General features: G+C 38.6%; 1 protein-coding gene across 8 annotated transcripts; it reads right to left on the bottom strand.

The window, feature by feature from the left end:
• Window positions 1-24,212: 24,212 nt before the first annotated feature.
• On the bottom strand, window positions 24,213-136,050 carry QKI (QKI, KH domain containing RNA binding). 8 transcript variants are annotated; one of them, XM_081943462.1, is made up of 9 exons: window positions 134,969-136,050; window positions 99,851-99,993; window positions 88,881-88,997; window positions 83,721-83,864; window positions 37,126-37,213; window positions 35,008-35,031; window positions 34,422-34,694; window positions 31,460-31,534; window positions 28,183-28,492 (listed from the first exon to the last, which is right to left on the bottom strand). In XM_081943462.1, exons 1-9 carry the CDS (start codon window positions 135,108-135,110, stop codon window positions 28,416-28,418), a joined length of 1,083 nt encoding a protein of 360 aa, XP_081799588.1. In that variant the 5' UTR covers window positions 135,111-136,050; the 3' UTR covers window positions 28,183-28,415. The 8 variants fall into 8 exon arrangements, 6 of the variants coding, with proteins under 6 accessions (XP_081799591.1, XP_081799588.1, XP_081799589.1 ...); XR_014174553.1 differs by lacking the exons at window positions 28,183-28,492; window positions 35,008-35,031 and adding an exon at window positions 24,213-27,275 and having other exon boundaries at window positions 31,460-32,283; window positions 34,422-34,718; window positions 134,969-136,037; XM_081943465.1 differs by lacking the exons at window positions 28,183-28,492; window positions 35,008-35,031 and adding an exon at window positions 24,213-27,275 and having other exon boundaries at window positions 34,422-34,718; window positions 134,969-136,037.
• Window positions 136,051-144,179: the final 8,129 nt, after the last annotated feature.

Genomic DNA, 144,179 nt, shown 5'->3' with positions numbered 1-144,179 from the left:
TCTGGTAGTTTGAATTGTAATTATACTAGAATTGATTCCCGATCCCTCTACCACAAATGACTTTGTGCACCAAAATAATAATAACTACTTAGGTTACAAATGTATAGATTATATAGATAATTTCTTGTTGGTCCTATTAGCACAGGGAGAGAATGTGTGAGGATGTATTAAATGCCAAATAAAATCTTCAGTGATATTTTTACGTCTAGATTTGGTGTTACAGTTAGACCAATCAGCACGCTAACGTTGACACAGCAAAACAATTTCATAGGCATCCAGTAAAAATTGTCAGAAAGAGAACATACTATACTATGGTATCCTTTCACAAATGATATAATTATGTAACATTAATTCCAAACTATGCATTACAAATTACATAATCGTGCATTGATGTTGTGATGTGTGAAATCCCACTTGTCCCACTTGTTCATGGTTGATTTAGTTTTGATAGAATTATCAATTGCCCCTATGTGAACTTGAGTTTTCCATATCACACTACTTTAATTGGTTTACCAACTCTTAAATTAAAAAAAACAGTTTATTTAATAAAGGAAACTGGAGGGGAAAATCAAGGGGATATAATCTCTCCAGAATGCTTGGCAGATCTTCTAGAATGCATACCATGAGTTGGGAAACACTAAGAAATGTCAAGGAAATTATAATAGAAAATAAGAGTTCTTTTAGAAATGGAATAATTGCCAGGTGAGGGGAACAAAAAACATACTAGTTGTTGAACATTGAACACATGGACAACTAAAAGAAATGTAGAAATCGTTATGATAACACTATACATTTATCAAATGAAAGTAGCAGGAATGACTGAATCCAATTGCTATAAAGACTAAGCAAGGGATTCCTTCTAAGCAAATTTTATCATAATCAATCATCCCACCTTGCACCTTGTAGGGGATGCTTGTATAAAGAAGGCATCTACTAAGAATTCATAAACTAGATTCTGAACCTCTAAAATCCAAGGCAGTCCATCTGTAGATGCAATTATTTCATAGGTATAGACATGGAATCGTCCCTAGTATAAGTTTGCCTTCAACCTCTGTGCACCGACGATACCTTTGTACCCCAAATTTATTTTACAGATTACTTCTTTACAGAAAACAGAGATAAGATAAATTATATGAGATACATATAATGGGTTGGCAGAGTGAATAGCTATAATGAGCAAGGCAGAAGTGGTTGGGAATTCATCATGCACAAGGTAAGGCTCAAAAATTCTATTCCCCCCCCCCTGTGTTTAAGTGGGTAGGTATTTGTTTTTATTGTAAGTGATGTGCAACCTTGGAGTCACAGATTGCTGAAGGATAATTTTCTTGGGGTACATTTGAATCACAAACTAGGGCACAATTACAACTGAAACAAAAATTGGTTTATTGATAGATTTGGTACCAGAGACAGAATGAAAAAGGTTAAAGAGAGGTGTGCTTATAAGCTATCTTAATAGATTTATGCACATTATCCTTTTATTTGATAGGTTACAAATTATATAGTTGTATTTCATGCAACAGGACATAGCTATCAATGTGTTTGATAAGATTGACCTTATTGAATTATTTTAACATAGTGTTGTTTAAAAGATTTGCGTTTCCAACACTGATTGTGAATTCTTAGTAGCCCCATCTACATTCCTGAGGTTAACATTTTCATTTATCTTAATAGCACTTCTGGGCATTTGAGAATTCCTAGTATCTGATTGCTTTCATCTGAGCTAGCGATACTCTTTAGTAGAAATAATTAGTGAGGTTTACAATAATAAAGTGGACCTTTCAATTTATTTGTCCTGCATTGCTCACATTTGGCAAAACAAAATGATCAGTGTTTGTGATATAGGGGAATGAGTCATGCATATAATTCCAGTCCCCCCTACGATATACACTTTTATTGTACACACATTAAGACCATGTGGATACCTAAACATTTCATTCCATTGATGATCATGTAGGTGATGAACAATTCAAATCATAACTTCATTCTATGAATGAATTATTGCAGGGTTTCTCCTGATATGGAATCAACGAATATTATAGTTGAAAGGGACATCTGGATGTCTTCTAGTCCAATTCACTGCCTAGGTCTGGAATCCATATGCCAACTCTGTCAAGTGGCTTATTTAGCTATTCAGAAAGCTTGGCAGAGAACAGGCAAAAGCAAAGTCATGAAGTCCAGGGTCTTTCCAAGAGAACCTACAATATTTACCTGTAATCAATAACAAGGGTAGTTGGGAAGCAATCCGATTAAAGCAAAGCAAGGAATCTTGGCTTGCTCAGAAGGCTGCCAAGGAAAAACAAACAAAGGTAGTAATCCAGGAAGAGCATCATGTGGGCAGGAACAAGATAGCTGATCTCAAAGGAGTCGTAGTTGCAGCTCTGAAGTAGTTTTGTTAAGAATAATTTTATATTATTATTCAGGGGTCTTTGTCCCAGCTCAGCTGGTGTGCCATCTCTATGATGATTTTATCTGCAATTTGACCCTGTGCATTTTGACTTTTGACACTTCCATAGTCTTCAACGTTGTATTAAAGAATCAGTAGTAGAACCTGAAAACATGAGCTTCATGATTGAATGAATTGCTCCTTCTCTATTCCCTGTATTGAGGCTAAGACCCGCAAATTCATTATCTTCCATAGCACTTCCCAAGGTTCATTCTTCTCCTCCAAATATGAACTGTCAAAATTGGGTGATAGGATGAATGACAGTATTGTTTCAGATGCAAGTGAACAACCTGAAAAACACTTTGGCTTTAATCAAAATTACATTCTGTGACTGTTCAATGCGTTTTGGATCCCAATTCACCAACATGCTTGGTCAAAATTAGCAAAATGACACCATATCAGTGGATGGTGGGTTCAATTACATTCAGTGTCCCCAATGCTCACCGAGCCAAAGTTATGTTAGCCATGCTTATTCAATGAAGTCAATTTATCACAATCAACTGAATCATAAACTGGTCATGAAGACTGGGTTTACACAACATATTAAACCACAGTGTGATTGATAGTTTGTGATTGAACATAGTGTATACCCATATCCAATATAAGGCAAATCCCTGTGTAGTGAGTATGACACAGTAAGGCTGTTAATAAAGAATAACAGAGTTGGAAAGGATTTTGTGTCTTGTAGTCCAACCCCCTGCTCAAGAATATTGAAACTGTTCACAGAAGATCTCCCTGTGTCAGAATTCTGAGTTGCAATACATAATTCTAGAATTTTGAAGAACTGAGACTTTAATTTGTATCATTAAGCACTGATGATGATCCACCAATGCTGTAGTATTGAAGCAATCTGGCTCACTGCATTTTGAATACTTTAGTAGCTTAATAATGTTCAATTAATTGAGCAGAGAAAGAAGTGACACCGAATGATCAGCCCTGTACTTTGGCAAAAATGTGGCTTTAACAATAATTTTATAGGATGACAATTCCGATGCTATAAACCCAGATAGTATCTGGGAAAATTCTGATGGCAAGACAATTAAGAGAGAAGTCACTGCAGAAACAGCAAAAATATCTGTTTTTAAATACATAAAGGTAATTTCACAGTGAGTATTTACATTCAAACTCCAAAACTCAGAAGGAAGATTTGCTTTTCTCTTCAAATTCTATTCAGTGCTAACAATCACTAAGTCTTCCTGGAGTTTTGTCAGATTTCTTCCTAACCATGATGGTATGGAAAATGAAGTATGTATGGGTAGCGGATACACAAGGCTAAATCATACCTGAACTTAGCCTCTTTGATTTCCCATGGATTCTGAAATGAAATCTGAATGAACTGGCTGGGATGCAATCACAACAAATAATAGATATTGACAAGTAAGGGAATTATTTGAAGAAATGAAAAAAGAGCATACTGTATATTAGGTTATGCCTAATGCTTGCCAAAAGGGAAAAACCTAGTCCACTGGTGAAGGTGTTTCAATGGGTATGGGTGTATGTGTATCTTAATGCAAGTCTCTAACCAACAGTGGGATTTTAAAATGTTAGCAACCGGTTCTCTGCCCGGTTGCTGGGTGGATGTGGTGATGATGGGTGTGGCCTACTCTGCCTCCTGCACCATAGTGGTGGGGTGTTTTCACCCTCCCCAAGCTCCGGAGGCTTTCCCTGAGCCTCCTGGAGGGCAAAAACAGCCTCCCCTGCGCTCCGGAGGCCCTACAATAATACAATACAATAGCAGAGTTGGAAGGGACCTTGGAGGTCTTCTAGTCCAACCCCCTGCCTAGGCAGGAAACCCTATACCGTTTCAGACAAATGGCTATCCAACATCTTCTTAAAGACTTCCAGTGTTGGGGCATTCACAACCTCTGGAGACAAGCTGTTCCACTGATTAATTGTTCTAACTGTCCTCAGTGCTAAGTTATTCTCTCCTTAATTAGTTTCCACCCATGGCTTCTTGTTCTACCCTCAGGTGCCTTGGAAAATAGTTTGACTCCCTCTTCTTTGTGGCAACCCCTGAGATATTGGAACACTGCTATCATGTCTCCCCTAGTCTGGAAGCTATCATGTCTCCCCTACCCTCTGGAAGCCAGAAATGGGGGAGGCCCATTTTTCACCCTCCAGAGGCTCCGGAGGCTTTTCCGAGCCTTCAGGAGGGCAAAATGGCCTCCCCCAGGCTCTGGAGGCCCTCCGGAGGCTGGAAACGGGCCTGTTTCTGGACCTCTGGAACTTCTGGGAGGCCCATTTTCAGACCTCCAGAGGCTTCCCCAAGCCTCCAGGAGGGTATAAACAGGCTCCAGAGGCTCTCCAGAGGCTGGAAATGAGCCTGTTTCTGGACGTTCAGGAGGCTCACTTTTTGCCCTCCCAGAGCCTCTGTGCGGGCACTGCACTTACCTGGCATGATGAAGTGTGGACACTCCTGATGAAGTGTGGAGGGGTGGGGTGGGCCGGTCCTGCCGGTTCTTGCAACAACTGGTTTGGCAAACCAGATGTAAAATTAACATCAGGTTCACCTGAACCGGTGCGAACTGGCTAAAATCCCACTCTTGTCTCTAACTATAGTAATAACATGTCAGGCAGTAATCTTTGCCTGGATGATGTGCAGTTTGCAGTGAGCTAAGTCACACTGAAATACTGAAAGCTGATTACTGTTTAGATATATTCACCAATGGATTTTGCACTCAATTGACATTAGAAACCTGCAATGGGCACAACTGTACAGTGCTCAAGGGTAATTGTTTAAGTGCCTACTTATTAACCATTTTTTTCTAAATGAAAAGAATAACGTAGTTAAATTGTGGGAAATATTCCCTTACACGTCCTAGTCATACCCTAATCTTACTGTCATGTTTTACTTAGAGGCTTAGGATATATAACAGAAATTTAATAAGGGGTAATATCTTCCTAGAAGTGACTTTAAGGCAATATCTATTGTGCTCAATCCAGACTTCTTAGTATTTTGGGTTTTTAAAAAATCCTGCCTTTCTCCTCATCTATGTGGCCTTCCATTCTTGAAGAAAATAATTCATTAAATATTCAAGGAAGCATTTGTGAGTCAAGCATTTATTATTCAGATTCAAGAAAACATGATATAATTTTCCAAATTAAAAAATTGTGTCATTCAATGCTTCTGACCATTTTTTTTGGGGGGGGGGACAGTTTGAAGGAAAGCAATTCAGATTCACCAATTCAGATTCATCTAGTACAGTGGTTCTCAAATAGTGGGGCGCGCCCCCCAGGGGGGGCGCGAGGCTCCGTAAAGGGGGGCGCGAAGGCTCCCTTTCCATCTGGGTGCAACGGCGGCGGCGAAGGCGGCAACGGCGGCGGCGGCGGCCTGGAGTTTCCCGCCAAGGTTGCCTGTCCGACCAGCCCCCGCTGGCTCCTGGCTGAGGGAGGAGCTGCCGCTCCGCCTTCTCCGAGCGAGATCCACGCCCTGCAACTGGCCGCGAGGGGAAGCGGAAGCAAAAGCTTTTGCTATCAAGTCTTTTGAAAATCTCCAGGAAGCACAAAAAATGGGTGAAAATGGCAGGTTTTGCCCCAAAAACGGGCCATTTTTGCCCATTTGTTGCCAGTAGAATGCTTCTGGGGGTGGGGGAGGTGAAAAATGGGGTGCACAGATGCCCCAGGAGGCACAAAAAATGGGCCCCTTTTCACACACCCCCACCTTCAGAAGATGATAGAGAAAGAGAGAGCTAGTGAGAGGGAGGGAGGGAGAAGTGAGACAGAAAGAGATAGACAGTGAGAGAGAGAGACACAGAGAGAGAGACAGAGAGAGACAGAAGGAGAAAGAGGGACAGAAAGAGAGAGAGAGGAGAGAGAGACCGAGAAAGACAGAGAGAGACAGAGAGAGAGAAGAGAGAGACAGAAAGAGAGAGTGAGACACAGAGAGACAGAAAGAGACAGAGAGAAAGAGAGAGGGAGACAGAAAGACAGACAGAAATAGAAGGAGAGACAGAAAGAGAAAGGCAGAGAGAGAGAGAGAGGGAGAGAGACGTTAATAAGGATACAGTGTTATGCAGAGGTGTACTTATAACAATTTTATAGACAAATGATACTATTTACAGTCGTGCCGGGCGGGGGGCGCGAAATGTTTTCTTCTTCCTAGGGGGGGCATGACAGAAAATAATTGAGAAGCACTGATCTAGTAATAGGTTCAATGACCACTTCTTCTTATCAGCGGGGATTGAAGAGTTTTCATTTCAGAGTTTATGGTGCTTTCGCTATAGTTAGCTTCTCCCTGATGGTCCAGGATGACATGAGTTCTATTAGTGAAGTCTTTTACACTTTGTGAGTTATGCTAGAGTAGCTTCACCCACATGTTTCATTGAAGTGTGAACACAGCCTCTGAGGGAGCAATCGACATATAAGCCTTTGTAATTGGATTACACTGATGAGATGAAAATGAAACACTTCTTACTTGGTCCCTTGAAATGTGATACTCCCCCATAAAGAGAAGGACATTGGGACCTATTGGACATGTCTATTCATCAGGGATATACGAGTTTTTTAAGCTGGAGATTTGAGAGTGTTCTGTAGGCACATTCACAAAATGACTGCCACAGATGACTTTTCTGGTCACCAAAAAACCTTCCTATATAATGCTATGATTTCTCATTAACTTCCCTTCCTTGATGCTGCCTGCCATTCTAATCGGACTTTTCTGTGGTCCAAAGTATTGCTGGAAATTTTGAATGTTTGTTTTGAAGCATGCTAAATTCAGATTTTTAGAACATGTATATTGAACAGATGAAGATATTTCTAGGGATGCTAGGTTGTCTATTCCAGCAACATCCAATCAACTCTTCAAATATTCTAATAGGTTTAGGGTGTCTGACATAGACTGCCATATATTTGTTTTTAAAATGTGCAGGTTCATAAATGAGGCATTTTTAAGAGGAAAAAATGCACAGCGGTAAAGAACTATGTAATGCTTTTTGCCCTGTTCCAATTGTGTATGTTTTCAGCTTCAAGACAAGAAGTACTATTCATTTTCCCCACCCTTATGAAAACCTGTTATTGACATGAAGATGAGCAACAATTCTCATGACAGAGTCTACTGTTTGTGTACATTTCAAATCCAGGACTTTATTAGATGTGCCAAAATCAAAGCTGTACAACAATTTTGGCAAAGGAATCTTGAAATATAGATGAACTTGACAGATCTTGAAAAACTAACCAGGATCAGAAGCCATGAATACTTAGGAGGAAGGCAACCATGAAATCCTAGCATTGTATGCTAGAATGGGAGGTTAAAAAATAATACTTGGGAAGAAGATAATGGAAACCATTCCACTATTGCCTGAGAAAACTGCATGGGCACTTTAATGAAATAATCACAAGTAGAGTTGAAACCCCCCCCCAAAAAAAAACACCTTTAACATAGAAAATGTTGTGTGTCTCCATATTTCTAGCAACCCAGGTTGCTAGAAGAAAGTGCATTAGGAAGAAGATAATGGAAACCATTCCACTATTGCCTGAGAAAACTGCATGAAATATGAAAATAAGGTCAGGTTTTTGGTGCTTTCCTATGTTCCTCAAAAATAGCACAATGAGAAAGCTGGAAGCCTTAATTTCTATTTCAAATTACAGTTATCAATTTTAATTCAATTATTAACAATAATTTAGTAAGACAAACTAGACTCACAAGCCAAGGATTTGGTTTGTTTTACAAAGCCAGTGTAATATTAGCCAGTTTGCGTAGATTCGGATTCAATAAGGAACCAGCGTTAGTTGAAATGACAGCAAAACATATTCCCATTTTTCTGGTCCAGGGAGTCATGTATGTGAGCCCTATAGATTCTGTATCTAATGCTTAGTTATAATTGAAAACCAGCCTACATATTTCATAATACAGTAATCTTCACTTTGTTCATGCTCAGGTATTGCATGAATACTCAGGCTAATAAAGAACTGTATTACCCATATCAATATTATACATTAAATGTGGCCAGAGGTATTGCAACACAGAACTTGGAGCTATAGAAATCTACTACTGTTGCTGGATCAGGTCAGAAGTGATGGGTGGAAACACACTGCTTTCTTTTTCAGAGCTGGAGAAGTAGATGTGAAGCATTTCTCGATTTCCATTGTTTTCTGTTTGTGCTCCAAATCAGGATGTCGGCAAGTCATTTCTTGCAAATAAACCATTCAGGACTTCTCCTAAACAGCACTGTTTCTCCTCCATTGAGAATGCTGACTTCTCTTGCCACCTCCTGCAGTTTCAGAATTTGTCCACATCACATTACTCAGGAGCTGCTTGAATTAGCCACCCCATCAGAACTGCTTCTATTTATGGAAACTCTCAATGAAATGGTGCCCTCTACTTCTTTTTTCCTCAGAGATCTTCCTGATGAGTAGTGTGTGTATGTGTGCGTCTGTATGGATCTACACTAGCCACAAAAAACTTTTTTTGGCTAGTACTCACATTTAGAAACAAGAGCATATTGTGTGGTTTCTCATAAAATGATTGCCATGGTTGGCTTTTCCAGTCACAAAACACTGAGGTACTGTTTACCAAAAGACAAACTGATTGGTGCATTCCTAACCCATCCCTCTAGCATTTTTTCTTTTTGTAGACTGCTTCCTACTTGCAGTGAGCAAAACAGTCTTGATTCAATTCAATTCAAAATCCACAGAGGCCATTATTTGATTCAAGCTTGCAAACTGAGAGCATACCAATCTGATTCTAGCAGATTCAAGGACAACTGCAGATTATAGCACAGAAATATCAAAATGAGAGCTGAAGAAGCTTCTTGGATGAGAAATGTCTTCAAAGAAAAACTAGAAAGTCCAGTTGCCTCTTGAAAAAGCACCTTTAGGACAACCATGACCTGGATGACTGAGAATTGCCATAGATATCAAAATGTGTGCATTTTTTTTTTGTCGGAAAGGGAAAAAATTGCAGGGCAGAGGACGTTAACTGTGTCTACTTTCGACTGGAGAGCTGCAAGATTTTCAACACAATATGATTTTAAAATTCCCCCTCCAATTCTGTCAAGGCAGAAGCAGAAGAGATGAAGAAAGAATAATCCAATAGGTTTCAAATTGTCCAACCCCAGCCAACCATGGCTGGCTGGGGAATTCTGGGAGTCGAAGTCCACAAGTCTTAACGTTCCCAAGTTTGGACATCCCGGCTTAAAGTGTTTTTACCACTACTCTTTGAATTGACATTGGAAGCCACCAAGACAGGGGGGAAGGTTCAGAAGATTGCTTTGGCCCTTTACTTTTCCTTACAACTTTCTACTTTGCCTCAGTACCATAGACTGTTAAAGGGACGCAGTGGCTCAGTGGCTAAGACACTGAGTTTGTCAATCAGAAAAGTCAGCAGTTCGGCAGTTTGAATCCCTAGCGCCACGTAACCAAGTGAGCTCCCATTACTTGTTCCAGTTTCTGCCAACCTAGCAGTTCGAAAGCACGGAAAAATGCAAGTAGAAAAATAGGGACACCTTTAGTGGGAAGGTAACAGCATTCTGTGTGCCTTTAGTGTTTAGTCATGCCGGCCACATGACCACGAAGATGTCTTCAGACAGCACCGGTTCTTTGGCTTTGAAATGGAGATGAACACCACCCCCTAGAGTCGGGAATGACTAGCATATTTGTGAGAGGGGAACCTTTACCTTTACACACTGTTTGGAGGGCAATCAGGGCAGTCTCATGCCTGCATATATTCCAAATCTTGCACATGGGACATTAGAAGAACAGAACTTACTGCCTTTGGGTTGCAAAAATCCATATGCACCCCAGATAGCAGCAAAAAGGTAGAAGAAATTATAATTGTGCAGCCATTTAACAACTAGAGTTTCGCAGCCTAAAGAGAGAAGCTCTTGCTCCAAATTGTATGCAGAGACTAACTGGAATTCAACTTTGTATCATTCCTACTGAACCTAACAAAATTCTGTGTTGGTGTCACCTACTTTTCATAAAAGATACCTGTTATGTTTTATAGCATACCACTTCCCATTACATTTTTGTTATGCGTCAGATTTTTATTCCATCTTTATTCCAGGAGTGATACAATACTTCTTCATTTTCCCAATAGCTCTGAAAAGCAGTTTGGGCAAAGAGTTAGCAATTAGCTCAACGTCATCCAGAGGGTCGACATGGAACACAACTTGGGTCTTCTAGTCCACATTTTAACTGCTGTACCACACTTTTTCTTTCATTTTGATGGGTATTAAAGGAGGTATCTGTGGCACAACAGTCTCCAGGGACACCATATTGTACATGTTAACTCCAAAATGATTGACAAGAACAAAGAATGAGCCATACTATGAGAAGTACCCAAATTACATGAAAAGAATGACCTGGAGGCTTCAGAAGATGATATCACTCAAACAGTCATAAATGAATTAAGCCTAGGTATGTACTTCGGGTTGATGTTTGGATTCAATCCACAGTACATTTCGGGTAGTTAGTGAATGCTATCTTTTCAGCTGTAGCTTCCTTTGATTCAGAGGTATGGACCTCAAATCCTATGTAACTGCTCCCTCCATACCAAATTCTTTCCTTATCAAGGATGGATAAGAAGTGGTAGAAATATACTATGTGTTTTAGGGGCCGTGCACTGACACATAAGAAATGGACCAAGCAGAATTTATCAGGCTAAGACCTACCTCCCAAAAAGGAAGTAAACGACAGTGCTGCTTTTATCTTCTAGTGCTAGTATATATTTCCTTATCCATAGGTGTGTGAAGTCAACAGCCTGGCTGGCCTCCTTCTCAATTTCAATTATACTTGCTTAATTTATGTGAGCACCTCAGAAGGAGTAGAGTAATAGGTTTTATTGGATTAATTTCCTTTAAGAATCACAATAGGCAAACTTACAAGGTACCAAAAACTCATCTTCGCACAGAATGAGGAAAGAAAGCTAATTTAGACTCATACAAAGCAATAATGCATATGCAAATACCTTTAGTCATTTCCAGCCTATAATGTCCAAATTACCACCCTAAAAAGTCTTTCCAATGTACCAAATGGATTGTTTACACTGTATTAACCACCAGGAGGGTTACAGGATGTTATAATGACTAAGACACCTCTGGCATTTAACCAAGGTATTCTGTGATTAGTGAATTCTAATGTGTTTGAAACACAGCTGCATCAGTTACAGAATCTTGAAAACAGGGTGTTTTTTTTTTGTTAAAGTAAGGCCTAAATAGTGTTTGGGTCGCAAAAAGGTAGGTACATCCTTGTCTAGTTCCTCAGCAATAAAACATGAGGAGCGCAGTGGCTTGCATGGTTAGGATGCCAGATTGGAGGTTAGCAAGCCCGCATTTGAAACCTGAGTGCTGCTGTGCTCACTCCCACCTTTTGTTCCAGTTCCTGCCATGGACATGAAAAGAGCCCCCAACTGGGTATCTGCCAGGGCAATGGTGATGTCATTGGCTAATCCTTTCAACCTGGAAGCACCTCATTGCTTCTGACACAAATACATCTCAAGCATTAAAACATGAATTAAAATCTGTCTACATCAGAGCCCCTTCTCAATTGTTCCTATAGCCAGCATGATCCTCAGGTTGATATATCTACTAAATTCATTTCGTTTATATTGGGTACTTCTATAAATTCATCCATACAGTATATATATTGCTTCAACCAGAACTGTGATCATGGGTGAGATTTGTGAATATTTTCTGATTCATCATCCCAATTTATTGTACTCATTTTGCAATGTCCTCTCAATATAATAAAAGTAATAACAGCACTCATAATTCTGGTTTCCTAGTCTGGTGTAGCTTGAAGGACTAACACAGAAACTCAACACTCTTCCTATTCCAAGGTCTGGGAGCAGTCAGGCCTTCAAAGACTTTCAGAATGTCACCAGCCATAAAGGTTTCTTGGGGAAATTGGTATTCCAGAAGGAAAATGCCATGACAGAGAGCGTGTACTTCCTAGGTCTGATTAATAATTGTTTAATGGAAAGGAATTGGAGTTTACTATGATGTCACTGGACAAACACAAACCATTCGAGGTGGGCGGTCCTACCATTTCTTAAGAAGGCAATGGTTTGCTGATTTCTCAAGAAGCCATTGATATTGAACTTTTTTTTTTAGTCTCTAACCTTTCCTTTTTATATGGACCCCCGTCAGGTTAGAATTCATGTCTGGGTATGTGATTGAAATAGCATCGATCATGCTTGTAAATGACCACTGGTGAGAGCCGTATGGGAGTGGAACATCCAACCTTGTTCTTCTTGATGCCTTGACATCTATTGTGGTACCCTTCTAGATCAACTTCTAGGATTGGGTGTTATGCTGTCCCCCCCCCCTTTTTTTTCCTACGGTGGTTCCAGTTGGTTTGGTTGGAGGGTGAGAGCCTGCCCATGGTCCCTTCTTTTTTCCATCCCTGACTGCCCAAGTGACGTTATGAAAATTCTTTCTTGATAGCTGCAGAGGTTTGAATTCAACCCTAGCAAGAGTGAGTTGCTTTGCTTATTATAGACTGATTCTGGAAGCTTTTCATTGTAAGTTTGGATGGGGCTGCAGTATTCCAAACAGAACCAGTGTGCAATTTGAGTCCTTCTGGACTTATAGCTGCTCTTGGAAGATAAGGTAACAGCTGTGGTCAGGATGGCCTTTGTGCACATCTTCAGGTTGTGTAGAAATTGTACCCTTTCTTGGAACAAGGATCTGCTTATGGTCACTTATATCATAGTCACCTCCTGAATGGACTTTACATGATGCTGCAATTGAAGAGCACTCCAACCAGAACCAAAGATCCTTGCAACCAGGAGGTCCAAAACTCAGAGCCACTCAATCTTGCTTAGCTTGAGCTGAAGCCTATTATATGCCCCCTAAAGCCTCCAGAAACTTAAGACAGAATTTCCACTCAGATAACCTGGATGGAGATATAAAGTTGAGTATCATCAGCACACTGAAAGTACCTCATTCCAGATGACCTCACCCAGTAGCTTTAGGTAGATAAACATAGAGAAGCATCAAACCCTGGAGTAGTCCACAAAGTAGCAGCTGGGAGGTAGACCCACCCCACCCTAATACCAACTGGAACTGGCTCTGGAGAGAGGAGAATGAGGACAATACCATGCTGCTGAGCCCCAACAGCTGCATGGACATTTATGTATGCTTTTTGATCACCAAATGGCACATCTCTTGCTTCAAGAGTTGGATTGATTTCCAATGAGTTTCAAGGTACAATTCAAGATGCTAGTAATGATCTATAAAGCTCTTCACATCATGTCTGAACTAATAGGGAACATCATCTTGTGGAAGTCAGAAGCAGAACCTGAAGCCCAGCCTTGAGAACAGAATTCAAACAGAGCTTACCCCAATTCCATACCACTTTCTTGGGCAGTTTTTCCCCAAAAAAAATTCAGACTGGAGAGGAAAATTGTACCAGATCTTGTGCAATAGTTGTGCTGATTTATATTTGCGTTTATCTTGGCTGTGGATTATATACACATTGTTTTTTTTTAAATCATTTTGTTTTAATCATTTTTATTATTGTAAATTTGTCATGAATTTGAAATGGCCATATAAATTGGGAAAAATAATTATTTTAGAAAAGCACTAATCTATACCTTTGGAATGCCTCAGAGAACTCTAATAAGTTTATTTTTGAATAAGCATATACAAGATTCCATCATGTCTAAATATTTTTGCCTATTTGATTACAAATGGTTGAAGATTGGCTAAGTTTTTTTTTTTTTGTAAGTTAACAATATGCTTTAGTCATTCATTGCTAGTATGTGTCACTCTTGGCAATGCTAGCTAGGACAAAACCTGTCCCCAAATCATCCCATGTTTTGTCCATTCATGTGACATTATGACCCATACACCACAGCTTTGGCCAAGATTTTAAAGGAAGTGTGGCTCATGAAATGTAACCCAGCCTGCTTTATAATTTATGCAAACCTGAGAACAAGCAGTTCCCCCATCCCTTTATATATCTTCCCTCAGCCCATTCCTTTTGGTCTCATAATTTAGATTATTAAAGGACAAAGGCTAATTCCTGGATGTGGTTTTCTTTTATGCACAACTTTGGGAACTTTCCTGGCAGAAGAGAATGTGATGTATATTTAAAAAAAACTAACAGTAAAAAAACCAACAGAAGGAATCTAAGAAAAAAAATTCGGACCTTAAAACCACTTTAGATGTTAACATGAAATAGAATTATAAAGGGCAATCTATGATTCTACTATGCAGCAGTTGCATGACAGATGCAGTACTATCTATTGCTGCATTTGTCTACACCAAGGGAAGATGAAGATGCTTGCAGATTGCTTTCTGAGTTTAAAAAAAATGCAAAGCCAATGTTTGCCAATGGTGAAGTGTAGCAATTAAGTTTGACTAGTATTCAAAAAAGGCTCAGGACAACCCACTCTACAGCAAAAAATTGTACATGAACGTAGCCTTGCATTTTGTGGCAATGAAGAATAATTATACTTAGGTAAAAATTAAATAAAGCCCCTACATGGGGCTTCCCTTGAAATGCACTCGGAGACTGCAGTTGGTCCAGAATGCGGCCGCGCGGGTGGTTATGGGGAGTACTAAGTACTCCCATGTGACACCTCTCCTGCGCGAGCTGCACTGGCTTCCTGTGGTCTATCGAGTGCGTTTCAAGGTCTTGATTACGATCTTTAAAGCGCTCCATGGCTCAGGACCTAGTTACCTGCGGGATCGTATTCTGCCCCATACATCCCTACGACCCATCCGCTCGCACAGAGAGGGACTTCTCCAGGTGCCGTCCACCAGACAGTGCCATGGGGCGGCGCCTAGCAGAGCCTTCTCTGTGGCGGGCCCATCCCTGTGGAATGACCTCCCCCCGGATATTAGGACCACTACTGACCTCCGCTCCTTCCGTGTTAAGCTCAAGACCCACCTTTTCCAAATAGCTGGCCTGGCTCAACCATAACTTCGTAACGCTCCTGATGGGTTTTTTAATTTAGTAATTTTATTTAAAGGGATTTTAAATTGTGTTTTTAATTGTGTTTTTTAATTGTGTTTTTAATTGTCCTTCACTTATAAGTCAACTCTCCTCCATGCACATATGTATATGTCTCTGTTCTTTTTGTATATATGTTTGTCTTATGTGTATTTTTAACTGTTTTGATTGTACGCCGCCCCGAGTCCTTCGGGAGAGGGTTGCGGCTAATCAAATAAAATTATTGAAATTATTGATTATTGAAATAGCCTTTCAATTGTGTTCCACACTAGATACTCCCGTATGGAAAAAAAAATAGATCATTCTCTCTCTATATATATACATATATAATATTCTTAAATATATTGATTGAATTTTCATTATGCCATTACTTGATTAGCAGTCCTTCCATTTTATAAGGTTTTTTTGTTTCAAAATACTATAGAACAACTTTTTAAAAGGGGTAGTAGATGTTGATTAAAATCAAATCAAGTATACTCAAAATACCTATTTTATTATTCTATCCTAGGAAAATGAATTAGTGATGAAAAAAATGTGCTGTGCATGGCAACAGTGAACAAAAGCAAAACTGGAGTTCATACTCCACTGAATAAAATTATTCATCAATTTGTACACCATCTGACTCCCAAAAGCTCTATATTTTTCCTGACGTAAGAAACAAGGTGTGGCCACTTTTGTTTGCTTACCACAAAATTGTAGAGTTGTAAGCCACTCAGAATCACTTGGCTGAGTTGGATGGCTATAGAAATTAATAAAACAATTGTTCAAAAAATGTATGACAGGTATATTTGTGATAATCACAAAAATTCTTCACGTAAAAAAGCTGTGTTGACGACAACTTTGATGGCACATAATCAATCATCATCTTCTGATTCAGTAGAAACCTAGAATGTTTTATTTTGGCAAAAACAAAATATAGAAAGGTCCTGAAACAGATAGGAGTACATCACCCCATTCTTGCCTGCAAGAGGTTTGTGCCCCAGTCCAACAACCATCTTACCAACTCCTTCATTTTCTCCCTTGGCTTAGTTCAACTGTTAATTATATAATGGTATGTGTACATGTTTCTTATTATAATGGATTCAGCTTGGAGCACCCACCTAGCAGGGTATATCCCATTTATCTGTCCTCTGATTTTTCTAGCAATTTGTTCTGCCTTTGCTCCTGGACTCTGTCAACCAATATCTGTACACAGAGCTTCAAGGAAACCTTAGTCTTGTCCCCACTTCCATGCCTCCCTTCTCCAAACTCTAATCCTTTGCCACAGTTATATTTCAATCTGTACTGTTTTGTTTTATAGGCAGACTTCCAAAACATCTGTTTCAATTTGGACAAAACTAGGAACACCATGCATCAAACTGTGGCAGACCCCTCAATGTTAGTCATTTGCAGTCATATTGTCACCAGCAGGCAGTAATTATTGTAATCTCATTCCTGAGCAGAGAATGGATAACACTTTTGGAAAAGAACAAGAGTTGCAGGTGATGGAAAATAAGGGACAGACAATGGATGTGCTGGATGCATCAAGTGAAATATTGTTGGAAAAGCCAAAAATTAGCAATAAAACAGAATCAGGATTAACAAGAATATGTATAATCCTTGCAAACACCAAAAAGTGAAAGCTGACTTGAGAGTCTAAATAAAATTGATTCTGAAAAATTGCCCTCCATTGCAAAATCAACTATTAGCAATAGCAATAGCACCTATACTTATATACCGCTTCACAGAGCTTTACAACCGTCTCTAAGTGGTTTACAGAGACAGCCTATTGCCCCTAACAATCTGGGTCCTCATTTTACTGACCTCAGAAGGATGAAAGGCTGAGTCAAGCTTGAGCCTGATGAGATTCAAACTGCCAAATTTCAGGCAGCCAGCAGGCAGGCAGAAGTAGCCTGCAGCACTGCATTCTAACCACTGTGCCACCTTGGCTCTTCTATTAAGCGCTTTAGAACAAAAGATGGGGCACTACATTGATAAAGAGTTCAAAGTTCAGCTTCTTCAAAAAGGAAAACAATTGTATTTTAATTGAATATTTGATGGAGTTAAATTCTTGTTTCCATATTTCCATGTAACACTGCAGCAATAACTGATTATAGACTACTGAATTGGATAGAATATTCTATCAAAAATGTAAAATATAAAGTTGAAAATACTCTTGGGCAATATTCTACCAATAGCATCAAAACACTACAGCTACTTACAGAGGATATTTTATTGTCATAAAAATGTCAGCCTTTTCAAACTTGTTTTGTTGTTAGACTAGGTTTGTGATACCAAGAATAAACATGCAGGTTGTGCCTGTCACTCAGCACTGGCAACTTATGTCCAGCAGCAAAGGCGGCTGCTATTAGTCATCAAAACTAATATGCAGGGTTTGCTGGCTCTGATCAGTGCGGACAGCATTCCCATGCTCCTCTGCCAATTCTCACTACACATCATAGCGGCTGTCCCCTCTAGGTTGCTACTTAACAGTATCTAAAACTCTACACCTTCAAAAACAGTTTTTAGAAGCAGTAGAAAAACAAGTTGACCCCTGAATGACAAAGCGTAAGAGACAGACAGAAATAGGACTAACACCCATAACTGAATGTCTCCGAGAGTTGAGAAAATCTTCTGCCGACCCCAAATGTTAATTGTTTTGAAAGAAAGAGAAATCCTGTTTAACATTTAAAATAATGTCAAATATTTTAAACCACATTTAATTTGTTCAAAGATGAAGTAGGAACTGTTGTAATGAACCTACCAATGAAAATTACTTGATCTCTAAATATAATGGAGACTACGGTTTCTATGGACAATCAGCAAGTTCCCCTTAATGTAGAAAACATTAACTTTAAAAAAAAAAAAAATTCAATTGTTCCTATTTTGCCTTTTTGTCTATTAGTTTCACACAATAATAAATCTTTCTTATTCTTCCCCATTTTTCTTTCTCAAAGCTGTGAAACATATTTTACTATCAAATTTATCTTTTTCAAGCCAAGCAAGAGCTATCCTGGATATATAGTATCTGGGAATCCCAGTGTGGGGACTAAGATTAGGATGTTTTTTTGTAGCAGTCCTCCATGTCTTCCTCAGCAGGTCACCTCTGCATCTAAGTACTCATGGCCCTCTCTCTTAATGTCTTTTAGGTTTCCTGTTCTGATTTGTGACTAACGTATTATGATGTGTCTTGTTAGATCTCATCTCCAAACATTTATGCCAGTTACCTGCTACCAAAAGGATTTATCAGCAAGAATTTAGGCTATATTAGACGTTCTTTGATAGTTTGACATATGACAGCTCTTCTGTGTTCAGATAAGACTCCATTCAAGAATAAAATCTATAGTCCGTAACTTATAGATCCTTCAAAGCAATGTATGCAGCTTCCAGAACACTTCCAATAATTGGCACCAGACAATAATTATGACAGAATGAAATACACGTAATCATACTAACTGTATTTGAGTAAATAATCTTGGTCATTTTCATTTTGGAATACTGCATTGACTATGCCTGTTTATTTTTCTTGGGATCTAAATTGACTTAGTAGGTAATAGGGTGCCTTCTTTCAAGACTCTATTACTTTGTTCCTTTCCAAAATCTGCCAACCAGGATCCCAATGTTTCAAGAGGAGGATACCTTGTCTATAAGCAATAGCCATCTTATCAGCAATATAAAACAAGAAAGCCAGAAGTACCTTGGCTACTGCCCCTCATCAAAATGTAATGCTTGTCATACTGATGGGAAGAAAAAGATCCAATAATCTTTTTCATTTCTTAAAAGAACGTGCCAAACTGGAAGATAAATCTTCTAACCATACTCTTAATTTTAAAAATAACAACTCTAAAATCCAATCATTGTACTCTTGATATAAAAACATTTTCAAAAGTAGAATAATTGTATTCATTTATTCATCACATTTCTATCCCACCTTTCACTTAAATAACTCTTAATATGGGGGCTTAGAAGCAAGCAAGAAGCTATGCAATGATTAAGTGGCACTGTCAACATTTCCATCTATATTCTTTATTGACTGCCTCCTTCAAGGTGAGACAACATATATAGATCTTTTTGTGGCCAGGAAAGCAAGTACCCTTTCTTAAGCTACCAAAAAGAAAAGAAGAAAAAAGGTGGTTATATCTTTGTACAAATCTCCCTTCCCATACCCACCCACCCCCCAGCTGAAATCCTTCAAACAAAATTACCTACAGCCACATTTACAGTTCAGTTACAGTGGTGAAGGTCAGCCGATCTAAGGAAATGGAAATCAACTGTGGCCTAAGGTAAGTTGGATAATGGAAGGAAGGATCAGCAAAAGGAAACACATGTTGTTGAGACCATATATCTCTGATTCTATTGCTAAAGAATACATATTTATGGTAGTCAGAAATCCCAATGGAGGCTTGTCTATGAATCTTGTTACCAATTTTATTATGGCAAAGGAGATGTGTTCTATTTGAACAGATTTAAAATGGTTTGTCAGGGACAGCATTGATACCAACAGTACAAATAATTAGCTACCAGATAAATGATTAATTGCATCATTTATGATGTGAGGAAATGACAAAATGAAGAAAGTAAGGTTTCTCAGTTACTTTTCTTTCTGACCAAAAGGCATATGGAACTCCCGACTGTAATCTACAGTGCAGACTATAAGGAGCCATCAAACACACATATCCTCCATTTCCTATTAATATGGAATCATTATTCAATACAGGAATAGATTTTAGAAATATATATTTAAATGTGTTAAGAATGGTAAAGATAGCTAAGAGAATAGAAGTGAGGAACATTGGGAATAAATACCATCTGAAAGAAGAAACTGAAACTAGAAAAGCTTAAATTCTATGGAAAAGAATAAGCAACTTGGGACATCCATCCTTTAAATACTTACCTGTGAATTGTTTAATCAAACTCAGTGGAACCAACTTCTGGGTTGAGATGCAAGGTTGCACTCTAAGTAAATGAAGATCATTTTGGAAAGCAAGACCCTAAAGGGCAACCATGATATGTTGTTCATACCATACTGAATGAAACATCAATAGCTCATATAGTTAAAAATGTCCACACTTAAGTTTCTTAGGTTGAACTACTGATGTCCTTTTTAATACACCCTCCCCACATTCCTACTGCAGTAGCAATTTTAAGGAAACTAGACCATTAAAATAGAAATTCAAACATTGAGAGAGATGGTGGTGGTTGTGGAGGGAGGGACAATTCAGGAGGAACTATTTATTGAATTGTTAAACTTTTTCTAATTGTGTGTCATAATGTAAGAAAAGGTGTAACTTTTTCATTTGCAATATATAACATTCACTTATGACAATTTAATATTCCATAGGATAAATGCAACATTACCCTTTCTCTGTTGTTCACAAACAATGCAAAACAGAATTATTCTTGTTTACACTGGATTTCACATCATTTTATCTTTGGTTTTAAAATACCTCCATAGGAACCTGTTATTACAGACATTTCTATTTGTATTTAAAATCTGATACAAACTGCTGATATATAATCTAAAGTGACAGAGTATTAAGAAGCCAGGCATAGAAATCTGGGATATATGAAAGTGCCAAAATCATTAATGACAGTTAAAGAGTGCAAAATGTACATTCTTTATCCTGCCATACAGTTCCATACAGAACAAAATTTGATTTTTCAAAATATAAAAATAATGGCAGCCCTGTATGCTGTCCATTGGCTTCTAAGCATAAAGCGCATGTACTTTCCAGTTTCATTGGACATTGTTTACAGGTGTGATGTTTTTATTTACATGTGTTTGGGCAACATCCATTTTTCCTAATACAAGTTGTATCATGGACACAATTCAAATAATACAACTAAAAAGGATATTTCTATCTTTAAAAAATATTTTGTCTAATAATTATTTGCTCAAATGCAAATCTTTCTTCTGGGAGTAACTCTGATTTAATTACTGCCATCATATCTAGTATAAAGAACTGATTATTGCAAATAAATAATCTGTGCTTCTCAACTACTCACTTCTGAGGCAGGATATTCACACCTGCAGTTAGTTAGCCGGCAACATAAAAAGAACCAGGAGCAGAGTTCCTTTGTAACCAGTTTGATTCAACATTGGGCATTACATAAAATATTTGACTGGCAATTGTGAATACCTGAAAAAGATATGAAATCTCAGATAGTTTTTTTTTTAAAAAAATCAATATATTATGTAATTATAGGCTTTATGCCAACGTAAAATATGCGGATGATTTCACTGCACGATTCTTGAATGGCTGTCCACTCTCAATTGGTATTTCCAACAGGAATTATTTCAATGGTCCCCTAGTTAATAGGCTGAAAAAATGAGATTTAGAAATGTAAGCCTGAAGAACTATTACTAACACTAAATGTTTAAAATTCTAGAAATATTTGTTCCACCAAAAATAAATGATTTTATGGCTTCCTAAAGAGAACAATACTGGCAATTTATTACTTGATCAAATGAAATTACAGTAGTTGGTTCAATTTACACTTTATTAGAGAAATCAGTGTCTAAATTCAACTTCAATTTTAGTGTTAATTTACCTTAACTATAATGTTCACATTTTAATTGGGAAAAGCACTTTCCTACCCCATGAAACCAATGCATCACCCACATTGTTATAGTAAGATCCTACTGTTTAGAAGACTGTGGGAAATGAAATGGAGAAGGGGGAACTGGAAAAAAACTGCACTTCCTCATCCTCCAGGGACAACTCTGTGCTGGATTCTTGCTCTGAATGGAAGTACTAAATAAAATATCTAATATTTAACATACTTAAATATAATTTAAAGTACCTGACTTCTTTAAGCTTTACATTATGGCTGTTTTTCAAAATCAAAAGTACCGTTATGAATAACATATTCTTTACATTATTTTCACTCTAGCTACAGCGAAACTTTTGACTTTTGTTTTCAATTTATTAAAGAAGTTATATTTACCTCAGGAAATATTAGTTTTGCTCCAAAAAAGTATTTTTTTGTTAGAAAAGGGAGCCAATGTTATTAAAAATGTGGAAATATGTTACATTTGTTGACTCATGATCCTACAAACTCAAGATAAATTTTCTTCCTCTATTATCTGTGTAATTAACATAATAAAACAGCCATTTCATCAAATCATATAGGATACTGACTGATGTTATGGAAAGTTATCATGAAATATGCATTTTTTCCAAGCTTTAGGTAAATTTAGGTATATGTAATTGTCAATTGCTTCTCATTTCACATTTGTAAAAAAATACTATTTGACCACTGCAGCATTTGGATTGTTTCCCTCTGTATCAAAAACATAAGGCGTGGTAGCTATAAAAATACCCAATTTTTAGTATTACTAGTCTATAGTGGGTATGATTTCAAATAGGTATACATCCATGCATATTGTTAATGGATTTATTCCTAATTACATTCTATCCTACAATATTGAACAAAACCCAATCCTAGTGTATATTCTTAGGAGAATAGGCTTGAATATATTGGGACATTTTGCTTTGCTTCATTTTTATTTCATTTCTCTTTTATTAAATAATTCATAGCTGGTAAATCCTTATGTTTATCCAGACTCTTCTAATAAATGATGAGGTAAGATTATGTTGCATACTATTATGAAATAAAGTGCTTCAAATATATTACATATTTCAGCAAGAAATACTGATTCATATGCCACTGGATTCACAAAATCTTATTTTTCTTAAAAATTGAAAAGGCTTGACTTCATTTTTTAAAAACAATATTCATGTTGTGCTTATAACAGCTCAATTTTATGTATGTGTATTCAAAATTAAGCCTTATTAATCTGACATAAATGGATGTAAGTTTCAGCCTAAATTCTCAGAAGTGGATCATAGAAAGGAATATTTTGAACAAATGCTGTTTCATATAAATAGGTGTCCTATAAAATATATTAAATTAAATTTGAAAACAGATGAATAGGCCGTATTAGCTATATTTTTGTAACCATTATCTACTCATGAAAAATGTGAATAATTTATTACAACATATTTCTGCAAGCAATTATCTCCTAGATAAGCATACAAAATAATGTTAGACTTCTTTTTAAAATGGATATTTTATACACCTTTTGCAGTAATTAGAAAATTACCTACTATGATTTGAAATAATGTCGACCTGTACTATGATGTCATTTAAATACTACAAACCAGAGATATAAAAAAGAAATGTTCTGCCCAAGACGCAGTGAACCCACAATTTTAAAACTGTTTATTAAGAAACAGTCTGTTTTAAGACAACTTAATTACCTGAGACTTGTCATTTGAAGACTGCTTCTAAAATCACCTTTAGGATCACAATGAAATTGGGAGAAATATGGATCCTGCTAGGTTAATGGTCTGTTTCTTGCTTTAAATACATTTTAGAAATGTACATAATAATGCTGTTTAGATACTGAGATGCTGAACTGTCATTTTAATTAGAATATTCACATCAAACTAAATGTTTTTAGCATAAAGGCTCAACAAAGAATCAAACTGGTTTCTTTGGGCACGTATTGTATACCAATATATTGGTATCTTTGCCCTTTTGCTGTGAGGTGACAGTGATTAATTTAGAAAAGGAAATTGTGGAATTAGTAATGCAGATGCTGAAAGGCGAGTGGCAAGACTCTAAAAGAAGATTACCTGCAAATATGCTTACTTGTTCCCCATTCTACTGGCACTTACCCATAAGGTAAAAGTCCAATATGACCAAAGCCAATTCAATGGTAGTGTGCAGAATGTCAGCCAAACAAACAACATAAAACAAATCATGTGTTATCTGTGGTCATTTCTTCAGGGTTAGTCCAAGAACTCATAATTTACATTCTTCTGTCCTTCCTTGTTTATTCAATTAAACATGTAATGGTTAATAAACTGACATAGTCCAAAGTTAGTAGGTTGGTATTATAACATTTATTAAAATAATGCTATGGGTTAATAGAAACAGCAAAGAACCAAAGAATTAAAATGCAAGCTATGTAAAAACCCAACTAAAACCCAAATATGTCTAATGTATTCAATCCAGTAGCTAACTAAAAGCCTAAGAAAGACAACACTCCCAATATAATAATAAAGTACTGCAAAACAATTAGCAATTTTCAGTTATCAAAATTGTGGGTTTTGCATTTTTGTATCCTTTTCTCAATCAGGAAAAATTATTCTGAATGTTATATAACATACATATAAAACAAGATAGAAAAATACATTATAAACTTGTAACAATGGCTGTAAATACATTATCTTACAGGTTTCTCATAGGCAATAGGTTGGTTATGTTACATACATAGCATCAAACTAAGATAAAAGAATAGACAAATACATGTCATCTGTACGGTTACATACAAGCGACACTCCCATATACCCACTCTAAAAATTACATAATACTGTCAGAAAAAAGACTTAAACTACATATTTTAAGAAAGAAAAATTCAATAAAGGATGATAATACTGAGAACCAAGGCATTCAGAGATTCAAAAGTCATGCTTTAAGTTGATCCAAAATGTTATCAACCAAGTTTTAAAACTTTCTTTCAGAACAAACATTACTTTTAGAAGTCACACTTCTCCCAAGAAGAGACCTCTGATCAGCATCTAAAAATGTCCAGGTTTATCACAGTTGAGATGAAACTGGATCAAATACTGGTAACGTTATAGCAATCCTCTCTCCAAAATGTTTGAGTGTCGCAAGTTTATTCAACCAAACAAAAATCAAAATGGCACAGCATATACCAAAAGTAAAACCAAATATAAAAACAACAACAACAAAAATGTTATGTAACAGGAAGACAAAGCCAGTGGCAGAATAAAAGGAAAGCTAGCTGCGTACAAAAAGATGAATGTTTATTGCATAGTAAATAAACTGATACTTGTTTCCAGGTGAGACATAATGCTGATAAAGTCACCATGCAGATGCTTAAAAAATAAGCCCTCTTTATCTAACTTACTATTGACCTTTGATTTGGAAACTGTGAAGGTTTTTAGGAGAATAAGCTGACACAATATAAAGGGCAAGGTATCACCTGATCTTTGCCAATTTGCTTCAAAGCCGTGACCATGTTGATACTTGCTCATTAATTTTACACTCCACTTTTGTGCGTAAAGTGTTTATAAACACTAGTGTTAATTAATACTATTTCAGCCACACAAACTTCTTTTAAAAAAATCAAACTGAACCACAGCTGGATTTTCCTCCTTTAAGGGAAAGCGCAACCAGTAGTTAACATTCCTCAAGTAGAAGTTTCATGAAAAATTATGTAAATCCATACGCACTTGGCATTGTAGCTAAAACATCCAAAACTTATAACATGCTCAATCTTAATGTTTGGTTTAGTCATGGATGAAATTATATGGGAGCAAGTTTAAGTTCTCTTGTAGTTTCCTGCATCTAGTTCAATCAGAAAAAAAGAATAACTGATCTCTAAATAATAATAAAAAACCCAAACACTTGCTACTCTATAACTATTGTTATCTTATAATTTGATTTAGAATGAAACTGCATGGTAGAACCCTTTGGTTTAAGGCTGAGCAAGTATTATAAAAATATATTGTCTACAATTGAAGAGGGAACGTGTTACAAAAATATTGCGGTTGGCTGTTGGTGGAAAATTCTATTTCACAGTTTGGGATCTGGCAAGGTTGCATCATGCTGTGGCAAAAACCAGGTAATTTTAATAGTCAACTCATTTGTCTTTCCTCACAGCTTCTTTTCACATACTGGGCGGACTGAGTGGCATGCATTAACTTGCTGTCTTAGGGAGGAGCTGATTATATGACACACCTGACTAAATGACCATGAAGAAAATAAGGCACTTTCTTTTCTTTATACTTATTCCAATACTTAAAAAATAAAAAAGAAAGACAAAAAGGCTCTTTTGGTCTTTTGTTTCTCGACAACCACCAGAAAAAATCATTTAATGAAATAAAGGGTTTCTTTGTTCTTTTTTCTTTTTTATAACACTTGAAAGTATAAAATGCTACATTTCCAAAAATATATATTTCTTCTGCACCAGCACCCTTGTATAGTAAAAGTATCTACTTTTTTTTTCAATTTGTTTCAATGCACTACACTTTATCTACAATTTCATTACATGTATACAGCAAATAGGCAAGCATGGCTTTTATATCCTTATGAATTTACTCTATACAGGGAGGCTTAAAAAATATTTGAACAGTTTGCCCAGTAATGTGACACATAATGCATGTACCTTGTACTCATGTAATTTTTAAAAGGAAGTTGATGTATAGTAAAAGAACTGTATCTCAGCATTAGCTTCGATAGGGTTGCTGTCTTCTAATGCATTGATGTGGTTCAAAAATTCAGTAACCTATCTTTCATGGCACTTTTTTTTTCTTAAAAACACCCAATTTGGCAGGTAATATAAAAAAGGCTGCATCTTCTGCCCTTTGAGGGCATTGGTAGTGATTACACTGCATGTCAAATTTTGAATACTTTTAGGAACCCCTTCACCAATGATATCCCTGACCAAAGGTTCATGCATGATGCATCATCACACAGTACATTCAAAGAGAGCTTTGACTTCTTTATGAGAAGAGAAAGGTTCCTAGAAGTCTCACAGTAACTGCCTCTGACATCAGGGAGTTAAGGGACATCTGCTTCCATCTCTTATATGAGGCCCTTCTTACCATTTTTAGGGTGGGACACTAAAAGATGATCAGTGCGAAAGGATGAATTGGACCTTATTGCTTTACTACTATTCAGTGCAGGTTCTAGAACCACTTTCACCCAAACAGGGAAAAAAAGCTGAGTTGGAGGACAACAAATTCTTTGTCTTTTTGTTAGATGGTAAGACGAACGGACAAATGCCTCAGCTCGCTGCACTGAAGACAGACAAGCAAAGGCGATTACCAGTTAACTGATCAGCAGGCAGGCATGGTCAGGTCATCATTGGGTGAAGAGTTCAGAGGTCAGAAGGTCATAGGTTAGTTGCCGGTGGCGGCTGGGTGGTTAGAAACAAAAAAAACAAAAAACAAAAAAACAAAAAAGAAAGAAAGATAGAGAAGAGATTAGTTTCAGCTAGTGACGGCTTAATGACAACATGAAAACTAATCACAACTAATAAAAACAAGCATGTTTAATTCTGACATACTGCTTGACACCATCTACAGAATGCAATAAAAATCATGACAGCTTGGCCTCATGATTTGAACATATGAAGGAGAAGCCCAGTCCCCACAAAACTGGTTAACAAGGAAAAATAGGAAATAAAAATATAACTAATGGTTAGTAGCAGTCAATGAAAGAAAAAACAAAACAAAACAAAATGATAAACAATTTCTGGAACTTGATAAAAGAATTGAGAACAGTCAGTGCACCATATCAGTATCTGACTGCTATTAAGCATTAGTATTCTCCCATGTGCAAGCAATCAAAGCAACTAGTAATGATGAATGTGATTATTAATAACTAACTGTTAAGAGAAATGAATCTAAGAAATTTGATTTGTTGACATTTGATTTCACAAACTACCGGCCAAACAAGTTTTTTGTTCAATAAATTTTATTGCTTTTCAATGATTCTATTTACAATCAACACTGAACTTCTTGGCTTCATGATACAAAGCAATTCTAAATTGAAGTCTAAAAGAGTAGGCATCGTTCATGGGAAATAGGAAAAGCCCAAATGTTCTAGGAAGCTTTTCCTTTAAAAAAACAAACAAACCCTATCTTACACATATAGGACACGAAGAAAATGCACTTGTATGTAAACACTGTAAAAGTCCTGCCATTTAAAATTCTATATTTAAAATGCTCTAGTTACATCAAAAATATAGGAAATCTAATTGATACTAATAAGGCATTTTAAAAACTACAAACAGCTCTTTTTTTCAAAGCTAATACTTTGCAAATACAATAAAATTTGACATTTCATATACATTCCTGCTTTATATTTTTATATTTTAAAAGAAGCCACCTGTAAATACTATTTTCTTTTCCAAAACACACAAATATTACAATAAAACATAAAAAAGTTCTCAAGTGGAAAGTTATCATTCCCATTTTTCTTGAGCTGTTTCTTCTTTAATTACTCTTTCTCATTCTCCTTCAACAACTTGGTCCACTTTACAGTAGTACAAATTTTAAGACTCATTCAACAGCTTTATTATCTCTAATAAATTCTGAGGTTTGATAAGAATATTTGTACTGTTGCCATTGACTAAAGCAGAGGAGATGAAAGTGAGAAAGGTGTTCAGTGCAAAAATCAAGAGTTGTGCCATTTTAAAAAATGAATTCAGTAGGTGCAATGTTCACAGATAGCACATTTTTAAAGGCCTTACATCTTGGGTTGGCTTTATATTATTTCTATGGCCTATAATTTAGGCTACAGTTCATGAACTCTAAAACCATTACTGTTGTAACTTAAATGATACCTTATTTTCCCTGATTTTTTTTAAATGCTGAGAAGTGGGGTTTTAAGTTAAAAATATTGTAAAAAAACTCACCTTAAAATTAATAAATATTTAATGTGGCATTATCTTGCCACTATAAAAATGTGTATTACATATCCAGAATCTTAAAGCGTTCTTGGTACTTACTACAATTTTGATTAATATGGTATTACAATTTGTAGATATAAATTATGTGAAAATTGGCTTTGAGAAAACACTTTAGTGTTATAGTTTCAGCACTGCCATTTCTTGTGTATTTAAATCAATGTAAGCTATCGTAAGATACCAGTACACCTGTGATACATCCTCTGCCAAGTCCCTGACCATCTACAGTACACACAGGTTTGTCAAGTGTGCAACACCATTACAGTTTTATACAATTAAATCAGTCAGTCTCTCTGTTACATAAATTCAGTTTTATATTATTTATATGGCGGGGCTTTAGGAGAAATTATGTTTAATTCTCAGAGAAATGAATTCTGAAAAGTTGGGAGCTCTTGCTTTAAACACAATGCTTACATATAAGCCGGCATTAAGAATAAAATCTTTAATCAGACTATAATGGGATACTTCTTTTAAAATCTCTGTTAACCAAAGATCAAATTAATGCATATGCTAGCTTCAGTTAACACCTCATAGTTTTTCTTATGAACAGAAAGTGCTTCGGTTTACTGACATTGAATTTTAACGCATATTGCACTGGACAATTTTTCAGACATATAAGAAGCTATACAGTGTCCAGCTATGTTAGTACAATGGAATTTTCAACTTGGTTGCACACAATAAATTAAACCTGAATGGGGAACCAAGTGATATAAATAAAAAAATGTATTAATGACAAAAACTAGTATACTACTCTACACTTTTACACTATTGTCCACAATTCAAAATGAATAAACAAAGCCACCTCAGAGTTTGATGGAATCTGGAATTATTCATCATGTTCACTAATGTCACGTGTATCTGAATCATATACCATCATTAGTAAAACTAATTATTAGGGAGAAAAAAGGTCACCACAGTCTATACAATGGTAACTATAACTATAACATTCTACTACTATGTGCTCTCAAATATTCCCAAAATAAAAATATGACTCTTAATACGTCTGCAAATTAGTTTTAACAAAACTCCCCAAAACCTACAAAACATTGTTTCTAACAACTGCCAACTCTAGATACAATTCAAAATTCAGTCACAAACTGAACTACCACCCAAATGTCAGACTTCTAGATACAAAATATTAAAAACTGATTCTCTGGCCCATTAACTATCCAGTACAATTCTCTCAATCAGCAGTAAAATTTAATTTTTATTCCCATTCCACTTGATATATCTGTCCTGATTCCGTTATCTTTAGATATCCACATGCGCCCAATAATTGGCAAAAGAGGAGAATCAAGTAAAGTGGGTTTATAGCACATTTTTTTTCACATTAAACAATACTCACATGTGGCATCCAAGAAGAATGGAAGTAGGAATGCATGATCTTGCTCCCTCATTATATGTACAAAAGGTATTTTTCACAGAAGTGAACATTCATAACGGTGATTCAATACAAACAGGGGTGGGGTTTCAGGAAAGAAAATACTTTGAAAATACAATGTGGCATTTCTGAAATGTTGCAGAATGTACCTATCTGGTTTGGAATGTTTCTAACAATGAACTCCTATGCTCTGAGCTCAAGAACTGGTTAAAAGTTAAAAATAAAGGCACTGGTATTTATTTAGCATTTGAAATATCATTTTGCAATAAAATTTATTCTTATCTGAATTTATTCTAGTGCAATATTACAAATCTACTCCAAGAATTAAATTTTTGCATTCTAATCTAATCCTCACAATACCTCTGATGACTAAGGGAGGTATATTGATATCACAACTGAGTTGCTAAATTCAGAAACCAAACCAATACTACAGTGGAACAAATGTTCCTGAAGTGTCACACTGCTTTCAGTAGTAAACTCAATGTCAATAAACCGAGAAGTCACTTCTCACAAGAAAAGGACATCATTCAAAAGCCTATAAATTTACAAGGAATGCAAATTGCATGATATAAAGGAGAAAATGAAGATTTATTTTCCCTTTAATAATCAAGCCAAGCATGTTTTTTGCTTTGCCTATCAAAATATCAAAAGTAGTAAGTTCAAAAAATGAATATTAGTTCTAAATGCATTTTTTAAATCCTAGAAGCTAGGAAAACATACTCAAAGTTGAGATACATCACTTTTAACCTCCTTGTTAAATGTAGAGATTTTAGGGCAAAGGCACAAACAACTTGCCAACAGAGAGGAAATGAATCTTCAGTTTTCTCCTGAAAAAATACATATAGCACTTACTTCTACCTTATTAAGCACTCATCCATTCATTTTATTTTGCAACACCATTTGATATAGCTCAAATTATTTAAAGTCCCATAGGAAAATCAAATACCAACCCAACAATAAAATAACGCCTACTTGAAATAAATCATAGTGCTCACAAAGGAAGTTATAACTTTGTATACTCAATACACTGAAGTTTGTGTGTGCGTGCGCGTGTTTGTCTGTGTATAGATTTTTGATATAAAGGGTACAGTAGTTTTAAATTGCCATAAAATTGTTATGTTCACTTCAATTTAATATAAACATCAATAAAACAGTCAAAATAGAATTTGATTAACCAGTTGTGGTGTTGCAAACTTCCATGTACACTCAAAGCATTTCTTATAAGCAAGAACTGCAGAACTAAACTAACCTCTGTCTGCGGTCACAATCCTTTGGTAAGGATGGACACGCATATCGTGCCTTCGAACTTTAGTAGCCACCGCACCTAGTTAAATTGCAATTACCAAGACAGTTAGAAAACATTTGATAAAACATTAACAGCAGGCTTATTAAAATGGATTTTAAATCACTTTCTTAAAATACTATTTAAAGAAAGCAACAAGTTAAGGCACAGTAGTTTCAAATTTTAACCTTATTATATGAGTTATATCTGTGCAGATTAATATTGCATTTATTTTAAACATCCAGGCCTTAACCTGCATTATCCATTCATTTACAAACTTGATTACAGTATTTCATGAAATTTATTAGACCCAAACACAATTGAGCTTTACTAGTCACATATTCACTGAAGTGCCTTCCTTGCAGCAGGACTATCTTAAATAATGCCATTTTAATACTGAAGGTTCTTTGCTAATTTTTAAACAACTTCCAGTTTTTACCATTTAAAAAAAATATAACACGATTCCTCAAGCCTACAGACTGTTTTAAAAACTAAGTCAATAACTGTGAACTGCAATGAATTAGGTGATTAGTAAAGCAAATAGTACAGAATACATAGCAGTCAGTACACTACCATACACTCATAAATCACAGCTACCTTGCCATAGCATAGGCTACATCAAATTAATAGCATTTTTATTTCTATGTGCAAAAAAGTGCAAGTAAGTCACTGACTGCTAGGCTACATTTTTTCAAGGCTGCTGAAAACTAAACATTTGTTAAAAGTCAGCTCTGATGAGGTTCAGTTAAGACCATTCTTGAATTCTTAGCCTTTCGTTGGGAAAGCCATACCTAAAGATAAAAGGGAATTAAATATTAGTCAACTAAGATTTGATGCTACTGTCAATCCTTCCCATAAATTTATTTCCTAATGTTCCCTAAATTATTTACACATTTTTCCTAAATTGCTTTTCTTTTTAAATCCTTATATTTTGCCGAAAATATTAGTAAATTAGGGATTTACAAATTGTTTGAAATAGTTTTCTATCTTTTTTTAACAAAAGGGACACATACAAAGCACAAGTTTTCAAACAATTAAAGTGGACTCATTGGAAGGGGAATGAAAGGGATAGGCATGCATATGCATGCAAAAATAGCTGAGAACAGCTTATGAACTTAAAAAAAAGATACAGCTGCTTTAACAATTAGAATAGATAAAATTCTTACATAATGAAAAGGAAATCTTTCAAATAATTTGCACAGCCTTGCTGGCATTCATTAAAAATGAAGATGCATATTTCCATAATAATAGTTTTAACACGTAGCATTTTAGAGTCATTTATTAACACATAGTTTATTAGACTTATACTTAATTTTCACAATACAGCAGGAAGTAATAGATGGCATTTACTTTTAATGATCAGTTCTTCACATTGGAAGCAGTGTCTTGACTCTGATATTGTATTGTAAGAAACAATTATAATGTTTATATTCATAAAATGTATTATCACCTATTTCAGATTTGATTACTATTAACTTCATCACATAATAGAGTCAAAATTAAAATGAATATTTACACACAATTGTAAACATTAACTTAAATGAGTAAATCTTTAGTAAGAGTGAACTTATCTGAAAATTAGCCATAAACTAATACTACGTATAAAACTATATTATTATATTTAAGTTATGATAGGTGACATACTGTAGATATCTAAAATGACAGCATGCAAGCATTTCAAACAAAAGCAATCACTTGTTTTTTTAAAAAAATATTTTTTATAATTAAAAAATTAAAAATTACAGGATATGTTCTATTCTTTTTAAAAAATCTCTAATATGCATAGTTCCAACAGTCTAGCCCTAAAATTTAATTAACATAAATTAATTTCATAGTTAATTATATATGATGGTATCTTATGAATATCTATGGTAATGCTACATTCATTACTATATGCTAATCCAAATGAAGTAATGTGAAAAAAAAGCATTTATTGGATTATAAATAAATATATCTATTTACGCTAAAGTGTTCCTGAAAATATTATCATCTTGAAAAACTCACAAAGGAAGTGAAAATGTGAACTAACATATAATATACAATTACTAATCTTAACACTATTGTTAATTGTAATTCATTTAAAGTAAAAGCTATTTTATGTAAAAAGTATGTTATGAATTACAGTAGAAGAATTGGTATTACAAAAGCACTTTTAAATACAGTGAAGTATAAAATAGCTATGCTGCTTTCTCAATCCCAAAGAAAATGGGAAGTATGGATGTAGGCATGAAATGTACTGCTTTGCAATCAGGCTTAATTTTAGGTTAAAAAAATTAAGATAGGGAATTAAATTGATTCATGATTTCAAATGCCCGGGGATCCAAAAAGCCAATGGTTAAGCTGTTCCATAGATTTCAATGGAAGAGTAAACTAGGTAGATAACTTATGTATTCAGCAATATATTGTATATAGTTCAATCAGGCATGCTTTCACATAGACCATTGCAACTAATTTCTCAAACTGAAATAAATGAGATTTTATATGTGTTTTACTTGGACTATATTTTTGCTCCTGAATATAATCACCAGCAGTAACTATCTTTCAGTCAAGTATTAAAAATGACATAAAACAACATAATTCATTATATACATTTAATATCGGAACAGAGGGAAAAAAGTAAAAAAGTGATATGAACAAAAACAGCAATATCAATAACACTAACTTTTTCTAAGTGATACTAAATGCTGAAAACCAAGGAAGCAAAGTATTAAGAATATCAGGTATTTCAATCTCCTAATCTCCTCTACAGAGAAAAAAGTGTAATTCTTCAAACTGAATATCCTTATTATGTGGGGACACACTTGTTTTAAAAAGGGAGGGACATTTCATTGACAGTAAAACAAAAATACTTTCAGAATCTCCCCAAATATAATGGGGCACAACCCATGCTACCTATAATATTCAATTAAACTGTCTTGGAGAAACTTACCTAATACCCCACTGGGTTCAATAGGATACTCAAGAATTGATGTAGCAGGTGCCAGTGTGTAGGGATATTCATAAGGTGTGTAAATTAAACCAGCTTCAGGTCCTGGGGGAACTATTGCAGCAGTTGGGTGAGGAGTTCCATTTGGCATGACAGCGGTCTGTATTTGTCTGATCAAAGGCATTATGGTAGGGCCAGCTGGCGTAGGGGTACGCAGGGCAGCTGGTGGGAGAACAGGGGCAGGCCCTGTGATAATCCTTGGAGCCTGGGCTGTTGCTGCAAGAGAAAAGGCAAGGGCTGCTACAGTAAGCAAAGAAATTCAGAAGAAAGTATGGAGACAGCAGTGCAAAACATGAAAAGATGGGGAAAGTAAGAAAAGTAGGAAAGAAGAAAAATAAAAGGAAATCATTAGTACATGCATTGATCACACAGTGCCAAAGCACACCATTCAAAAGCAACAGCTTTCCATTTCCCAGTGTGATTAAAATGAACATGCAAAATAAAAGCCAATTTAAAATGGCAGAACATATTTCTAAAACAGGTAACACACAGCACAAAAGCTCAATGTAGAGCACATATTTTTCATTACCTATGCCTTCAAGACTGCATGAGACTGAGAAGCATGCAGGAAACAAAGAGAATACTGTTGTAATTGCATATGGAATATTAAAAATAGTGAAATTTCAGAATCCACAGAAATTCAGTGAAGCTTAGATATACAATGTAACATATTTCAGTTGCAATTTAACCAGTAAACATTCTACTAAGTGAACAAGTATAGTATCAACATTTGCTTGTATCTCCTGCCCATTTTCTGAACAATTACAGCACAAGTGGTGACAAAAATAAGAAAACGTTTGCTACATTTTCCCCCATCTAATATAATTGGAAAACAATTCTGTAACTTTTTTCTCTTTAAAGACAGGTTGGTAATATAAAAAACTGTAAGTAAAGATGAGCATTTATGTTAATATACATATATGTAAACACTATTTGAAAAATATTTAAATTGCCATCAGTTCCTGGGTTTAATGCCTACTTTTAATAATTTATCAAAACAGAGTGAAATACTGCTAAGTATATATTTTACAATATATTTAAATTACCAACTTAAAAAGCAATTGGGGTGTGTTCACTATTTAATTTTGGAAATTTAAGATGAAGCTAAACCACTAAAACTATTGACTGATCAATAGTGAATAGATAATGAATCAATTCTGAAGGAAAAGAAAGGCAAAATTCTGAGCTGTAGTTTAACGAAAGCAAATAAATAGATGAGGGGGATGGTGATGCCTTATGATACATCTAGGAAATATTTCTATACCTAACATCAAAATACCTTAAGGCATGACAAAATTACTTCTTGAACCTATGAGATCAAGCACTTGCTCTGGAGCATAACTTATCAAACTGACTACTAAAAACATGTCAAAATCAGCATATGTTGATCAATAAATTACTTTCAAAACAAAAGCTTTGGGGCCCAACAGGAAACACAAGTGATTGTCAGTGATCAAGGCCAAGTACAAATTAATCTGTACATCAAAGTTTTAGAAATACTAGCACGTTTTCTTAATGGCAATCTGGAGCATGTGTTTTGAATGTACTATATTACTGAAGTTGGAGACCATTAATATTATAGTGCAGCTATGCATATATTAGAAAATGAATCTATTATAGGCACAGTCTAAACTAAATGTTGTAGTAGGCCTGATCATACACCAGAAAACTTTGTATTTCTATCAGTTGTGTGATTCATTGAATATAAAAAAGCACTGATGTGAAGTATGATTTCCTGTTATCTATTAGTGGTTAGATAAACCATTCTTATTCTCAAAATGCAATGATTTGCCTGTTAATGTTTCAACATGACTAAAATATAATCCAGTCAGTAAGTGAAAAGCATTTAGTTTTCAAATATCTCTGAATACATGCATTTGTGAAAACATGCTGAATCAGCTAAGAGTGTTTACAAAGTCATCATTACTATCATATGACTGATCTCAGTATTCAGAACAAAAGAAATTAGGGAAAGTGGAAAACAAAATACTACACAGAATGAATTACGGTCTGATCTCACCCTAAAGTATAAGAGAACTACATTCCTGAAGGTGCCAAGTCTCTGCCCCATGGCTGAATTAAATAAAATGTATTTTGTCTATGAGATTCTCAGTCACCCAGGTGATGATTGTCCCAAAGGTACTTTTTTCAAGAGGCAACTGCACTTTCTGATTGTTCTTTGAAGACATTTTGCTTCTCATCCAAGAAGCTTCCTCAGCTCTCAAGAGGTATAGAAAACCAAGAAAGTCCAGTTGCCTCTTGAAAAAAAAGCACCTTTGAGAAAGAATTTATTTTGTAAAAGTCACCACAATTAAAACTATATTAAGTGAAGGTTTAATTAAGAAAAAAACAAGATATGCCAGAAAATATGTGCAATACCTTTCTTTCAACAGCAAGCTTTGCCCAATGTGTACTACATTAAGGAGTATAAAAATATGAACAGAGACGTGCATGCTTTGGAAAGCAAGATAACACACATGGGGCAAATACAAAATGTACTCTGTGAGCACCAAGGATATTTGAAAAGGCTATAAAATATGTGAGTGACAAAAAGAGCTAGAACATATTTTGTCGGCTTCTATTTGCCATATAAAGAACTCAAATTCTTGTACACATATGAAAAGTTCTATAGTACTACAGGACTTACGTGATTTGATATTGGCGTCTCGGTAGGTACCATTCAGAATTGCAAGTTCCATTAACTGCATCTTTTTAAGGCTATCTTCTCCCTCTGCCTGCACAAATGAAGTACATTATTAGCAAAGCAGTTTCTAATCTCATAGCACAATTGCAAAGAACATGATACAAGTTCTAAGTGATATATGAAATTGAAATACATTTACATAAAGGAAATTGATGCTGATGCTGCTCTAGTCACATAATGACCTCTTATATGCTTTTTTAAATTCAAAATTCTGCACCTTCCAATGCACCTATTAGATTTCAAGAATAGGTAAATGCCACTGCAATTGTACTATACTGTGATAGTGCTAGAAAAAAAAAAGTAATAGAGGCTGCTCTCTTCTGGACAGCAATTTCAATGTATAAAACAATGCATGAAATCCTTTTCTTCAAAGATAAAACAAACCTGGAAGAGGATAGGAAACTTTTTATTGAATCAGAGTTGTACAAAATGAGCGTTGGTCCTTACCTGATACGCTCATTTTCTGGTAGAGACAGCAGCCAGACTGGGTATGCTCCATCCATTAACCAATCGGACTGAGTCTACACTTATGATGTCATCGGGCCCTTGTGGCTCCTCCCCAGTTTTAGATGAAGGAAAACTGTAGACTCGAGAATTGTGAGCAAAAAGTGAAAGTCCATAGTCACTGTATCTCTCTCTCCTCCGCACAAGGAAATCTCCTCATGTGACCCATACCAGGGCAGGGCTGGCTGCTGTCTCTACTCTACCAGAAAATGAGCGTATCAGGTAAGGACCAATGCCCATTTTCCTATTATCGTAGAGACAGCAGCCAGACTGAGACGTACTAAAGACTGGGTTGTCCACTAGGGTAGGAAACTGTAAAAAAAGGTCTGTTATGGCATAAGCACTTGTGGCAGCACCCTGCGCCCAAAGGCCGCGTCAGCCGATGCATACTTGTCCAACTTGTAATGATGTATGAAGACTGTGGGAGATGCCCAGGTGGCCGCCCGGCAAACTTCTTCCAAGGCGGATTGAGTGAACCAAGCCGCAGATGTCGCAGCGCTGCGTGTAGAGTGAGCTGTAATGTTTGCAGGGACCTGTATGAATTGAAGTTCATAAAAAAGTTTAATACAGGCTCTTATCCATCACCCGAGTAGACGATGAAGCCTTGATACCCAAGTAGGCCTGGCGAAAGGATGAAGAGAGCTTCTGAGTGGCGAAACGAGGCGGTGTGGTCGATGTAGATCTTGAGGGTCAAGAGTGTGCCACTTGCGCTCCCTTTCGTGATGGGGAGATGGACAGAAATCAGGTAACGTCAACTCCTGACCTCGGTGGAAACAGCTATTGACCTTCGGTATGAATGTCGGGTCCAGTCTTAAGACAACTCAGTCCGGATGGAACACGCACAAGTCATGTCTGTGTCAGGCCTGCAGTTATATTCCTTTTTAGGATCTTTGGCCTACCACACTTTCTATTATTTTTCTATGCTGTTTCATTAGTGTAGTAATTGAGAGGGGGGAATAGAAAGGAGTAGAATTGTGGAATGTGTTGTTGTCATTCTTTTCTAGAAGCCAAGGTCATCTTTTCTCTCCGCACCTTGACACCTGACCGGAACCAGCTGGGTGGAGATGCCAGCGTGGAAGAAGATTGGACCATGTAATGGATTTATGGATGTGGGGATAAGATCATGAACTTTCAACTGGGTAGAATCCCAGGAAGTTCTTCAGATTTGGGATTTTTCCACAGTACGATGCCGACATGTCTGTCTTATTAAATTGGAACTTTAAGGATAGCTCTGCCTTGGACTCTGATTTAATTCTGCATGATATTTGGAACGCTGAGAGCCTGACTGAAAGAGCAGCCAAATCAGAAATACGTCTGGCTGAGGTTACAGCCACCAAAAACAGCGCTTTGAAGGACAACAGTTTGAAAGAAGTGGATCTCATAGATCAAAGGGCGCAGAAGTCAAAGCTTCTAGGACACGAGGTAAGTCCCAAGTCAGATATCTATGTATGGCAGGGGGACGCAGGTTGGACGCTCCATGGAGAAATCTACGGATCAAGGGGTGAGAAGGTAGATGTTCGGATGCCAGGCCGTCCAGAACAGAGGCCAGAGTGGCCACCTATCAGCGTAGCGTGTCTCTGTTCAAGCCCCCTCTGCAGGAAGTCCAGTATCTGTGGAATGGATGCCCTAAGTGGGTCAACAGTCTGATTGGAACACCACAGAGCAAAAGTATGCCACTTGGCGTCATAAATGTGGTTAGTAGAGCTTCTGTGTGATGCCTGAATGGTAGCAATGACGTTGAGGGAGATGTTATCAGCTGTTAAGACTTGCCGCTCAATCGCCATGTGGTTAATTGCATCCACTGGGGGTCGGGATGACAAACTGACCCTGGGTGTAGAGATAGGAGAGACCATGGGATGTGCCATGGGGTAGAGATTGACAGAGTCACTAGGTCAGCATACCATGGCCATCGTGGCCAATTCGGTGCTAGCAGCAACAGTTCTGCCTCCTGCTCCAGCATTTTTTGAATTACCCTCTGAATGAGGGGAAGGGGAGGAAATGTGTACAGGAGACCCTTGAGCCACTGGCATCTGAGAGCGTCTACTCCTTCTGCCATGGGGTCCATGAACCTCAAGTAATACCTGGGTACCTAGTTGCTGTCTGCTGTCGCGAACAGGTCTAGGATTGGGAAGTCGAACAGTAGTATCAGTCGATGGAAGAGGTTCGGATGGATGCTCTGCCTGATCTATCGTTGTCCAGCTCAGCCAGTCTGCCAGTCTGCTTGGACATTGGAGACCCCTGAGATGTGTTCTGCCATGAGAGATAACAGGTGAGATTCCGCTCACTGGAACAACAGGTTGGACTCCTGCATCAGGGATCAGGAACGAGTTCCTCCTCCCTGTCTGTTTATGTGTGCCTTGGTCGTGGTATTGTCCGTGAGGACTAATATGTGTTGGGCCTGAACTCTGTGGTGAAAGTGTGGAGGGCGAGATGAACCGCCCGCAATTCTAGCCAATTTATGCTGTTTGGGTTCTCTTTGAGGGACCACTGACCCTGAGCCACTAGGTACTGCATGTGTGCCCCCCATCCTGTCAGACTTGTGTCCGTCGTAAGTGTGAGAAGGCACAGCTCCCTGAACAAGGTCCCTTGCAAAATCGCCGGGGACTGCCACCATTTGAGAGAGTGTAATACCTGTCTGGGAAGGGGGACCCTGAGAGAAGAGCTGCCCCTATTGGCCTTTTGATGTGGAAGCATGACCATTGAAGGCTCCTGCTGTGAAACCTGGCCCACGGGACAATCCCAAAGCAGGATACCATCTTGCCCAAGACAAGGGAGAGAAGAAGAAGGGGTGCCTTGCGTAGAGTTAGCAGCTTTAATGGCCTTAAGAAGGGATTTGAAATGATCAGTTTTGAATGATCCGGTAAAGGCAGAGGTATATGGGGTGACCACCTCATCATCAGACAGGTCTGAGTCCCGCAGGTTATCTTGCTCCCCGCCAATTGAGGCCTGAGAAGTAGAGGCAGAGAGATCAGGTTGCTGAGCCGCAGAAGATTTATGCTTATGGCCATGTGATGGAGCAGATTGGGGTTGTTGCTGTAGGCCAGCAGCCATGACCTGTTTAATGGTTTCAGCAATGATGGTTGCCATATCAGTAGGAGAGGTGTACATGGTGTGGGGGGCCCCAGAGCCATGTGTAACCGGGAGGGAAGCTTGTTCAAAAGTGCGCTCCCTATTGAGAGGGACATCAAAGAAATTGCCTCTGTTGTCAGGTTCCCCTTCTGAATAGACCGGGGGTGGTGGTGTCAGGGCCCATGGGAGGCAAGACAGGTGGAGCTGGGGACGCCACTTGGTGATTCTTGGAGGGAGGGGCTGGGCAGTTAGACTATGTTGTTGTTTTTGGGCGCTCTGAAATTCTTTCTCAAGGGCCTTCTGCCTGCGCTCTTCTGCCCTAGTAGCGCTTTAGAGACCTTGGGATTTACTCCTGAAGAATGGGCCTCTTTGGCTTGCCTCTTCCTGCTGCTCTTTGCCCCTGATGGCCTTGCCTCCTCTAGTCCTGCATTCGTATCCATAACTGGATCAACGATTTCCCCAAACATAAATCAACACCCCAATAAGATAGGCAACGGTCTCACCCATTTGCTGGCCAGGCGCTCCTGATCTGGTCACCTGGGGTGATCCCGCGTTGCTGGGCACTCCAACCGGCTACTGTAGAGTTCGCGCCTTTTTTAAAGCATCCAAAATGGGCGACTTTTTTTCTCTGAGGCTTTTCTGAGCCTCAAAATTGCCGCCGCTATCTTCACGGGCTTTTTCGACCCACAAAATGGCCACCGATACTAGGTGTGGCCAGGCGATCTGCAGAATGGCCACCGGACTCGCCTGGAACCGCTGCGTGCGAAACGGCAGGTCGCGCATCCCTCTGAGTGCCCAGAATCAAGGAGCACCGCAGGGAAACAGCCGTGGAGCCATAGCTCGTGAGCTGGCCGATCTGATTGCAAGGCAGGCTTCCTGAGTGAACTCATGGCCGCAGGCAATCAGACGGCTGAGGAGAGGCAGCCAGAGATCAGTTTCGAATTTCCCTCCAATTTGTAGAATAAAGGATTATTTAAGGAACCAATTTAAAGGAGCAACAATTTTTTTTGGAAAATTCACCAATTACAGATATAATTAAATAATTTGGAGGAGAGGTCAATTCTTACAGCCAGTTCAGGTTGGACTGAGTCTGAAAACTGGGGAGGAGCCACAAGGGCCTGATGACATCATGTGTAGACTCAGTGTGATTGGTTAATGGACGGAGCATACCCAGTCTGGCTGCTGTCTCTACGATAACAGGAAAATAAGTAGCTTAAAGGGCTGAATCTGTCTTCCATTCAATTTGAAATGGAAGAGTAATGATTCTTAAGTCCCAAATGAAAACTCTCAAATGAATGGTTAACAAACTTCAAATTGTAATACAAGTACCAATGCTTCCATGAGGGAAGTCTACAAGCACACCTCTTCAAAATTATAATCCATGCATATTTGCTACTTATAAGTCAAGTTTGGTTATGAAAACTTTAATGGATATAACTTCTACAAAATTAAACTATACAAAACATTCCTATATCGTCAGGTCCAAGTACAAATAGTAAACTATTTTTCCTTGTATTATAAATATTGTTAGTATGCATTCTAAAATATAATTTATTAGGGTTACCAATATGCAAAAATTTAAGTATATATTTTAAAAAGTATTTTACTGAAAAGTTTTAACAGCAATAAGAACTAATACAAACTAAAATAGAAGGAAAACAAAAAGAAAAGCAAAAAGTGCAATAAGAAAAAAGAACATTTATAAAAAAGGAAAAAGATGTAAAAATATATAAAGATGTGGCTTCCTATATTCTTCACAGCAATTATAAGTACGGTTAATTTTAACCTCGTTCGCTAAAGTTACATCATGACCCCCCTCTTTCAATAATCTATCCAGTCTAATCATCAAAACTAAAAATACAAGTTCCTTTCTTTTCATTTTTATGCAAAAATCTATAATGGATTTCCAATCACCAATAAATGTAAATATTATCCTTAGAATACAACTACATACTCTTAATTGCAGCATTTCACCAATTCTCAATTCTCAATTTTATTTTATTTGTATCTTGCCTATCTTTTTTTTATTTTAAAAAAATGCAAGTCGTTGAACGTATCTAATATTCCTTCCTCATATTTTCCCAACAACAACCCTATGAAATGACTTGGGCTGACTTGCCCGAGGTCACCTAGTTGGCTTTCATTGCTAAGGCAGGACTAGAACTCATGATCTCCTGGTTTCTAGCCTGGTGCCTAAAACACTAGATGAAACTGCTTAAATCAAATTCTGTAAAAATACAACAGAAAAGAAGCACATCATTTTAGTGAATCAGCTATTATTAAATTGGCAATTACAGAAAACTGGTAATGACTGTAGCAGTTTTAAAGATGCATTCTTCTAAAACAAACACAATAGTGTATGTGTGTATATATGAACTGAGAATGAGCTGATTTCAATAAAATCAGCAACAATGCTTTTGCATGCTTTTCTTTTAGCTTAAAATAAAACAGTGTATGCAAGCATTTCATCTTTGAAATCACAATCATAGATAGATATATCATAATCTGAAACAATTATCAGAAAAATATATTATTATATACCGTATATTATTATATACCATATTTTTCAGAGAATAAGACGCACCGGAGTATAAGACGCACCAAAATTTTGAAGAGGCAAATTTAAAAAAAAGTTTTTGCACTCCGCAGACCTCCCCAAAACATCGTTTTTCGTGAAAACAGGCCCTTTTAGGGCATGAATAGCCTTTAGGAGGCTTGTAGAGTGCTCCTGGGGGTGGGGGGCAAAAATGGGACAGTTTTTTTGTCAAAAAAAGTTTTTGAAGAGGCAAATTTAAAAAAAAGTTTTTGAACTCTGCAGACCTCCCCAAAACATCCAGTTTTTCGTGAAAACGCCCCCTTTTTTTCAAAAAAAAAAAAAAAGGCATGCATAGCCTTTGGTAGGCTTATAAAGTGCTCCTAAGGGCTGGGGGGGGGGGGAAATTGAGCAAAAAAATGGCCCGTTTTTCACTCATTTTTGCTCTCCCTAGCACCCAGGAGCACTCTGAAAACCTCCTAAAGACTATGCAAGGCCATTTTGGTGAAGGGAATGGGGTTTTGGGAAGCAAAAAATCCTGTATTCAGTGTATAAGACCCACCCAGATTTTCAGCCTCTTTTTTGAGGGAAAAGGGTGCGTCTTATACTCCGAAAAATACGGTAGCCATTTGTTTTGGTTTTTAAGTAATTACTAGAAATATGTTTTGTGGGGCTTTAGATACTTATATTTACTAGGCATGTTTAATCCCTGTTGTAGTTTGTGATATTTGATCTCCCGCTGCCCCCACCAATTCTTCTCATGGAAGAGAAATCTTAAAATGACCTCTCATTAATGGCAAAATGTAAGCAGCAAGGAGCAAATGAGACGGAGGGAAAGAAATTGAAACTAGTGGCACAATGGAGTTAATGTGATCTTCAAAGAGAAAACTGAGAAGTTTAAAGAACAAAAGACTTAAGTATGAATTGGTGTATGGACATCATCAAAGCAAGGATGGTTTTCAAGGACAGAACAGCATAGAAAGTTGTAGCGAATAGGTTTAATATAAACTGGATTTAGTCAGAATTTCTTTCCTTTTCTCTTATCTCCTGTCTTCAATTCCTTTTTTTAACTTTTTTTTTTTAAAAAATACTGCATAATGAAGAGGATACTATAATGCATATGTATAGAGAGAGAGAGTCAGTTTGGTCTAGTGGTTAAGGCACCAGGCTAGATACTGTGAGACTGTGAGTTCAAGTCCTGCGTTAGCCATGAAAACCAGCTAGGTGATTTTGGGCCTGTCACTACCATCCCTCCCTCCCTCACAGGACTGTTGCTGGGAGAAAATAAGAGGAAGGAGTGTTGTGTATATATCCACTGCCTTGAGTTTTGAAACAATTATCAAAAGTTCAGTGTACATCTCTGACAAAGTTAGCTCTACCTTTTCTTCAGCCCACTCTGTGGGAAGAAAAAGATTTCGGAAAAGGAAGAGATCAAAGAGAAAGTGCCTGTTTCCATTTATTTTTAATATTGAGCCCCCTCCCATTTGTTTCATGTTGCCCATCTCAGGGCCCCCAAGAGACTATTCTCACGGAACAAATTCCTTTGCAAAAAAGTTTCCCCATTCCTGATTTTGAGTAGGAAAACTAATTAAATACATTTGATTGTAAAATATAAAAACATCCTTTACAAATTATTATTTCTAAACTTCTTAAAGGATCTCTTCTAAAAACAGTAGATGTACACAACATGCTCCATCTTCCTAGACATTTTATTTTAAACTTAAAATCTATTAACTCAAATATTGTAGTTACATAGAAATGATCCAGAATGCTTCAGATTAACCAGTCAAGCTTTAGCAAGCTTGCTCCATTTCTCAACGTGTCTGTTGTTGCTACGGGAAGAGTACACCTGGTTTTAAAATCTAAAATGTTTTCTACTCTACTATTAATGAATTGTCACTAAAAACATATACGGCATTTTTGGGACTATAAGCTACACAGGACTTTAAGGCACATCATGATTTTGAAGAGGTAATTTTTTTAAAAAAAATTTTTTGCACTCTACAGGCCTTCCAAACCCTCTGCATACTTCGTTTTTAAAAGGGGGGGGGGGCATGCAGAGCTTTGGGAGGCTTGTAGAGTGCTCCTGGGGGCTGGGGAGAGGGCAAAAACGAGAAAAAACAGGCCATTTTTTGCACACAAAAAAGGGCATGCAGAGGCTTTTGGAGAGTGCTCCTGGGAATTGAAGGGGGGGGGGAATGAGCAAAAACGGTCTGTTTTTCGCTCATTTTTGCTCTCCCCAGCCCCCAAGAGCACTTTGCAAGCCTCCCAAACCCTCTGCACGTCCATTTTTGCAAAGGGGCAAGGTTTCAGGAGGCCAAAAATGCTGTATTCAGTGTATAAGACGCACCCAGATTTTCAGCCTCTTTTTTGGGGGAAAAAGGTGTGTCTTATACTCCAAAAAATATGGTAGATAAGTTTTATCTGATCTTTTATTCCAAGCGTAGGAAATTTGGAATAGAGTTTCATGATCCAAGTAATATGTAAATATAAATAAATCCCTTCTCATCCCTATGGGGGTATTTAACTTCCTCAATCTTGGGTCCTCTACCAGAGGCCTGGGAAATTAAAGGTTCTGGGCTGGATCTGTTCCTAGCACTGCATTCTTCTTGGATAGATGTTGTTTCTGGGATTTGTTGGAACTACTTTCTCACTTTAGGAGTCATAGAATAAGTACTATTACTGCCACTGGGACCACTGTATTTTCCACATCCTCTCTAGTTCCTCCTTCAGGACCTGGTATTTCACCAGCATCTCATACCTCTTCTTCCTGATGTTGTTTCATTTGGCACTGCTGCATCTATCACCCATGCTATCTTCTGGTCCATGTCTACTATCAGTGTTGACTGGTCAGTAACAGCCTATTCATTTGGATCTGAGTTGTCCTTAAACCATGGCATTCGTAATCTGGGGACTTGCTATAATACGTTGTGCATGATGTGTGAGGCAAAGTTTCTAGATGTTTAAAGATGTTAATGATTATCATAAAAATACCGAAGGATAGCTACTGTTAAAACTAAATTCATTATGTGGGTTATACCATGTTTATGTAGGAAAATAATACAGCTGCTTCATTATCCAAATTAATGGCATTTTGCAATGCACGAGGTACAATAGTATGTGTGGGGGGATTCAATTCCTTAGATTCAATTAGACATAAATATTATGCTAAAAGTACACATCCCTGCTCTACAAAGTTGCTAAGGTACCCCTCTTCATTCACAGATCTCTTACTCACTATAGTGACAGATCATTAAAACACAAACCTCATTAGTCATTTCTGTTATGATAAGCTTCTTTCTGCCACGAGCCCCCAAATTCATCTTATAGTACCCCAAAAATAAGATGGGTTATTTTCTTTTGACCCCTGAAATAAGCACTTGGCCTTATTTTCATGGAGGTCTTAGTATTTTTGAGGTGCAGCAGGCGGCAAGCCTAGTCACCTCATGACTGCTATGTTGCAATATTTGGGGCGGGCTTATTTTCGGGGGTGGGCTTATTTTAGCACATACGCTCAAAAACCTGATTGGGCTTATTATCCGGGGAGGTCTTATTTTCAGGGAAACAGGGTAGGTACCTGGAAGCAAATTGCATTTAAAATATAGAATCCCTTTCTATAATCGGACATTTGGTGTGGTATTAATGAGGTATATAAGTAGTTCACAACTTAATTCCTACCATTGGGAATCAACTTCAGTTTATAAGTAATGGGGTCAAGTTAGTTGCACCCAACTTTCTTGCTACAGTCATTAAGCAAATTTGGATTCCCCCCCCCCATTGTCAGAAGATTCCAGAGAAGGTTGCAAATGGCAATCACATGACCCCAGGATGTTGCAAGTCATTTTGCTTTCAACACCTTCATACCTTCAAACTATCATTAAACAAATGACCATAAGTCAAGAACTATATGTAATATCACAAATAAAAGGATCAATGGAACAGTATTATATATCCTTTCCCCTTTTACACTGAAATAGTTAACTCTAACTGAAGTAGATTGCTATTTTAAAAAGTAGAAAATCTTGCTTGATCTACACTCAAGCTTTTTAGAAGCTTCCAAATCAAACAAACAATATTTCTGCATATTTAAGAAATCCTTCTGTTCTGCACTGTTTTCCCACCTACCACAGATTGGCAGTTTATGAAAACTGTGAATATCAGCAAGACACACAGCATCAATGCTCAAATTCTGGCTGACCCTATTTGAACAACCAATTTTAGAAGGCTGCATTTCAGGGCCTAAGTATATTAAAATACAGTGAGCAAGCAAGAATTTATTCATCTTATTAATTTGTATCCCAACTGTATTATTTTAATGATTAATTCCGGGCAGTGAACATATCCAACACGCCTTCCTCTTATTTTCCCCACAACAACAACCCTGGGAGGTGAGTTGGGCTACGTTTTTTTAAATAATTTACAAAAATTATTATTTTTGGTTGACATTGAAAGTTAGGCATATTACTAACATATAATTAATTGGGGGATCTTTGGTGATCTCTGAGCTTGATTGTTGTAGATGTTTCATTACCCAAACTAGGGAACATCATCAGTCCTAGTAAGGAGTGGGGTTTGCTCTCTGTTTATATTCTAGTGGCTTACCTGTCAGTGTTTGTGGGGGTGGTCTAGAGGTTATTTGGTTGGGCTGTTTACTGTTGGCTTGTTTGGCAGTTTCTTGATTTGGGTATTGTTTACTTGATTGTTGGTCTGCTGTTATTCTTGAAATTAATCTATGCTCATCTGGGTGCTGATTGCTGGGGGAGAGGTGTTTAGATTTTTTGTTTCCATTTTGGCTTGTTGATTCTCTCTTTTGCATAATCTATGGATATTATTTATGTCTAAAAAGCAAAAGAAATGCTAGAAGATAAAGAAACTTACATCCTAGTAAACTAACAGAATATAAAAATTAGGGAACCTAATCAAGAAAATTGTCAGTGACCTCACTAAGAAAAGCCAAATAAACAAAGAGGAAAAAAGTCAACAGTAAACAAATCAATCAAAAAATCTCTAAGGCCACCAACACTGACAGGGCAAGCCACTAGAATATAAACTGAGAGCAAACCTCACTCTTTACTAGCACTGATGGTATTACCTAGTTTGGGCAATGAAACATCTGCAAGAAAACAACCAAGCTCAGAGAGCACCAAGGACCCCTTCATTTCAACCTTGAGCTACAAACATTCTCCTTTATTGATACAATTTATTTATTAAATTTGTTTGCTGTCCATCTAGCAGCAAGACACCTAGTTAATTAGCTTTTTTTTGTTGGGTAAGATAAGGTTCCTTATTACATGAATTTATAATTGGAAATTGATTTTATCCAATGGAATTGACTTATAGAACAGACAACAGGATCAGATAGTCCTCATTTAAGAACCACAACTGGAACCAGCAACTCTTGTCACTAAGTGATGCAGTTGAACAAATTCCCCTTGGTTGTTAAGCGAGACATTGTGGGATAGTGCCTTGTGAGTTTACTGCTTTCTTCTCCATTGACAGGTATGTTGAAAGCTGACCATGAAGCCTGCAAATAGTGATCATGTTTTTGTAGACACAGTAACAATCATAAATACCCACAGGTTGCAAAGTGCCAAAATCTCCTCACATGCCCTGCAACAGTCGTAAGTGCAAAGATCAATAATAAAGTTACTAAAGAGCCCTGGTGGCACAGTTTTGCAGGCTAACTCTGCCCACAGCTTGGAGGTTTACTCAATCTTCCACCCTTTCCAGGTTGATAAAATGAGGACCAGATTGGTTGGGGCAATATATTGATATTTTAAACTGCTCAGAGAGTGCTGTAAAGCACAATGGGGCAGCATGTAAGTCTAAGTGCTATTGTTATTGCTACTTTTTCCATGCCATCGTAACTTCAAATGGTCGCTAAAAGGGGCAGTCATTAAACAATTGAGAATAGAAAACCTTATAGAAAACTTTCATAGAAGAGTGGGTTGCATATAGGCTAGTATCAAATGCCACATTAGCATCCCAGCTGGAGTTTTAAACAGCATCAGAGAGGACTCTGAAAAAGAGAAGCTTAGAAAGGAGAAGGAGTGAAATGGATTCAAACCACTGGCTGTTGAACATGAGCTGCTGGTTTTAATATCAGCCTAATATGGGCTGATAAACATGAGCTGAATTAGATTGGATAATTGATAAACCCTTTGCAGTTCTACTCTAAGAAATATGCTGAAGAGGAGGTGACAGTGGGGCCACCTGCTAACTCAATGCAGAAAACTCAAAGTGCAGCTGAAAATGATGAAAGATAAGATAAAAATGTACTTGTGGAAAGCCTGAAAACAACAAACTTCAAGTGTGATTGATGGAGGGATGCTGGGCAGTAGAACTAAGACTTAACTGATGAAAGGAGTTCTATAATTTAGCTATATAGAGGGGTACATATATGTTAGATACAAACTTAAGTTTGTATACTAAATTGGTAAGATATTCATATTTCAGGGAGCTTTTAGTTCACATTCATGTATGCACACCTATGAAGTTATTTGTGCATCTAATATTTTCTTATCTAACTTTTTTGAAATTGCTTTGCTGATTTGGGTAGAGCTATTCAACATAACACCTACCATTTCTTTCTAGTTTAATTAGGAGCTGCTAATGAGCACTTTTGGGATACGATGAATCATCATATAAATTCTGTAACCTAGTTTTTATTTTACAAATGTTGCATCAATCCTAAAAAAAACAGTGTTCAAAGGATTTTTTAAAAGAACATTTTACAAACTATAGCAAATAATAAAATCTATTTTTACTGATTGATTGATTGCCTGCAGATTTCCAGCCTAGAAAAACAACCACAGAACTGACAGGAAGAAATGGATTAACAAAACAATCCATGCACAATATAACAGCAAAAATACTATCTGGCTGTTGGCTTGAAGGTTCTATTCACAGTGCACTCATTGTAATGCTCACCAAATAACACAACAGTTTTCAGATGCAGTAATCTGAAAATTCAGAAGCATAGCAACACTCTATAAAAAGTGTTTTTTGTATGTGTCAACAAATGTGAAAAAGAAAATTGAACACAAACAAAACTCACAAGGATGGTTTATATTACAACTCTTGAATTCACCACAACAAAGATGGGGAAATAGCTATATTTCAACAATTACATATTTATTTATGTGGCAGGCATTTTTTTTTTATCATGGCCAAAAATGCTTTGCAATTGCTGAACATGTGTTTCACTGACTCTCCCTTATCCCCCCTTCCTCCTCCTCCTCCTCCTGACTGACTTCACCCAATGACAGCAATGATGAAATTTATGCCTGTTTAACAATGTAAAAGAATACAGAACTCGCCATAGGAATAGAGAAGAAAGGAAGGAATTGTTAAGGGGAAACTTGCAGAAAAGATAACACTGACATGAAAAAGAAAAGTGTGAGAAAGAAACTCAAAACAATATTGCCTTGAATTTGTTTAATATATGATAGGACAGAGAAAAATACAGAGATGCCTTCAATGGTCTGTTATTCTACATTACTATTATAAAGAATCCCTACTGTGTTGCCTACCTCAAACAATCCTTCAGGTCTCCATGGCATGGAAGCATTTAAAAACAAAAACAAAAACAAAAACTAACCAAATCACCAAACCAATCACAGAATGTCATGAAGCAGCACGGCACACAGTGTGATTTTCTTAAAAACAATTTTGATTTTGGAACATTATACAATAATTTCAATATGATAGCAGACTGTAGCAGATTCAGATTATAAATACTTCTAATTTATTTATTCTTGTGCTGGCCAGGGAAAAAGAGAAGCCTGTCACTTATAATCAACATGGAAATGTAGTAAACTGGGAGAAATTTTCTGCACTGAAAGTGCAGAATGCAAAGCCTTTTCAATTATTCCCTGCAAAGAAACACAGTGGATTTGCAACAGAATGATATGCATTTCAAGGCTCCAGTATGTAGCTACATTGCTTGTAACAGGTGGCAGAACAAGGTTTTATCTTCCATATGTTTAGGATATAAATACAAAGTATTATAGTAATGAATGATATATGCCTTCAAAACTCACTGACTGTGCTAAAATGCCTCTACCTGAATGTGCAGCATAGAAACCTAATTTAGAAAGAGCTGAAGAAAACAGCTGGTTGCATTTCTGCCAAAGAGTTGCATTTCTGGCTATAAAATGTTTAACCAATAGCTTTTTATTCATAGAAGTTCTGGTAAAAGAACAGTGATGTCTTCTATATATACATCTTTAACCAGATTGTAGTAGAATTAAAATAAATAAAAAGTACAGACAGAATTTAAAAGGTAGAGGGAAAAGAAAAAATATATAAAGAAAAATATATAAATGTAACGTCCCTTCGTCAAGACAAGTACAATTTCAGCAACATCATCCTCTAGGATTTCAACCAAAATCCTTTCTATCCCATACCTCATCTTTTTATGTTTTAATAAATAATAAATCTTCCTCATTCATTCTTAATCAGCAAATCTATTAAGAGCCAGAAATAACTGTACTTTGACCTTAAACAAGTAAATTAATTTCATATTCCTATCCATTTCACAGTAACTTACTACTTTCTCTAAACAAAAAAACTCTTTGTGCCAGGTCTTATCTCTTATATATAAACAAATCTTTAAAGCCTCACCATTCAAACTTAATCAAGAAAAATTATATTGAGCTACAATACCAGAAACAACATATTGAAATTTAATCCCTTCAAATACTGTTCTATAAATTAATTTCTTATCATCTTCTCTTCATCTCCTCTGTTTAACATTAAACTGTTTTACATGTTTAACACTTTTCTTCCATTTTAATATGTATTCCTTTTAAATAGTGTCCTAAAAACTGATTTCATTTTCTTTCTCATTTCTTCAAGAATGCCTTCATAATTACAATACATCCCTTTGGTAAATTCAAAATAAAAAAGGTGTCCAAGTCACTTTTCTGAGTTGAAATCCACACATCCAAGTCACTTTTCAGATTTATTTGTCTGTCCCTTTTAGTTATTAAAACATCAGTCAGTTTCATTTTAAAGTCTTGCATAGCATTTTTGTCAATATCATTATTGTATCCTGTCCATTTAATATCCATATCCAATAGTCTGATTCTCAATAGTATTCTTTTCCTTTCTCATTTTTTGAACTATTTTTTATAGTTATGGATAATCTTAAGAGAAAGTTCTGACTACATTGTTGCTTAATATACTTGATAAATTCCAGAGTTAATTTTTTCCCCCATTCTGTAATGGGTCTTCTCCTTTAACTATAATTCTTAGTTTTTTCTGGCTCCCTCTAGTAACCATCTTTCAAGGTCTCGTCTTATATGTTTCTTTCTAATCCACAACATTTTCCCAGAAAAAAGATTTCTTACATTAAATTCAAAATCTTCATATATTTTAATAGGATTTTAAACAAATCACACCAAGTATGTTAATAATTAATTCAAAATCTTATTGCCAGTCAATTTGTCCCCTTAGTCTGCTTAAAACTTTCAAAATTAACAATCTAATCACCCCTTTTGCTGCTTATTTTCAAATAATGTTTTTCCTTTAAATTCTTAAAGTTACATAAAACTTCTTTCTCTGATGATTGAATGAAAATCATCTGGTATAATAAAGCATGTCCTTCTGAAGGTTCTCTCCTTAATCTGCAAAGTAGTTCAAAGAGCTGATTAATTCAGTGGATCCTTTTTTTGCCATGGTCTTTGACTCCCCAACAGTCTGCCATTGCTTCCCATATACTTTATATTATTTCCAACAGCCAAGATTAAAAAAGAATCTAACAGGTATTAATAGGATAATTTATAAAATATACCTGAAATAATTCATAGGAACAGGAATCAAACACACATCATTGGACTAAAATGCAGATCAATGGTTTTACAATGAAAAGACAGCAATTTAGGTATCTCATTGGTCTTCGTAGGGTTACATGCAAAGCTAGAAAGAGGTATCAGTTCCAATGCCACCCTGTCATATCTGACGTTAAACAGAAAAAGGCCTTAATGTCTCTTGCATAACAGTTGTAAAAACTATATACAATTAAATAACCTGACACAGATACTGAATATAGAGAATCTCATTCTCTATGGGAGTTCTCAGAATGAAGATCTCATAAGCTATTTTAAGAGCTACTTTGCACATGGAAAATGCCTTCCACTGATTTAAAATCTTCTGAAACTAAGGTTTTTTTCTTCCCAGGAGTGATCACCTTTCTGCAACCTTTAAGGAGGGTGCACTCTCCACAACATAAAATACCGTATTTACAATCCACTATAGGCTCTAATCCTAAATTCTTAGTGTCAACTATTATTAAGAACAATAATGTTGCACAGTACAATTTCATATTTTACCTAATAATAGCCATCCAGGGTTGCTCAATAAGACAGTTTTCTCATAACAAAATAGAAGATTTAGGGTAGGAAAATTATCCTTTGGAATTTTTAGCCCATTAATTCAAACATTGAACATGTTTACAGTTAACTCTAGGCAGTGAAAAAATAGTTTTGAAACTGGTTTTGTAAATGCATTAGTGTTATTTATTAAGGACAACTGGATGACAAATTTCTGGTAACAGAAATTCCTTAGGACATGATTAGTTTGTTACTTTATAAAACTATGATAAAAACGTAAAATATCTTGAATGGTGGGCTGTTGGGTTTTTTTTGCTGTTCATGGAAACAATATATATTCTTTTCAGACAGATTCTGACCACAGAACATTTTTTATATAACCAAGAACACTGCTTAAATGACAATTATCCTACAAACAATTATGTGATGAAATGTTACAGAAATATGTGGAGTTACTATATGAAAAGGAATTCCTTTTGAAATGACAAAGTGAAAGAAATAATATTTTTAAAATGGGTGTTGGTCTTACCTGAGACGCCTGTTCTCTGGACGATGAAGATAGCATCCAGGAATGGGTTAACTCCATCTGTCATCCAATCGGACTGAGTCTGCAAGATGAGATGACACGCCTCATCTGGTAGCTCCTACCAGCTTTTGACGAAGGCGTCACTGCAGACTGACTTGTGATGGTGAAGAAATGTCTCCTCTCAGGCCCAGGACCGGACATGTATCCGGGTGGGGCTGGATGCTATCTCTACCGCCAAGAGAATGGGTGTCTCCGGTAAGACCAATGCCCATTCTCCATAGTTGGTGGAGATAGCATCCAGGAATGGGACATACCAAAGACTGGCTTATCCTTACAGGTGGGCCGTTGTCTGGGACAAAGTCTCCTGAGCAATGTGTATTATCTGTAGAACCCGCCTTCCAAAGGCACCCTTGGCTGAGGTGTAGCTGTCCAACTTGTAATGGCAGATAAACGGGGACGGAGAGGCCCATGTGGCAGCTCGACACACCTCTTCTACCGAGGCCGGCGTTGCCCGCGGTCGTGGCTGCACTCCTGGTAGAGTGGGCAGTAATATGTCTTAATGATGGCAATGACTGCAATTTGTAGGCTTTTGCAATGCAGGCCCTAATCAAACAACCTAGAGAAGATCGAGTTATCTTGTTGCCCACTGTGGCCGGATGAAAGGAGACGAATAAAGATTCTCTGCATCTCAGCAAAGAGGTCCTCCTAATGTAGATGCGGAGGGGTCTTCGCACATCCAGTGTGTGCCACTTCCGCTCCTGATGATAGACTGGTTCAGGGCAGAAGTTGGCCAACATAAGCTCCTGGGCTCTGTGAAACCTTGTGTTTACCTTCGGGACAAAGAATGGGTCCAGCTGCAACAGCCCTCCTGTCTGAATAGAACACACAAAGGTCGTGCCTCACCGATAAGGCTGCCAGTTCCGAAGGTCACCTGGTCGATGTGAGGGCCACCAGTAACGCCACCTTGAGGGACAGGTAGCATAGAGAGATAGTCTGCAAGGGTTCAAAGCCCGGATAAAGGAGTTCAGCACTTTGGTCAAGTCCCAAGTTGCATATTTGTAGACAACCGGAGGTCTGAGGTTGGTGGCACCCCTCAAGAACCGTCAAACCAAACGGTGGCAGGTCAAGGATTTTAGAGGCCCACAACCTAGAACAGGAGAGGGTCACTACCTATCTCCTGAGAGTATTTGGAGACAAGCCGCTGTCAAGTCCTTCCTGGAGAAATTCCAAGACTCGAGGAATGGAAGCCTCAGAGGGTATGAGGTCCTTGCTCGAGCACTAGCGGCAAAAAGCTCTCCAGGTGGCATCATATATGCAGTTGGTCAAAGACCGCCTTGATGTCTGGATTGTCCTAATGACCCTCATGGATAGATTGTCTGTGCTTAGGACCCTCCACTCAATCTCTAGGCGGTCAACTGGTGGACGGGAGACCCCTGGCTGAGCAAAAACTTGGTTGCTTGGATCCTCCAATGGGGAGCCATAGAAAGGTTCAACAGATCCATGAACCAAGGCCGTCTGGGTCAGTGGGGTGCCAGGAGTAGGATCTTTGCCTCCTCCTCCAGCATCTTCATGATGACCTTCTGGATGAGTGGAATAGGAGGGAAGGCATGTAACAGTCCTGGAGGCCACGGACAGCGCAGGGAATCTACTTCCTCTTCCCTGGGACTGCATACCTAGTGTAGTACCCGGGCAGCTGGCTGTTGTCTGGGGTGGCAAACAGATTGAGTACTAGGAGTCCGTACCATTTGGTCAAGTCCGGGAATAGATTTGGGTGCAGGTGTCACTCTGTGTGATCAACTGGGGTTCGGCTGAGCCAGTTCACCTGTACATTTGCCAACCCCAAGATGTGCTCTGCTCTTATGGACAGCAGAGGCCCAGTTGTTCGGCCTCCTGCATGAGGGATCTGGAGTGTGTCCCCCCTTGGCAGTTGATATGGGCCTTTGTGGCCATGTTGTCTGTGAGGACCAGGATATGTTTGTTGGCCACACTGTCCTGGGAGTGGACAAAGGCCAGATGAACCGCCCAAAGTTCCAGCCAATTTATGTTGTGGCTCAGGTCTGGCTGGGACCACTGGCCTTGAGCCATCATTGATTATAAGTGTGCTCCCGAGCCAAAAGGCTGGAATCTGTTGTCAATGCCAGGCAGTCTGGCTCCTTGAACTGTGAGCCCCTGGAGATGGCCGGGGACAACCACCACCCCAGACACTTGATTACGTCTGGTGGTACCTGCACTCTGACCGATGAGCAGCTCCTACCGGCTTTCTGATGTGGGAAAAGAAACCACTGGAGGTATCTGCTGTTGAGCCAAGCCGAACCCACGGTACGATGGAGAAACAGGACACCATTTTCCCCAACAGTTGGGAGAGTAGCAGCAGCGGGACGGTCTGCTAGGTCCTGAAGACTGGACTGATGCTCTTGGGACAGGTAGATCATGCCCTCTGTAGTGTCTATGACTTCCCTCAGGTGGAGGAAGCGAGTTGTCAGGTTGGGGTGGCCTTTGTCCAGATTTATGGAGAACCCCTGGTCCTGTAGAACCTGAAGGGTGATTCTCAGCTCTCTCTGCCTGGGTTACTGATCTGGATTGGAGTAGGATGTCATCAAGATAGCAATGGATCTTGACTGGCCTGGTACAGAGATGGGCCGCTAATGCTACAAGCAGCTTGGTGAACACCCTGGAGGCCTATGAGGGGCCAAAGAGCCCTGTATTGAAAATGCTTCCCCGCATAGATGAAGTGGAGAAACTGCCTGTGGGTGGGAAGGATGGGCGCATGCAGGTATGCCTCTGTGAGATCCACCGTGAGGACGTTGCCCTCATGAGACCCTCCAGTATGGTCTGGAGTGAGTGCATCTTGAACCACCAGTAGACAAAGTGGCGGTTCAGATGTTTGAGATCTAGAATTGCTCGCCAACCTGAGATCTTTGGGACGATGAACAGAATCCCTCGCCCTGTGGCTCCTCTGAAACTGGCTGGATCTCCTGGATCTCCAGAAGGTGTTGGATTGCCAATTCCATGAGGAGCCGCTTTTCCTGGTGAAGAGATATGAGGCACATGTTGAAAAACCTCAGGGGGGTGGAGAGAAACTCTAGGGAGAGGCTGAATTTCACCGTCTCCCTTATCAAGGCGTCTGTAGTTATCTCCTCCTATTGGTTGGCAAAAGAAAGCCAATCGGCCACAAATGGGAAGGTTCTCTAGGCTGTCACTTTTTACGTCCAAAGGGGTGACCTCCCCCACCCCTGAAGGATCTCTTGTGTGGGAAGCACTGGCTGCTTCTACCTGCCGTGTCCTGCTGCTGACCCTGCCTGGAGGGGAGTTGTCTCTGTGGACGGGAGATGTTGAATCCCCAGTCCAACCCTTAAAAGGGTGAGCGGTGAAAGTAGGAAGGAGGTCGAGCCTCAGCATGCTAATAGAGAGATAGCAGAATAGCGTGTTTATCCCTGGACTCAATGTAGTGGCTCTAGGGAGTTCCCAAATAATTGTTCGCCCAAGAAGGGAGTGGATGTGAGTCTCCACTTATGTCTGGCATCTACTTGCCACTGGCAGAGCCGTAGGAGACATCTAGTCACTACAGAAGAAGCAATGGATTTACAATACAATACAATAGTAGAGTTGGAAGGGACCTTGGAGGTCTTCTAGTCCAACCCCCTGCCTAGGCAGGAAACCCTATACCGTTTCAGACAAATAGCTATCCAACATCTTCTTAAAGACTTCCAGTGTTGGGGCGTTCACAACTTCTGGAGGCAAGCTGTTCCACTGATTAATTGTTCTCACTGTCAGGAAATTTCTCCTCAGTTCTAAGTTGCTTCTCTCCTTGATTAGTTTCCACCCATTGCTTCTTGTTCTACCCTCAGGTGCTTTGGAGAATAGTTTGACTCCCTCTTCTTTGTGGCAACCTCTGAGATATTGGAATAATGCTATCATGTCTCCCCTAGTCCTTCTTTCTCTTAAGCTAAACATACCCAGTTCCTGCAACCGTTCTTCATATGTTTTAGTCTCCAGTCCCCTAATCATCTTTGTTGCTCTTCTCTGCACTCTTTCTAGAGTCTCCACATCTTTTTTACATCGTGGCGACCAGAACTGAATGCAGTATTCCAAGTGTGGCCTTACCAAGGCATTATAAAGTGGTATTAACACTTCACGTGATCTTGATTCTATCCCTCTGTTGATGCAGCCTAGAACTGTGTTGGCTTTTTTGGCAGCTGCTGCACACTGCTGGCTCATATTTAAATGGTTGTCCACTAGGACTCCAAGATCCCTTTCACAGTTACTACTACTGAGTAAGGTATCACCTATACTGTACCTGTGCATTCCGTTTTTGTTGCCTAAATGTAGAACCTTACTCTTTTCACCATTGAATTTCATTTTATTAGATAGTGCCCAATGTTCAAGTTTGTCAAGATCCTTCTGTATCTTAAGCCTATCTTCTGGAGTGTTGGCTATTCCTGCCAGCTTGGTATCATCTGCAAATTTGATGAGTTCCCCATTTATTCCCTCATCCAAATCATTGATGAAGATGTTGAAGAGTACTGGGCCTAAAACAGAGCCTTGGGGTACTCCACTGCATACTTCCCTCCATGTAGATGCAGTTCCATTGAGAACTACACGTTGAGTGCGGTTGGTCAGCCAGTTACCAATCCATCTGGTGGTGATGCTGTCTAACCCACATTCTTCTACTTTATCTAGTAGTAGGTTATGGTCTACCTTATCAAAAGCCTTACTGAAGTCCAAGTAAACTATATCAACGGCATTCCTCTGGTCCACTAATTTTGTCACATTATCAAAGAATGCAATAAGATTAGTCTGGCATGATCTGTTTTTGACAAATCCATGTTGGCTTTTGGCTATTACTTTGTTTGCTTCTAGGTGTTCGCAAATTCGTTGCTTGATTATTTTTTCCAGAATCTTTCCTGGTATTGAGGTTAGGCTGATAGGTCTGTAGTTTCCTGGATCTAATTTTTTCCCTTTTTTGAAGATGGGAACCACATCAGCTCTTTTCCAGTCCTCTGGTAGTTCCCCGGTGTTCCAGGATCTCTGAAAGATATAATTCAGTGGTTCTGAGATCTCGTCTGCTAGTTCCTTCAGAACTCTGGGGTGTAATCCATCCGGTCCTGGTGATTTGAACTCATCTAGGGTAGACAGGTGCTCACTTACCATTTTCTTCCCTATTTCAATTTGTGTTCCTAATTTTGTGGTGCTGCTTTTGATAGGTTGGACTGTTTTATCCCTTTGTGTAAAGACAGATGCAAAACATGAGTTAAATAGTTCTGCTTTCTCCCTGTTGCTTGTCACCTTCTTGCCACTTTCTCCTAGCAATGGACCAATTGTTTCCTTAACTTTTTTCTTGTTTTTAACATGTTGGAAGAAGCTTTTTTTGTTAATTTTTACTTTTGTGGCAAGCCTTTCTTCATTGTGAGCCTTAGCTTTCCTCACTTCATCTTTACAGGCTCGGGCTATTTGCTGATATTCTGCCTTAGTTATGTCCCCCTCCTTCCACTTTTTATACTTACTTTTTTTGTCTTTCAGTTTGTCAGATAGTTGTTTATGCAGCCATGCTGGTTTCTTTTGGGAGCTGTTGTTTTTCTTCTTCATTGGTATTGTGTTAGACTGGGCTTTTCTAATCTCATTTTTCAAAATTTCCCAAGCTTCTTGAGTTGTTTTCCCCTCGAGGATTCTCATCCATGGAATTTTTCCCAAGCTCTCTCTAAGTTTATTGAAATTAGCTTTCTTAAAGTCCAAGACTCTAGTTTGACTTTGTTCTACTACTTGTGTTTGGATAATGTTGAATTCCAATATTGCATGGTCACTTGCCCCCAGGGTTCCTATGACTTCAACACCTTCTATCATTTCCTCTCTGTTAGTGAGAATTAAGTCCAGTATGGCTGATCCCCTTGTTTCCTTCTCTACTTTTTGGAAAACAAAGTTGTCTGCTAGGTTTGTTAGGAACCTGTTGGATCTTCCACTTGGTGCAGAATTTGTTTCCCAGTTGATGTCAGGGTAGTTAAAATCTCCCATTACTATTGTGGTGTGCTTCCTACATACCTTAGTTAGCTGACTAGCAAAAAGTTCATCTTCTTCCTCTGCTTGGTTGGGTGGCCTGTAGTATAGACCTATGGCAATGTCATTTCCCCCACAACCTTTAATATTGACCCAAATGCATTCAAGATAGTTCTCATTATTGTTGTGCTCTATTTCTGTAGAGACATAGTTATTTCTTATATATAGTGCAACTCCACCTCCTCTTTTATTTGGTCTATTTCTTTTAAATAATTTAAATCCTTCTTGGACGCAAACCTTGCTGCACTCAGGGATGAATCCACAGAGAACTCCATTGCCGCTTTTATTTTGTTAAGATCCTGGTGTGATCCAATATCCCCAGGAGGAATCCTGTCCTGAAGCTGTTTCAGCCAGAGCAATGAAGCTCTATTGAAAAAGGAGGCTGCCATGGAAGCCCATACTGCCTAGGCGATGGTCTGATTACCTTTCACTAGGTCTGCTTTGAATTTATCCTCCGAATGAAGGGCTTCCTCTGGCAAATCCATCATAACCAATGACACTGATAATGCTGCTACAGGGGTGTCGACTATGGAGACCTCTAAGGCCTTATATAGATCAAAGACTATGTTGTAGAGCCATCTATCCTGATTGTTGGGAAGGGGTCCCGACCCTGGGGAGGTCCAATTTCTTTGCACTACATCCAGGAATAAACTGGGAGATGGAACTACCTCCCTCTCTACTGTGGGCTCTGAGAAGAGAGGGTCTGCCAGGTCTGCTGAACCTGGCGTTTCAGTGACCTGCCTTGCCTTGCTGGCTCCCATATTGGCAACCTTCCTGGCCATGAACAGAAAGGACCTGAATAAGGAAGGCCAGAAAAGACCTACAAATGCAGGTTGATCGGGGGTTAAGCCCTCGTCATCCGATAGCTTTGAGTCTCTGCATGCTTCTTCTTCTCCTGACAACAAAGCCTGGCTGAGAGACGCAGAATGAAAGGACTCTGGAGGGGGCATTAACCCCTGGGGCTCCCTGGGCTCCCTGTGGGTGTGGAGCCTGTTTCTGTCTAAGGCCTCTGAAGTTGCTCTCTGCTGCAATCCTGCAGTGATTCCTTGCTTGATGACTTCTGATATAATGGCTGCCATGCTGGGAGGGGAAGCCCCTTTGGTGACTCCTGAGGCGGAAGCCTGTAGTGAACGTTGCTTCTGCAGTAGAGGCCCTGTGCCTCACTGGCTGCTCCCTAGCTGAGGGAGTTCAACTACGTGAGGAAAAACAGCCGAAACTACCATCTTCTAGAGGTTCATTCAAACAAGAAGGGGAAGGCAGCTCCTCCTCACTGTCCGGGGACAGTGTGCCTGCTGAGGACTGTTGCTGGTATGAGGCTGTAATGTGAAAGGGTAAGGTCTGACCTGTTCTGTGGCCCTCCTGGCTGCTTCCCTCTGGGCCTTGGTGAATTTGTGATCCAAGGCCCCCTGGCGCCGGGACTGTGTCTCTGTGTGGCCTTGGAGGCCTTCTTGGAATGCCCTCTCAACCAGCTCAGAGGCTTGTCTTTTCCTGGCAGGCCTTGATCCTGAGGGCCATGCCACCTGCTCTCTGTGAGGGGAGGGGAGCTGAGGGGTTTCTGATACCCCAGCTAATGGCTCCTGCATGGCATCCACCATTTTAAAATGCCACGTCGTAAACACTGCTGGCACAAGCCTCACCTTTCCAGCCTTGCAGAATATGGGTAGTGAAATCTCAGCCCTTTAGATTGCCAAGGCTGAAGGGCTCTAAAAGGGGCTCTGTGCCGCGCTAATGTGTCCCGGGGCAAATTTGTTGCTGCTCAAAATGGCCACAGGTTCTCACCTTGTCTTCGCGGCGCTCAAAATGGTGCCAATCATCATCGCAACTCTCAAAATGGTGCCAATCTCTTTACAGATCTGTCTGGCCTCCTTGAGGTCTGGGACTATTGCCACAGAGTAAGAGCTCGTGAGCTTTGCCCCAGCCTAGGATGGGACTGCCTGTGGGGCTCGCTGCTGCTTCCTGCAGTCCAAGGGTCAGTGTGCCGGAGCTATGCTTGGGGGCGCTGCCCTGTAGTGACCTGAAATGCAAGGCCGAAATGCTGCCTCGTGACCCTCAGCAGAATTAGGCAAAAATCCTTGCTGCTGGAATGGGAAACTGCCCTACCTAATCTGTTGGGAGCTAGCCTCCAATTTAAGCCTTTCTCAGATGTTATTGATGGAGCAGAAGTATTCAGGAAGGGAGATTAAAAACACGTCTTGTCCTAAGATAGACTGAGTCTAAAAGCTGTGAAGAGCTACCAGAGGAGGTGTGTCTTCACAGATTGCAGACTCAGTTCAATTGGATAACAGATGGAGTTAACTCATTCCTGGATGCTATCTTCACCAACTATGGAGAATTATTGTACTGTAAAAACAAGTATGAGATGCATAAGGAGAAAAATAGCTGTAAATAGTCAAACAGTATAAGGAGCAGTTAAGATAGAGATAAAAAGCACAGAGCAATTTTGATGGCAATAAACCACTATTTAGGAAATGATATATACATGAAATATCTAGCAGAGCGCGTATGATTAAAATTAAAACTTATACAATTATAGGGAAGAATCCATCTTTAGTGAATGTTGAAACAAGTATTTTAGAGATCTGAATGGGTGTGGTAGTAATGCATTACACGTGCTAAAAATGTTATTGAAAAGTGATGAAAAGGAAGTCACAATTGCTGTGAGAATCTTGAAAAATTGTACAGCTGTAGTTGCACATGGTGCAATTGCAGAAAAGTTAAAATAAAGTTTTCTTCTGGAATGTCTTTGCAACATGATTAACAAATGTGAAGATTATTTTATCAATGGAAGAATAGCATTACTTTTCCCTTACATATAGCCAAATGTAATAAAATAAATGCAAAAACTGTAAGAAAATTAGTATGTTTAACGCCCCTGAGAGTCTCTGGAAAATTTATCAATGAGAAAGTACAATTTGGGAAGTGGGGCCTTATATTATATATTATGACAAGAAATTGGAAGTGAACCAATATGCCCAGCATCTGAGTTTTGATCACGTGACCATGGGAATGCTGCAACAGTTTTAAGTGTGGAAAACCAGTCATAAATCACTTTTTAAAGTGCCACTGTAACTCTGAATAGTCACTAAACAAACTGCTGTTAAGTCAAGAGTTACTTGTAAACCTTTCAGTATCCTTCATAGTTACATTTGGCATGCCTAATAACTATTACATGCAAAGGGGAAAGTTAAAATCAAATTAATGTTTGCTGAAACAATATAAAGATTTCTTTTAAACATATTTCTTGAAAAGATATCTAATTCAGCAAGATAATTTAATTTACATCTACAGCAATCATATTTTTTTACTCAAAGGAATTGATACAAACTCTCTTGAACTGGGCTTGCTATACTGTATAACATTAAGCAGAAAGTTTAGCATTAATAAGCCAATAGCCTGTATTGAAGCATGGTTCAACTTCTCTATGTAAGCATTTTCTTTAAAGCCCTCATGCTGCTTGCTGCTCAGTCTATTGCGATGACAGCAAAGATTGCTCCTTTAAAACCTGTAATTTATTATGCGTTTATTCATACCCTTCAAATCAAGGGAATGCCTATTTGAAAATTCCCATGGCAACTGATTTCGTTTGGCAAGCAGAGAGACCCAAATTCAATCCTTTTATCCTTAGACTAAACCATTACAATGGTAATTCTGCTCTGTCACTCTGAAGCGACTGCTAATTACTGTCCTTGGGGTCCCAAGACAGATTTTCCATTCAGATTAAAATGGCCTTGGATGGTCAGAAATAATAGTAACACCTTTTTGCACGTTAGGGTTACATACTCATATAACTGCTTATTAGGAAGACTCAGTTATTGCACTCTATCTATCTATCTATCTATCATCTATCTATCTATCTATCTATCTATCTATCATCTACATACATACATACATGCATACATACATACATACTCTGTGTGTGTGTGTGTGTGTGTGTGCGTGCGTGCGCGCACACGCATATTAAAATAAAGCATTTTAAACTATTTTCTAAATAAAACTTTAGATTTTTGAGTCAGTGGTTAAATTGACTTAAACCAGAGGTGGGTTGCTCCCAGTTCGGCCGAACTAGTAGTGGAATATAATCAATCTAATGGGTTCCAGCACGCATCCAAAAGCTTGGAAGACAAAGCCTCTGATCCTGCTATGTTACCACGGTTTACATTGATATTTGCGATGTCTGTTCCTTCAAGAAAATGATTACTTTAAAGTAGTTGCAAAATGCGCAGAATATGGTGTGGGCGAGCAAAGTGAACGCCTACTCACATTTGCAAGCCAGTAGGGAAGTTAAGTGAATTCCACCATTGTGTTACAGCATAACATAATCACAATTGCCATTTGTCCCCAATAGTCAAAAATACTGTATTTTAGTGCAATACGATTTGGAAAAAGGAACATTTCATGGCATCATAATATAGTATTCAAAGGAATTCAAGAGCATTGTGATTTTTTAAATTGTCATATTTGCCAAAACTTAAAATGTTAGAGTGTATTTTAGAAATACCATAAAAACAATTTTATTTGTAATAGTTTTTTAAATTTGTCAAATATATTAAATATTAATTACATAATTACCAACTGTGTACTTGCTCTACAAAGGTATATCAAAATATATAATCCATTATAGTATTTTAATGGAGTTTACAAAATGGGTGCTTGACTACCAATTTTGACATAAAAATTCAAAAACCCTTACGTAAAATAAGGTGGTTATTCAGAAATGTATTCAACAGTTTAAATTTCCTTAACACTGGTTTTGGAGTGTCTCCAAATTCATTATGACAACAATACAATCACTGCTGCTAAATGTTACATATATTGAAAAAATCAATTCCAAGAACCACTTCTACAACTTTTCTACAGCTTCTATAACTTTTATTAAAACATAGTTTAACCAATATTTAAAAGCAAGGTTAATTCTATCGCTCATTCAATGTGTGACAGATCCTCCAGAAGCAAATTCTGAATTCATTCCTTTCATTAGCCAAATCCATCTTGGTTGAGATGAAAGCCTACAACTTCCATTCACAAAATTCCACTGGTGCTAGCATACTTGTATCTTTATAGTAATTCTAGAAAATAGATTTATGTTTACAGAGGATTATAGACTTAGAAGAGAGCATGAAGATCAACTAGTTCAATCCTCTGTAATGTACAGGAAAAACATCTTTTATTAATTGAATACAACAACAAAAAAGCCAAAACAATAGATTATTAAGAAAGAAAAGCTTCTGCAATATGCAGTAAATTTAATTAAACTATCTTTTAAAAATGTACAGTATCATTTTCTGCATGAGGAAAACACATGAAAAGTTGCTTATTTTTTTAAATTTTAAAAAGTCAATGGATTTTTGTGAACACTATTGGCTAACCCAAGTATATGAAAAGTGTATTTTGTGTTAGCTACAAAAAAAGTAAGAATTATACTTTAAATATTTGTGTCATTTGCTCTACACAGCCAGTATCTTTTTTTCTTTTTAGATTATTATGTGTGTTGTACATGGTCTAATTCCGTGATGGTGAAGCTATGGCACATGTGCCACAAGGTGGCACGCAGAGCCCTCTCTGTGGGCATGTGCACCATCATCAGCTGCTCTTCTGGTTTTTGGCACGCACATGCGGGCTGGCCAGCTGGTTTTCGTGGGCACCAGGGCACCAGAAAACAGCCTGAAAATGCCCCCAAAACAGGCATATGTGCACTGGCCAGCTGATCTTTGGGTTTCCAGTGTTCTGGTGCACACGCACATGTGTTCCAGTTTGGGCACTTGGTGCCGAAAAGTTTCGCCATTACTGGTCTAATTCATCTCCTCTTGCACATAAACCAATACATGTGTATTTACAGTATCTTTCTTGGAATAACTTGGAACACCTGAGTTACATGAGTTACACTTTTGAAACCGCCAAACCTTTCTGATTTTTAAGGTTGGTTTGTGAAATTTCTAAAAAATGAAAAAAGTTTCCAATACAAAACCGAACCTCCCTGTCCATGGAAAAACCGTCCTCTGTGGAACCAGTCCCTGGCACTCAAAAGGTTGGGAGCTGCTAGTCAGTAGGACACATCTGCAATTGAATAATTTCAGTAATTTTTATGCAAATATTTTCAAAAACATGGAAAGTACCTTATCAATTATACAGAAGTTGTTTAGAATAAAATAAAATGCAATTTTTCAGAGAAAAAATGTTCCTGTTAGCAGGATGATCAGCTCTTTCCCCAATACCTTTCTTCAATGCCTCAAAACCCACTTGACAGAACTGGGAAAGACACAATGCACTAGGGCAAAACGAGGCAATTCCAACCCTAACCTTAACCTTGAAGGTGCATTCTGATTTTCTATAACTCTAAACTGAGTTATAACCATTCTCCTCAACTATATTTATGATTGCTTGATTCTTATTTAAGACATTATTTGTATTTAACTTTTTAACCTTAACATATCAGTTGTCTACAGTTATCTAGTCACTGAGGTGGCATATAAATGAATAGAGCAAACTAGAATAAATAGAATAGCTACTTGGGTTTCAATAAGAGGAAACATCCTAGTGGGGTAAGCAATTCTGATTTTGCCATCTTAACTAAGCTTTATTCAGCACACACATATATAAATTTAGGGGAGGAAAGTAGTTTGTATAAACAGGAACAGTTTATTCTATTTTCCTGAACACAAATCCTTCAAGAAGGTTCATCTGCATGCATAGAAAAGTTGAGGATGAAATGATTCATAGGAATAATGCTACTGTAAATACCAGCATTGCAAGAGTCTTTCTAAAGAACAAACCAAACCCGTAAAAATCTTTCATTTCTAACTCTGATCTTATGTTATTCCACATAGGAAAACTAAAACCCTGGATGACTTCAGAAAGGTAAAAGCTAAATCCTGAGATCGAATATTTCTTCTTCCAGAAGAGATATATTTGCTCAATATTTAGCTATCTTACTGCTTCCATTTAGCTACTCTTGGCCAATCCCTAATTCTGTATCAAAAAGAATAAAATAATCACAACTCTACCTTTATTAACCTGACAAATTCAGATGCCATACATTCCCAAATGATTTTAGGCAGCTTATATTCTTCAAATAATTCTCAAAATAACTTCAAAAAAATTGAATATTTTCTAATATTCTATTGCAACATGTGGAGTAATGAATCGAAGTGGGATATTTCTGACCTGAAAGCCAACCCATATTCCCTAGTCTCATTTGATGGTTTTCCCTGCCAGAAGAATGAGAGGTTTATCTCCTTAACAGATCCCAAGTCTGACAGCCTTGCCTCTTGGAGGGCAACGATGTCCAGCTCCATGTCGGTGACAGCTGTCTTACATACATCTATTTCTTGCAAATCATCAGAAAGGCCGGGGACCATTGTCCGAACATTTCAAGTGCCCAGCTTTAGGGCTAAAGTTTTCTTATGGTTATTGCATGGTGCAGAGTTATTGATCTTCTTGATCCTAAACCCATGCACCCTGTGAGGTTAGCAGACTGTGGTGGGGCAGCAGCTTACTGGCTGGGGGCTGCCCAACTTAAGGCGGGCAATAGTTGCCCAATGAGGTACAATAACCTCTCCCCCCGCCAAAAGTGGCTCCTGGCATCACACTCTATGCCAATCAAGCAAAGACTTATAACCGGTAACTGCCACTTTCCAAATTGTTTCAATGCTGTATGCAAAGCTGGAGTGTCCTCTCCAGAGCACGAGGCCTAGGTAGATTAATATATAGGATAGACTGTTACCCAAGCAGCAGATCCCCCCCTCTCCACATCACTGAAATAGTCCAGAGGAACAGCAGAGCCAATACGATTGGTTCCAGTTGCGTTGCAGGAGTTACCAGAACGTGATTGTACACAGTCACAATCATGGATTTTGCCTCAAGGTTGATTCCTGAAGCATTTTCCAGTAGTAGATATAACCACAAGGCAGTGGAGGTTTGAAGACAGAATTTCCCTTCTAGAGTTTCCTAGAAGATGGCTCTGCCATTTTATCTGCCTTTGGGGCATAGAGCCCTCTTCTGCCTTCAAAACTATTGACCATCTTCTCCTGTAACCCTGGAAAGGGGTCCTTTCCAGGTGCTACCAGCAGGACCAAAGTTTGAATTAAGGCTACAGAAACACCCTAATTTAAGATAAAGACCATATATATCAAAATTTTATGAATGATTGGAAATAAGATATGAGGAGTTCACAAGTCTTCAAAATGTATTTCTTTTAATTTACCTTCTCGTCTTATTGGTTAGGAAAGGACATAAACTATATCACTATTCTGCATTTAAGAATCTTAATTTAGTCCACTCTTGGACTAGGAAATTGAGTGACTTTTGAGCAGCCACTTTCTTTCACTCCAACTTACATTACAGAGTGGAAACTGAAGAAGGCAATGTTCTAAGTACCTATCTTTATGTCAAAGATCAATTGAAAGATTTAAAACAGGCAATACACACACATCTTCTCATCTATGTTGAAATTCATTGTTCAGTTTCATTACAAACAGTAAAAAAAAATCTTCCTACGCATTTTCCAGACCATTCATAAATATTTTTTCCTTTATTTACTTATTTCCACCTACAAAACACTCCCAAATGTGAAATCATTCATGCTAGCAGAATTGCTCAGAATCTATGTTGCCCTCCTCAGTATTTTCTTCAATTCGGCATCTTAGTACAATAATTAGAATCACACTCAGAATTCCAGGAATACTACCCCAAAAAATTTTCTAAGTGTATGATGATTTTTCCAATTCAATTTAATTCATCTGCTTATTTCCAATACAATTTTTATACCAGAAATGCATTGTAAATGTTCTTATAAAGCAAACCAACCTAATCCCAAGATCATTTTTATTAGTTATTAGCTTAGACCCCATTGGATGCAGGGTTTAGCGCGCACACAGAGAGAGGGGGGGAGGGAGGGAGAGAGAGACAGACAGACAGACACAAAGAGACATGAACAATATTATATTTGCTTATACTGAAACTTTGCCATTTTAATTTTCATTCTCCCAACATAAATAAACTTCTGGAAGAATCCATTGTTCCTTTTAACCACTCTAAGTTATTTGGTATCACCAAAGACAAGATAACCGCTTAGAATTTAAGATATTAAAATTCTTCATGTGATCAAAGTGGATAGACCTCCGCTGTTAGGACTTTATTTTTAGTATTTCTACATATATAGTTGTTTGTCAGTAGATAATTTATTTTTTACACTATCCTAGATATAATTCTGAAATGACAACAGCCAAGACACTACTATTATGCCATTCATGTCTTATGGACAATTCCTATTGACAAAACTATCGAAAAACCTGTATTTATCATATATCCCGAGTTCATTTTACAACAACACATTCTATACAAAGAAGAATCAAAAATATAGTTTGAGCCATACTCTTAATCAGCAAATGTACAAGTACAGGCCGTACACTGGGCTACATTAAAATACACGTTTTACACGTTTTACAATATTTCCAAATACAAAGTATTCAAAAGTAGAAATATAATTATAGTCCTTGCATTTGAAACAAGAAAAAAGTCATACTGTAGGTTTATAAATACTTGAATACAACAATGTCTAAAATAATTAATTTCAACATTAACATAATTTAAATTCTGACTTTCCTTAGAAGAAATTATGACTATCATTTAAGATCCCCTTAAATCAGGGCTGTCAAACTCACGGCCTGTGGGCCAGATGCGTCATGCGCTGGCCATGCCCATGCACGGATTAGCAATGTGGGGGAAAGCCCCAATATGTCATGTGACACCATGATGACGCAGGTTTGACACCCCTGCCTTAAATCCTCAAATATAAACCTTTCAGAATTCCCTATTATCTAGTCTTTGCATGAATGTTTTCTTTTTTTTTAATTCCAAAATGTCAGTATTTACTATCAAGTACCTATAATAAATCACAATATGATCCAAATATATTAATATTTAGCTTCATGGGTCAATTTCAGGGAATTGCAACTGTATAAGTTATACAGTTCATAAAATAAAGTTCATGTTTACAACCAAACTTTTATTGTCTTATAAAAAGGTAAAATACCCATAAAAGTTGCTTATTTTTACAACTTTTTAAATCAGAAAAATTACAGCCCAACTTACTTTTTCGGGGAGGAACTTATCAACCTTTGGAAGACCTGGAACATGACACAAAAACTGGAGTTAGAAAGAAGAAGTTCCTTGCCTGTTAGGAGAATTCTTCCTTAGTCACCCTGCCCAAGCAATTAACTGCTGGGAACGCTGGAAACATTAGTCACCAAATACACAGGAAGCTCCATTCAGCAAATGAAGACAATGTATTTGGTTGCCTTGCTTATCTTTCACTAATTAAATATTCCCCAAAGAGGGAAACACTATAGACAATTGATTAGACAATGGCACTCAGGAAGAACTCTATATACAGGAAAGCAACCTCCATTTCTCATGCAGATGATCCTGTCCAGTCACAGGTTGAATTGGGCAGAAAATATGGATCAGTTACAGTTGTGTCATTATTAGAAATTAGATTAGATTAAGAATGGTAAAATTAGAATTGAAAGATTAAATTTGGAAGAGCAGTGACTGAGTAAAGCCATCAAATTTGTAAAGCATATACCGTTGTCAAGTATTTTCAAGGAAAACACATTCTTCTAAATATAATCCTCAAAGTGCAAATTTAACTCTCTGTATAATTATCATAGAGGAAGCTAATTATTTCTTGAATATTAACACTGTATGCCACTTCTCAAAGAATTTGTTGCAATATTTCATTCGCACAACAGCTCAGCAGTCTGAACAAGACCCATCAACAAACTTCATAAATAAGCAGAGCTTCAAACTCAAACCTTCCTTTTAAATCACCATTGGCTTTAACCCCAAAGTTGACACACAAGTATCAGAAGGTATGGATTCAAGATTTTATTTTGAGAAGAACAATACTGAAAATGCAGCTATGTTCCAATGAAAACTGTCACAACATAGAATCTATATAGTAGATCTAAAATCCTAATAATTTTTAAAAAAACATTTGCACAACAAATATATAATCTTTTTTTAGAATAAGAAGGAGAACATAAAATCAAACTAATTTTTCAAATATAGTGGAAAAATAAAAATAGAAGTACGCAATTTTAAAAATGTTTAAAAATGTACACAAGGCTGTTTACAGATCACATGCAACCTGTGGGCTATATGCTTTGCAGTACTGAACTTCATAAAGAGGTGCATCTAACCTCTTAATAAAACAATAGAAAAAAGCAGAGATGTCTAAAGTAAGAAAACAATTACTGACATGATTCTTGCTAACTTCCCCAACAGTAGTATCGAGATCCACGCCACAAATCTCAGTATGCTGGTCAGTACACATTATGAGTGGTATTCTGACAAGTACTTAGGTCTAAAGATTTTGAATTTTGTAAGTGAGCACCAATACTCTGAAGTAGATTGATATAAAGAGATACTCCCTATAATAGATTCTTGAGAATTGAAGTAGTAATATCTCCATTTCCATCAGCCTTATGTAGAATGTGCATAGTAATCTAGAATAGCCTAAGACATTACAGCATTGCCATTGTGGCCAGGCTATATTTATTTAAGAAAGGGCATAACAGACAAATGACCAGAACTGAAGAAAGTCAATTGCTATGGCTATCTAGGCTTCAGAAATAAAACTAAACCAAGGAGTACCAACAAACTACAATCCTGTTCCTTGAAGTACATTTTCATTCAGAACCTTCAATTCTACCAACTCCCAAATCTGGAACCACTCACTTTATCACTTCATTTTATGGAATTTCAATTTCTGCTTACCAATCACCATCTAGACTTCTGATCCCTTTACCACTTTATCTGATTAAATGAATTAATGTTGCAAAATTAATGAATTCCCTTGGAGAAAATTATTCAGGAAGAAATTATGTTAAAATAAGAAAATCCTCTTTAAATCAGGTCTAAATTCTCTTCATGGCCAAAAGTATGATCAACTAGAGATCAAACATAATCTACAACAAATATTGAACTCCTAAATTTTAAAATACGCAGGGAACTAATTTTAAACAACTGCGACCAATTGACAAAAGTAGTTTCTAAACTTGCTAAGTGTGAGGATGACACAGAATGACTATATCTTTACAGAAAGTTATAGAATATGATTTTCTCTGGAAAAAAATAATGTCCCTTAAAAATGTATAAACTACTTTCTATTTGAACACAGCATAAGCAATTAGTTGTTTGAACTTCCAAAACAATATGTATTGATAATTATCATGTATTGATACTTATTATTCCCTCTAATTGTAAACTCACATGATTTGGTGATATCAAATATGGAATCAAAATTAAACTAGAGAAACAAGAGGGCAGAACAAACATACTTGGACAAACACCGAAGAAAGCAGAATCGTAAAATATTTTATATGCAAATGGACACTATATCATGTCAAAGAAGTTTACAGATTGTGTATCTTTAATAGTTTCCAGAACTGCACAATGTTTAGTTATACTTGAAAAAAAGAAAAAGAAAATATCAACTGAGAGGTGAAGAATGAAGTCAACTGTTTACATAATTTATAATAAACTGGTTTTTGGCAGAATTCTAAACATAATTCTGCAAGTACGTAAAGATACATTCAACATTTTGCTGTAGGTTTTATTTGTTATACAAAAGGTTCCTTGACATGGGAATTAGATACAATAGTTCACTTTTTTCATGTTACTATAATCAGTATAGGCCGTCGAAATGATGTCCCGGTGTTTGGAGGCCGTACGGGTCTGGATGGATGGCAACCGACTAAAACTCAACCCTTCCAAGACGGAGTGGCTGTGGCTTCCGGCCTCCCGGTTCAACCAGGTGCTTCCATCTCTGGCCATCGGGGGCGTGCAACTAGCCCCCATGGAACAGGTGCGCAATTTGGGCGTCCTCCTAGATGCCCGGCTGTCCATGGATGACCATGTAACAGCCGTGGCAAGGGGGGCGTTCCATCAGGTCCGCCTGATGCGCCAATTGCGCCCCTTATTGGACCGGGATGCCCTACGCACAGTCACCCATGCGCTAGTGACGTCTCGCCTGGACTACTGCAATGCTCTCTACATGGGGCTTCCCTTGAGATGCACTCGGAGACTGCAGTTGGTCCAGAACGCGGCCGCGCGGGTGATTATGGGGAGGACTAGATACTCCCCTGTAACACCTCTCCTGCGCGAGCTGCACTGGCTTCCTGTAGTCTACCGAGTGCGTTTCAAGGTTTTGATTATGATCTTTAAAGCGCTTCATGGCACAGGGCCTAGTTACATGCAGGATCGCATCCTGCCCCACACATCCCTGCGACCAATTCGCTCACACAGAGAGGGACTTCTCCGGGTGCCGTCCGCCAAACAGTGTCGGGGGGCGACACCCAGGAGCAGAGCCTTCTCTGTGATGGGCCCAGCCCTGTGGAATGACCTCCCCCGTGACATCAGGATTACTTCCGACCTCCGCTCCTTCCGTGTACAGCTGAAGACCCACCTCTTTCAATTATCTGGCCTGGCTCAACCGTAATTTTTCTCACTCCTCCTGACTGTCTTTTTAAATTTTAAATTTTAATTGTACATTGGGTCTTTTACAATTGGGGTATTTTAATGGGGATTTTAACTGTCTAAATGTTGTAATTGGTTACCTCCTCCGTGCATGTGTGTCTCTGTATTTTTGTATGTTTATGTGTTTGTACACATGTTTCTATGTTCTATATGCCCAGTGTACGCCGCCCCGAGTCCTGCCTGGAAAGGGAGCGGCTAATAAATTCAAATTTATTATTATTAGTACTTGGGCTCAAATGCTAAGCCATACTTTCCTTTTAGACCAGTGCAATTTATGAATCTAAGTGAAAAATCCAATGCAGCTGGCAAACTAGTGGTCTACAACTTAATGTTGTGCTAAATATTATATCTTGTTCAACAAGCTATGTGTATTACAGATGCTAATATCAATGTATCCTACAGTATACCTACCAAGGATAATATTTCCTGAATCAAACTAAAAAGTTTATAACTCAACATTTACAAAGAAAAATTGGTAGAATCAATACAAACTAAGAACTGAGTGAAAAATAGATTTCTAAATATAACTTGATGGCTGCAGTTTAAGAATCATAGCTTTTAGTGTGGTAATATTTTGAACTACTAACATGATAGTCATTTTCTTTCTGATTGTCCATGTAGTCAAGAACATTTAGATAGAGGTACTTGAATAAAACCCTGTTTTCCCTCCAAGTAAAAATGGCAAAATAATAATAATAATAATTGTAACATGTACATAAAGCATATTTTGTATATATATTAAAATATTAACATCAATAAAAGGATAGAGTGTAAAAGTCAAATTATGGATAAATAATAAACAATGATCTGTATTAAAAATATTGGCAAATTTATCTACAATTAGAACTCAAAAATACTTTTTGCACACTTCACCTTTATATCCCTATTCAAACCAACTAAAATTAACTCTGATGACACACAATAATTAAAAGTTTAACACAGCTACCCTGTTTCCCTGAAAATAAGACCTCCCCGGATAATAAACCCAATCGGGTTTTTGAGAGCATGCGCAAAAATAAGCCCTTCCCTCAAAATAAGCCCTCCCCAAAATATTGCAACACAGCAGCAGCCATAAGGTGACAACACTTGGCGCCTCCTGCACCTCAAAAATAATAAGACCTCCATCTTAAGCAAATTCCGAAAAAAATAAGGGAGAGAAGGAGGAAGTACTCCTCCTTATCAAAGAAATTATATAATAAAGGAATTTGGTTTAGATGGTTATTCCCAGAGGGAATGCTGATCTTTTGGGAGGGAAACAGAGTTAGAATTAATACAGTGGGGGAGGCAGAAGCCTTCATTAAAAAACACAGTTCTCTCCTAGAGGACGAAAATATGGGAGGTAGTGAAAAAGGTAGTAATGTGCCAGATATGAAGGAGGGAGGGGATGTGGCTCCATCTGGGGACAGGGAGGAGGGAGCAATAGTGAAAAGGCTTAGGTCACAAAAATAAATGCATTTGAAATATTATTGTAATTGTTGATATACTAGAAAGTGATAAAGAAGAGATGATTGAACACACGGTTGATATAATGTAGAACAAGATTCTGTTTTTGCTTATCTTTTATACGTTGTCTTTAACATTTAAAAAATTGTGAGATTTGGAGGGATTTCTACCACTAGCACGAGAGCTGCCAAAATTTTCTATGTACCCTTTTACCTTTCCCCATAAATGTTTAAAAACCAATAAAATTCTTCAAAAAAAAAAAAAGACCTCCCCAAAAATAAGGCCAATCGCTTATTTTGGGGTAAAAAGAAAATAAGATCATCTTATTTTCGGGGAAAAGAACGTTGGTCTTACCTGAACGTTTTTTTCGGGAGAGTGGAGGGAGGGGTCACTGAAGGGTTATTACAGCCTGATTGGTCCATTTGACTGAGAGAAAACTTCTTAGCCTTCGGCTTCTCCCGTTGGCTCCCAGTTTCCGCGATGTCAGGTCAGCGTCTGCATGATGTAAGAAGACAAGGGAAAGCCGCCCCGGGCCACCCGATCCTACCCCTCCCAGACCCTGTCTATCTAACTAGGGTGGGAGAGTGACCCCTCCCTCCACTCTCCCGAAAAAAACGTTCAGGTAAGACCAACGTTCTTTTTCCAGTAGAGTGGAGGGAGGGGTCACTGAAGGGACATACCCACGCTACGTCCCAGGGAGGGTAGACTGGGTCTCAGGGGGAGGATCGGCCACCACCCGCTGGAGAACCCTCCGCCCAAAGGATGCCTCAGCCGAGGCATAAGCGTCCAGGCGGTAGTGTCTTATGAAAGGAGTAGGGGAGGCCCAGGTGGCCGCGCGACAGATGTCCTCGAAGGGCGCCCTTGTGGCCCAGGCCGCTGAGGAGGCCGCACTACGAGTCGAGTGAGCCGTAATCCCCGACGGGGGAGATTTGCCTGAGGCTCCATAGGCCTCAACGATGGCCAACCTGATCCACCTCCCAATAGTTGAAGACGAGACCTTATTGCCTAGAGAACCTGGGTGAAACGAGACAAACAACGCCTCGGTCCTACGAATGCCCTCCGTCCGTTTCAGATAAATACGGAGGGCCCTGCGTACATCCAACCGATGCCATGCCTGTTCTCTCTCCCTTGTTGGATTGGGGCAAAAATTTGGTAGGACAATTTCCTGGGCCCTATGAAACAGAGTATTGACTTTCGGTATGAACGAAGGATCTAAACGCAATACCACCCTGTCCTGGTGAATCATGCAAAGGTCGCTTCTAACAGAAAGGGCCCCCAGCTCAGAGATACGCCTGGCCGATGTAATGGCCACTAAAAATACTACCTTCAGTGATAGGAGGCGCATGTGGACCGACCTGAGTGGTTCAAAGGGAGACCCCGTCAGTGCCTTCAGGACGATGGTAAGGTCCCATGTAGGGAACCTATGGACCGGAGGCGGACGGATGTTGGCCGCCCCTTTAAGGAACCTCTTCACCAACGGAGAACGAGAGAGGGTAGAGGGACCCTCCCCTCCCAATATAGTGGATAGGGCCGCTACCTGTCGCCTGAGGGTATTATGGGACAACCCATCCTCTAATCCTTTTTGAAGAAATTCTAGAACGTCTGGAACCGTGGCCCTGGCTGGATCCACCCCCCTGGGGCTACACCACTTCGCGAAGGCCGACCAGGTGGCGTTATAGATCCTCACTGTGGACGGTTTCCTAGCTGCCTCTAAGGTGGCTATGACCCCCGATGACAGCTTCCTCCGTTTCAGCAATCCCCTCTCAAGAGCCACGCGGTCAGATGCAGCCACTGCGGCTCTGGGTGAACTAAGACCCCCTGATACAAGACTACCTCTTCCGGTGGAATTCTCCAGGGATCTACGACCGAGAGCTGGACCAGGTCCGCAAACCATGGTCTCCTCGGCCAATATGGGGCTAACAGAATGACGGAAGCCCTCTCTGTGACTACCTTCCGAATGGTTCTGGGAATGAGGGGAAGGGGAGGGAAGGCGTAGAGGAGACCCGGAGGCCACCGGGTCCTGAGAGCATCCGCTCCTTCTGCAGCTGGGGTCTTGAATCTGGTGAAAAATCTCGGCAGCTGCGTGTTGCTGGGGGAGGCAAACAGGTCCACCAGGGGGCTGCCGAACCTGAGGCAGATCTTTCGAAACAACTCTGGATCTAGCTGCCACTCGCCGTTGTCCAGAGTCGCCCGGCTCAACCAGTCTGCCTGGTGATTGGACGTCCCCGCAATATGTTCTGCCGCAATGGAGGCCAAGTGTCTCTCCGCCCATAGTCCTAATGCCTGTGCCTCCCGCCAGAGGGCTCGGGAATGAGTCCCGCCTTGCCGGTTTACATGAGCTTTTGTCGCTACATTGTCCGTAAGTAGTAGGACATGTCGCCCCTGTAGCTGGCGGTTGAAAGTCCGGAGGGCCAGTCTCGCGGCCTTGAGTTCGAGCCAATTTATATTGTGTCTGAGGTCCGAGGCAGTCCAACGTCCCTGGGCCATGTCGGACCCCATCACGGCCCCCCAGCCGTAAAGGCTCGCGTCCGTCGTGACTTGTACTCTCTCCGGCTCCCAAATAGAGGCCCCCTGTCGCAATGCTGGGGACATCCACCACTTGAGCGAGCGTCTCACTTCCGACGTTAAGCGAAGCGGTCGTAGAGAGTTGCTCAACATTCTCCTTTGGGCTGGTATTAAGGCCCACTGAAGGGGACGCAGATGCAGGCGGGCCCAGGGAACTATCCCTATGCAGGATACCATCTTCCCCAGGAGTCGTGATAATGTCAGGGTGGAAACGGACCTTTTTGTCCTGATTGACCTGATCAACTGCGTCAGACTGTCTAAGCGGTCTGGGGACAGGCGGACCCACCCCGACTGGGAATCTATCACTGTCCCTAGGTGCAGAATCTGTCTGGATGGGGATAGATGGCTCTTGGGGAAATTCACTGAGAAGCCTAGTGTCTGGAGCCATTGGATGGTCAGCTGGAGGTCTGCCCTGGCCCTGGGAAGAGACCCTGCTTGCACTAAGACGTCGTCCAGGTAACACTGGAGCCTGACTGGGATGGATCTCAGGTAAGCGGCCAGTGCCGCCAGGACTTTGGTGAACGTCCGAGGGGCCGAGGCCAGGCCGAATGGCAGGGCCCGGTACTGATAGTGTCTCCCTTTGTGGGAAAATCTCAGAAATTGACGGTGAGACCGAAGGATGGGGATGTGTAGGTAGGCCTCCGTCAGGTCTACCGAGGCCATGTAATCCCCCTTTCGAATGCCCTGCAAGATTGATTTTAGGGAGGCCATCTTGAAGCGCCTGTAAACTAGATACTGATTCAGGCGCTTCAGGTCGAGAATAGCCCTCCAACCCCCCGAGGCCTTCGGGACTACAAATAGATTTGAATAGTAGCCCCGCCCCCTCTCCGTTTCCGGAACGACCTCCACCGCTCTGATTTCCAGAAGGTGTGAAACGGCGAGGTCCATGAGATGACGGCGTTCCGGATCCCGGGATGGGGAGAAAACTTTGAAGCGCCTCGGGGGATAGGAGAGGAACTCTAACCTTAGGCCGTGGCGAATGGTCGCCCGGACCCAACCGTCTGTTGTAATCTGGTCCCACTTGTCCGCATATAATGCCAGGCGGCCGCCTATGGGATGACTCGGATTTGAGTCATTTCCCTCTGCGGAAGGGGCGGCCGCCCCCCCCGCGAAAGGGCCGCTTGGACTGAGACTGGTATCTGGAGCGGTCTTGGAAGCCTTGTCTATTGAATGGCCTATCCTGCCTGTACTGTTGGAAACGGGACTCCTGGTCCCTGTCATAGTTTCTGAAAGGAGGCCTGCGATATGGGTGACTGCGTGTCTCGGATTTCTTAGTGGAGGTAGGCATTACCTTTTTCTTGTCCCTATTCTCCACTAGAATTGGGTCTAGGGCAGACCCAAACAAATTTGGACCCGTGAAGGGGGCAGCTATCAAATCCCATTTGGCTTTATTATCGATCTGCCAATTTCTAAGCCAAAGGAGCCGGCGTGAGGCCACAGAGGTGGCCAAGGCGCTGGAGCCAAAACGCATGGCATCCAAGGTCGCGTCGGCCGAATACTGGCAGGCCGCCATAATTTTGGTCAGGTCTTGATGGATTCGATCATCCTGGATCGGGATACGATCCTGGAGTTGGCGGAGCCACATCACTGTTGTGCGATTAAAATACGAGGCGGCAGCCGCCGCCCGCATTGCCCAAGCGGAAGCCTTATAATTTTTCCGCAGGGTAAGCTCCGCCCTCTTATCCTCCGGCTTAAGTTTGTCCGCAGCATCCCCGGAGACCACCGGGGAGGATGAGACCAGGGCAGCTATGGGTTGGTCTATAGCCGGAAGTTGAATTGCCTGTAAAAAGGCCTTCTCCATATTATAAGCCCGCCTATCATTGCTGCCAGGAGGGGAAAAATTCGAAGGTCGGGCCCACTGACTGGTGGCCACCTCCAAGAACAGAGGAGGAGCAGGGATCTCCTCCTTGTTGGTGGCCGTGTTTGAGAACATCACCATGTCTGGATCCCTGGGCGGGGGCACTGTGGGGTCCCCTGTGCCCACCTTGGTGGTTCTCCTAGCCTTCTTCAGTAGGGATTTAAACATGGCCTGAATGAATAAGTTAGAAGAGGTGGGCTGATCAGTGGCCGCATCCTCTTCCTCAGAGAAGCCCCAGTCGTCTTGACGACCGGCCTCCCCCCTAGAAGAGACCTCGCTCATGAGGGATGGGGAAGAATTCCTAGACCTGGCCCTGCTGAACGGAGTAATCCTATTATGCCGGGAAGGTCTGTCTCTTTGAGCTATTCCCCTGGAAATGGCTGCAGAAATTAATCTTTTTAGATTTTCAGGGAGGTGTTCTAGATCCTCCTCGTCATAATCAGAATCATAGTCATGAGGAATTGAATCCCTGTGGGATCTCCTACCCCGGGAGGGGCCTGCAGAGGGGCCCTCTAAAGGATCATTTCTATCCAAGCCCCCTGTCCCAGGGGAAGTTGGGGGAGGGGGAGAAGCCCCCCGTTCTTCGCTCCTAACAGATCTGGATGAAGAGGAAGAGGGAGAGGAAGGGCTGAACCCCCTGTTGACAGAAGGGGAATGACTATGAGCCTCTGGTCTGGGGGATCTAGATCTAGGTCTGGGATCCCTGACCTTCTTCTTTTCTGCCCTCTCAATCGCTTTCTCGATTGCCCTGGAACGCCTAAGCTCATCCCTTTGTAGGGCTCTGGAGGGGCGATCCTCCGCAGAAGGCCTAGAAACACGAGGCCTGGCTGGGGCAGTGGGGCCTGACTTATCTTCCTGGGCCTGGGGAGTTGCGGTTTGAGCTGCCTCAGATCTCGCTGCCATCGCCCCACTCACGTGCTCTGATGACTATAGAAGAAGAAAGCAGTCGCAGCTAGAAGCCTCTTGCTGGGAGAAACTCTCAACTTGAGCTTTGAATAATGGCGGAGGCTCGGTAGAGGGTGGAAGGGCTAGGCCCAACACGTGTTCAAAATGGCCGCCGCTGAGGCTTGCTGGTCTTCTTCTCGAGCGGCCGTTAAAAATGGCGCCCGAGCCTGCCGCTTGCCTCCCCCGCACCTTGTAGGGCTCGCCGATTGAAAAGGCAAGTAATCTCGGCCCTCTGGCTACTTCCGCCGGTCTTCACGCCCGGCAAGAGCCGCTGGCGCTCCGGTCTCGTTCACGCGCCGCCGCCGAGGGCACCGCCGACTCGGTAGAGACGGCGCGGTCTCGTTTACTGGCTGCCGGTCTTCACGCGCGGCAAAGGGCCGCCGGCGCTGCGGCTTCAAGGCAAGGAGATCGTTCGGGGGAGGATAAATGAGCTGCAAGCCCCCCGGCACGCCCGAGTCACCAGGAATCAGTCGGGGGGGAAAAAAGCCCGCAGGGAGTAAGGTGGGAAGAGCTTTGCTCCGCGCTGCTTTCCCTGCCTATTTAGGACTGCGATAGCTTGTCCTATTGGGCCAGCTCTATTTTATGAAATAATTTGTTTGATTTAAAGTGTCCAATTGAACCAATTAATCTTTAGTACTCACAATCACTGGGAACCAAATTTGAGTCTTTTGGACCTGTTGACTGAGAGGAAACTGGGAGCCAACGGGAGAAGCCGAAGGCTAAGAAGTTTTCTCTCAGTCAAATGGACCAATCAGGCTGTAATAACCCTTCAGTGACCCCTCCCTCCACTCTACTGGAAAACACAGTAATTGTTCAGTCTCTAGATTTGAACAATTACATCAGCACAATTATACTTTAAGCTTATTATATCTACGGCTGAGTTCAGTTTAGTTACAAATGACTATGTGTACTATGTCAAAGCAAACATTTTCCATTTAAGACCAAAAATGGCACTAAATTAGTTTATTGCTGAAGAATTGATTGATCAGTTACATGAACAAAATTTAAATTAATGAAATGTTTAGGTTTTTGTTTTAAGGAAACAAACGATTCTATACTTTATTTCCCTGATAAGAATGAAGTTTCTTTTAATGTTTCTTTGATTTTTATCCTGATTTTATTTTGGCCCACATAAGATTGAATACATTTCATATTCCTCCTTCTATTTTCTCCATAACAAGCACTGTAGGAGATGGGTAGGATTGAGACAGTATAGCTGTCTAAAAGTCACATAGCTAGTTTTCATGATTAAGAGAAGATTGGAATTTAGGTTATCTTTGGCCACTAAATCACACTGGCTTTCAATTTTTACTAAAATTGCATCTTTACATGCAGTTTCAATTGTTCTAAAATGCCTGAATGACTGAAATCAAGCAAGACTATTCAGAACTGATTTTAGAGTTGTATCATTCTCCTGTGCGCTGCTTGGAGAGTCCAAGCATGGATTAACTTTATCTGCCAAAGGACTGAGTTCAATTTCTTTGGCCACGCCTCCTGCTCCTTACTGACACTAGTTTTTCAACTCAGTCTGGCCCAATAAGGCTGCAATTTGGGGAGCTCCAACAGTCCTTGGACTTGGAATCTCCAACCTTATATTAAATACTGTATTTTATTTTTTAGGTGTGTACATTTCCTGTTTGTACTTAGTTAGTTCCTCTTCGTCTTCTTGAAGCACTTGGAACAGGCTGTCAGGGGTAAGCTGCCTTCCGCGACGCACACAGCTAAGATGAGGCCATTGATTGTGTGTCTGTCCAGCGGCTGCTGGCTGACACAGGGAGCGAGGATTTTCTCCCTCCTCCATTCTGTCAGACATAATTAGGAACCGCCTGACAGGGGACCCTTCCATCGGCTCTGTCTTCCCCTGATGCGTGCGGTGGCCATTTTAAAGCCTCCGCTTCCTGCACTTTTGGGCCGTTCGGATCACCGCTGCCTGGCTCCTGTGCAGATCGCCGCCGGATGGTGTGCTGGTCTTGTCCGGGTTGCCGGCAAGGTCTCTACTCCCAGGAAGACCCCTGCAAGGCGGCCTCAGAGTCTTTAGCCGCTATAGATCATACTCTGCCTTTTTTTTATTGTGCTGATCTGCCCGGCGCTGCGGAACCTAGCATTCATCAGAATTTAATTTAATTCAGTGGTATAACAAAGACATAGTTATATCTTTCTGATAATTTTATTATAGTTAGTAACAACTATTAAGATACAATATATAATTTTAGAAAAATTCTTCTAATATGAGTTTGTATGAAAAACATTTTCCAACTTTATATGGGTCTATAAGGAACTTTTCTTTCTATATTCCTTCTATATTAAGCAAACAGAATTTGTGTCTGTATTTTTGTATTTGTATTTTACATTAGTTTTCTTCCTTTGCATGTTTCTTTCTTTATGATACCTATAAAATTTATATAACCAAACATCCTCTCATGCACATACTTGGAATGAAATATCCCCAGCTCCAAAATGGTCTTTTATGGAACATAAATGATATAAAAAGCTATGATTTTATATAGTAAACAAACTACAGCCAATACACTGACTTCTTTGATACATTTTTCTGATAGATATCTATGTTCAGCAGAACAATTTTATAACAAATCAAATCTCAAAATTATGGCTACAGTCAATAGTACTGTATAACCTAGTGAGATCTGATGCACCCTCTTTCTACCCACTTGGATAGAATAGATAGATTGCAGTGTTACTACTACAGAGTGTACAAGCATCGTGCCATGCCTAACCATTTTTTTTTCATAATAGCCCTCATTACAAACTGTTTCTGAAAATTCCAGTTTAACTGAGTTTTATAATTTTAAAAGTCACTTACTAAAGAGATGGGATGCTATATTTAAGTGAATTGCCTCATACTGTTCTCCAGGCAATAGTAAAAATTATCTGAAATATTCCTATTTCTCCTATAAACCTATTTATGTGTCTTCTAAGTATACATTAGCTATATATTGCTCTTTTCAAATGAGAGAAAGTTGCTTTTGAAAAAGCAATTAATATCCTACATTCAATCTTATTTATATATTGCAGTGCATCATATACCAACAATGCTTTAGATTGAAAATATTTTACTTGAACATATTTCCTTTCACTATATACAATGTAATATGGAAGATAATATAACCTTAAGGAATACATATCAAACATCAATATGTCAATAATATTACTTACTGCAGGTACCAGTAATTTTTTTACTTCCTCCACAGCCCTCTTCAATTTGATTTCTGCTCTATTTTGAGCATCTTCCACAGTAATTAATACATGCAAATCTTCATTCAGGTGTTCCCAATTGGGCTTGCCTCTGTTTTGTTCTTCCTAGAAAAATGAAAGATCACATTAAATTGGTTAACCTTAATTGCAACAAGTCAGATTACCGGACAATATTAGAATCAGATAGGAGTGTGTGTGCTTGCATGCTTCGCTGTGCATTTTGTATTTTTGAAAACCCTAACAATTATCATCAAATGTCCAAAAAGCACTTTCTATTACTAACAGGGAGAATTCAACATAAAAACTTTCTAGAGTTTTAACTGAGTAAGAAAGACAAAAGAATAATTTGAGATCTAAGGATTTTCTCACTTTGTACTCATGACACAACTCAATTAAAAATAAAAAGTGACAATCACCTTAGGCCTCTTTTTTTTTTCCAAACCTCAGCATCTTCTCAATGCACTAATACATCCTGCTCATTTCAATAGCCCATTCTTGCTATACTCAACTGAGTTCATTATTACTATATTTCCTTTTAATAGACACTAATATAATAGTGTGCCACTTTATCACACAAGAATGCCCACATATAGAAAAACATTGCCCTGCCTTATAAGACTACTATAAAGATTATCTGATGGAGCTTTGGAGGGGCACGAGGCTGGAGAGGAGACTGCTTGCTAGATCTTTAAAAAGTAAGTGACCCGGTGTGGCAGGGTGGGGAAGGAAAAGCAATTTTGAGAGCATGAGGTATTTCAGTGAGACGGGGACGTCTTAGGTGGTCTTAGACAGGTGGCCTGTTCCATCAGTACCCCCCCTGGCCTTCCCCACCCTGAAATATCTCATGTTCATTTAACGAACCTCACATTTGATTAGTGAATGCGTGGACAAAAAGAGGGAGTGATCTCGTTGAAGGTACGAGATTCACTCCCACTAATCGGGGAAGTTACGAACTCGGTTACAAACGGAATGGGCAGACTCCATTATAATCATAACTTGAGGACTACCTGCACAGTGAAACCTTGTAAGTTAATTGCATAATTACTGAGCTGTTCTTCAATTAACTTAGAAGATTTCCTTATATGTAAACTGTTCTTTTTACTACTTTCTCACATACTTTAGACAAAATATCAAGAACTCAAATGTAATTGCTTTATATACTGGAGTCACACAAATCAAATAGAAATCTAAGCAAACTCAAATGTGTATTAATATCCTTCACCAATAGAAGCATTTAAAGAGAATACTCCCGAGGATTAGGAAGGTGAATATGGACCACTGTTTTCCATATCAAGCAAAGCAGGTAATTAATTGCTATTCTGACATAGTCCTTTATCACCAAAATGCACATCACTGCTAAGTTTTTCTCAGCATCATTTTCTGTGCTACATCAAAACAAAGCTGATGTTTCAGGACCCCATTCACTCATTTAATACAGAAGCATATTTTTAGACACTATTATTGCACATGAAGAAAAAAATCTAATTCTAAAATATAGAAAGGCGAACATGCAAATGTGTTATTTTCTCCATAAAAGACTGCTTTTCATTTTCCAGCTCCAAGCAGCTATAGTTCACTTAATTTTGAATGCACAGTAATTAGGCATGCAAATAATCTAGAAGCGCTTTGAAATTTTAGACTGTGTGCAATCAATCCTATTCTTTTTCTTCTGCATACAGAGACCTCTCATTAGAAGATAAATGTCCTCCATAAATCTGCCAGATGTCTTATTTTAAATATCATACTATTAAGAAAATATACAATATTCACAAGATATTATGAACTGGATCTAAATTTAGTTGTATACAAGGAGGCTGGATGCAAGAACACCACTGAACACCAAGTATCTGAAATGGCAAATATAAAATTTAAAATAAAGCAACATACTTCATAGAGAGGGGTATTTGACAGAAAATGCAGGTAAACATAGTGGCACAGTGGTTAGAATGCAATATTGCCTAACTGCTCACAGCCACGATTCGATCCTGACAGGCTCAAGCCTGTGACTCAGCCTTCCATCCTTCTGAGGTTAGTAAAGTGAGAGTTCAGATTGTAAGGGTAATATGCTGACACTGTAAATCACTGAGTGTGCTGTAAAGCCCTATGGAGCTGTATGTAAGTCCTACTGCCATTGCTATTTACTAAACTGATATTAACTTACAGTGTCATAATTTTAGATAAAATTTCTATAAAATGATATAGTGTTGGTATATGATACCAACACAATTATCAAAACTATTTATAAAAGTATTTCAAACCAGTGCTGGACATGTGCAAACACAAGAAGATATTTTATATTCATAGTGGACTTCTGAGACAGGTAAGAAATTCTGGGTACCAATTCATATAATGTTGCAAAAGATTTTAAGGATTAATACTGCTAGAAAATCAGAACTTTTCTTATTGTGACTTATGGTACATTGATACTGCAGATGGTAACTGCAACAAGTTTATTGTATGTACAATGATGAAAGAATAATGAAATTCCAATAGTAGAGGAATGGACTGTGATTATGTCAAAATTTGCAGAAATGGAGAAACTAACCTGATTGGTCAGAGAACAAACAACAAAAACTTTTTTTTGAACGACTAGAACTTTATATTGATTTTTTGCTGAAAGAAGAAATAAAACGAATTAATGATTTATAGATCTGAAGAGTAAGAAGCCATAAGTGAAGAGGTGAAGGTCCTTGTAAAGTATTTAGGAGGGAACACTGATTGTTGTGCACCGCCCAGAGTAGCTTTTGGTAAGATGGATGGCTATACAAATTTGAAGGATGTTTTTTTTTTTCAAATTCTGTAAATTGAATGCACTGTAATTACCACTTAAGACATACTGTACATTAACAGCATATGGTAAAAAAAAATGGGTTGTGTCTTCAAAAAGAACCTCATAACTGACTTTATTACAATTAAATTATAGATCTAAAATTATTAAATTAACTATTAACTAAACTAAACTATCTAAAATTAACTATTATTTATTATTCTAGTAAGTAAATATTTCTTTACAAATTGAGTAAAAGACAGCATTACAGAACAAGAGAAAGCAATTTAAATTTTATGTTTAAGTTTACATAGCATCTCTTTCTATACAACCAGTAACAGGACTATATTTCTAGAGAATGCTATCAAATTTCCATATATCCACTCACTCAGTGAACCTTAATATTCTAGGCTATAATGACAGACATGCTTTAATGTCACTCAAGGTTTTAAGACATAAACAACCCAGAGAGAAGCTACTATTCCTACAGCATAACAGTTCTAGTCCACATATCATATATACATACCAAGAGAATCTAACTATATCTTGATGCTGATCAGAAAATAAGTCTCCTAAAGTGAAAAGGAATTGCTCATGACTTCACCAACTTGTAATGGCAGCAATACACTCGTGCCATCTTCCAGGATGTCTTCCTGCTTCCAGTGTTGATATTCCCTAGTAGTTGATATTGCCTCCATTCAAGCAAGCTAAGTTCTGTATGTTAGATGTATGTCTCTAACAGTGGTGGGTTCCGGATCCCGTTGCAACCGATACGGTTGCAACGGGGCCCAGCATCCCCATGAATGTGCGCGGTGCACGCATGCATCATACCTTCCAGCGACGCCTCCACAAGCCTCTGTGATGCTCCAGCTGCTCGGCGGAGTGGTGTGCAGGCGTTGTATGTGCCATGCGCGTGCGAGGAAGCACCATGGGCTTTAAAGGACAGGTAAGGAGTTCAAGAGGGTGGGTGGGCCCTCTCCAGAGCACCGTACTGGAACGGTACCCAGTGCTCCGGGTAGGCTCCGGTGCACCCGTACCGGGACGTACTGCCTGCAACCCACCACTGATCTCTAAGCGTAGATGTTTGTTTGCTGATGCTACCAGCCAGTGGTGGATTTCCATTTTTTTTACTACCGGTTTGCTCGTGCATGTGCAACGCTTCTGCACATGCATAGAAGCCCGGGCAGGTGGGCGGAGCCTCCTGCCGCTGCCACTACCAGTTCGCCCAATCCAGGCCAAACTGGGAGTAACCCGCCTCTGCTACCACCAGATAAAATTATGCTCTTGGGGCACTGAAGAAATGGTAGAGAAAATACAAAGTTTATTGCAAAACATTAATTGGAAGAAGTAGAGAGGAGGAGGAGGAGGATCTGAGCTCAAATTTAGGCTACAGTATAATATGTCTTCACTTTAGTATCTAAAAATATAGTCAAAATAAAAATTAGCTATCTTCTAAATTATGTTATATCTTAGCCTTTTTATATTTCACATAGTAATCAGAAGTACTCTGTAAACGTAAATTTTTATTTTGAATACTTTTGTATATTTATATATATATTCTTATAAAGTGAAAACTAAATACTATTGCCTTAAAGTTCTGATATAAAATTAAATGTCTTGAGATTAAAAAACTATGTTTCATATCAAACTCTCAAAATATAACAACTCTTTTATATAAAGAACCAATCAGAATATTTCATCTGTTTTTCAGTGAAGGGTTATAACCGTGAATGAGTGATGGTATTATAGTAGAGAAAAAGTGAGCTCTATTTCTAAATAAGATTTTGTCTTTTGGATTTTTGCAATGAACATCTCAATCATAAATGTATAATAGAGGGGCCAAGATTACAGACCATGATTGTTAACAGCTATTTCTTAGTCCAGTCAGTTTATATGTTAGGGCTTACTGAAATATATAATTTCTTGAGGTTTTTTGCATAATCCACATATACTATGAAGTTGTAACAGGCAGATTTTCCTTTTTAAAAAAAATACAGTTGCTACTCTACTCTTGAAAATAAAATTGCATTAATTTTTTTTTAATGTTAAATTTAATTCCCTCCACATCTGGAGGGGTACAGATATATGTTACAGAATCCCAGTAAACATTCCACCAACACACACACATCCCCCATAAGTAAGCAAAGCCTCAAGACTTTCTTCAGGACACATAACATATATAGGTATAAACCATTTGGATAAAGCAAAGAACTTTTTTCCAAAGTACTACACAATTTAGTAACATAGTAAACTGTGGAGTATTTTATTAGTTTAATCAGTTAATTATATTGGAAATTCTGCTATCTGTAAAAAAGTTTTCCTGACAATCAATTGCTATTTTTTAATGAACTTACCTTCTTCTTGTCTCTCATAGACCCTTTGCCTCGGACCATAATCTTACATCCTGTTTCAGCTTCAAGTTGTTTAGCTGTTAGCCCTCTAGGCCCAAGAATTCTTCCAACAAAATTGAACTGAAATTTTAAAGAAGAAAAATAATTGCTCAGAACACAATGAAAATAATTAACACCCAGTATTCTGTAAAACTTTGCCCTAGCACATGCCTATCATTCTGAATTATTCCTTCAAAACAATGAAAAAACCTGTGTTTCTTAAAGTTAAAATATATATATTAGAAAATAGAAAAAAGCTAGTGTGGATATAGTAAATTACAACAGATGCTTAGATTACAATATATCAGTTACCATAATTGTTAAACAATTGAACATGTTAAAGGAATTGTAAATGCAACAATTTCAGTGGGTGCAGATATCCAGTACTTATAAGCTAGGACAGTGATGGTGAATCTTTTGCTTATGGTGTGCCACAACTGTGCGCGCGCACGTGCCCACTCCAATTCAATCCTCCCTGACAAACGGAGACACTATTTATCCTGTACAGACAGCTAAGTCAAATTAAATTAAACCCAACAGGGGGGAAATGAGGCAGAGAAAAGAAAGCATATATATTTGTATACCACTTTAAAAAATACATTTTACTATTTTAGCTATCAAAAATGTTACGGTTCTATATTTAAGCAAATACAGTAGATAAAATACCTAAAGGATCCTTAAAGAACAAATGGGTGATTACCTGGTGACTTGAGTATTATCTAAAGATAGACCATTATCTCCAATAAGAGATAGAAAGATAGGTTTCTGGAGGTGACAAACTTGCAAGTTTCTTTGGGAATATTGGCTGAAGACTTCTGCAGAAACAATAGCCTTAAAGGAACAGATTTCATATGACCAAGGACAAATGCTCAAAAAAACCCAGGTGATTTGGAGACAATAAAGTTGACAAGGAAAATTCTGATTAGTCATGAAAGTTTTTTTACATACAGTCCTCACTTATCAACTATGTTGATATGCAGGCCCTGATCCAACGTCCCAAAGAAGATGGGGTCACCTTGTTGCCCATCGTGGCTGGTTAAAAGGAGACGAATAAAGATTATGTGCGTCTCAGAGAAGAGGTCCTCCTGATGTAAATGCAGAGAGCCCTCTGCACATCCAGCTTGTGCCACCTTCGCTCCAGATGATGGACTGTTCAGGACAGAAGTTTGGCAGCACCAGCTCCTGGGCTCTGAGTAATCATGTGTTTATCTTCGGAACAAAGGATGGGTCCAGCCGCAACACCACCCTGTCCGTGTGAAACACACAGAGAGCTTGTCTAACTGACAAGTCTGCCAGTTCCGATATCCACCTGGCCGATGTGATGGCCACCAGAAATGCTACCTTAAAGGTAAGGTAGCGTAGGCAGTTAGTCCTCAAAGGTACAAAGGGTCCCTGGTGAGGGAGTTCAGTACCTTGGTCATGTCCCAAGTGGGATATCTGTGAACAATCGGGGGGGTTAGGTTGGTAGCACCCCTTAAAAACCATCAGATCTAAGGATGCTGGGCCAGAGATTCCAGTGATCCACATGTCAAAACTGAAGATAGGGTTGCTATCTGCCTCCTGAGAATTAGGGAACAGTCCCCTATCAAGTCCTTCCTGAGGAAATCCAGCCACTCCGCATGATCAACTGGACCTCGGCTGAGCCAGTCTGCCTGTACTTTTGCCACCCCCAAAATATGCTCCACCCTTATGGACTGAAGATGTGTCTCCACCCAAAGAACCAGTTGTTCGGCCCCTTGCATGAGGGACCTGGAGCATGTCCCCCTTGGTGATTGATATGGGCCTTTGCGGCCATGTTGTCTGTGAGGACCAGAATGTGCTTGTTCAATACACTGTCCTGGAAGTGAACGAGGGCTAGATGGATTGCCCAAAGTTCCAGCCAATTTATGTTGTGGTTCAGATTCGGATGGGACCACGGAACTTGAGCCATCATCGATTGTAAGTGTTTCCCCCAACCAAAGAGGTTGGCATCTGTTGTCAACATCAGGCGGTCCGGCTCCCTGAACTGGCAACCCCTGGAGATGGCTGGGAACAACCACCACCCCAGAGACCTGATTACCTCAGGTGGTACGTACACTCTGACCAACGAGCAGCTCCTGCCGGCCCTCTGATGTGGTAGGAGAAACCACTGGAGGCATCTGCTGTGAAGTTAAACCCGCAGGCGATGAAAGCCTGACATTATCTTTTTCTGGCAGGTCTCGATCCCGAGGACCCTGCCACATCCTTTCCATGATGGGAGGAGATCTGAGGGGTTTCTGACACCCTGGCTGATTGATCCTGAATGACGTCCGCCATTTTGAATATGCCATGTCGCAAGCACTGCTGGCATAAGCCTCATTCCTGTAGCCCTGCAATTGGCATGCTCAGATCAGCAAGGCTGAAAGCTCTAGAAGGGGATCCACACCACGCTAATGCTTTCAAGGGCAAACGTCGTTGTCAGCTGATCAAAATGATGCCCAGGGCTTACCTCATCATGGCTCTCAAAATGGCACCCGATCCACTTCCCAGGTGTGGAAAGGCCTGGGGCTATCGCCGTGGAGTAAACACTCATGAGCGTTGACCTGGCCTGGGATGCAGCGATCGCCACTACTTCCTGCAGTCCGAGGATCAGCGTTCTGGAGCTTCGTTCATGGGCGCTTGCCCTGTATTTGCCTGGAATGCAAGGCTGAATTGCCACCTCGCAGCCCTCAGCAAGAGTGGGCTAAAGCCCTTGCCACTGGAAAGGAAGGCTGCTGTACCTGGATCAGTTGTGACCCAGCCTCCAAAGTAAACCTTCTCTTTCCCTTTATGCTGTTGTTAAAGGTGAGAAGTATTCAGGAATGGAAGAGAGAATAAACACATGACTTGTCATAAGATAGACTGAGTCTACAAACTGGGAGGAGGTAGCAGAGGAGGCGTGTCATCACAACTTGCAGACTCAGTCCGCTTAGATGACAGTTGGAGTTAACCCATTCCTGGATTCTATCTCCACCACTATGGAGACATTATCATTTTACTCTGAGGTGAAAAATAAGAGAGCAACATGCTTGTTCTCAGTTTTCAATGTCTTCTATAGTTGGAAAACTCAACACATTTCATTTTCTATCATATTAAATGTAGAATTTAAAACGTTATTACATCCAGAGATAGCTGGGAACCACCTTCCTCTAAATCTCAATAAAATCAAGTAGTTACAGGTTTTAGGGTGCCCTGTATCTAGTGATTTGCTATCTTTAACTCTGGTTTGGATGACACATCCCAGTCAGAGCTGGTTCATAATCTGAGGATTCTATCAAACTTGTGGCTCCTGCTTGAAGAGCAAGAGGCAGCTGTGGCAAGGATTTACTTTGCAGAAACTAGTGCATCAATTGATCCCTTTCCCAGATTGGTGTCATTCCTAGTGGAGAGGGAGGCACTGCTCATAATTACTCACGAGTTAAAATACTGCAATGTGATCATCATGGGGCTAGCATTGAAAAATGTTCAGAAGCTGCAGCTAATTCAGAATTCAGAGGCATGGGCAGCAGTAAGGTACATTGAGGTATGCCCAAGTAGCACCACTATTGTGTAAATTACACTGGTTCTCAATAGATTTCCAAGTGATGGTTTGCTTACAGCTTTTAGAGCCTTACATGGCACAACCTAGTTTATGTGCTTATCCGTAATGGGTTCTGCTTATTTTACTAGAGAAATCAGCGTGGGAGTGCTCTGGGCCACCTTGGTAAAAAGTGTCACCTGATGAGGATTCAGAAGGATGCTTTCTCTGTCACAGTGCCTACCATAAGGAACAACTTCCTAGAGATACACATGGGTTTAATTCTATTGGCCTTCAGAAAAGCAGCAGAGACCAGAATTTTAAGGGATTTCGCATGGAATGGATGATTGATGAGTTTAATTGTCAACACTGTTGTTTTAGATAACCTTTTTGGTTTTAGTGCCCTGTGCTTTTATTCTGCTGCCCATTCCCTCTTCCTTCTGGTAGATGGGAAACTATATCTTTGCTAATAAATGAATACAAAATAAAAGGCTATTTGTGGAAAATTGGGAATATTCCATATTGAGTGAATTTGTCTTTTCTCCAGATTTATTATTATGTAAGAAATGTTTGTTATACTACTGATCACATTTTATTTAAAAACAAAGTTCTTAAAACCTTACTTTTTACTTTGTAACCTTACATAATTCAATTCTGAAAGTAGAAATCAGGGAGTTTAAACATAGAATTCAACTTCCCACTGACCCAAACATCATACCAGAGTTTGTTATATCAGCTCAAACAAAAGGTTGGAAAAAATTGTATTAAGGAGCTTGGAACTCTGTAAGGATAGATTTCTGAAAATAGACTGGGACCAGGACCAAACCTGTAAATGTGATGTGACAGCTTTTTTTTAGAGACCTAAAATCAGTGCCTTTAAGTCTCTGAAGTCTTAAATACCAATATTCTTGTTAAAGCTCTTGAAATCAGACTGAAAAAATTGACCTTCTCCAATCTGGGACGTGAAAATGATAATGGATCACTACATGTAGCCTATGACTTCTCCGGTCTTGTATAGGGATAGAACATTTCCATAGCATAGAATACATATTAAGTCACTGAGTCAATGAAGTGGTATGCCAAAGATACTATAATTAATGACATAAATATCTACAAGACTCATACATGAATGCAAATGTCCATTTGTTTGATTCTTATTCCCAGTTTTAAAACTCCTGAAAGTTCCTTTCAGGAACTATCTCATAACTGGCTGAACTTATTTCAAGATAATGCTGTTCTTTGTTTCTTATATGAAAACTGAAAACTTACTTGTGGTAATTTTTTAAAAAAGAAATCTATATTTATAAATTGAATCTCTCAATATCAAGTAGGTTACAGAGAATACATGATTATGTTTGTAGAACACAGGGAAATATATTTATTATATACAGTAGTACATCTTTAAATTGTTCCAGAAAGAATATAAAACTCACTTCATCTTTTTTTTAAAGTCTGACCTTCTCTGTCAGTTAAGAGGAGTGATAAATCCACCAGCTGTTTCCTTCTTCATATGTGGGCTACAATACATTTGCTTCCTTTTTAAGGCCAGTGTATTTGAACAACAACAGCAGGGCTTAAGCCAGCTGCTAGAATGTGACAGGCATATATTTAACTCTGATCTCATTTATTGCCCTTCTTTTCTGACAACTATCCTTTTTTCTGATGTCTACTGACATTCTTTACTTAGCTGACACTGCCATTTTACTAAGAGGACAATATGCAGCCATAAAACAGAAGCTTGGGAGACATATATTCCAGTCAAATACCTTTATTGTTGATTTATTTCTTTGTAGCTAGTTTTTTTTTAATCTTGTAAATTAGGTTATCTTTATCTCACTGAATTCAGAAAGATTTGCATTAATAGATCTTATATTCAGCTATTAGTGTGTTTTAAGTCCAAGACCAAGCATGTTCATAGTATTAACCAATCAGGTAACTTTTACACATTTTATTCCCACCTACAACTTATAATATTCTCAAGAAAGAACTCTGTGTTTGCACCTATGTATTGAAAAATAAAACAAAGAATGGAAAAGAAGACATTTTTATAGTCTCAGAAAACATGAGAAATGCTGTAAATTCTCCTTGCAATATCTCTGGCTAAATGTCGGCAGAACTCATGAAGCATCTCCCTGTAAGTATCTGGCAATGAATTTAATATAGAAACATCTAAACAAACAGATTAGAATGAAAAGAGTACATAGCAACTCTATCATATAATTTGGAGATGAGACTGAATATTGACATGCACTGCAACGAGATAAGGAGTATTTGAAAATTACCCTAGTGAATCAAATCTGAAACTCAAAAAGTTTTTGAAGGCAATGATCTATCTCCATTGGATCATTGAATAAGTCCCTCTCACCATTACTGAGTCACATAAAATAAATGTAGATAAATATTGGCCTTGACTACGCTGAAAATTTTCAAGGGAAATTTTGAACAGGGATAAAATAAAACAATTTACTTATTTGAATACATAGATATAAGTATTAGATACATTGAACCTCTGTAAAAGAGTATCTATGTATCGATCTATGTGCCTGTCTATCCTCTTGAAATTTTTCTGAAATGGAAGTAAATCAATCCTCCCCCCTCCTCTCCCTCCCTCTCCCCTCCTTCTTCAAATTATTACCAATAATTTTAATGGAAAATAAGAGATACCATCTAACCCATAAATAATAATGCATATCTCTGTATTTAGAAATAAAAAAGAAAAGAATAATGTATTTTTAATGTCTACTAAAATCAAGTCACGTGATTCAAATTGTCAATGTGATACAGGATTTTTACCTTGCACCTATGCAAGAAGATTCTACAGGATAAATGGATGTGCTTAAATTGTATCTGCTACAGCCAAAATGCTATAATTGTGCAATCTTTCTCCTATAGATCGTTTGAGATATAAATGGATACTAATAGGAAAATGTGTCTTGCTAGTACTCGCTAGTGTTGGCTTATGAAATATCAAAGAGAAACACTATAGAAACTACGGTAAGTAACTTACAAAGAGAATCAACTGTAAACCCCAAAGGAACCTCAGATTGAGATAGTAAGGATTCAAACTTCACTCATGCACCACTAAGTTGAATTTGTCATGCAAGTATATTATGGCAACATCAAGCCAACCACTAATAGTATCAACTGGAGATTAAAATAGGTAAGCATGTGTTTTTCTTTTTTTAAAAAAAGCCACTTTAAATATTAGTCTTTCTTAGCAGGTTTTATTTTATTTATAAATCTGAATCGCTGTGTCGTTTTATTACAATAAATATGCAACAAAACTTGGAACTTGAAGAATGGAATATTTTGGTAAGTTTCTGGAGTAATAAATAATTTATAACATACAATAATAACCTCCTGATAGTCTAAAAAAAAATATTCCAACCTATAGTAGACAAAGTAGTGGCCATGGCAACAAAATGCTGTGGTAAAATTTGAGAGTCAAGTTGTAAGACAAAGGTCTGTTTTATAAAGTTTAGGAACCTCAAGGTGGAGCAGTATTTGTATTTGGCAAAAACATAAATGCTTCTTGGAATGTTACTATTTTTGTGGATTGTTGGTCACAAACAAAGCTGGTGTTAAACACAATGCAAGAGTCAACTACTGATATATTTATCTGCTGGTGTTAAATACAGTGAAAAATAATCTTTTAATCCTTAAAGATATAATCTATTTTTCCTAAATGTTTAGAAAAAGAACATGCTAGATCTGTGCACTAAAACAAAAACATACTGAATACTTAGCAATACACTGCACTATTCACACATAATTATGTGTAAAATAAAGAGAAGAAAGTTTTCCAAATGTGCAAATACATACAAACAACCCACACCTGTCATAAAGTATAACTGAGAATGCTTAATTTATGGAGCTTCTATAAAAGGATTTTATCTAACACAAGTTTTTTTTCCAGATTATCCATTGAGTTTTTATTTCAATTGCTGATACTTTTTAAACTCAAAGTAGTGAAGACCATAAGATTTTTTTAAAGTTATCATTTGACACATTTCTTAACTTGAAAAAAAATATTTTAATCAATTTACATTAAAATAAAAACACTAATTTAAAATAATTAACTTTTCATTCTATTAAAAAATAAAATCTTCTGCAACTGTTCTGTTTCAAATTAATTAATTAATCTAGAAAAATATGCATGCTCCATAAAACTAGAATATGAACAATTTGGTTATTTCCATTAAAAGTCCTTCAAAAGAATTGCTGGAGTGTTGACTGTAACTCTAATCTACGGTATTGCTAGAAAAAATATTTCTACACTTACATACATATGCAACTCACAGCATGGTAAAAAAAAAGACACAAAAACTCAATTTTTATATATTCTGCCGCAACGTTTAGAATTATAGCGTATAACAGATTAGCATGACGAATCTTTAAGTTGATAGTTCACATAGCTAAGCATTTCCAACAAAGAGTTCATTTGCTGATCGTACTATTAACTGAAAAAACACATAAGCAGGACTGTTATCATGATCAGCTCTCTTTTAATAATAAGTCAATCTAATGTTGAATGGATCCCCACAGAATACTTTAAATCAGCTTTGTCCAAGGCTTCCAGTGCTTTATCACCTACTTAGTGACAACTGTCAGAGATACACTATTCGCCTATGGAAGAGACACTGATCACTGTCACCTGCTCCAAGGCAAAATCCCATTAGCAACACTTTAATTTCCCTTATGAACTATGGTATGTAAAACAAAATTAAAGTGAAATAACAAAAATAAAAATATTCAATACACTCTCTGAAGAAAAGTCATCCTAATTAATAGTTTCAACTAGTTTAGTTTAGTTAACAAAAAGCCAGAATTCCACTCTCTCACAGCCAGCAGTATAATTTAAGTGTTGTTTTATTAGAATGAAGATAGAGTAAAGCAGTTTTTTTTAAAAAACACCCAAAAGTTCAATCAAATGATTAATGAGAATATATAGTACCTACCACAAAAGAATACTTCCTTCTCCCATGACAGAAAGTAGGGAGAGTATATTAGAAAAATTACGTAACTACTCTCCTATTCCAGACAACTCACAGACAATGTGGGTATCAGTAAGCCTGGATCAACTAGATATTTCTATATATCATTACTGTATGTGTTCCTTAAAAAAACCTGCCTACATTAGCATTTGACATGTTAATCAAAGCATCATCTGGACACTCAATCAAATTGAAACATATTAACAATATATTATAATTCTATAACTATGAATCATATTAACCAAGGAATATAATTTAATCTGAACCATTTTCTAATTAAACTATGGCATTACTGAATGCCTCTGTCTGTCTGTCTGTCTGTCTGTCTGTCTGTCTGTCTGTCTGTCTTAGTCAGGAATGCTGTACAATACCCTTTTTTAAAGAAATCAAACTTTGAAGTTTGTATATGCTCACTATATTATATCAATACAATTGAAGCACAGCTCTTGCAATACTACATCATTAGTGGGAAAGGAGCAGTGAATTATCTGTCGCAATAAAGAAAAATGGGTCAACCTATTTTACAAAGCACCAGAAGGCAAAACAAGAAGCAACAGTTAGAAACTAATCACAGAATAAGCAACTTAGAACTGAGGACAGGGAGAACAATCAAACCAGTGGAACACCTTGCCTTCAGAAGTTGTGGGTGCTCCATTACTGGAGGCTTTTAAAAAGGGATTGGATAGCCATTTGTGTGAAATGGTATGGGATTAGATTGCACCACCGAGGTCCCTTCCAACTCTTGTTATTCTGTTATCAAATGCTATTTACCAAGCAGGCTAAGCCATGTTTGTTCTTACCCCATGGTGAAAGAAAAGTTCATGAATCTTTTAGAATTATGTACCGCAAATCCTGCAGTAATGCAATAAGGTCTTTAATGCATTAAGAGCTTCATTTAAGTCCAAGATAAGGATATTCTAATTGAACCATGCCAAAATAGTGTATTTTGGAATTTTTCCCTGAATATACTTCAGAAACGTTCACTGTCAGTTTTGGAAAAGTATGTGAAGACTATAATAATTAGCTCTTGAGAGAGTAAGTTGGGACAGATGTTCCAATGAGATGACAATATGATGTCAGTTTGAAAAGGCGCAAAATACACATATGTGTTGATGTGACTAACAGAGCTACTTTTCATGAACCTAGAACTGACTATACTTGATCACAAGAGCTCTTAGGATAATTCAGAAAAAGTGTTGTTTATGCGCTGGAAAATTGTTGTTTATGGGACTAGAAAAAGCTACTAAACCATTGTGAAAGAATCTTATCACGCCTCAGTCAGGCAGACAGTGTGCAACTGGAGAAAATGTAACATCACTGTTATTTATCATGGAAAGCCACACCAAGAATAAGGCATAAAATATTTTGTAAAGGACTTGCAGGCTATGGTTGCATTTTCTGCTGTGTGGTACTTTAAGTGAACATATGGTAACAGCAACAAATGAGTCTAAGATAACAAAAAAGAGCAAGAATGATGTATGCACCAGTGCACTATTTATACAGTATTTAGAGCAGAACAGCTAAATAGAAGAAACTGTATTTTAATTGGTCTTTCAACTTCAAAATGGGTCAATTGGAGAAGAATCCAATCAGGACGTAGCTTTCTTGGAGTCCTGTAACATGGATAAGTTACAGATCAACCAAATTCAAATACACGAGGCCAATCGCCCATTTGAGGTACATGTGAGCTGCTGAGAAATATGTCACAAAACAGCTCACTATGGCTCTGAAAATGAGAGCCACAATTTCCGGAGAACTACCAGAACAAAAAAACCTGCCCCATTTTTGGTCCCAGGAAGCTTCAGGGAGGCCTGGTAGCACCAAAACAGGGGGGGAGCACCACCTCCACTCCCGTTTTGGTGTTAGCAGGCCTCCCTGAAGCCTCCTGGGACCAAAACTGGGGTGCACTGCATCCCCCCCATGCCCCCTATGCATGTGCGTGTGACTCCCCCCATGCATGCATGCGCGACTCCCAGCAGAGACCATCAGCTAGCCAGCAGGAAGCGCGCACACATGTACAGTGGAGCTGATCTGGTCCAGACAGCTCACGTGCCCACAGAAATGGCTCCGCGTGCCACAGGTTCACCATCACGGACATAGACCATGGCCATTCAGAGTGAAAACTTGTCACTGAGACACAGTATTCTGTGGGTTATTTAATGGCAATCTCTATCTGTTAACAGGTCTTTTGTAAGTATTACCACTGAAGATAGTATATACTGTAGATTATGGATAAATGTAAAATGTTTGCAAACTTTACCACTTTAAAAAAGCAACATAAAAAAGCCATAAATAGCAAATACAGGCTTACCTCTGAACACCATTCTTGGACCACAACATTTGTACAACAGAGGTCATATGAGAAAATATACTACAAAGATTTCACATGAACCAGAAAAAAAATTAACTGACTAGTAGGTACTTACATCTGGATATTCTTTTACAGGCACATATAGTTTTTCTTGTAGCTGTACAATAGGTCCCACAGCATCCGGTAACTCTGCACTTCTCTTCTCCGTACTACCATTTAATGTGTCATTATACATGTCTTTCCGTACTCTGCTAATTTCTGTAGGAGAAAAATATACTGTGTGTTACATTAACAAAATAAAAAATCTAGAACAATAATTAATTAACTGCCATTTCTATGGAACATTGTATTTAATCAGCAAAGTACCATATTTTTTACACCATAAGATGCACCCCCCCCCCAAAAAAAAAATGGGTGGAAATGCCTGTGTGTCTTATAGAGTGAATATTGCAACTAGGAGGGGAAGGGGGTTGGGTGCGGCAGTGGCGTTTGCTGCCGCCCCATCACCTCCTGTTACCACTGCTGCCATTCGCCACCACCAGGGAACACTGGAGCCTTGATGGCTGAGCAGCTATCAGCGGTTGGATCGGCCTCCCAGAATACAGCTGATCAGCTGTTCTAGGTGGTGGGTATCGCTGCCACTGATCATGGCCACCAGCCGACATCAACGTGATAGGCAGTGACAGGGATCAGCTGTGAGCAGCAGAAATAGGCGGCCACAATCCCCACCACCTAGCACAGCTGATTGGTTGCATTCTGGGAGGCCGATCCAACTGCTAATCAACTGCTCGGCAGCGAAGGCTCCAGTGTTCCCCTGCAGAGGCAGCAGCTCAGCTCAGTTGACTGGTGGTGGGCGCAATGGAATGGAGCCCTGACGAGCCACATGCTGGGGCTGTGATAACGTGCTGAAGCTGACCAGGCTGTTTGCTGATTGCTGCAGGACACTAGCCAGATGAATACCAGATGGATGTTGGGAAGCAGACATTCTGAGGTTATATAAACTTGCTTTTGCATTTGTAGTCTTCAAAATGAACTGGTTTTGAGTTTAAAACCACAAGGATAAAGTTTAGATTCTCAGGCTTTCAAAGCACTCATCCTAAACAACTTCAACCCCTTCCCATTCACCATTATGCAGCAGAAACAACTTTCTACGATCCCTGTCAATTATTCACAATACAGGTGATTGCATTCTGACTGCTTCGCTCAACTACTGCAATCAGTCCTTCCAACTGTAGCCCTTAAACAATCTCCTGAAGTGGATGGAGTGAAACAATTGCCTATGGAAGTCCCCTCCATCCATGGAAGGGAACTGCTCTGATAGGCTGTAGGAACAGAACTGGTATCGGAGGTTTTTTTTTTTTTTCATGCCACTAGAAGAGTTCAAGTTCAAGTTCAAATTCATCCAATGGAGCTGTCCAATCATAGAAGGTAATAATTTTATTAGGTGAATGGACAATCTGATTTGTCTAATGGAAAACACAAATATTTTTTCTTTAATATTAATCATAAGGAATACCCCATCCCCCATTCCTGTTATGGAGTCACATTCTGATGGGGGTGGGCCTATTCTCCAGTGGGATAACCAAAGAACACCAGGAATGTATGCCTAAAGTATACACTCCCAGCAGAGGCTCCCAAAGCATGAAAGTCATCTCAGCTGCCTAGCTAAAGCAGGCAGGCAGTTATATTGGACAGAACAGTGATCTAGGGAGTTTCTGGAGGCAGATAATTGCTCGTAAAGGCCTCACTTCATACTGCATTGGAGGAAGCCAGGATAAACCATTCCTGTATTTTACCAAAAAAATCTCATGGGCAGAGGAAGACAAAGTGATTGCTGATGTAAGCGCTGAGTGATGGGCCACTGAAGTCAGATGGCACTCAACATGCTATTGATGAAGATAAGAGGATCTTTCATCCTATTACTGTTGTTTACGATGTGGCTACATTAAAGCTTTTGAAATGCCTAGTTGCACATGCTACTATGCAGGAAAAGAAAATCCCACTATAATTCTATCTTTGCAGCATATGAAAAGCAAAAAAGTGGTGTTTCTTTCATAAACAGGAAGGATAAAGCAAAGACTATATTTGGGTACATTTAATCAATGATTTAATATCACTGAATAAACAACTCTTTAATATGATAGTGATGCAGAAAAAGGAAAAGTTGACAGTAAAGCATGAAAATCACTTTCTGCAAATCCAATTTCTTATGCATTGCTAACAGTCTTCAATTCAAAAGCAAAATAGCACTTATTTAGATTAACAAATATCAGATAGCACTTCTATGAGGTGGGCTGATGTATGAGAGAGTGACTAGCTCAAAGTCACTGAGTCACTGTTAATGCCAAATAGATATTAGAACCCATGGTTCTGTTGCTTAGATAAATATCTGTACAGAGTGAAACAAACTTGGAAAAAGAAGGTTGGTTTTCCAAAAGATCTTCTAATTCAAAAGGTGGTTCCAACCTTATTTTTGTGCTAAAGGACACTAAGGGACAGATAGTAACTGATTCAAAGATCAGAGATGTAAATTATGTATTGAAATTCTATACAATAAAGATGTCAAAATTCTAATCAAAAGGTTACACGGATTGATGAAGTATCTATAGTATAAAAATATGGCAAGCAACATTTCTAAACAAACTATGCCAACATACCTGGCGAACAACACAATGACAAACAAACCTGATGTCAACATACCAATACTACAGAAGAGAGAGTTAATAGTGGGCAAGGCGTCTCATAATACCCTTAATTTCACATGCTAGCAAAATAAAATTTAGGATCATCCAATGTAGATTACAGCCAGTGGTGGGTTCAGGATCCCGTTGCAACCGGTACGGTTGCAACGGGGCCCAGTGTCCTCCACATGAGCACGTGCAGTGTGAGCGCACACATATGCAGCATGCACATGCGTCATATCTGCCAGCGACGCCTCCGCAAGCCTCTGCGACCCTCCAGCTGCTCGGCGGAGCATCACGCAGGCAGGCACTGTACGCACCATATGCATGCGTGGAAGCGCCGAAGGCTTTAAAGGACAGGTAAGGAGCTCAGGCAGGCGGGTGGAGCACAGTACCGGAAGGGTACCCGGTGCTCTGGGCAAGCTCCAGTACGCCCGTACCAGGGCGTACTGCCTGCAACCCACCACTGATTACAGCCCTGCAAAGAAAAGGAGCTGCTAGCAAGTCAAGTTTGTTTTAATAACGGCTGAGGAGTAAGAGATTGTTTCTGATGCATGGTGGATAACTGAGTAAAACAAAGAAAACTAAAAAGAAGTAATTATGTGCTTCACTGACTATACAAAGGTCTTTGATTGTAATGAGCATGTCAGGCTGTGGGATGTCCTTAGGAAACTGGGAATGCCAAAACATTTTATTGTCCTCATGCAAAACGCATGCACTGGGTAATAGCCAGTCTGAATGGAAAATGGTTAAAATAGTAATAAAACTGTTTCCAGGTTAGGGAAGGAGTAAAACAAAACTATATATTCTCCTTATTTACTCATCTATGTGCTAAATATATTCTGACGAAGTTGGATTGGGTGAAAATAGAAATGGATTTAAAATTGTAAGAAGAAACATCAATAAACTATGCTACACTGGTGACACTATTCTGATAGCTACTGTATTTCCCACAGAGGTTAAGAATCAACTAAGCTCCAAATGTAAAGGAATCTAAATAAAACAGATTAGGTAATCTTGTACTTATGATCACAACTGGGACCAGAATATTGTTAAGCAGCATGGTTTTTAAGTGAGACATCACATGACTGCACACACAACTTTACCTTTCTTTTTTACTCCAGTCATTAAGCAACATATTAGATAAACACTATTTGCAACCATCCGTGATTTCTCCATTGAGTTTGCTTGTTGGAAGTAGACTGGGAATGGTGCAAATTGCAATTACAGGATCACAGGATGTTGCAAGCATTGTAAATGTGTGCTGGTTGCCAAGTGCCCAAATCACAATCGCATGACCACAGAGATGGTGTGACAGTCGTAACTTTGAGCATACGGTAAGTCTTTTTATTTTCAATGCCTCTGTGACTTTGAACCATCCTTCAACAAATGTTTTAAATTTGTTTTTAGATATAGAATAGAATAACAGAATTGGAAGGGACCTTGGAGGTCCTCTAGTCCAACCCCCTGCTTAGGCAGGAAACCCTACATCACTTCAGACAAATTGTTATCCAATTTCTTCTTAAAAACTTCCAGTGTTGGAGCATTTAGAACTTATGGAGGCAAATTATTCCACTAATTAATTGGTCTGTCAGGGAATTTCTCCTTATTTCTAAGTTGTTTGATTAGTTTCCACCCATTGCTTCTTGTCCTATCCTCGGGTGCTTTGGAGAAATTCCTATAAAAATTATATTTAATGTTAGAAACACCTGGACAAGTTTAGGAAGATGATGAATCTACAAAAATATGCTGAAAATGTTTATTCCTATTTAATGTTCATTCCTCCAAAATGACTTTTTCAAATATTCACACATCAACATTCTACTCCTTGGCTAATGAGTATCTTATTCTTTCTTGAATTTCTTGATTAAAGTTCTTCTATAACGATTTTTATTTTCTTTAAAATTGTACCCTCGGAGATTGCTCTGAACTTGATCAAGTTTCTTGTGGTACGGGGAGTGTATTGTTTTGGCTACTTTTCTTTCCTCACTAAAAGTCCCTTTCCATTTTTGTGGATGGTTAATATTTTGGTTATGGTAGCCATGATTTCTGAATATCACAATTAGATCGAAAGTTCCACAACAAGTGGCAGCGAAATATGTTTTTGCTTTTTACTTTTGGTTGAAACATAAAACAACTTAGCACCAAAAATCAATCTCTGTTCTAGCCTTAATAATATCTCATGTCCAAAGTGTCTGTGTAAGCAAATATGAACATTTTGAGTGGTTAATAAATAAGCAACCTATCTTGCATGAATAAATTTCTCAATGCAATTAAGTATCTGAGAAGCCCCTACAGGAATAGAAAGAACATTTATTTTCTTCTTTAGACTAAACAAAAATTCAAATAGTTTCTATCAAACTTAACTTTAATCTAAATTAATTATATAATTAAAAATATAAATATTTCAAAACTAATTATTTCCTCTTATCAACTTTTTATATAGGAATATTTTGGTTAGCTTATATAATTTTCTTTCGTTTTAAAATATTAAACCATTCATTGCTGGTTATTCTAATCAGCCCCAATATTTTGTAAGATTTAAAATAACTGCACATTCTTAATTATTTCCCTTCAAATGTCAATTTATAATACCTAGGTTTGTTAAGTTGTTTTTTTTTTTTTTTTTGCGCACACAGCAACCAAGATCAAATATCAAAATTGGTCATACACTGTGCTGATTATAAGAATTTGTTTAAATAAATCTCACTTCAGGCAATGAAGAAATAAGCTTGTTTGTATATCTAAAATTTGCAATCAGTATAGAACTCTAAGAGAAAAATAAACAGCAGAAATAAAATATATTTTATTCCAATATTCCTTCTATGGTTTTTCTAATTTTTTAAAAGAAACGGTCATAGGAAGTCCCAGATTAATCCAAACTTACTGTATTAAAGTTTTAATACACACTTCACTGAGGCATTTATATACGTAATATATCATACATATACAAGATGGCTGGCTAGGGAATTTGGAGAGTTACTCCACATATTTTAAAATTGCTAAGGTTCAGAAACATCGATTTAATATTTACCTTGAATGTATCAAAGCTAATGACACAAAGTTAGTGACAAGAGAAAAATTGTAATATAAGGTAAAACTGACAAAACAAAACACCTCCAGCAAATATATCCACATGCCATTGCATACAGAAAATACGTAGGAACATTAGCAATGGCTATTCCTTAAATATGAATTAAACAATATTGATTATATTATATAGAATATCAAGATCTGGGAAACATTTGCTGATACACAAAGGAACTTAGTAGTGAAGATTTATATCAAGTTTACATCAGCTTGAATTCGGAAGATTTACATCTGGGCTATCAAATTTCAACAAGAAAATACCATCTCCAGCAATGTAACTCTACAATAGACAAACATAATTGTTTGTAGGCTGGGTACACCACGGCATACACAGATCTACAGGTGAAAGATAGGAAATTTGCTAACTATGGAAATGCCCCATATTATTTCATATAGATGTGCTTGCTCTTAAATCACATCTATTTTTTAAAGTAAAACACACTAAAATTCTAAACATTAGAGTTAAAAGACTAGTTTTAATTAAAATAATAAACCAACTACACCATCTCTTTTATAAAACTACAAAAAAAGTAAAAGGGGTGTTGGTCTTACCTGATACGCTCTTTCTTGGTGTGCTGAGAGAAAATCCAAGGAATGGGTTAACTCTGCTTTTTTGCTCAGAGACTGAATCTATCAAATTTCCGGCCATGCCTCCCTTCCCTGTACGTAACCACAGTTTTGATGAAGACGTAGTAATAGACTTGACACGTTTTTGTCTGGATTTTGGTCACTCCTGTACTTTGGACCAGACGATCGCCAGGGTGGGGTTGGATTCTCTCTCAATACACTGAGAAGGAGTGTATCAGGCAAGATCAACACTCTTTCTCCAGTGTGCTGAGTAGAGAATCGAAGGAATGGGACATACCAAAGCCAGCTGTCCTAAAGGTCAGTAGCAGTCTGGTCTTGGGTCCCCAAGTCTGCATGCACTCTCTGGAGTACCCCTCTACCAAAGGCCGCTTCAGATGAGGTGAATGCATCCAGCTTGTAGTGTCTTATGAATGGGGATGGAAAGGACCATGTTAATGCTCTACAAATTTCCTTGATAGAAGCCTATTTTGCCCACGCACCTGTTGTGGCCGTGCTTCTAGTGGAATGGGCTGTCACCTGTCTAGGTAGTGGGAGAGCCTGAAGCTCGTAGGCTTTGGCGATGCATGGCTGTATCCATCGACCTATGGTCAATGCTATAATCTTGTTGCCCAGTGAAGAGAGCCTGAAGGAAACAAACAGGGACTTTTGTTTTTCGAAGAGAAATAGTTCTCTTGATGCAGGTGCGGAGGGCACTCCTAATGTCCAGTGTATGCCATTTTTTCTCCAGGGCATGGGTCAGGTCCAGACAGAAGTCCAGCAAGATTATTTCCTTTGCCCTTTAGAACAAAGAATTCACTATGGGAAGGGGAGGGATCCAACCACAGCACCATCCTGTTTGAATGGAATATGCATAGGTCCTCTCTCACAGAGTGAGCTGTTAGTTCCGATACTTGCCTGGCCGAGGTGATGGCCACGAGGAAGGCCTTAAGGGTAAGGAAGCATACTGACTGACCGTAATGGCTCAAACAGGGCTGAGGTGAGAGCTTGCAGGACCTTGGGCAGGTCCCAGGTGGGATACCTGTGAATCACCAGTGGCTTTAAATTAGTTGTGTCTCTGATGAAACTGCGCAAAATAGGATGTTGAGTGAGGGACTCCAGATCACCGCATCATAACACCGAGTACAGGGCTGCCACTTGTCTATGTATGGTATTGGGGGACAGGCTCTTGTCCAGTCCTTTCTGAAGGAATTCCAGAATCTGGGCCACTGATAAGGAGATGAGATCGATGTGGCCCTTGGTGTACCAGCCAGATAAGGCTTTCCAAGTTGTGTCATAGATTCTGTTAGTGGATGGCCTTCTAGAGGGCTAGATCGTCCATATGACCCTGTTGGAAAAAATGTCCTGTCTCAGAGCTCTCCACTCAAGTGCCAGATGGTCAGTTGAAGACATTGTGGCTCCGGATGAACTATGGCTCCCTGGCTGAAGGAGATTCTGTCCTCAGAATCCTCCAGGGCCTGGACACTGACAAGTATACTAGGTTGGCTAACTATGGTTGTCGGGGCCAGTGGGGAGCTAAAAGGAGGACCTCTGCTCTCTTTGCCAGCACTTCCCTGATTACCCCTGGGATAAGGGGAAGAGGAGGGAAGGCATATAGTAGTCATTTGGGCCATGGACTGTGGAGTGCATTGATCCCTTCTGCCCCGTGTTGTGAATCTGGAGAAAAACCTGAGCAACTGGCTGTTTGACGGGATGGCGAGCAGGTCCAGGATTGGGGAGCCGAACCGTTCTGAGATTTCCCTGAATAGGGTTGGATATAGGCGCCACTCTGAGTAGTCAACTGTGGTTCTGCTGAGCCAGTCCACCTGCACATTCTTCACTCCTGAGATTTGTACTACCCTGAGAGACAGAAGATGTTTTCCGCCCAGAGACCTAATTGTTCAGCCTCTTGCAAGAGGGACCTGGAATGGGTGCCTGCTTGGTGATTGATATATGCTTTGGTGGCCACATTGTCAGGATCAGCACATGTCAGCCATATACCTTATCCTGGAACCTGCTGGGGGCCAGGTAGGCTACCCTGAGCTCCAGCCAATTGATGTTGTGTTCCAGGTCTTCTGGAGTCCAGACCTTGTGCCATCAGGGACTGGAGGTGTGCACCCCAGTCAAAGAGGCTGGCAACTGTGGAGATGGTTAGGCATCTGGGCTCCCTGAAGGAGCATCCCTTGGTGATCGCCTTGGACATCCACCACTGGAAGGACCAGAGTACCTTCGGTTGGACCCAGACTCTGGTGGATGAGTTGCTCCTGCTAGACCTTTGATAAGGTAGGAGAAACTATTGCTAGATTCCAGCATGCAGGCGTGCCCATGGGACAATGGAGATACAGAATACCATCTTTCCAAGCAGTTGTGATAGGAGGACCAAAGGGACTGCTTGTTTGGTTAGGCTCCAGTTCTCCAGGGCCTGTAAGATTATCTGGCACTCCTGCGACAGGGAGACCTCGCACAGCATGGTGTCTATGACCACTTCCAGGTGTTGCAATCTGTTGCTTGGAGCAAGGTGGCTCTTTTTAAAGTTAATGGAAAACCCATGATCCTGAAGGACCTGGATTGTGACTTGCAGATTCTCTGTCACCCAGAGGGGAGAAGAGGACTGTATTAATTTATCATCCAGATAACATTGGTCGAATCGCCTTGAGGTGTGCCGCCAATGCCGCCAGCAATTTGGTGGAAGTCCTGGGCACTGAGGAAATGGTAGTGCCTTGTACAGATAATGTTGGCCTGCGTAGTGGAACCGTAGGAACCGCCAGTGAGATGGCAGGATAGGCACATGGAGGTATGTCTCCATCAGATCTACAGATGTTAGGAAATCACCTTCTTGGATGATCTCCAATATTGATTAGAGAGACTGCATCTTGAATCTTCTGTAAATGAGATGTCTGTTCAGTCTTTTCAGATCCAGAATTGCTTTCCATCCCCTGAGGTCTTTTGGACTACAAACAGGATGGAGTAGAACCCCTGTCCCTGTTGGCCTTTTGGGACCGGTTGAATGGCTTGGATTTCCAGCAAGTGTTGAATTACTGTCTCCATGAGGACTTTTTTTGTCTTGTCCTTTGATATGGGGCAATGTATGAAGAAACTCAGGGGTGTGGAGAAGAATTCAATGGTGAGGCCTAGTCTCACCATAATCAAGATCTAGGTATCCGTCATGGTTGCCTCCTATTGATTGGTGAATCGGCTTAGTTGGCCACCAATGGGAGGGTTGGATCTGTTGTCACTTGAAGCGGCAGAAGGGGCGACTACTTGTGCCCCCAAATGGCAACTTGCCTTGGAATTGTTGTCTACTTCTATCCCTGAATCTGGATCTGTCCAGTTGTCACACTTGTGTGTGGGAGTACGCCCTCTGGGGGTGAAGGGTATCAAACCCCACGTCTGTGGACTGAAAGGAATGGCTACGAAAATAGGGTGAGGGACGGCAGTCAGCTTGCCTGTATAGGGAAGGCAGGACCTGTCTCCTGTCCTTAATCCCCACTAGAATGGGCTCTAGGGCCTCTCCAAATACCTTGCTAGAGTTGAAGGGAGCAGAGGCCAGCTTCCACTTATACTTCATGTCTACCTGCCATAGGAGGCGACTGACTGCCACCAAGGAGGCAATGGCGTTGGAAGCAAATTTTGCAGCATTCAAGGTTGCATTAGCCGAGAATTCCATAGCTGCTATTAGATTTTTAAGATCCTGGTTGGAGCAGAGGTCTCCAGGGGAACTCTCGGTTGCATCTGGCAAAGTCAGAGCAAGGAGGCTCTATTGAAGAATGAGGCAGTTGTTACTGCATTGATCGCCAAAGCAGCCGCCTGATGCACCTTGTGGAGGGTCAGCTTCGGCTTTCTATCTTCTGTCTTCAGGGTGTCCTCTGCATCGTTACACAGAAAGGTGGAGGATGCTAAGGCCGCCACTGGGCCATCTATTGTTGGTGACTGCAGTGCCTCAGAGGTCCAGGGCCACATTATAAAGTCTCTTGTTATTCCCGCTTGGGGGAGTACAAACCCCTGGTTAAGTCCATTGTTTTGGGATTACGTCCCAGAATAGTTTAGATGAGGGGGATTTCCTCACTCTCTGCGGTTGGCTCTGAAAAGAGCAACTCATTCGAGTCCACTAGGTCTAATGCTGTCTCCATTATAGTTGGGTCAGCTCCCAAGTGCGCTGTGGCTTTGGCCTTGTATAATAAGGATTTAAAGAGGGCCAAGCGAAAGAGCCCTGCAAATGCCGGGGTGTCTGGAGCCATCCTCTGAAAGCTCAATCTCTTTTTGTTCTTCATCTCCTGACAGCGATATCCCGCTCTACATGGAGGAAGGGGGTGAGTGAATGCCAAATCTCTTTGAAGCTGGGATGCTGGATATTGTTCTTGATTTATGGGAACTTCATTTACCTCAGGATCAGTCTGATGTCCCTGTTGTAGGCCTGCAGTGATGCCCTGTGCTATGACTTCTGATATCAGCATTTTCATCTGATCAACAATACAATTTCAGGCCCCCGACTCTCCCTTGGGCGAAGTCCCACTGCTGTGGGTGTAAAGATGGCCACTGTTGCAGCCTTCATCCTCTTTAGAGGAGGCTCCCAATGTCCATCTTCTGGTAGCATATTCAAGAGTGTAGTAAAAAAAGAAATCTCATTGCCTTCTGATCTAAAAAGTGGCTGAGATTATTGCTCTCTGGAGCCATCTGGCGCCCCGACTTGAAAGCACAGTGGAGTCTGTTGCTTTGCATCGACTGGCTGACTTAACTGCTGGGCTGATAAAGCTCGATCATTTCCTCTCCAGGGGGATTTTCCACCTCCTTCGCTCCACTTCCCTCTCAGCCCTGGCAATTCTTTTGTCTGCGGGTGCCTGCGGGCATCCTTCTCCTCGGCTTTTAAAGCTCTTTTGGGGAAAGAGCTTTTGCCGGTAATCTGGCCGCCATTGCTTTAGTGGCCAATTTTGGCCCTGCAGAGCTTTTTGGGTTAGTCTGGGGCTGGACTGGGAAGTCCTGATCCTCCCCACGTACTTTTGTCATTCCTGAAGTTACAGTATCTGCCATTTTTGGCTTATGGCCCTTCTGGGCAGCCTTGTTCCTAAAAGAAACTTTGCTGCTACAGCTTTTTCTTCCAAGTCGCTTTTGAGTATGCACCAGGATTTAGCTGGGCAGTGACTCCGGTCCCCTCCACTGCTCCAGGTCTCAATGAGGGACCTCGGCTCTATCCTGGAGTCGGAACAAGCGGTTATGCCAGACAGCCAGGGGGAACCAGCCTAGCCGTTCCCTCCCTTACAAAGGCTTATGCGGAGCCGGAGACCTTCCTTGAAATTTCCACAATCCAAGGAAAACACCGTCCTTCTGTTCTAAAGCACTTTCTACACATTTCTTCTGAGCGCAGACTGGATCGAACCTGGGGATATGCATAGGCAAGGGATAGACTCAGTTTCTGAGTACAAAGGCATAGTTAACCCATTCCTTGGATTCTCTACTCATCACACTGGAGAATATTGATATTTTACACTAAACATTGCATGAGAAGTCAGGTACTGGCAAGTAAACAAAAATGTTCAGATTAGGCTTTTAAGATTCCATTCCATCTATCGTCACAATAATGCAGATTTTGATGTCTTATTTTCCAATAGACATTTACTTCCACATTTTCAAATGTTTATTGCTAATTTATAAACCTGTAGTTTGGAAATTATATGGAAACAAAATACATGCACTATGTATCTGGTGAACACCAGTGCTGGGAGCCAGTTTGGTTGAGTAATTAAGGTACCAGGCTATAAAAAGCAGTAGATCGTGAGTTCAAGTGTTGCCTCAGCACAGAAGTCAGGTAGGTGACTTTTGGCCAGTCACTCTCCTTCAGCCCGTTACCACACAGAGTTGTTTTTGTGGGAAAAGTAGGAAGAGGAAAGTGTGCTGGATATGTTTGCCACCTTGAGTTATTTATAAAAAAATAAAGAATACAAATAAACAAACTGAGAAGACATACCTGCAATTTTGTTTTGTTTTTCAATTCATTAAGTTTATTCCCATTCTCAATAATGATTGCATTCTTCTTTCCAAGCTTTACCATTCCTTTCACACAATTCCAGTCTTTCTGTTTTTTAGACAATGCTTCAATTATTATTGAACTAATCCATCTTCCTCATTCAATTATTTAGTTTCTTTTTTATTATGTGAATTATCAGAGCACATAAGTGATATGTTGTTAAAAGTTTTGGGTAAAAATGTAAGGAAGGGAGTATCAATAAGCCAGGAACAAGACTTGGAGTATGTTACAGGAATAGAAACATGAGAAACTTTAAATCTATCTGAACCTCTGTTGGAAAACCAACCTAGTCATGACTGCAAGGCTCAACAATTATTCAATGATCTTTGCTGTTTCGTTTTCCAGAAGGCTAAAGAAGAGACAAAGAGATTAGATGTCCCAGGTCTGCTCTTAACCAACAAGAAAAAGTTATTTGAAGCAGTAAACACAGCAGGAACTTTGGAAGGATGTTGCCATATCATCTTGCAGTTTGAGCATCTACAAAAAAAAAAAATCTGAAAAATGCAGTCTAGATTTCAGAGAGTCATTTTCAACAGATTTAAAGGAATATTAGATAAGATAGATGGTAGCATAAATACAAATCCTTAGATTAAAAGGTTGAAATATAATTTCTTCAAATAAAACAAAGTACTTGAAGTTGCTGAATTACAGTGGGGATGGGAGGGCAGCTTAGAAAACTATTGCAGATAATATACCTGAATTATAATGGGAGGCAGCTTAGAAAACTATTGTGGATACATGGGAGAGTTTTCTTTGCACTACAAGTAAAGGATCATGTATAGGAAATGGAAAGTAGATGCAATCATCAAGAGGATTATCAGACAGTATATGGTATTTACAGAAGGAAAGCAAAGATAAAGTGCTAAATCAACTTAGGCTTGCAAGACACTAAAAGCAACACAAAGTCTTTTATATAGAAATGTGTGTGTGTGTGTGTGTGTGTGTGTGTTGTATTTGTGCTGATAAATAAATAAAGGGAGACTAGTATAGATCTATTTCAAGCTATTTAGCTCTCATCAGCTAGCCATACCTTTACTGGGATTTGAACCTAGGCTATATAGAAAAGAATGGGCAAGCCAATTGTCAAGAGAGGATAATAGGACTGGTTATTATGAGAAGTTTTTACACTCCATAATATGTTTGTTCTCCTATGATTTCCTCCCCAAAGGAAAGTTTGTTCAAATGTATGTAAATAGAGCAATTGACAAAAGAAGAGTGGCAAACTAGTGAGTAAAAAGTGTCAATAATATGAAATCACATGATAAGGCATCTTTTTAAAAAGCTGCTGATCTTTTTTAAAATACGCAGGTTCTAAAATAAATTTCTAAAATAGGCAGGTGAACCCAATTTTTTCTTGCAGGATCTCCCAACACCCTAGTAACCGATTAACTGGATAACATAAGACAATGACTATGCTGGCAAAGTTATCTGAAATGTTCTAAATCCTCAACATAGAGGACAGAATTTAACAAAAGATTAATGCGCCACTTTATAGTAATTGGCTAGAAATGACAGATGTATGCAAAATGATGATTTGGCAAACATTCAATTCTCATTTGGTAAAACAAATCCCATAATAAGTCAAATATTGTCCAGAGTTATCATTAAGATTCTAATCTATTAGTATCAGCTTCTTGTGAATGGAACTGGAAGGGTTTCAGTTCAATCAAAACAAAATGGAGAAATAATTAAAATAACATGCACTACTGAGTTTATCAGATTTCCAAATTCATTCACTCTTGAGAAACAATCATAACAGAAATAACCAACTTTAACAAAAAGAAACACAGTGTGCAGAAATAAAATTCTCAACTAATAACCAATTATCTGAATTATACCAATAACCTAAACAAAAAAGAAAAAAGATATTGAAAACAAATGATTGTAAGCATAACATTTTTATTTCTTCAGTTATCTAAATATATTAGCGTGTCAATTGTTTTCAATAGCTTGGGTTGATAAATAATTAAAAACTTAACCATTAAACATTTCTGGCCAAAATGGATAGACTCAAAATTAAGACTTACTGATCCTTACTGATATATAAATCTAGCCAGTAAATGCCAATATTTTCTTTCAAATTTTTATCCACAATTCCAATAAAAATGATATATTATTTTATTTCTTTATATCCCAATATTATATATATATATATATATATATATATATATATATATATATATATATATATATATATATATATATATATATATATATATACATACATACATACATACATACATACATACATACATACATACATACATACATATATATATATATATATATATATATATATATAAACTGAATGCAATGAACATACCTGTTTCTCATCTTATTTTTCCAACAACAACCCTGTAAAGCAAATTGGGCTAAGAGATAGTGACTGGCCCAAGATCATCCAGCTGGCTCTCATGCCTAACGCAGAACTGGTTTCTAGCCTGATGCCTTAAAAATGAAATTTTACCTCAATCACAATGACCGTTTAATTTTTAACTCCTTTCAAATATTTCAGATCAAAGCATTTGTGAAAAAGAATAACTCAGAAGCTTTCTAAATCTATTGGCTTACTAATATGAATGAAACAAGCATGACAAAACTATTCAAATACAAAAGGAACATTTCCTGAAGCAACTATGTAATGGAGAGGTCCCCAATCTCCTGGACCACAAACTGGTACTGGTCTGGGAACTGGGCCACGCAAGCAGTGCATGGGATGTAAAGCTTTGTTTGCACATGCCCAGGAGCTAGTGAAACATGCTGCATGTGAAACCTTCCCCCATCACCAGCACTGGTCTATGGAGCAAACAAGGTTGGAGACTGCTGATGTAGTGCATAATTACAGGGTTTTCTTTTAACTTGGAGGCACTAACAGTAAAGAGGAAAAATACAAACTGATAAAAGAAAAAGATGTGTATGGTGAAATGAAATAATTTTGACACAAAGGGGAAAGTATCACTGATCTCAAGATAAGCTTGTGTAGAATGAGTTCCAGTTATCGTCTTCTAAAGCTGTTACTATATCCTAATATATTCTGGAAACTTTTCTTTCTTTCTTTCTTCATATAGAGGTCTCACTTAATGACCATTCATTCGGTGACCATTCAAAATTAAGTTGGGACTGAATGAATGGTATTTATATTCAGTGCCTGAAGTTATGTCTCTTGGAGTTCCCCCACTGTCACGTGATTAAAATTTGTGTGCATGATAGCCTGTCCACACTTACAACTACAGAGCAATTCAATTCCCTCCAACCCATCTCCCACAGCAACACTCTTCTGTGATGGTGGCAGTGCTAGGATTGAAATAGAGGCCCTGGGCCTTCCGCAGTCTTATCCAGCCACCCCTAACTCTCTACTTCAAACCCAGCACCATCAGTAAGGAGAGCAGCCTCAAGTGCCAGGCCACTTGGCACTTGGCACCACAGCCTGGTGCCAAGCAATCACCATGCTACAATCTAGAGCCTAAGGCACCCCACTGATCTTTACCATCTTTCCACTGATGAGCTATGCCCATCCTGATATTATAAGAGACAGCCACTCGCCACAGCATGCCTTTTTCGCAACACCATTTATGCTGTCCTCCAAATTGTGTGTGCTGTTCTTGTGATGCCTTGGAAAGAAGTCATGGCACACTAGTAGTTCCCTTGCATAAGGCTAGGCTGAAGGAACCTTAACAGCAGGCTAGCAGGGGCATCTTGTCAGGGAGCTATACAACTGTACTTTTCTTTTTTGATTTGAAAGGTTTCGCTGTTTATTCATATAGCTTCTTCAGTCTGAGTTAAAGCTATGTGGATAGCAGCAAAACCTTTCAAACCAAAAAAGAAAAGAAGTTCAGTTGACATGACTCAAGTTCCAGACAATTGTAACTGGATGACTGAGAATCTTCAACGATGTAATGAAGGAATTGGAAGGAATACAGCAAAGGTCACCCAAGGGCAGCAAGATTTAAGAGTGTAGATCAGATCATTAATTGTTTATTGTAAGGCTATATTCAACCTGAAGATTCATAACAAAAAAAAAATATTTTCTGTATTAATTAGGTTTGCAAGCCATCAGAATCCCTAAAGATCCCAAGTCAGCACCCACGACAAAAATTATTTGTAGTGTTAAATGTTTTTTAAATCTTACAAAGAAAGCTGAAAAATGCCATGTGTTAAGATAGCAAGGTCATCTTTTAATATACTCTCAAGTTCTTAAATAAAGAAAAAAATAAAACTTTATCCATCTAAACTAAGGAAGTCCACCAAATATCCTGCAATTCCTATTGTCTATGCAGTTTTGAAATGTGTGGATAAATTTAAAGCTTGCTCTCCCAGAGTTGCTTTATAGGCAATTTTCTCCCAGTATCAAGGTCTGTAATTTCCATTCAGTTGCCAGTTTGCTGTTAAATTCATCATCTTTATTATAAAAATGTGTTGCACTCTATAAGCTATTAGGGGGAAATGGTGAGGAACATTTTTAAAAAATCTTAAGAACAGCATCTTTCTAAATAAAGCAGCCGCCACTTCCATTCAGTTACTTTTGTCTCCCAAAGCCTGGGATATGAGTTCAGGTTGGTTTTGGTCTGCCAAATTATATAGTGAATGGAAAGAGAACAAAGGATATAGAAAACAATAATGGAAGTTTTTTTTTAAATAAAAAAGAAGCACACAACCAACAGCAAGCAAATTCAGTAAACTTTAAGTGAAGTTAGATGTCATTGCTTGGAAATTCTTCCTTTGCCTCTTTGTTGAAAAATATATATAAACTCTGCAAAATGCCACTCCAGAAATTAAAAATGAATCTGCCCTTTTAATTTTTATTTATCAATTTTCACCTCGCATTAACCCTAACCCTAACTCTTAAATAGTCATATGATCTTAGAGAATGTACTTCTAATAGTCAAAAATAAATGTAGTTTAGGATTGAATTGTGAAGTCTCTTGGTGCTGTCTGAGCTTGATTGTTTGCTTGCAGATATTCCATTACCCAAGTAGGTAACAGCACCAGTGAGGAAGGGATTTGCCCTGTCCTTCCTATGTTGATGGGGGTATGGTATGGGGGATCATTACCAGCTTGGTCCTCCCAGCTCCAAGCCTCCATAAAGGCTGATATGTACCTCTCAGCTCAGTGAATTCTAAGAAGAAAGAGGAGGTACCGCCCACTCAGACATGTAAGGTTCTGTTATTATAGTTAATCTCAATGAAGCACTTTTGTTTAGCCTTCTTGTGGAGTTGAATTCCTAGTCCGATCCACTTAATGGGGCTGGCACTTCAGGGAATGACATCACTGGAAAACGGATTCTGAGAGAAAGCTATCATAATAGATATCAGTGAATTTCTACTGCCTTTTAGCTTTCTTAATCCATCCACACTTCCACACAGCAAGAATCTGCTTCTCCAAATCAATCACATTTCTTTCAATGAAATCAAAAAATATACAAATGTGTAAAGATAGAACAGTTGATTACTATTCTCAATCAATGCTTTGAACTGGTAACATTTTAAAACTTTCATTTGTAATTATTTTATTAAATTTATTTGCTGCTAAGTTCTTAAAAAAATAATTTCAGAACTGGACAAACTTTTAAATACAATCATATATCTAATGAACTATATTGACACCCTTAAAGGCAGGGAAGTTTTGCTAGGTTCTATGAAGAGATGAGTGCAGAATATATGTTTTATTTTTGTGAATAAAGGTCACTAGTCCAGGGAAATGTTATTACACTAGTGCTTATAATTAACTATAGTTATTAAAAATAGTTTCAGAATTAGACTTTTAAATACAAACAACAAAATGTTTGAAGCCCTCCATACTAGCCCACCAGAGTATTCTCTATTGGTGCATACTCCCACGCAGTATGATCACTGCAGGAAATTTGCACTCCTATTTTCAATAACTGAAAGGCTTCTAAGCTTTCCCCTATAATTTCTTTGCAAAAAAGGAATATTTTTACAGTATCATCTTTAATAAGCCTTACATAAAACTGAACTAGTTGCATTTCCTATTCAGATAGGATCATTTTGATTCAAGTAGTTGCTCTCTGCAGTTGTCCTCCGCAATTCAACAGGGACTAATACCATTGGACAATGGGATGTTTGTTTGTTTGTCTTGTATGCCACCTATTTTGACTCTGGGCAGCTTACAAACATTTTAAAAAGTTGTTTAGCTATCTTCTCTACATGCATGACATTAAACTATATGCCAAAAGTGAAGCATCTACTTGACACAGAACTACAGAAACAGAACATTGAGAAATGTGATTAGATGGTAGTCAAGAGAAGGAAAATGGTGGGTTAGGACTACCAGTGGTCACAAAGCAGACATCCGTACCAACTACAAGTAGCTTGATAGCCCATATTCACATGGGAACCACAATAGGGAGGCAAGAAGACAGCGATGACATCCAAGTACAATCAAAGGATGACAGGTCCTGAAGAACCAGCTCATTGGAAAGAAGAGGATCCAGACCATCAGCATGAGTGGCCTGCCAGTCTTCAGATACCTTGCTGTTATAGTGAGATGGTCATCGCAGGACATGGAAGCTGCCAATATGAAGACTCAGAAACATCTCAGAATGTATGGAGTTTCCACCCCAGGTCCAACACTCAAGAGTCTATATACTAGCCAGAAAGAGGAAGGCAGTATCTGGTAAGTGTCAAAGCTATTGTACTAATGAAACTCACAGCATACAGGAGTACAATGTCATCCAAAAATGAGCCGCTGAGAGAATGCCTGAGGCAGCAGCAGACATGGGAGAAAGATCAACTAGGGAAACTGCCATAGCAAGACAAGATCTTGAATAAGATGTACCATAAACTGATACGTAAGGTGGCAGAAACTGGGAAATCCTACCAAAAGACAGCACTGAGGCATTGATCATAGCAGCATGTGAACAACCACTAAGCACCAGATCTACAGAAGCAAACGTTTGCCACACTAAACAGGATCTAAAATGTAGTTTGTAAAGAGAAACCTTTATACATTCTAGTTAATTTCTCCGGCATTATCTAGTAATACTACATAATTTTATACAAATTCATCACTTTATAAAACTCTATTAAAACATTGTAAATTTCAACCCATTTAGTTACATATTTATTTATCTTTATATTATAAACCAAAAATTTTAGCCCATTTTATCATACGTTCTGTAACCTGTTCTTCCTATTTCAAATTTTAACAAAGGTTTATACCAGAAGCCAGCGGCTCTGGAGCCACATGTGGCTCTTTCCTCCGTCTGCTGTGGCTCCCTTTTGCAGGTCAGCTCAACAATTGATAGGGTTTTTGACTAGGACAGGTAGAGAAGAAAGGACGCTGCACTAGGAGAAGACTCTATGCTGGGAGAACCGGACTTCAGGTCAGTAGAGGAAAAAGGACGTCACACTAGGAGAAGACCCTATGGTGGGGGAACCAGACTTCCGGTAGGCTCCAGACTTCCGGGGGGCTTCCAATTAGGATCTTTGTGGCTCTTTGAGTGTTTAAGGTTGCTGACCCCTTGTTTATACATTTCATCATCAATACACAATTGTACTTCAAATTGGTTTTCTCTTTGCTCTATTACCATAAATCTTTTTATCAATTTTGGGATCTTTCTGATAACCGTAAATGAGAAAACCATTGACAATTATATTCTTCTATAATCCCCTTGATGGTTTTCCAAACATTCCTGGTACATTAACCATTGGCTTTTTCCTGCTATTTCTTTCCTACAGAATGCTCCATGTGTTGAGATCCACAGAAGTGTTTTTTTGGTACAACCTGGGTTTCTTTTATTCCATATTCTTAATATACCACATCTAATAAAATGATTTTTAAAAAATGTGTATTAATTTTAAACTTATAATACCATAAGTATTTGTGCCATCCAAACCTTAGGTTGTGGTTTTCTAATTCTAAGTTAGTTTCTTATCAACACCCATTCTTTAATCCGGGCCCAACAATAAGCTGCAAATTATTTTATACTTAATCTATCTTTTTTCTCATACAATTTTAGATATATATATATATATTTACCATTGCATGAGTATCAGCTGCCAAAACAGGTATTGGCCATAGTTTTGATATTTTTGATAGTTTTGACATTCTAATTTGATATTTTTCTTAACATCTTTGGCTTCTGATCATTGATCTTAAAACCTGCTATTCTTTTAATTTTCCCATTAATCTTTATATTCCCACTAGTGGATTTTCCAACACCAAGAGCAGGACATCTGCAAATGCCATTAATTATGGATGGATGGATGGATGGATGGACAGACAGATAGACAGACCTATTATTCTTTCTTCTTTAATCTTCTATTTAGTACCTCAAGAATTAAAATGAACAGGAATAGAGACAGTGGTTATCCATGTCCTGTCCCGTTTTGATTCATATATTCAAGAACTCTCACAAGAATATCCAATTCAAGTTGTCAAATTTACTTAAGATAACGGAGAACCAGAGGCAAATTTTGAATGCACCATCAGGGGAGTATGTGAACCTATTAAAAAGGCTTGAAGAGGAAAAGCACCTGGTGCAGATGCGCTGCCAGTTTCTTACCTTTAATGCTTTAAAGGTGAACTTTTACAATCTTTGCAACAAAGTATTATTTTATAGAATGGAAAGACTGACAGCTGGAATAATGCAGCATTAATACTTAAAATGGCCCAAGAGCTGAGTTCAACAAGAAGTTATCAACCAATATTTTTATACAATGACTATAAATTGTATACAACTATATTGTCTGAAAGGTTGAAAACAACTTTACCAGACTTTATTCATGAAGGGCTGAAGCAAGATCTGAGGTGCATAGGAAGTATTTGTCTCTTTATTAAACTCACCTGTCAAAATGGTGCAATTTAATTATTTACAATACAATTTATTGTATCGGGACACTAAACATTTCTAGAAAAGGTGCACTTATGCTTGATACTTCCTAGATTAGATTAGATTTATTAGATTTATAGACCGCCCCCTCTCTCCAAAGGGACTAGTTTATATAAGGCTATAAACAGTTGCATCTACATATACTACTCAAACTTTTGTTCCTTTAACTTTTAACTGGATGAAACAATGTATCATAGAGATACAATCTTTGAACTAAGGTACCTCAAATGGGCTAACTTACAGAATGTGCCCAAAATCCTGGATCCCCGTGGAATTGAAATGTTGTAACTTTATATAACTTTTTATGACATAAAAATTATCATAAAACAGTTTATGACCTAACATAAAATGTCATAAAACATTTCCTATGCTGACTGTACTACACAGTTCAACATGGGGCATTTTCAAGAGAAATACATTTCTGAATGTATCCCAACTTTTTACTGAATTATACATTACAGATTCTGCCACTGTTCAAGACATTGAGGAATCTATTAAAGAAATATCTAAGAAAAGTTAACCCAACAGGTCATGGGTTGCCTAATTGTGATAAAAATCAGATTCTCCTTCCTTATATTACACATTCACAATTAGTCATATCTGCTGCAAAGAAGCTGGGAAGCCTGAAAAAAGGAGATGGAGAAATTCTAATTGAGCTAATTGAAGTAGACTTATTTTGGATACAGCCACAAGAGAAAAACATTTGTAGTCTAATATCAGCAAATAGTCTAAATAATAAAATACAAAAGTTCCTCCATATCAATTTTTCCTTTTGATTAGTAAATAGCAGAACATTAGTGATAGATCATAAATGTTTTGTCTGTGTATATGTGACTGATTTCCCACACCTCAGCAAGTGGACAATGCCAGGAAAAAAACAGTAAGATATTTAGTTTAACCAAGTAAATTAAGTAACTAAGTATTCTCTGGGGTTTGGGGATAGGATGAATGGGCTTCCCTTGCTGGATGTGTGTGTGTGTGTGTGTGTGTGTGTGTGTGTGTGTGTGTGCAGGAGTGCATGTACTGATTAGTCAGATGCTATCTTGTTTATACTGCATTGTGTTTCTAATGTTATTTGTTTGATAACCCTAACCCAGAGCAATTTTTGAGTTGAATAGTGACTAAATCTAATAAACTAAACTAACAAAAAGTCAACAACAGTGAACTAGGGAAGATACAATTATTTACACAGCTTCCTATATAAATATTCTGTTTGTAATACAAGTACATAGAAACACCACTCACAATTACTTCAATTTCTTCAACAATTTCTTTAAAAAATTAGGCAACTTGCGATCATGGCACTACAAATAGCTAATATTGTAGTCTTAATCCCTGAAAATCCAAAACTTTTGTCAGGATTCAAATAAAATATATTTAATTGAGCTAATAGTTTTTAAATAATTCCATTAATTGAAACATGTTGTTTTCAATGAGTAGCATCTATTCACAAAAGCATAATTTTCCAATAATACAATAAACTGCCTAGTCTCACAGCATTCAATTAATCTAAACAAACATAAATGTAACATTAAAAATACTGAATGTATTTTAAAATTGGGGGGGGGGGCAAGTTGAAATGCCATGGTCAAAATTTTAAATGATCATAAAATTTACTCTGCTAACTTTAATCCACAAGGAAATTAAATGTTATTCACCAGTATTCTTTAGGGAGAATTTATTCTCTTCTAATACAAGATAAGGAACCCTGATGGCACAGTATTGCAGGCTAATGATCCTGATTGGCTCAAGGTTGACTCAGGTGAGTAAAATGAGGACCAGATTGTTGACGACAATATGTTGATATTGAAAATAGTTCTGAATGTGCTGTAAAGCACTATGGAGCAATATATAAAACTAAGTGCTATTGCTATAAGTGTTTGTGACCAAATTCAGTCACATGTAAGTTAAAAGAGAGAATTAAGTTTTAATTTTTATTTGTTCATCCTTGTATAAATAAAATCTGCTGCTTCTACTATTGAACATACTTTTTTGCAGAATAACTCAACTGCTTTCAGCTCAATTTTAACTTGGAAAAAAAATGAAATTTAAAGCTCCTGTTATATTATTATTTGTAAAACACAGTTACATGCTATCAGTTTTTATTATCTTTATACTACTCTCCACTCAAGGATAATTGTTGGAAATTGACTCCATATAGTTTTCTTCCTGACATTACAAATTGAGATGCTCAAATGCTAATTAACATTGATCTGTATCAATTACCTACACTAGGGACAAGCACATGGGAATGTACTGGATTAAGAGATTTCCTCTAGATTAGAAAGGATTGCTGACTCCTAGCCATGATAATTGCAAATTAAAAAACAAAGACTGTTATGGTATGACTGGCATTTTCTATGGCTCATAAAATACTTCACAACTGATGACTGCAACTTTATAATACACTGCTGAATTGAAAGAAATTGGGTAGATACAGCTTCCATATCATTAGAAATATCTCAGGAGATATAAAGATAATTTAAGAGTGACTTCAAGATATGCCACCAAGTTGAAGGTATACTCCTCACCACCAACAATCCTGAAATGAGAATGAGGCATTTCAAACTAAACTGAGAAAACCCAGATTTTTGGTAATGTACTACTATGGGAATGTAGAATGTATATTTAATATAAAATGTACTTTAAACTCACTAGAAACTAATTGCTGAGATTCTCCCAAATTAGGACTGGGATTTTTTTCAATATAAGCATCTAAATAATAAACCCCATTAATTTCCTAAGGTTATGCTTTTGTAACTGGAATACTATCTACATGTATAATTAAAATAGAACAGAGACAATCCTCTGATAAGAAGTTTAACTACTCACTATTAAAATGATAATTATTTCAGCCATCCACTGGACAATATAAAGTAGTTTAATATGTACTAATATGTTTGGCCCAACAGGAGCAACACCTAACTGACTTTGGCTCATCTTGAAAAGCTAAGCAATTTGGATGGAGACGATCATGTAATCCCAGGGCTGTATACTATACAAGAATTTTTTTTAAAAAAAAAAAGCCAGACGCATTTGGCAGAATACTTTTGTAGTTACCAAACAGAATAGATGAGTAAGAGGTAGATTACTATAAAGAATCAAGCTCAAAAAAGTATTTACCATATTTTTCGGAGTATAAGATGCACCTTCCCCCCCCCCCCCTAAAAGAGCATGGAAATGTTAATGCATCTTATACATTGAATATAGCCATTTCTGGACTCCCAAAGCCTTTCCCCCACATCCCATTTCACAAAAACTGAGATGTTTGTGCCTTCCCCCATCCCCCAGAAGCACTCTGCAGGCTTCAGCAGGGCTGGGGGAAGGCAAAAACGCTTCCAAAAATGCACATCTCTATTTCTTAGCCAAGGGAGCCAGTATTGTCTGAAGATATTTCCATGGTCATATGGCCAGCACGGCTATATGCCAAGGTGCACATAATGCTGTTACTTCCCACTGAAGTGGTCCCTATTTATCTACTCACATTTGCATGCTCTCAAACTGCCAGGTAGGCAGGATCTGGGGCATGTAACGGAATCCCATTGTGCAGCACTCGGGTGTTGAACCCAGGCTGTCAGCTTTCCAGCTGACAAACTCAGCATCTTTAACCATCTTTGAGACACTGTACCTCCTCATTTGATATAACCTGACCAGTGTTGGAAAAAATGTCCTTCTGGGTTCAGTTCCAAGTGGGGAAAAACACTGGATTCAGGGAAGTTGCTTCGAAAGGTTTTAATGGGCAGGACCACATGGTTTGAGGTCCTGGGGAAAGGGGGGATCACATGGAGCGAAGATGTTGAAAAAGAAAAAAAGGGAAAAAGGGTCTTGCTGAGAATCCCTAAGTTTTTATGCCCTCTGTTGGGCCCCACCTTAAGAGTTTCCTATTCCTGTGTAAGAAATGTATCCTATTGGCTGTGGGATACATTTCTCCCAAGACTCCCAGGATGCGGGGATCTTAGCTAATGTAGACTGTCTCAGGCTGGTTGAATCTTGATGTAATCTCCCTAGGTGCCATGTGGTGAGATGGGTAGAAAGCTAATCCTACCTTTGTTGAATCTTGGGTGAGGGCATTTCCCTATGAATAGACATAGCTATCTCTTAAGGACATCTGCTATGAGCTATTGAGGAAGGTGGGGGTTATTAAGAGTGAGTCTGCTTCCTGTCTAAAAAAGCATGTTTCTCCACTTCTCATCTAGGGAAACATAACACTCTGCCTTTTCGATATTTCCTACAATATTTCATTTTTCTAGGAGAGGAGTGGGTGCTATCTTCCTTCCCTAGGTATTTGCAGTATGCAAATAAACATGTGTGCAATTTTTAAAAAATTATATACTAGGTAAGCAATTATTTTATCAGAATATTTTTCAGTTTTTAATTTTAAAAAATGCTAAGTACCAGGTAAGCAAATGCATATTTGACCATTAGGAACTGAACAACCCTGAGTCCAATTTATTACAGTGAATATTTTGTAAGGTATTTTTGCTGTGAAATATATCAGTTTCCAGATCAATTGATTTTGGAATATGTGCAGTGTTGTTCTCATGTCAAAATAACAACTAAAAAAATGCAATAATAAAACAATATATTAGAAGTTTATCTCTTTGTTAACTTCACTTTTTTTACAAAATGCTAAAGTTTTAAAAATCTGATTTAAAAAGACATCTAATTTTCTTTATTTTTAATAATTGATTCAATTTGAATTTAATTGAGAGTCCAGTTGAATTTAATCATTGTTGGAACTGTGGTGGTGCTGTGGTTAGAAGGCAGTATTGCAGGCTAATTCTGTCCATAGCCAGGAGTTTGATCCTGAACGGCTCAAGGTTGACTCAGCCATTCTTCCAAGGTCAGTAAAATGAAGGCCAAGATTGTTGGGGTCAATATTTAGACTGTGTAAACTGCTCAGATAGTACTATAAAACACTATGGAGTGGTATATAAGTCTAAGTGCTGTTGTGGTTTACGACCAATGTTAGCTTAGTGTTTGGGTATTCCCTACCAGGTGCTATTTAATTAAAAAAAAAACATTCTTAAGCAAATCATATCATAGCACAATATATTAATTCAACTTAAATACACAGATTTCTCTACAGTATTTAATTCCAGTTTATTATACAAAATGTTTACAAATATAGTAAATCTGCAAGAAGGTAGGGGAATGTATTAAATAATGTCCTCCAAACATATTTTTTGCAACATACTGCCAATATTCCAAAATCAATTAAGATGCCCCAGGAAACCTCTCAAATGTATTTAGATGGTATATAGCTGTGATGGCAAACTTATGGTACGCGTGCCACAGGTGGCACACAGAGCCCTCTCTGTGAGCATGCTAGCTGTTGCCCAAGCCCAGCTCCACTGCGCATGTGCATGTGCCTCCTGCCGGCCAGCTGGTCTTTGGGTCTCTGCCATGCATACGGGGGAGGGGTGCATGTGGGGGATGTGCACGTGCATGCACGGGGTGGAGCGCATGCAGGGGACATGTGCATGTATGCATTAAGGGGTGCATGCATGGGAGCTTCTCACAATACATTTGGGGGATTCGTGTGCATGCATGTGCCCCCATGCACCCCATTTTTCAGCCTGGAAGGCCTCCTGCACCAACCTGGGAGCCAAAACAGGGGACGGAAGTGCCACATGAGGTTCACTGTGCCCCATTTTGGGCCTGGTAAGCCTCCTGCACTAGCCTGGAAGCCAAAAATTGGTGAGGGGGATGTGGCACATACATGTGAGTGAGGGCATATGTGCGGGGGTGGGGCACATGCACAGGGACACTTGCATTGCATTTTGGGGTTTCACACATGCACATATTTGCACGTGCTTTGGCCCTTGGCACCAAAAAAGGTTAGCCATCACTGGCTGTGAAGAGGTGGGGGAAAAAACCTCTCTTCCTTTTTTTCTGAAAGATGTTTTCCCATCTAACCATTCAAATTCCATTCATATGCATTTTTATCCCCAAATCTATTTTGATTGTAATTGGAACTATTGAATATCTATGACAAAAGATTAGCCTGTCTACTTTTTATTTGGAATCTTTCAATTAGTATACATTTTCAGGAAAACCCAAAATGTTTGCAACCTCTAAACCTTGCAACTCACTATCTAATCTTCCTTCATCCTTGTCCATTCTTGTTCCCCAATACCTTTTATAAATACATGTCTATGCTCTGTCCCTTGTTTGCTAAATCATTCTTGTGCATGATTTAAGATTTCATTGCAAAAGAGGCAAATTGTAAGACATGATACCTGCATTAATTTAAATGAATCAGATAATGTATTGATTTATTCATTCATTTATTCCCGCCTTCATTATTTTTATAAATAGCTCAATGTGACAAACATATCCAATGCACTTTCTTCCTATTTTCCTCACAACAACCTTCCTGTGAAGCAAATTTGGTTAAGAAATAGTAACTGGCCCAAAATTATCCAGCTGGCTTTCATGGCTAAAGTGGAATTAGAACTCAGTTTTCCACTTTCCAGCCTAGTGCCTTAATCATTAGACTACTTGCATTGCAATGAACAATTAAAAGCCTGTCTTGTTTCTGAAAAATAAATTCAGTGCTATGGAATACTATAAATCCTAAAACTTTTGATAAGGGCCAATAAACCTATGGGCAGCAATGTAAATTGAGCAACTTCTGATTAAACTGTCACGTCAATTTACTGAACAACTGAAAAACGTATGGTATATATTGCATCTGATCGAGTCAAATGAAATGTAGTTCTAGTTGCTATAACTCTGCTATCTTACTTGTAGCAAAAGTTATAATACTACAACTATTCAAATTATCACCTTACTCAAATCCTATGCAAATTCAGCATGAAAAAATGGTAACTGTCGTTTGTTCTAATTATAGAAGCCAAAACTCATTTTAGCATTATCATTAAATCTGGAGGCACTCAAGTAGCAATCAAGATGTTTGACTGGCACCAGGGAGATCCTGGTTTTATTTTTCCATTGTCCATTGAAATTTAGGCCATAACTTTGAACCAGTCATTCTTATAGCCCAACTTAATCCAGAGTTGTCGTAATAGCAGGAAATCAGATGAGGGAGTATTATGTATTCAGCTTCTAAAAAATGGGATTAAATATAATAATATTATAAAACTAGCTACGTAAATCTGTAGACAAATATAAATGTACATGTTCAAGCATTTAATTTCTCTCTCAGAAGAGAGCCTAATTTATTATTTAATATTTTTGGAAGCAATCAAGATCTGTAGGGTCAGAATTAAACTATTGTGCTTAACAGTTTCAGATATAGTAGATTTTTACAAAGTGTTAATAATGTTTTTCTTGAATAGGGCTAGTTGGATATCCCTAGTTATTCACTTTTTAATCTCATGTTTGCTTAGAACTGCACCACTAACCTCATGGAAACTTACATCCAAATAATCCCTATATGAGTGCAACCCAGGCAACTATTCACCAGTGATCCCTCTCAGCCTAATGTACCTTGGAATCTTGCTAGAATTCTGGGTAAAATGGAAAAAGGAGCCATGTGCCTTGCATTGCCTTGAGTTCTTTAAAGGAAAGGATAAACATGTGTTAAATTATGTTCAAATTCAACATTACTAAATAAAGAAGAACGAAATGATTCTGTATAGACAACAATGGGCTCCAATCTAACTTGAGAAATCATTTTCTCCACAATCAGTTTGACAATGCAAGGAGTTGGCAAAGAAAGGCAGATTTCTTTTTTCTTCTATACCAGGCTGTTTTATATAATTTAAAACATAACATATTGACTTCCATTTCTATACAACACACAAAGAATAAATATGCAATTGGAAATATTAAATTTACAGAAGGCTTCTAGAAAAATGCAGCTAAGACTTTATAAAGTTACCTTTTTATTCCCATAAGACCAATGTAATAAAAATTCTGGAAGCTATTCAAAAAACTGTCTAAAAAGGGTAAACAAATAGACACTTTTCACATTACATAGGCTGGGCAATTCTGGGAAGAGGTCTGCATGCTTCACAAGAATCTTCTGATTTGTTTTATTTTTTAATTCCTCTGTGAGGGCTGAATAAGCCAACAATTACAATTCTAGATGAAAAAGATTTAAACAAACATTGCTTCTTTCATATTCTGTCTATAATATTTAACTGCATTGAAGTTCAAATTCAAAATTTAAAATCTAGCAGTTTCAAAAACTATGCATAGTATTTTAAATTTCCAGTAATTCATTCAGGAAAGAAACATAACACAGAAATATGTATTTAGTTCCTTCATATATTCTATTTAGCAATACACCTCTATAGGGGTACTCAAAGCAATATCTATATCAAAATACAATGGGTAGAAACCAAATAAGAGGTTTCAAGCATGAAAAGCTTGAGAATGCCCAGTGAGATCTTTTATCCTAACAATTTTTTTCCCAGCTTATTATCATACTTTAAACAAAAAAAGGTTAAGATCACAGTTGAGTCAACTGCTAGTGATTAAATAGGTAATTTTCTTGGCACCAGCAGAAATGGTTTGATATTGCCTTCTTCCAGAATGTGTTATTTCTTAGTGTAATTTATAATCTTGGTATCCTTCTTAATCTTTCATGCAAATAACTGAGCAATCTCAATTATACTTAATGTCTCAATTATCGTTAACTTCATCCCTTTGTAAGTCATAAGAAACCAAGATGCATTTGGAAAAAGTCTCCTCCCTCCATTGGCTGGCATGGTAGATTGCTGTTCAGCGAAGATTCCCTAAAACAGATACAACTCTCAATCTCAGTCAAAACGTAAGCCATATGTGCTTTAAGAATTAAGGACCTTAGTGACAAATTATTCAGTTGTTTCCTCATTAAAAAAAATCTTCTATTTTTTCTTCCTTCCCTGTTACTGTATATACTAAAACATGAAGTGTATCTAAAGGTAAGAGGTAAAGTTCTATTTATATTTTCTTAGCTAACAGGCATATCAAATAATTGATATATCAAATCAGGAAGAATAATTTTATATTCATCTTAAATTCATGACAATCTTTTCAAAAATCCTTATAAGAAAAAATATATGTATGATAAACTAATCTAACCCTGTTTTTGTAAAGCATATTATTATATCTGATGTTAAGCTATTAAAAATTTAAAAAAATATTATATAGACAGAACTTTAAGTTAGTATTTTGTATCTTAAAGTTGGAAACAATGATATGAATAAGCCACTGAACCACAAATCTTGAATTTGAAATGCAAGAACATAGTTTACAGTAAACTATATTCATTTAAAATGCATTGCAATTACTGTCATAAGCTTATATATTCTAAATTACATGGAACTTATAAAAAAGAAACAATTTTTATTTACTTTCAACCAAAAGTGCCAAAAAACATTAAACATGTTTTTTCCAATAGCTCTATCATAAGTAGCTACTAACCTTATCAGAAATTATTTATGAAATGGCTTGTTCTGATTTAGTCAATACATAATTTGGTTTAAAGAAGCTATTTTCAAATTATATATATAATTTCACTATCTTTCCAACATGCTGGTTTTAACTTTAAAATTTAAAAACCTTGAAGCCTCTGTAAACCCAAAGGAAGTTATCATATACAACATTATATTGAATACAAACTACCAAGACTTTCCACTATTATTAAACCAACACTGGAAATAATTTGCTGTTGTGTACTACATTCAAATAAATAAAATTTACTAGTACACATCAAGAAAAAAAATCATATCCCTGCACGCCAAATACCTACGTACATTTTCTAATAATTCTGTATTTTATAAATATATATTGATAGGTGATAAATTTAAAACTTAACATAAAACCTGTACAGAAGCACATTTAATTGGGCACTGCAACTTTCAAATGAAATTTACCCATTGTGTCTTACATTTAATACAGGTATGTTTCTGGACTCTTCATAAATGTAATTGCCTTAACTGAGACATATTGTTTCTCTCATTTAACAATTCTATCAAAGAAATCATGTCACTGGGGAAATCATTAGGATTGTTTCATGAATGCAGTATTGGAAAGTAAAATAAATGCCTTAAATGGAATAAAATACTTATTTCCAGAATGCTTGCATAAAACTGGAAAATTCTCTTGTTTAGTAAATGAACTGATATTCAAACATAAATATATTAATATAAAATATAAAAATATAGGAGAAAATTTCAAGAAAAAATTGCTAAGGAAATATTATAGCTTTCTTTCAACTGACAGTAATATACTTAATTACTGTAATATGTAATATTATTAGCAATGAGGAGAGTTTCAGTAGTAGAATAAAACATAATTAATGTTAACTCTTGTATGCTGTGCTTAAATATATATTCACTGGAATTTCTAGTTGTTACCTATTGACTTATATACAGTAGTTTTTATTATTTGATTATAGATTTTAAAATTAAAAATTCTAATTAAAATATCTCAAACTCAGTAACATATTACCAAATTTAGTATTAGCTCTTTCAGGAATTATTAAAAATGGCTACCTACTGCTACTACACATTTACACTGTAGAATTCAAAAAGTGCTGAGAAATATGGAACAATTTGGAAATTTGAGCCTCTGTCAATATTTCATTTAAAATCGAATTAATTTCAGTTTAATATATTAAGAGATAGGCTCAAAATGGACTGCATGAATTCATACTTGCAGTAGATCTGAAATAATGTGGTACCAATTTGGAAATTGGGCTGTTGGATTAAATTGAAAAATTAATTGCTGCAACATGTGATTTTGACTGCTTAGTCTTTGTCAAATGTATGTATTAGATCGTATTCAAGATAATAACACTTTTTCTTTTGCATATTATGTCATTTAATTATGATTCATTCACAATAAAAATTCAGGGTTATATTTTTTCAAACCAATTTTAAATAATTTATGAGAAATGTTAGCTAAGAATACACACAAGTCATAGAATTTTTTAAAATCCTATTTTTAGATGGTAAGGGTTTTATTATGCTTTATATATCATTAGTTATCAGTGCAAATGAGTGTAGCTATAAAGATTAAGCTAAATAAATATATACTACAGATCAAGAGGGCATGTTTCAACTATAATTTATGAAAAACAAACATTCATCTCACACACACTTCACGGCTGGGGAGAAATTTGTAAATGTAATATAGCATTCTTGCTCATTTTTCTGAAAAAAGTAACTTGAAAGCCCATTTAAGACAGTGTTTTCTTTAATTATTTAAGAATATCATACACATAAAGCAATCTCTCTCCCTCTCTCTCTCTCTCTCTCTCCCTCCCTCCCTCCCTCCCTCCCTCCATCCATCTATCTATCTATCTATCTATCATCTATTTCTCTATCTTTCTCTCAGTTGCCAAGAAAGATTTGAATTATTGACCGGAACTTAATATTCAGTTTATAAATATTCATAACACAAGGACACAAGAAAATAGAAATCAACAGGTTTCTATTTTCAAAAATGAAAAGGTTTTTGCTTTAAAATATGCTTTAAATAATTTTAAGATGTAATTGATGGAATTATAGCTTCAAACTCAGAAAAACTCCTCCTCTTCTTTCTATAGGCTACTGTAAACCAATAGAAATTGCTTCATTTTTAAAAACCTTTGCTTCTAGATATATTCATCCATTTATAGAAACAGCTATAGATTATGTTAAACAATGAAAATCTTTATTATTTTCCCTTTCTTTACTTTTGAATATAAAAAGATACATAACAGAAAATGTTTATGCTCCTTCAAAAGTACATCCATTCACATATAAATTTGGAAATATGAAAAGTATCCATTTTTTTCAATAGCTATAACAGGATTTCATTAAAATGTTTTTTTTATTTTAAACTTGAAATAAGTTAACTAAATATTGATAATTTAGTGTAAATACCAATAGTATTAAGTGAAAATTGCAGAATAAGTAAATTTGGTATTTTACTTTCTCCCTGCTTGTTCACAGAAGTATGTAATTATATTATTAGTCTTTAGCATTCAAAAAATGTAACCTTCAAAAAAAAACCCACCATTAAGATCTATTGAGGAAAAATGTTATTCCTATAAAAGAAGTTATTTGCAAGTGATACTGAATAACAGTTTGTGTATTCTTCCTAACATCTTCCAATTGTATAAACTTTTTGCAATATTTTAGGGGAGAGAAATAACCCAAGCAACAAAAAATCAAAATAAGTTATGTGAATATACTTGTGTTTTAAAGTTAATTTCTTATGTCTTAAATACAGCACAAATACACTGATTTTGATATTAACGTTTAAAACCATCTTAATCTTTTTTTCAGAAAGAAAGATCTGGCGCCCCTTAGCGTTCATCTCTTAAAACATTTAAATCACTTATTTGCATAGGACATTTTTTTTAACATTCCAGAAAGTTTTCAACATTTGCAGTTCTTCCACCCAGAAGACAATGCAAACAAGAAAACAGGATTTAAAGAGATTTAAACAAACAAAATTTAACAGTAGTACAGGAAAAAATATATATAATGTTGTAGCAAAGAGTTTGACTTTTGAATTATTAGATTTCCCAGTCCTTATTTTGGACTTATAAAAAAACCTGACAGCTCAAAGCTCCAAGATCATTCAAAAGATTCCGTGATTTAATATATTATTGAAATAGGCACACAAAAATATTGTCATTTGCTCTTCTTACAGATTTATGTTTCTACTCCCCATGATGATTCCAGAAATGTTTAAAGTCATTGTTAGTGTTGTAGTAAATAGTTATTTTTAAAAAGGAACTGCTAGGACAAATTTATACTAAACTATTCCCATAAAATGTTTATACTCAAACTTTACTTGATATCTAGGGTATGTTATCTAGTTTCATCCAAACTAGAATTAGCCAAATGCACTCTAATCAACTGCTATTTGAACAATATCCTTCAAAGGAACCCAAAAATATTTCAAATATATGTCACATTTCAGTTCCAATTGTGAATATGCTTCTCCACAGTAAAGATTAAATCATCTCAAACGGAACCTGAAAAGCACTATCAGTCTAATTCACAAATGGTAAAGCTGATAGTCACCAAGCTTCCCCTATCTTCTTAAAATATTAAAGTTTCATGATGTGAACTTTTAAAAGTGGATTTTGACTGAATTTTAGACTGAACATATAGCATTCGTTCAAAACTTGTATATTTAAGAAAATACTGTTTATGACATTTCTAGCTGAATTCTCAAACCAAATAATTTAAAATTGCAACACTTAAAGTTACTTATTTTGCGGAAACCTAAATCAGCAGATACTTCGGTCTGCAGTTGAGCTTTGAAACTCAACTAACTACAGGCAGGAGATCGAGATTACGCACACGGCCTAAAACTACCAACGGGTAGTCGGAGACTCCAAAAACATTTTTTGCGTTGGCTTTTGATCGAGAATCACCCAGCATGTCCTTCACGGTGGAAGCTAATAAAGTTCGTAATATTTTTTCGCGGATTTAACAGATTTTTGTCTTTTTAGGCCGACAACCAGCTCAATATTGAATAAAAACTGAGCCCTCAAGTTTCTCCAGTTTTTTTCATGTCCCTCCGCCCAACCTCAAAATAAGAATCAATCATGTACAGTTTAGGCTGAAAGACTAAGTTGCTTAAAAGTATTTCATAAACGTACCATCGGGCCTACTTCGCCTTTCATACTTCCAATGAAGATTTAAGAACTCAAAATGCTATAATCCCATTAAAAAAAACTTTCTCCTCTCCCAACTTTTTTCTTCTACAAAATATAAATTTTATATACTAAAGTTTGCCGATTGGAAAGTATCTACACAAAAATAAAAATAAAACGACGTAGAGAGTTCACCGTTCCCCAAAGGCCAAAACTTCTGCGTGTAGACTTCCCGCTTCTCTTTGTTTATGGGCAAAAGAGGCAAAGCCAAAAGACGCCATTGAGGGGGCGCAGAGCCTAGTCCTCCCCCATTTGCAGGATAGGAACGGAAAGGGCAAAGCGGATCTATGTCGCGGAGAGACCGGGACAGGGGCCACCATTTTCCCCCTCACCCTCCGACCTACAAAGAAGAGTTACTTGTGGGGGGGGGGGGAGTTGTTCCGTTTTGACTTTTTGTAATTGCGTTTTACCTTCGTCCAGCAGCCTCTCGAGGTGGTTGAATATCCCGCAGAAGTTAGGGAGGCTGCTCATGAGCTTCTTGTCGTTCATCAACTGCATCAGGTAATCGGGGCTCGGTTTGGGCTTCTCCTTCGTTTCCATTTCCCCAACCATATTCCAAACACAGAGCGAGCGAGCGCCCGCACCAGCAATCGTCCAACCACCGCACTGGGTGCACGCCAGGCGGGGAAGAAACAGGGTGTGTTATGTGGGTTGAGGGGGGGAGAGGCCTCTTCCCCCCCTTAGAAAAACAAGAAAGCGGAAAAAGGGGGTCTCGTCAACGAAAAAGCCACAAGCACGCCGCGGCGGGTCTCGGAGGAAAATAAAAGGGGAGAACTCGATGACCGCCACCCCAAACCCTCCTCGGCCGCCGCCACCACGGAGGGTTGTGCCCTAGTCTTCTTCCACTACCCCGAATGTACAGTGATCCTCCTCCACCGCTGCCGCCGCTTCCTGTCGCCGCTCCCACTGGATGCCTTTCTCCAAAGCGGCGCAGTCTTCGGTAGTTCCCCCTCCTCTCCCTCGCCGCACACGCAGACGTTGGTCGCGGCTGTCTTTTCTCGGCGCTGCTGCCCCCTGGTCTGTCTCCACGGCGGGGAGGGAGGCGGGTAGGCAGGCAAAGGGGCGGCGGACTTGGCCGTTTCCCGAGGAGTCCCCGCTGCTGCTGCTGCTGCCGCCGCGTATTGTAAGGCTGTTCCCGGCCACCGGCGGTGCTTCCGTTGTTGTTGTTCCCACCGCCGCTGCTGCTGCTGGCAGTTCCGCCTCGTCTCCCGCGCCGCCTCGCCTCCCTCCCCTCCGGCTTCTGCCGTTTGCTTGAGGCTTACGACTCTCAGCCCCGCCGCTGCCGCCGCCGTGGTGCCTTCACCTCCTTCTGCTGCCGCCGCCTCCTCTTCAGTTCGCTCTGGAGTTCGCTTCAGTTCAGGCGGCGCTCGCAGCGGCGGCAGCAAGCAACAACGGCGGGCAGGGGAGGGAACAGAGAGGCAGGGAGGGGGCAGCGGAGGAGCAGAGGCGGGGCGGCCGTTAATCAGCGACGGCAACGGTAGTGGCGGCAGCGGCGCCACTTGGCAGATCCACTCCGCCCCGCCCCTCCGGCTTGCCTGTGAGTGACTGGGGACTCGGTTGACGGCCGGCGTTGTAACGGAAGGGAGCGTGCCCCTCACACCCACCCACACCCGTGTGATATGCCTGGGCTTTGGAATGACGGGGCGCGCTACGGCGCGCCTCCGAATGCTCGCGCCACCCGCCTCCTACTACTTTTACGCGCGAGGTGGTTGCGCGCGTGCGCGTGATCCCTCCTTTTCCCCTTCCCCCTCCCTCACGGTTTGCCGCCCTCCCCGATATTTGTTTTGTTTTGCTTTGTACAGAAATCCCGTACGCGACCGCACGAGAAAGAAACTGAACAAACTCCCGGCTACTTCACAGATCCGGTGTTGGGGCGGGGCTCGGTCACGTGGTGCTAGTGGGGTGGAAATCTGGTTGAGCTGCTCTCTGAGGCGCAAGCGCGCTGCGTTTTCTTGACACCCCGCGATTCGCACGAGGGTGCGCGCCCGCGCGCACTTCCAATTGTGTCGCGCCGGCCCGCGGCCCCTCATATTGAGGTTTAAGGATTGAAATGGGAGAGGCGGGGTCGAAGTGAGCATTGTGCGCTTGCGCGAGAGGGAAGACGGCAAGACGAAGGGTCGCGGGAGGTGGGGGGGCGCACCAAGAAAGGGTGATTATCCGAGTATCTCGCGTAACGGCGGCGAGGACACGAGGAGTGCTCGGCTATTAAGCAAGGCGGGGAGCGGAGAAGCCGTAGGCGCTTCCCCGTGCAAAGTTTGGCTCACCCATTCACTCAGGAGGTGTCTTCCTACCGCACGCGGGGGAGGCGGGGGGAATCCCTAATCCGCGCGCTTAACGTGGGAAGGCAATGCTTTTACACCGGATAGTGATCCGGACCTCTCGCGGTGTAGACACGGGCCGTTGCGCTTCTTGAGAGATTCACAGGGAAGTTGGGCAGGGGCGGCTCGCTTTCCTTCCCGTCTGCTTGGCATCCCCACCCTTTCCTCTGCACGCCAGAGGGCTTGACCGCGGCGGCACGCGTGGGTGCCCTTTGGGGTAGGGGTCCCCCGTGAAAACCTGTGTGACTTCTACTAGCTCCTCTCTTGACCTAGGCTCATTTTCCTGCGGGAAGTTCCACCGAGGCGGCTGAAGCGGTCTTCCAACGCTTTAAGTAGCCGGCAGGGCTTCCCCGCCGGGAGCAGAAAGGCGGGAAAACTCTTTAGTATTACCAAAAAATCCCAACTTCGGGGTTTCTTGACTAGCCGGGAAAGAATCGAGTAGCCGCTTCCAGGCAAAAGCCTCCCCGCCGCGGCCATTCCCTTCTCTTCTTCAAACGAGGGAGGTTTAGCTTAGCCGCCTTAGTCTTTTAGTAAATCTCGCCGAGATGAATTGAGCTATGTGGCTGGAGCCTTCCAGCTGCCTGGAAGTCCCCATGAATGTCTAAGGCTCCCTGTGCTCGCCAGTATCTTTAGAAACCAACTTTCAGCCCAGACTAGCAGCTTGGATGAATTCTTTCCTTCGAAGAGCCGCAGGGGTCAGCCGAATCTGCACCTTATTTTCACCGATTTCGAGATAGTCTGCAAAGAAGACGTGCCTCCGCTCTTTTTTCCTCCCTCTCTCTCTCTCTCTTTTTCCTTTGTTAACGCTATTGGTCAACTAAATAACCAGAGGGGTTTTTTTCCTCTCCCCCCCCATACTACTACACTTCTCATGCGACCCTTGCAAAAACTTTGATCCCTGCGTTCTTAACTTTCATCCTCGTTATAGTGTGCAATTTACAGCTGCCCGATTTCTCTTTCTACAAAACTCAGTACAGCAAAGGGAAGGGACTTATGAAAAGATATGGAAGAGGTGATCTTCTAATTTAGATATAGTTAGGTTGTATTATGGGTGTAGCCTAGTGCTAGCGCCATATTTCATCAAATTGATTGATTTCAAAGTGGCTTGCCAAGCACCTGCCACTCATTTATCTGGAAGAATGGCTCACTTTGTTTAACAACTGGTTTTATTCCCCATGGAAGCTTAATCAGTAGTTCTATTGACAGTGTGTTTCAGTGAAACCTGATGCATAAAAATGCAGTAACAAATTCCGATGAATTCCCTTGTCCGCGTTTCTGTATTTTAACAAGGATATTGATAAAATTGACCACATGGAGCAATGCCAATGGTTTTAAGTTTATTTTTACATTCCATTAGAAATAATTTAATTGTTTTGACTCTGAATCAGAAAGGTGTCATTCTTTCCCAAGAACAAATATGTACTAATGTTATTTAGTGTTATTGTTTAATTTATTCTAAAATTTGGGAGGGGTAATCAAATTTCTTGTCAATATTGATTATATGGGGTTTTTTTGGGAGCAGGAGAAAAGGAATTTGGTTGAATTAACATATCCTTTTTCTCCTTTTGGAGAATGCACTATGTTGCCAAAAGTATTCACTCACCCATCCACATAATCAGACTCAGTTGTGAACAAATACCTTTGGCAATATAGTGTATCTGTATTCATTGTGTATATTAAAAGAACATATAAAGCAACCCCATTTTAACATGATTTATTAAATGTGTTGCCACTGATTGCTAGTTTCAAATCTTGAAAACTAGGTATATCACAATCCAATCCTAGACCTGTTTCCTTAGTCCTTCAATTGACTTAGTCACTTCTTAATAAGTACTATGGGATATTGCCTGATGATTTAAAGGTAAGAATTAATAGTGAATGGGCTGATCTCATCCTGTCTGCTTTGGAATCAGTCCACTGGCCTTTCTTTTGCCCTGTTAAAAGAAATGTCAAGCAGAAAAATATCTTCAGAGCAATATTTCAGACTTCAGCTGATTAATTAATAAACATGACTTAGGAAGCAGTATGTTTTACTTATTTGTTGCTTTTTATTAGAACTATCAACGCATTCTTTTACTTTCTGTCAAATAGATTTACTTCTTATATATTTGCATAGAAAATGCTGTTCTCATTTTCTTTTCAAGAGGATTCAGATGTTTTCAAGAATATTGTTTAATATTCTTAACAAGGCAACTGCCCACATTGCCATGGGATTAGTCTGTTCTTCCCATTGAAATAGCAACAAAAGGGAGACAGTTCCCCATGTTACTGTGGCACCAAATCTGATGATTACATATCCCTGGGTGTGACCAAATTCACAGCTTTGTTCTCTTAGCTTCCTTCCTTTTCTTACTTAGTAAAAAAGAATATTGCTCTAGTGTGCAATCATCTTTAAAAAAACATACCAATTAGCTGACATAGTAATAATAGTGGTAGACTATGCTGGTAGATGAGGGCTACGTCATTTACTGAGTTATCTACTTTTATTTATATTTTAAACATTTATTCATGGACCAATTCAAGTAGAGTTTAAAAAGTACAGAACCATGAACTGTCTTGCTTCATTTTGATCATTTCACTTACCCAAAGTCAGTATATTGTGGGAATCTTGCTGTTGATGTGGTTTTCTACATTGCTAAAAATCTGATCACTGAAAAGTATGATGTAGAATTTTATTTCCCTAGTCCTTCAACTAATCCCTTATCTGTTCATCTTTTTTTTAAAGAATAATTTCTATTTGTGAGTATCTTAAAGATAATTACAACAGCAATTCTCAAAACATTTTTGTTTTATGTCTAGTTTATGTGAGTTATATCTATTAATGTTTACTGCATTAGAAGTTAAAACAGAAATTTTAAAATATCTGACTCTGCATAGTCTTAGGGACCCCAGGAGTCACCAGACCACACTTAGAGTACCGTTGCTCTGGAACAATATTTCTTGAACTTTTCAAGGGTACATAATATCCAGCATTTTTTAAAAAAAATATTTGTTTTTGAACAAGGACAAACATAAAAATAAAAAACCATCTTCCATTACAAATTGTAGAATGTGTGTCAGTTGGTTACAGTATTTCCATGCATCTCTTCCATAGTCACCACCTGCTTTTCATATCAAATCGCATATTTTAAATTCACCTATATTCCTGTATATCACAATTATTATATCTCAACCTTAATTTGACTATAATTGTTTTTATATCCTTTTATATATAATATCCAAAATCTAGAATAGGATAATATGATAACATTCCATTAAATCCTAAAATCATCCAATCACAATACATCTTTATAACATATTCTAGATAAAACTTTTAAACCTCCTCTCATAATCTTCATGTATTGTTAATATAAAATTTCATATTATCAAACTAATATATATGTATTGTTATCATTATTAATCATTATTAACTATAGCTATTGTCGCTTCATTTTATACATAGTACTAGTAAACTAAATTTAGCTTAATTTTTATTATACATTTTCATTCCATCAACCTGTATCTTTTCAGTAATAGTACGGTCTTATATCTCGCCATTTGTAGCATTAACGTTCTAGTTACTTTCTTAATAAATCTTGTATAAACTTCTCTTGGCAACATGTTATTCCTTTCGTATCTCATAAAAGCTTGAAACCCAACATCTGTTCTTTCCATCAGCTTATCTTTGGTTATCGCTAGTGCTTCTGTCAAGATTTCTCTCCTTGTCTCCGTCAATTTTTCTCTCTTCTTCTTCTGTGCTTTGAAGTCTAGGTAGAGTTCCAGTCCATCTATCTCCCCTTTCCATATTCTGCTCTTGCCATTACCAACCACGCTCACTTTGTTGTCAATATCCACAGTTTTCTTATCTCTTTGCTGATTTTTTTTCTTCCATCTTTTGAACTCTGTCCAACACTTTCTTCATTTGGTAAACATCCTCAGTTTCTCCATCAGATTTTTCTGTTTTGTATTCCATATTCTCCAATCTCTTCAATTCTCTCTGTCACAACTAATAGATTTTGAATTTCAAACATAATCATTTGCCAATGTTACAGTTTCTTTTTCCTGCTGAGCCATTCTTTCAATTTTGCAGACACTGCCGTTCAAGGCTATTTTAATAAACTTCAAACAGGTTCATTTATTATCTTTCAAGTCAAAATGTTGTATTCCCTCCAATAGCTAGTGATAGAACTTCCAAAAGACACCTGTATAAACAACTTGTGCTCTTCCTACTATCACTGTCAGTAAACAAACTGAAAGAACCTTGAATCTCAAGTGATCAAAGAGAAAGAAGAAAAAACAATGTATCCAGCCTCTAAGTGGCAGTGTATCTGCTTTTCCTCCTGTTGTTACAACCCTCTTTATAATCCAACTTATTATCTTCTTTATATTCCAAGCTTAAGGCAGAAACAAACCCTTAAATGGAGATCAAAAACAATCCAATCAATAAAATCAAGCATTATAAAAAAGGAGAATTTTAATCCATAGGTATAAGCAAAAGTGAAAAAAGAAGAAAGAATTAATCCATTCATTTTAAAAAATAGGGAGCCCCTGCAAAAGTTTCATCCGTGAAAAAAAAAAATTAGAAACTGGATAACACTAAATTCAATGCAGATCAATCTCGCTGCCTACAGTCTTCTGTCTTCAATGTTAACTTTTTTTTTTTTCTTGGGTAGTCTCTTCCTCTAATAATAAAATTGCCTCATCAATTCGACACACTTTCTCTTTCCGCTTTCTTCCCGTTCCGGAGCTGTCCCAACTTCAGCAGCTTCATTAGCTGTGTTCCTGTCGCTGGAAAAAAGGGCTATTCCTGAATCTTTCAGGGACTTTGCGGTGTCCCTGAGATCAGCAAGTGGTCCCCTTCTCAATCACTGTCTCTGCGGGACAGTTTAGGTCCAAATGGACCATCCGGCAGCAGAAATTTGACTGCAATCTCGGAGTACCAAGATTGCACGTCATGCCATCGCGACGTCAGCTCTCCTCCCAGAATATCCAGCATTTTAATGTGAAATGTTCCTTTTTAAAAAAAAACCTAATGTTGATCTAAAACACTAATATTTATTTTTCTTTATATTTTACACAGCTATAAAATTTAATGAAATGTATAATGTTTTGTGTGTGTTAGCGTGTTTTATTTGAGTCAGTTTTTGATTCCTGCCAAATGCCTGGAGAAGTTTCTGCAATTTTCTTGGCAAGTTTTTCAGAAGTGGATTTCCATTGCCTCCTTCCTAGGGCTGAGAGAGAGTGACTGGCCCAGGTCACCCAGCTGGCTTCATGCTTAAGACAAGATTAGAACTCATGGTCTCCTGGTTTCTCGCCTGAGCCCTTAACCATTACACCAAATTGGCTATATGAGATTATATAAGAAAACATATTTCATCAATATCAGATTTATTAAAGTCTTAGCATTAATATTTAGTTTCAATATTGGATAGTACTGAGTGGTGAAAACTCACTTTTGCAAGTATATGTGGTAGAAAACATAGTAAGACTTCCATTGTCTTTCATCTCTGATCTTTTGTTCAAAATTCTTCTGGTGATGTTTAAAAATTCTTTTAGTGTAACATCAAGATAGATCTGCTAACATGCCTTCATTCAAAGATACGATTCTTGTTGGGGCTTGAAAACTAAATGAATGAAAATCCTATGAAAAAAAATCCCTGTTATTTTCATCCTAAATTAAGAAAACTTTTCACTCTTGTTCCTTAGTTGTGTTCAGGTAGCAAGCATAGCATAGTAGTTATCAATTCTTCCATGCAATTCTTTGGCATAATGTAAGACCATTCTAATACTAGGGTTGTACAGAGCATAGCTTAGAAACTCTGTTATAGAAGTTGGCTACTGTAGCAGGATACGGAGTCCAAACACTTTCCCGGTACAATTCAAGGTGCTGATTATCACTTAAGGCCTTGAATGGTATAGAGCCAGGTTTTTTGCAGGACTTAATTTCATGTGGTGTATCTGTAGTTTCCACCAGGTCTGATAAGGTGGATAGACTCCAGGTCCCTTCCCTTAAATGCACACATCTCACCTAGGAAGCATATCTTCTATGTGGCAGCCTCTGCTCTATGGGATATCCTTTCCTCTTAAGATCTGGCAGGCTCCCACCCTTCTAGCCTTCCAGAAGGCCTTGAAGAGATAAGCATTAGGTAGTGAGGTTGGAGCTCAGTACAGTTGCAAGTGGACATGTGGGGAAGTGTTGCTTTTGAAGCAGTTTTTCTTGTGATTTCTAGGCTTATATTGATGTTCTGTGACCTGCCCAGGGTTATGGAACATAGAATGGGTGCTTATGTAGGTCAAATAATAAACCTTCCGCAAAGGAACAGCAAATAAGTCATTTTTTTAAAAAAGGGAGAAGTCAGCCAGTGCTCAGTTATGTGACAATTTGAGGTGTGATATTGCAATAATGACGACGTAGAACTTTACATCTCCACTGCAGGCTAAACTGGAGATGTTATAGAAGTCTTGGAAATTAGTGTCTACTAGCTGCTGAAGTTTGAACTTAAACTAGATGCAGTTATTGCTGGTCTAGAATGTCTTTCATCTTGTCATCAGCTCTGATAACAAGTCTGAATGTGGTAGTATTCTTGATAAAGCAGATTTACAAGTTGGGAAAATTTCATGAACTCACAGCTACTTTTAAACATTGTGATTTTAATTGTTCTTATTTATTAGCCGACCTCCTCCTTGTACATGTCTTGGTATACGTCTTTGTTATATGTATGTCTTGTTTATATATGTATTTCATATGTTTTATTGTACGCCGCCCCGAGTCCTTCGGGAGAGGGTGCGGCTAAGAATAATTATTATTATTATTATTATTATTATTATTATTATTATTATTATTATTATTATTATTATTATTATTATTATTACTGCTAGAGAGGTTGAAAGCCAGGTGGGTCTTTGGTCACTTGTGCTTTTACCTAGAGGCAGAGGCCCTATCAACATTGATTCATGCACTTAATAGTCGTTTTGACTTCTAGATCTACATTCAGCTACCTGTGAAGATCATTTGGACACTGTGGTTGGTTCAAAACGCAGAGACCTGTATGATAAAATCAGAATTGTCATAATCCTAAATGACCTATAATGTGACTATTAGTTACTAATAGGTTTCCAAGTACAATTCAAAATGCTGGTTTTAACTCAAAGCATTTGATGTTAAAGTACTTATATGACTGTTTTCTTGATATGAAAGTGATCTGTAAAAAAATTAGGGAACCCATACATTACAATGGTCTTCCTTTGAGAGTCCAGCCTCCTTACTTTACTGGCTTTCAGTAAATTATTGAAAATGGAATTGTTCCTGGGGGCATTTCGAGAT

Source organism: Natrix helvetica (assembly GCF_964273705.1).
Source record: "Natrix helvetica genome assembly, chromosome: 2".
In the NCBI taxonomy this organism is placed as follows: Eukaryota; Metazoa; Chordata; class Lepidosauria; order Squamata; family Natricidae; genus Natrix; species Natrix helvetica.
Note: the sequence above shows the minus strand (reverse complement) of the source record. Positions and strands in the feature narration are given on the sequence as shown.

Bases quoted from the DNA above. Each gene is read 5' to 3' on its own strand.
- QKI (XM_081943462.1), bottom strand. From the start codon at position 135,110: ATGGTTGGGGAAATGGAAACGAAGGAGAAGCCCAAACCGAGCCCCGAT. The intron at 99,994-134,968 runs GTAAAACGCAAT...TTTCTCCTACAG, and splicing joins CGAGAGGCTGCTGGACGAAG to AAATTAGCAGAGTACGGAAA. The intron at 83,865-88,880 runs GTAAGTTCATTA...TCATTTTTCTAG, and splicing joins CTATGAGAGACAAGAAGAAG to GAAGAACAAAACAGAGGCAA.